The 140000-nt window shown below is 42.7% G+C and overlaps 6 protein-coding genes and 1 long non-coding RNA gene across 9 annotated transcripts in view; 6 read left to right on the plus strand and 1 right to left on the minus strand.

The window, feature by feature from the left end:
- The first annotated feature begins 3524 nt into the window (after positions 1–3524).
- lman1 (lectin, mannose-binding, 1) lies at positions 3525–24261 on the plus strand. Its single transcript, XM_063211354.1, has 13 exons — positions 3525–3744; positions 6027–6181; positions 8398–8505; positions 9231–9292; positions 9902–10001; positions 10300–10423; positions 10982–11040; positions 11522–11654; positions 12693–12874; positions 13293–13363; positions 17048–17216; positions 19843–19964; positions 23658–24261. Exons 1-13 carry the CDS (start codon positions 3537–3539, stop codon positions 23692–23694), a joined length of 1530 nt encoding a protein of 509 aa, XP_063067424.1. The 5' UTR covers positions 3525–3536; the 3' UTR covers positions 23695–24261.
- A 10141-nt stretch (positions 24262–34402) lies between these two features.
- On the plus strand, positions 34403–46786 carry cplx4a (complexin 4a). The gene is made up of 3 exons (XM_063211355.1): positions 34403–34560; positions 41659–41746; positions 46440–46786. Exons 1-3 carry the CDS (start codon positions 34403–34405, stop codon positions 46665–46667), a joined length of 474 nt encoding a protein of 157 aa, XP_063067425.1. The 3' UTR covers positions 46668–46786.
- A 3286-nt stretch (positions 46787–50072) lies between these two features.
- Positions 50073–52619, plus strand: rx3 (retinal homeobox gene 3). The gene is made up of 3 exons (XM_063209723.1): positions 50073–50289; positions 50529–50755; positions 51453–52619. The coding sequence occupies exons 1-3, from the start codon at positions 50073–50075 to the stop codon at positions 51879–51881; spliced, it is 873 nt and encodes a 290-aa protein (XP_063065793.1). The 3' UTR covers positions 51882–52619.
- Positions 52620–54319: 1700 nt separating this feature from the next.
- LOC134458997 (uncharacterized) lies at positions 54320–60052 on the minus strand. The gene is made up of 3 exons (XR_010036730.1): positions 59831–60052; positions 55615–55910; positions 54320–54493 (listed from the first exon to the last, which is right to left on the minus strand). It is a non-coding gene; the product is annotated as an uncharacterized LOC134458997 (long non-coding RNA).
- Positions 60053–60165: 113 nt separating this feature from the next.
- znf532 (zinc finger protein 532) lies at positions 60166–87122 on the plus strand. The gene is made up of 9 exons (XM_063210622.1): positions 60166–60508; positions 66007–68331; positions 68687–68868; positions 70405–70581; positions 73200–73362; positions 73787–74086; positions 75031–75143; positions 76213–76360; positions 84233–87122. Exons 2-9 carry the CDS (start codon positions 66037–66039, stop codon positions 84869–84871), a joined length of 4017 nt encoding a protein of 1338 aa, XP_063066692.1. The 5' UTR covers positions 60166–60508; positions 66007–66036; the 3' UTR covers positions 84872–87122.
- Positions 87123–89627: 2505 nt separating this feature from the next.
- On the plus strand, positions 89628–108497 carry oacyl (O-acyltransferase like). The gene is made up of 15 exons (XM_063209724.1): positions 89628–89751; positions 90451–90584; positions 91287–91365; positions 91715–91853; positions 92383–92627; positions 95142–95360; positions 96028–96130; positions 98040–98141; positions 99297–99462; positions 99746–99825; positions 100685–100795; positions 103547–103670; positions 104633–104819; positions 105102–105244; positions 106653–108497. The coding sequence occupies exons 1-15, from the start codon at positions 89685–89687 to the stop codon at positions 106764–106766; spliced, it is 2013 nt and encodes a 670-aa protein (XP_063065794.1). The 5' UTR covers positions 89628–89684; the 3' UTR covers positions 106767–108497.
- Positions 108498–118900: 10403 nt separating this feature from the next.
- The window catches only part of alpk2 (alpha-kinase 2), a 22971-nt gene continuing 1871 nt past the window's right edge, over positions 118901–140000 (plus strand). The window contains exons 1-12 of one of the 3 annotated variants that reach the window (XM_063210624.1): positions 118901–118982; positions 122551–122668; positions 123553–127018; positions 128886–130269; positions 131466–131613; positions 134010–134137; positions 134611–134649; positions 135030–135328; positions 135697–135785; positions 137053–137270; positions 139450–139498; positions 139978–140000. The exon at positions 139978–140000 is cut by the window's right edge and continues 1871 nt beyond it. In XM_063210624.1, the coding sequence (XP_063066694.1) occupies positions 122568–122668; positions 123553–127018; positions 128886–130269; positions 131466–131613; positions 134010–134137; positions 134611–134649; positions 135030–135328; positions 135697–135785; positions 137053–137270; positions 139450–139498; positions 139978–140000 (5944 nt within the window). In that variant the 5' untranslated portion in view covers positions 118901–118982; positions 122551–122567. Of the gene's footprint in view, positions 119068–122550; positions 122669–123552; positions 127019–128885; positions 130270–131465; positions 131614–134009; positions 134138–134610; positions 134650–135029; positions 135329–135696; positions 135786–137052; positions 137271–139449; positions 139499–139977 lie in introns of all 3 variants that reach the window. The other 2 variants (XM_063210623.1, XM_063210625.1) reach the window with 2 other exon arrangements.

The following is a 140000-nucleotide window of genomic DNA, read 5'->3' on the forward strand; positions in this document are numbered from 1 at the left end:
TCTACACAATGGCATCAACATCTGCTCCAAGACATTCATACGTTTGACCAAGCAACTAATTGACACACAACGAACGCATAAATACAAACACCTATTCACCTCGCTTCAACAGAACAGATACCCCATTTGCAAAGTAGAGAACCATGGGGCTATTCTGTCACCAACACAAAGATAAACACACCGTGTGTAATCTCCTTTCACGGGGAGGCCGATGTGATTGCACTGGCGAGTAAGCACCTTTCACTGTGGGTTAGGGGATATGGCGTTTCCCTCACAGTGTTCTGCTCCCATGCTGCTGACCATTGTGCGGCTCTCTGTTGTGCACATGTGTGTGTGTGTGTGTGTGTGTGTGTGTGTGTGTGTGTGTGTGTGTGTGTGTGTGTGTGCGCGTGCGCGTGTGTGTGTGTGTGTGTGTGTGTGTGTGTGTGTGTGTGTGTGTGTGTGTGTGTGTGTGTGTGTATGTGTTTGTTGTGTGTGGATGTGGATGTAGATGAGTTTGGCTTTAAAAACCAACACAAAGTGTGCATCCACCGAAGCCCTCAAGACTGTGTCCTGTATGAAAAAGAAATAGGCCTATGTTCCATATTAGTAAGAACACATTCATATACGTACACATACAATGTTTTATCCAAAACAACCAATATTGGTCACAGTCCCTAGAGCAATGTGAGGTTAGGTGCATTGCTCAAGGGCACCATGGATAGAGGTAATCTTACATCCACCGTCCTGTACACTAATTACCTCCGCCAAGGAGGTTATGTTTTGGGTCGCATTGGTATGTACACGTATGTTTTTCTGTATGTCAGCTGGATAAAGCAAAAAGTTATGAACGGATTTTGATGAGACTGTGAAATTGTTGGAAATGACAAAAGTCAAGTGATTACGTTTTGCTGGTTATCCGGATCACAATTCGGATCCAAGATTTTTTAAAAAAAGATTCTTCACCACTGCGGGAGCGGAATAGGGCAAATTTTGACATTCAAGTTTGTAACTCCACGAAAACAAGGCAGAAAGACTTCAAGAAAGTTGGGGTGTGACATAGTCCAATGTTTTATCAAACAGCTTACTTGGCAGAGGTCTGCACTCTCTGAGCGCTTTTCTAGTTTTCATATATTTTCGAGGAGGCCAACTTGGGTTTCAGGCCCTCATACATTTGCGCATAGTAGCAAGACCTTTGCTGCACCAGTGCTGCCTAATTGACAAGCCAAATATTTGCCCTGACTAATTTGTCGCTGCATTGTCTGGTCTTAAATGATCCATTAGTGTCCAACAGGTTTCATTGTCTTCATCCTCGGGGTGGGGGGGATGCTATTTGCATCACCTTTGTTATTTAAATCCAGCACTTCCTACAAACTGTGAGAATTAACTTCCTAATGAATTGGCTACAAAGGAGACAGTGAGCGACCTCAATTACCACTCTGTCATGTCAGGAGGGTAATGATGCTATAGCACAATTAGCTCTTCACACAGCACACTTAGTAATAATATTACTCGTAAGTTAAATGTCACTTATATTTCACCGTTATTATTTTCAAAAGGTGGCCTACTTAATTGAACACTTTTTAATTTTTACTGTGAGATGAGTTGAATGTGAGTTTGAATGTGATGTAGGCCTATTCCTTTTGCATCAGTGCTGTAAGTTCCACATAAGTAATTTTTAATTTCTATTCTGTTGTTTTTCTCTAATCTATTCCACTATTCTATTTTATTCTATTCTATTCTGTTCTGTTCTTCTCTATTCTATTCCACTATTTTATTTTATTCTATTCTAGTCATTTTCCCCTAAAAAAGTTACAGAACGTAATTCAAAACTGAGTTCCACCATCACCCTGGCATTTGGAGTGAGAGAGAAGTGTGTGTATTTCCTCAGTGATAACCATTTGTTGTTTTAAAAAAAAAGGGAAAGTTGGGCTATTTGTTTTTAATCAACCGAACCCCTCCATTTCCTTAACGCTAATCACGCCCAGAGGGCAGTGCTTAGAATTAGGCTGAAGTGGCCGACCCCAGCAGGACAGGCCTAGGGAGCAGGGGGGAGCCCTGGGGGGTGCCCTGGTGCATGGGTATCCCCCATTAAGAACCCAGGGGCCACCCTCTAGGAGCCTGGAAAGTGATTGTGAGGGGGGATTGTCATGAGCCCCCACCACCTACTGGGGACTGTGAGGCCCTGCTTATGAAAAAGACACCTTTAGCAGCCAGGGACTATAGCAAAACAATCTGAGAGCTGCATTGCATAGTCCTATAGTGACTGTGACCTATAGTGTGCGTGTGTGTGTGTGTGTGTGTGTGTGTGTGTGTGTGTGTGTGTGTGTGTGTGTGTGTGTGTGTGTGTGTGTGTGTGTGTGTGTGTGTGTGTGTGTGTGTGTGTGTGTGTGTGTGTGTGCACGTGTGCGTGTGCGTGTGTGTGCATGGGCTGTGTCACAAAAAAGGGCCCATTTAGACCGTAATTATAGGGTCAGAAGCAGGGGGGAAAAGAAAGCTACTAAGATGAGAGAGAGAGAGAGAGAGAGAGAGAGAGAGAGAGAGAGAGAGAGAGAGAGAGAGAGAGAGAGAGAGAGAGAGAGAGAGAGAGAGAGAAAGAGAGAGAGAGAGAGAGAGAGCGAGAGGAGGCCGGGCTTGGGCTTGGGCTTGAGCTGGGTCGTCACCATGCAAACCCAAGACAAAATGTATGCCCTCCTCTCCTGTGAGAGACATGGTGGTCTCCTTAGCAACCATCCTCTGAGTACAGTGGTGAAGGCTTTGGTCTGACCTGACGCACACGGTCAGAGGGATGAGGGACGACCTTACGTGACCTACAGGAACTTTACATCCAACGTAACTGGTCGAAGGAAGATGCTTAATTAATACTACACAAACTTACAAGTCAGTATAGGCCTAGGCCTACTTAAATTTTCAGAATTAAAAGGATACATTCTATCTGTATTTGCGAATCGATGCAGGATGACTTGTCCCCTGGTGCATATTTTACATCTTGGGCAATGCTAAAATATCTATTTGCACCACAAAGAAAAACAGAATTGAGCAAGACTGTGATGATACTCTGGTCACTTTTGTGAGCCTGGTTAAAGTAAGAATGCAAATGGAGTTTAATTTCTATCAGCCTATTCAAAATGTTGATGCTTTTGAATATTTATGGTGTCATAGAGCTTTGCCCTCAGTGGCTGATGGAAAACTGACATTTGCACGATGTTTAGAATGATTATTATTATTAGGCCTATTGTTATTATTATTATTATTATAGGCCACCTACGTTTGTGTAGTGTGGTAGCCTACATGATGTTATTGGCCTACCTTTGTAAAGAATGTAAATATAATAAATGTTATACTGTATGCCTACCGGTATATATCTATAAATTCTCTCCCTCTGTCTCTCTCTCAGACGCAAGCAAGAGGTAGAAGCACACGCACGCACGCAAACAAGAAAACACCAGCGAACAGCATCTGTCAGATTTTCAACCAATCAGAAAGCGCCCTGTTGGCCCTACAGGCATTCCCGTCATCCTCTTGATCCAACGCTACGTCAGCAGTGCAACCGAAAGATGGCGGTGTCCATAGCCAAGTGCCTGACTGCTGATGTGTATTTATTAATAGTATCTATATTGTTACGCTGTATTTATGCCGAAATCGCTACAGGTTCGTCGACAGGCGGGGATACGCCGCACCGACGATTTGAATACAAGTATAGTTTCAAAGGACCGCACTTGTCTCAAAGCGACGGCAGCGTACCGTTTTGGGTTCACACTGGAAGTAAGTTTGTGTCTGCTAGCCAAACCTGCCGCTCTGTCACCGTTATGTCTGCCTGCGGGCTTGACTTTCTGGGTTTGCCCCAACTAAATGATAAAGATACGGTGAAGCTACGCGCATTGTCTGAATGCTGTATTGGGGAGATTTTAGCAATATCAGACGACAATTAAGTTATCTCACTTGCAAGTAAGCTATGATAGACCTGGAGACATGCCAGCATCATCATAGACAGAGACGTGTCATAACAAGCAGCTGTGGTTTTGGCTTGATGATGTGGTAGAACTAGAACCCTGGTTGCTGTCTTGCTCTTGCATGTCAGGTCAAGTCATCTCTCCTTCCTGTCAGGGACTCTGGGGAAATCAGTGTAGATGAGATGCCAGAACTGTTAAATGTAATGCACAGCTGTTATTGTGATACAGCTGCAACCTAGTGCCCATTGCAAGCCACTATTTAAAAGGGGAGCACCACAACTGTGCCTGCATTTACAAAATACTTGTGCAACTTCTCTGACAAGTCGGCTGTGTCCTGGCTCAGCTGTGGAAATTGTGTGTAATGATTTTTGCCAGCAGAATAGGGCTAGGCACCAAATGCCCCTGTGAACTTTCTTTAGCTGATAGTCTAATAGGTGAACTCTCATATCTTGCCACATGCTGTCCACAGATTAGCAAACAAATCCCTGTCATTTTGGAACGTGTCCAAGTTTTTTCTAGTCACTCAGGCCAATTGATTGTGCAGTGCAGGTCATTGTTCCAGACCCAGTTTCTCTGTGCCAGTAGCTAACACAGTGCACACACATTTCTACTTGTTCCTTTTCTGATATGCTATCCAGTTAGGTACTAAAAACAATAAACATAAAATCTATGTTGATAGGGCTTCCCTATCCTTCTATGATGGGGATTCCCTGTTTCGGGTGCTGTCATTGTCAAGGCCGTGGACATGTTGTAACGGTAGCTTGTAGGCCTACTGCCCTGCTAAGCCACAGTACCTCAACGACACAGAAACTGGAGCTTGGCCTACGGCCTCCGGTTTCATGATCAAATGATCTAGCACAGGGGTGGGGAACTTGTGTCTCGGGGGCCGTTTCCGTTTTCTGCGGCCCTCGATGTAATATTAATGTTATGCAGCTTCACTTGAAATATGACATTTTGTAATGGAATCTTAGAAAATACATTTGCAATACAATTAAGTTACATGCAGAGGACCTAGAGAAGGTGGAGCCTGTTTTAAAGGTGGCTGCCTTCAATATAGCGGATAGCAATGGCTATCCTAGATGATAGCCGACACCCTTTGCATAGTGAGTTCCAGTACCTCCCCTCTGGACGGAGGCTGGTAGTTCCTGGTTGCAGAACCAATAGGTTCAAAAGCAGTTTTGTCCCAGCTGCAATTACTTTGCTAAACAAGATGTAAAATAAAATAAAAAATGTATTTGTAAAAATGCTCTTTGCACTTTAGCTGCACCAGGAGTGTGGTGTCACTTCTGCTATGGTGCCCCCNCCCTCCCCTCCCCTCCCCCCCCCTCCCCTCCCCCCGTGTGTATATGTTGTATGTGTATTTTTCAGTCAAATGTCAAACATTTTTATTTATTTCCTTGTGAAGCCTACATGTGTTTTTTAGACTCCATGTTTATGTGTCATGTGTCTTGTGGTTCTGATGTAAGGACAGCCATCTTCTCTTTTATACTGCAAACCCCAGTTTACCTTCGGGTACCAATAAAGTTGAACTGAACTGATATAGGCCTAAAGTGGAATGGGAAATCCTGGTTTGTGTTCATAGTACGGCCCTCGGAGGACTTTTACGGCCCTTGGAGGAATTTGAAATGGCCCCTCGAATAAAAAAGGTTCCCCACCCCTGTAGCAGCACAACAACAGTGCTATAGCTATGTGTGGATGGCTCTGTCCTTCTTTGCTGCTTGGAAGTAAATGTGGCTTCTTGTGTAAGTAGATGGCAGGTTGTGCCAGACAGAACCTGAAAAGTACATGTCCTAGTGAGGTCATGAATGTGTGACCCAATAATCAATATTCTTCTGCCCTCAAGTGCACTCTTTAACTTTCATCAATGCAAAATACTTCAGTTCTTATGCAGCGTGCATGATCTTATATATTCAAATATATTCTCTTATTTTACAATAATATAGTATATATTTTCTGGATAATCCACAATGTATATTTTTCACCAATAATGAAACAAATACAGCCAGCAAGTTTGGCCTTCTGGTGTGGTTTTCTGTGAGACTATCTCTTCTCATCTGCCTGTTTACTTCCCTGCGTCTTCCCTGCTGTGTCCAGATGCGATCCCCAGTTCAGACCAGATCCGTATTACCCCCTCACTGCGGAGCCAGAAGGGCTCGGTGTGGACCAAGAACCCCATCAAGTTTGAGCACTGGGAGATGGAGGTTACCTTCCGAGTTTCTGGACGTGGGAGGATGGGAGCAGACGGACTGGTGTGTACCATTACCAGCAGTCATCTTGTATCTTGACATTGTGGCAGAATTCATTCTTTTGTTTTTTGATGAATGCTCAACCACACATACACACACACACCCTTATAATACAGTGTTCACTTCAAACCCAGTACACAAAGTGTTTTAGTGATATACGCGCACGGTGCGTTTGCGTTTGCGTGTGTGCGTGTTGTAAAGATCACCCTTTCTGGCCTCAGTTAAAGGGACACTGTGTGAGATGTTTAGTTGTTTATTTCCAGAATTCATGCTACCCATTCAATAATGTTACCTTTTTCATGAATACTTACCACCGCCATCAAATTCTAAGTATTCATTATGACTGGAAAAAATGCATTTTTCATACATGAAAAGGGGGATCTTCTCCATGGTCCTCCATTTTTAATTTCCAGAAATAGCCATTTTTAGCTGCACAAATGACTGTACTTGGCCCATTCTAGAAAATATTAGTTTATTATTTAGTTAACTTTCATGAAAAGATCAAATCTGGCAATAGGCAACATAGTTTCAATGAGCAGCATAGTTGCCCTTTTTTGACCATTTCCTGCACAGTGTCCCTTTAAGGTCACTGGCTGCTGCCCGACCCCTCCTCTGAGCTCTCACTTGGTGGACACACTTTGTGTGGATGTTTGTCTGTGTAGCTCAGTAGTTCTCAACCGTTTTTAAATAAATGCAACGCCCCCCTTGGGATTAAAAAATAAAATAGACGAATGACAACTAAGCTCCGCTCCCTCTCAGCTGTATCCTTCTCAACTCCCCCCCTGGGGCTCCCAAACACCCCCGTTGAGAAACACTAGTGCTAGTAATAGGAATCATGTATCTGTTTACCTAATAGATCGGTTAACACGCTCAATGATACTTTATATAGCATATATTGCAACAATAAACCAAGAAGCTTTTTTACATCGTACCTGGCTGATTATATCCAATTTTCTGGGAAACACAGAGGACCTGTGGCCAAATTGTGTGCGTGTGCGTGTGCGTGTGTGTCCGTGTGCGTGTGCTTTGGTGTGTGTGTGTGTGTGTGTGTGTGTGTGTGTGTGTGTGTGTGTGTGTGTGTGTGTGTGTGTGTGTGCGTGTGCTTTGGTGTGTGTGTGTGTGTGTGTGTGTGCGACCCAAAGCACTTAAAAGTCTGGCTCCTGAATCCATATATCAGTTATTTTATCGGCGCACACCTTCTGGAGCATGTACTTTGAGCAACGAGACACAATATACTCTGAATACAGTAATTCAGTTGTACAAAGGTCAGGTTGAGGTTGATATAATAGATGTTGCTGTTACCACCATTTTAACAGTTTGTAACTGCGGAATTGATATTACAGTATATGCATACATTTGTAGAGCGAGAGCGATGATGTTGTTGGAGTCTGGAAGCAGCGTGGACCCTTTCAGGTTAAACTGGTCATGCAAGCAGATGATCTACAGCTTGATAAAACTGAAGGAAGTCGTAACGTGCCCTTATGCAACAACCACAATCTTATATTGCCGCCTCTGTCATAAAGTCGGTGATGGATAGAGATTGGCACTACCCACCACTACAGGTGGACAAATGCTGCTAAAATATGAATGGGGCAGATTGGTTTCAGAAGCAACATATCAATATGCTGTTGAGTGGCTGCTGGATTTCTACCATTTATGTCCATAAGAGACTTGTTTAATTATTTGATTGTGCCAATATCCATTTGGGTCATTTCACGTGGAATCAGACACTTTGGGACCCGACCGACACGGATTTCAATCATACTTGCTGTGCATGTTTAGTAGCAAGGTAGCACCCCCGAACTGCATTTTTGTGAATCTGACACCAATATTAAGGGAGAAGCAGACTTGCAAAGGTTTACATGTGAGGGTAGGACACTATGCAGTCAGCCTTGATTATATCAGTCAGTGTAAGTCACAAAAGGATGTCTGAGGTATTGTTTGAAAGCTCTTTTCTGGCTCTACAAATTACTCAAACAGCATGGAATACAACAACCTTCAGAATATGAATTATGCCACATTGAAAAATTAAAAATTGAATATCAAAAAACGTATATTTTAAAATGGCTGGTTTCTTGTCTAAACATGTAAGCCTGTAAGTTCATAAGCAACACCTGAAAATGGGGTGTTTGGTTCTTTATTCATTTCAGAGACAATGCAAAATGTTTTGTTTAATATTTTATTTTACCTATTTTATGTTCACTTGTGTGTTCTACCAGGCGGTGTGGTACACAGCAGCCCAGGGCCTGACGGGGCCGGTGTACGGAGCAGCTGACCAGTGGAACGGAGTGGGCATCTTCTTCGACTCCTTCGACAACGATGGGAAGGTAACCACCTCTTTCTTTTTTCTTTAATATATTTCCTCTCCTTTAAAATCCCAGGACAGGAAAGAGTGACAGGAAAGTGAGTAGGAGAGAGGGATGAAGGTTTAGTTCTTGTCAATGTGTAGACCCTTAACACACGTCGTTCCAGTAGTGACTACTAGAACGTTGTAATAGTCACTGAAAAACTTAACTACCATAGTACTACTCCACTGTGATAGTGCACAGGGCCTTAAGTAGTACATTACGACTTGGTCATTGACATTCTGGTAACAGCTAATTTATAACAGGGGCTGTGTTGTAAGGGTTAAATAATATTTCTAATTCTAATATTTCTGCTCCAATCTGTGGTTTTAAATGAGCCACAATAATGCCATTTTGGCTTGGGTGGTAGATTTTGTTTTTTTTATTGTTGTTTTATTATTACCGTATGTTGTTTTGCTGGTTGTTTACTTGTGTACAGAGATGGGGGTATGATGACGTGTCATGGCAAAAAGCAAAAATTGTTTATCTTTTAGGCAAAGTTCAGTCAGAAAACAATGTGATTATGGGGCATTATTTAATAATGTCAACAACACAATGGAAGGTCACTGTACAATATAAAATCTTAATCATCCTCCTCACTGTATGAAAAAAGGTGAGGAAATACTGTAATAACAAATAAGAGATTAATCTTCCTATCTCTCTTGTGTCTCCCTACACTGTCTTCTGTGACAACAAATGACGTGTAGAAAAATAACCCGGCTGTCATCGTGGTGGGAAACAATGGGAACCTTGTTTACGACCATCAGAAGTAAGTAAAGTAAAGCTTTCCTCCTTAATGATGACGACAACAACACCACTGTAATTTTCACAACTTAAAGAAGATTAGAAAATATGATTATATCTGCTGAGGGTGGGAGGGAGGTGGAGAAGGGAGGAGGGATGCTACAGGAAGAGAGGCTGGGAGGGGAAGGAGGGGGTGGGATTATAATCCTGTGTTTGTCCTAATCTGTGTGAGGCAGTGAAAGCATTAAATCACTTCCACTACCACTGGCCTGCTGAGGACACCAGCCGGCCATACTGTCCATTCAAAAGAGACTTCACTCAACATGAATATGTGGACTTCCTGTTTTAACACAACATCTCACGCCTTTCAATTAAAATGCAGCAATTTAATGTCTTGGGTGTATTACGTCTTGTATAGTTTCTTTCTTAAGTGCCATCCTAAATGGATTCTGAGATTAATCAGACGTGTGTGTTATAAGGGCAAATATTATATTACTACTAGTAATAATAATAATCAACATTACAACAATAGCTAATGTTAATGATAATAATATAGATGATGATAATAATACAAAAATAATGTGTTATTATGGCACGTTTAATGCTTTTTTTATTTCATTTTATTTTTTTACAGTGATGGGACAACCCAGTCTTTGGGCACATGTCTAAGAGACTTCAGAAATAAACCCTACCCAGTCCGTGCCAAAATCACCTACTACCAGAAGACATTAACGGTAATGATGGTGACTTCTATGAATTCGCACTCCCTCCAAGCCCACTTTTCAGATGATTGTGATGACGCATTTTAGATGAGTAGGTCAGGTGTCAATGTCAAGAGTTAATGGATTGGACATTTATAAACTGTTTACTCAAGAAGACATCCATATCATTAAATTCCCAATCAAAACGGAAAACGACAAACCAGCAAATCGTTTCTTTGTCACGTTACATTTTAACGATGAGTTACAAAATCCACAGAAGCCCTGATTTATTTTCAAAGAGGCATTTTGTTTTGTTTTGTTTTTTTGTCAGGTTATGATCAACAACGGTTTCACGCCAAACAAGGATGACTACGAGTTCTGTGCCAAAGTGGAGAACATGATAATCCCTGCTGAGGGCTTCTTCGGGATCTCAGCAGCCACCGGAGGGCTAGCAGGTGGGAAGATGATGGATGGATGGATGGATGGATGGATGGATGAGGGAGGGAGGAAGGGATGGCTGTAAGGATAGAGAGATAGATTGTGGCCAGAGTAGGTATTGCAACTATGCTGCTCATTGCAACTGTGCTGCCTATTCCTAAATATGATCTTTTCATGAATATTTACTAAGTAATACGCTAATATGACTACTGGTATGACTAAAGAACAGTTTTGCAGCTGAAATGTCTACTACTGGGAATTCAAATTGACAAAGATGGAGAAGATCCACCTTTTCATGAATGAAAAGGGTAATTTTCCCAGTCATAATGAATACGTTTTGTGTAAGAATTTGATGGTGGTGGTAAGTGTTTGCGAAAAGGGTAACATTTGTGAATGAGCAACATGAATTCTGGAAATAAACTACTAAAAATATTACATACTAAATCTGAGATCAAAGTAATCAATAACTAAATGTAACATTTTATTTTTTAGTTTCATTTAATATGAAGGAGCTGTCTGTAGAATACACGGTCCTCTTCTAACCTTATGTTGATCATATTCCTTTTTCTCCCTAGACGATCACGATGTTCTTTCCTTCCTCACGTTCAGGCTAACAGAGCCAGGCCAAGAACCGGTGAGTCTCCACTTATCACAGCAGCACTTCTCACAAAACAAGTCACAGTATGAAGAAATTAACGGGTATACAGGTGACTGTCTTGGTGTGTTTTTGTGCATCTTTGGATTTCTGAGATTGAAGTCGTTGGTAAAGTAGGTAGTAGTTGAAGTAAGGTAACTGCTGCTCTGAATATGTTTGAGTAGTGTGTGTGGTTGAGGCTTGTAGTAGTAGAGTAGTAGAGTAGAGTAATTGATTTATTAGAATTATTGAGGGGGGAGGATTCAGGTGTCAAGTAGCTTACATAAATACACATAGTGCCCCCAAGGGCAATTCAAGACACACATAACACAGGTAATATCAGGGAGGGGGCGAGGGGCATGTCACTAGTCACAGTGCGTATGGTTAAGGTTAGGGGGTTGGGTCATTACAACACTCGCACACACAGCCCAGGTTAAAGTTTGACACTTTCTCTCTCTTGTCTCCTCTCTCTGGGTGGCAGCCACAAGAGGAGCAGGAGATGCCGAAAGAGGAGAAGGACAAGTACGAGGAGGAGTTCCTGAACTTCCAGCAGGAGCTGGACAAGAAGAAAGAAGAGTTCCAGAAGGAGCACCCCGACGTGCAGGGAGAACCCAGTGAGTAGCCTGGCAAGCCAGACTAAATGGGAGATTAAATGTCAATATTTAGTCTGCGCCCGATCAATGAGACATTGGAAGATTGTTGATGGGAACAACCTGTTGTTTTTCAAACCGTGTCTGTGCCTATAGGCAAATACTGTGACCAAAAACCCTGCCCGATTTGCATCCAAATATTCAAAACAAATCTTCTGCGTTGTGATTTGTCCGCCAGTTTCAGGGCCTGGGGCATTGTCTGAGGCTAGACCCACTCGCAGGCAATAATAATTTTGTCCACTGGCAGGAAGGGCTAGTTTACTAGGCTACCCAGTGAGTACAGCTTCCCTCTGTGGGTCATTATACATTACATTATACTACACATTACACTTAGCTGACACTTTAATCCAAAGCTATTTAGAGATATTACAGGGTATTGATTACAGTCCCTGGAGCAGTGTGGGGATAGGTGCCTTGCTCAAGGGCACTACAGTCATACCAGATTAGTAAGGGTGGGATTGAATCTGCCACCCATTTGATTTACCTGTACAGTCCAACTGTCTAATCATTACACCACGACTGCCCCCAACTTCCATGTAAATTCAGACAGTTGTTTTTACTGAATCTTGGTATGCTTTTCAAGTGACAAGGTAGAACCCCATAACTGTAATTTGCACGAATCTAGGACCATTATTAAGAGAGAGGCCAACTAAGAAAGTCTGAAGTAGGTGGGCAGCACACCATACATTCATCCTCTGTAAGTGGCATATCCCATACCCCCCTCCTGAGTCTCCACTCTCTGCTTCCACCCCTCTCCCAGAGAGAGTAGAGAGAGAGAGAGAGAGGTTCCATTGGCCCATTGTTTCCGGGTTCTATTATTGCAAGGGGGAGGTGGGTGAAATCCCCCTTTAGGCAGACCTAAGGACTGTTCTATTCAATGCTAGGAGCATTATGACACGTCCCTTTAGGCAGACCGGAACCTGGTCACATTAGGTGCCCATAGCAACCTATTACAATGGCATATCTCTATATACTTAAAGAATCTCTGCCTCTCCTCTCCAGTTGAGGACCTGTATGAGACTGTGAACGACCGAGAGATCCGCCAGGTGTTTGAGGGCCAGAACCAGATCCACCTGGAGATCAAGCAGCTGAACAGGCAGCTGGCCATGATCCTGGACGAGCAGAGGAGATACGTCAGCGTCCTCACCGAGGAGATGACCAAGCGCAGCACCCAGTCTGGACAGGTATGAGGAAGACTAGGGCCCTTTCTACAGATCCACATACAGTAAGAATGAGGGGGATTCATTTGGAATCATTTCCTGTCTCTCCTCTACTGTCCTGTCAAAATAAAGGCAAAAAGGCCCCGCAAAAAAATGTACAGTGCAGGCCAAAGGTTTGGACACACCTTCACATTCAATGCATTCTTTATTTTCGGGACAATTTATTTACAGTACATTTTAGATTCTCACTGAAGGCATCAAAACTGTTTTGATGAGATGAGACAATGAATCTTCTATGTACTGAAAATAAAGAGAACGCACAGAATAGGAGTAAGTGTGTCCAAACTTTACGCCTCTACTGCATATGGTGTCACCACCTCAAATATTTAGAAACAAATATCACTTCATTTCTGGGGTCTTATTCTTGGGTCTTCTGCTTAAGGTCCCCAATCAGGACATCGACTCTCTTATCGCAATGCAGCGGGATGTTCTCAACAGCCTGAATGATGTAAAGTGAGTATGCCCACACACACACACACACACACACACACACACACACACACACACACACACACACACACACACACACACACACACACACACACACACACACACACCACATAAATACACATGATTGTGCACATGCTGAGGTCCAGATGGTCGTGATGAAGGGCACGAAGGCCTAATTTCACCGTTTGTATGCCGACTGGGCAAATCCAGGGCAATAAAGCGTCCAATCTGAGTGGTAAGCCCCTCTTGTAAATCTGTGTAAAGCAGCCCAGTTTAGAGGTGAGGAGACGCGTGGCCCATTATCAAGCCTCTTTGCTCATTTCCTTTCCACCGCTGTGAGCCATCTGACATGGAGTGAGGTTGAGGGGGGCGGTTGGTGGTGGGGGGATTGACTTTTGGTGTAATACCTATGGTTTAACACCGCTCGCACCCCAATCCCCCAAAATCCCCCCCCACCCGCTCCTTTCAGCATCGTCCTCCCCTCTCATTTAAAGACGAGACTCCCCACTGGGAGAGAGCAACCTTATCTGGCCCCTGAACCCTACCCCCTCCCTCCTTATAACCATTTTTGGAGATGGGGGGGGGTCTCTCTGTGAGTGAGTGCCCTCCCCTATGACTCGGTCATGAGACTATTGGGGCTACTGCCTTAGGCTAGAGAGTAGCCTTAGGAGGCATTACATCTATAATAATTAAAAAAACGCAATGAAATGACCGAGGTGTTTTCTCGACGGACGACTTAAGCCTAATACTGAGCCGGAGCCACACACGCTGATGATTAGTTTTTTTGTGTGTTTTTTTTTGGTGATGGCTCTTTTCTGACCCTCTCATGTTGAGAAGATGAGTGTAGCCTACTGGTTTGGTTAGGCTGAGGGGATAATACTACGTAGCTCTGAAGGTCTGAATGCTGTGATGAAACCTGGAAGCCGCAGTGAAGAGACCTGTTCACACTAAGCCTGATTATTACATTTTGGAGTATTTCTTTCTGACGTCAGCCACTTGTTTTCACGTTTACCAGCAATAACATATTTTGCTGTTGCGTGCCTCTATTGTTGTTTTTTTGGTGTTACCATACTCAGAAGAGGTGTCGACTTTGAAGTTTGATGAGACTATTATTTTAGATAATATGCAATATAATTTGGTGAGGATCAGACAGTTCTGTGCATTGGACATATTTGAACTCCATTAAAGCCAAGATAAGACTTTGTTTACATTCTGCACAGTTGACCCACATGTTGTAACATGCATGTTTGTACAACATACAATTTCCATAGTTTCCATAGTTAAGAAGCATGACATGCATTGATCAATGGCAGTTAAAACGTGGTTCTTTGAATCGTTTGTTTCTACTCTTGCACGTGTGTACCCCATCTCTCTCTCTGCACCTGTCTTTCTGTCACGATCTTCACCATCCTATCCACAATAGAACTGGTTGCTTGTGAGTGACAATCTGCATCATAAAGATGGATGCAGTGAGCAGTACTGGCATTAAGGCTCCCCCTTAAACACTTTGACATTTTAGCACCTCGTAGCATCTACAGCAGATGCCTTGAGTTAGCCTCTTTCCAGAATCTTGATTAAATAATCCAGTCCGTCTTTAGAGTTCACCTGCCAGGTCAACACTCTCCTCCACCCCTTTGCCCCATCTAATCCCATAGACATCTGCAAAAAGGCTCAAAGCGGAATATTGCTTGATGAAATCAGCGGAGACATTCATTACCAATCAGTGTACAAGAGCATGCTCTTTTTTCAGGACTGCTCAGCCTGCTGGTATTGTGAATTCGCCGAGATGCCAAATCTCTTTCCACCCCACACATGACTTACTTATTTAAGATGAGGGATGCGTATTATCCTATAGATTATGTAAAGCAACTGGGTCCTTAAACCCTGTGTTCTGGAAAGTGAATTAAAGATATTGACTTATCTCAGTCCGTCAGAAAAAATATATTACTCAAAACATGGGTTTTAGAACACTAAGTGGGTCATTCCTCGTAGATGAAGATTAGATGAAGGCTTTAACAAATGCTCACTTTGCTTCTCTGAGGAGATTTATGTCTAATAATCTTTTTTTGCCCTTATGAGAAATAAATTTCAGAAATTGCTGCCACTGGGTCCCTTGTGGCCTAAGCATCTGTAACGGGAAGAAAAGGTCAGCAGAGTAGCGGTTTTATTTTTTTCAATTTTACTTCCTCACGTGACCTTTCAAGCTCCTTTGAGAGTTTACTTTGTGTTTTCTATATCTTCTTGTTGTTCGTCGTGTCAGCACCTTATTAAATTAAAGGCGTGCGCACATCCTCCTCCATTACTCCAGGGAAGAAAAGGACACGTCTTGGAGCTGCGTGCCCTGAACGGATTACACAGCCTTTAAATACATCCTTTGCAGGCTGCATCAGACTTGGTCTGCATCTGATTGCTTTCTTGCTTGAGCTGGTCTCCAAGGGTCACTTTGCTTATGTCTCTCCAGTTTGTTTCATTTGTCAAACAACATTTTTTCTGTTTTGATTTAATTTTTGAAATCGCCTTATGAATCTCTGAAAGCGCCAGGGGAAAAAGTCAGTGGTTGTGTGTAATCAGGAAATATAATTTAATCGCTGATATGAGTCTGATTCTAAGTTGTGTTTATCCTTAACTGATTAAATATTATATCCTATGGGGCCCTAAGGCATATCCTATACTTGGAACTGACCAAGGTCGTTTAGGAGCTGAAAGTGCCATGAATGAACTTACAAGGCCTCTCAGTGATGGGTCATTTTAGGACAGCACTTTATCATATGTTTGGAGAGAGACAGAGGCCTATTCTTTGAAACAACTCCTTCAAGCAAACCAAAATCTCTCTCTTTTTTTTAAAGTGGATAGGTTGTGTTAATTTGAATGCAAAACTATTGTTTCAGTAGGCTGAGAGTGATGCATGTATTTTACGATTAGGAATACTTTGACAACCATGCTCCACATGCAATTATGGGGATCGGCCACTAGAGGCAGCAGCACCAACTTAGCTGCATTCACAGTACTATGCATAGGAATCTCTCTCCTCAGCAACAGAGTACCACTCAAAAGTCTGGCTACCAGCAGAGTGGTAGATTCTTATCGATCGTAAGTGTTTCAGCAAAAATATGAATACAATTTCATTGCTGCTTTAGTGACATTGAGTATTTTTCTTACTGAGTGAATATGTGATTATGTACACTTTTTTAATTGTATAGTTTTTTTTTGTCCGTCTTAGTCGCAGGCAACCAGGTGGCTTTTTAATCATAATTTGTCATTTATATGGGCTTTGTTTATAGTACAAGTAAAGGGTATGACGGGATCATGCAAACAGATGATAAACAATTGCACTAATGAAACTTGAAAAGAAGATTAAGGATTCAAGACTGATTGAAAACCCTTGGATGAAGTTGTGGCAAGTAATGTATGAAATCCAGTGGTTACAGTTGAAAAGTATTGGTCAGAGTAGCGTATAATAAATAAATACTTGTACTCTATACGGTACTGTGTGTGTGTGTCTGTCTGTCTGTCTGTCTGTCTGTCTGTTTGGAGTCAGAAGTTGTAGTGGGGGTGCTGGTGCTAAAGTTTTTTTATAATGATAACAACAATATTTTTTGTTTGTTAGTTTTTTATTTTATTTATTTGTGACATTTGTTTTCCTGGTATTAGTTATATTGATTGTTGCTTTATTTCTCTTGTCCACAGGACCTCTGTATCAACCGCCCTCAAGCAACAAGCCGACTCAGCCCAGCAGGTGCAGCATGCTACTGGGGGAGCACTCAGCAGCTACGAGACCATCCAGCACTTTAACGACATCAAGGAACACCTGCACGTGGTCAAGAGGAACGTCGAGCATATCATCCAGAAAAACCCAGTGAGGACTGAAACTTTGAGATTCGACTGTGAGGGGATTATATAAGAGGAAAAGGGGGTAAATCACCGCACAGTGGTCTTTGCTGAGAGTTTATTAGTTGAGCAACACATTTCAGGGATTCTTGAGAGATGGGACAAAACATGTCCAGGAGATAAAACTAATGTTTGTGCTTACAATGTAATTAAAAATTGCAACAAAATTAGCTGGAATGATGGAAGAAGAAGTTTTGTACACTAAAATATGATTTCATATTTATATAGTTTTATTTTTTTTATTTTACACGTTGCAGTGTGTCATCAGTACCTTCAAAACCCCATGTCCGAAAGCAAGATTTAGATTTTGACAATACCATAATAATTGGTTAAAATGAAATATACTGTAACAAACATCATAGCTTCTGTCATCAAGTATTTTGGATAATTAATCAAACTACATGTATGTACAATGCTGTATAAACCTTTTTATATACATTTTAAACTATTGAACATGTGTCCGGACTTTTAGTCAACACCGTAAGATTTTTTTAAAACACAAAAAAATCTACCATTATTGTGGTCAGTTCACACTCTTAAGCAGCCTGGTACTACTTCCTGTTTGGTATACATGCCATGGAGACACTGTTCTGTTAAGGTCACATTCAATATTTGATTTTATCAATGCATCTTTAGGAAGACCACCTATGTCACAACCATAATGTGTCAACACCATACTACATAAAAATAAGGGTTGTTTCAGTATTTTGTATAATAAAAGCTTAGAATAACTTTATCGGCAAGTCCTTAAGTGACTGCTGATGTAAAAGATTATTTTTTTTTTAGAAAATCACGTGTTATTATGAAAAGTAGGTTCATTTGTCAACTTCGTAAGAGTCAACTCCATAAGATTTTCTTATGGAGTTGACATGCAAAATCTTATGGAGTTGACAAATTCACCAAAAACTGCTCAATATGCTAATATGATATTCTTTTCAAATGTAGAAACAGGAGGAAAAGTTATTTTAGGACATTATATGTATATTAATGTGCATACAATGCATATAACTACATAATTTTTCGATATATGGACAAAAAAGTTAAAACTAAAGTTTAATTCAAAACAAATAAACTTTTTAAAAAGAGAAGCTTAAGAATATAACAAAACTACAAAATAAACTGTGAAAAAACATTTTGCACTAAATAGGCTCCAAAAATCAGACCAGTATGTCAACTCCGTCAGTTTTTCTGTCAACTCCGTAAGATTTTCCTCAGCACTTTCAGGTGTTTTTGTAATACTTTGGGGGGAAAGCTAATTCTTTAATCATTTTTTTTCGTTTAGGCAATAAAGGGTCATTAGATCTATACCACCATGTATTTTAACCACTTTAGGTGTTTTCCTCATGGTTGTAAAATAAAAGATAAAGTCTGAAAATGCCAATTTTTCGAACTCTGTGTGTTAATAACAGTCTTAAATTAAAATTTAAATATATGCATTACACATTATTGTACATCAAGGTAACTAAGTATCATTACAATTCAAATCAGAGCTAAAGATTCTTGTTGGACTATTATAATTATTCAATTATGTACTTTTCTTGTGTCTGACGGAGTTGACGAAAATCTAGGTGTGATGGTAAACATGTTAATTTGTTAAAAATGCCTTTTTACCTGGAGCCTGTATTTTTACATGCCTGGAAACTACACATCTTTATCTACATGAATATATAACCATTAACAACATATTCTGCATTTTCAAAATCAGGTTTTCAAAATGCGTTTTGTCCCATCTCTCAAGAATCCCTGATTTGCAAAATTATTCTTGTATATATTATTATTTATTACAATATGTTATTATGCATTTACCCCCCTTTTCTGTGGATAACTGTACACCGCCAGCACCTGGATACTGGTTATGCACAGGGACTCTGCTTTGAGATTATACTGTATAACAGGGGTTCCCAACCTTTTCCAACTTGGGGCCCACTCGAAATTGTCACAAATGTTCGGGGCCCACCTCTGACCCGATTACGAATAAGACTCACATGTTTCCAATAATGCTGAGTGTCCCATGACCCATTACAGAAAAGCTTACACACAAGAATATGTCACTATATGGGGACTTCCCCAGCCAAATCATGAGAATAAAATGAGAATATAATATAAGAATAGTAGAAGGTTAAGAAAACTCAGATGAAACTAAAAATTTCTCCACAGCAGCAACACACACCAAAATGTGCTTATAATTTTTAGAATATTATTTCAAAGCCCACTTGGTATACCTTCAGGGCCCACCAGTGGGCCCCGGCCCATAGGTTGAAAATCACTGCTGTATAAGATTCTGATCCAGCAGGTCATCCAGGTCATCTTCAGATAAAACAGTTTAATTGTGGGCAACTGGACTTGATTTGGACTTGAACTGTTCCTACATTGTGAAGGCTGGAATATACTTGTTGCAGGTCAGGCGTGCATGTGTATATTTCATGCAAGAATGCAATGCCCTGCGTGTTTTACGACCAGCAAACACATTCCAGTCCAGCAATGCAATTAACTTTTTTTAACTTGTTGATTTGGGTGGTTTTTTTAAAACATTTTCTTTGCATTGTGTGTGTGCACCTCGTTTGTTTAACCTTGTGTGTTGTCCTAACCTCCAGGGTCCCAGTGAAAAGGTGAAATGTCCAGAGTTCCCTCCTCTACCCTCCTGCCTGTCCACCACACACTTCATAGTGTTTGTGGTCATCCAGTCCCTCTTGTTCTTCGCATACGTCATGTACAAGTAAGACCACACATCAGTGTTTCTTTCTAACGTTCTATTACCAGTAGTTAGCCTGGCATTGCTACATTACTCCTGGGACGGATGTTTCAGACGGACATTATTCTTGTTGCCTGACAACCAGCCGATTGACCCAGTCGGCTCCTCTGGCCCGCCCATGAAACTGCATTGTTTTCCCCTCCGTATGCTCCACCCGTGGTCGTGCGGTGCCAATCACTGCCAGTTATTTGGCATATTGATAAGCCACTACATACAGTGGGTGGAGCAAACGTGCGGGAAATCGAGCAATTTCATGGGCGGGCCCACAGTTGCTGACTGGGTCTATCAGGGAAGGGAGGAGGGAAATGCACGTGTCAAACTTAAACAGAGTTCACTTATCATTATGTCTAACTGTTTAACTTAAACACTTAGGGGTTTCTTTTGCCTTAAAGGGACAGTTTGGTCAATTTCAACATGCAGTTGTAATGCTCACACTACCCTGGACTTGTCAGTGCCTGAGATTTTTTTTTCTTCTTCTTCAGCCGTTTCCAAGATCCTGGTCATTGTAATGGGGGCAGCTCTTTGTTTACATTTCAAAAAAACATTTTTATTTATTCCCAAAAACATCCAAAAGGTTATAAAACATCAGCAGACAACTAGCAAACAGCAGTACCTTTTGGGAAAATATTTGGAGTTGGCCTATGTTTCATTTTTTAAAAATGTAAACAAATGCTGCCCCCATTAGAATTGCTCATATCTCGGAAAGGGCTGACCCGAAAAATGTGGCATCACCGGGTACAAGTCAAGGGTAGCGTGAGCAATACAACTGCATGTTGAAATTGACCAAACTGTCCCTTTAAGACATGTAAAAGTTTTTATCTTTTACTTGACATGTTTCGACGGTGTTACCCTCTGATGAAGACGGAAGTAACACCGTCGAAACATGTCAGGTAAAAGATAAAAACGTTTACATGTCTGAAGGCAAAAGAAACCCCTGAGTGTTTAAGAGTTCACTTATCCTACCAGTAGTCATTTCTCAGTGGCAAGACCAATTGGGAAAAATCAGACACACATTTCAAACTTCAACGGTATTCAGCCCTCCCACCAGTAAACGTTTCTCAATTACCGTAGGCTGTTCCAGACCCTCTGTACGAATAAAATTAGTATCAGGCAAACATGTCATCATGCCAGAGCGTTAAGATAACATGCCGACTTGAATCGTCTATCGAGTTTGTGCATCACGCCTGCCTGTTAACTCGTGCATCACAACGCCCTGTGACCGGTTAAGTTTAGGCATGGTTTGGGTCAGGGCACAATTTGGATTGTTTTGCTATTCTTGGCAAGAGAAAAGCAGCAAAATATTGCTTTACTGACAGGTTCGGGTTAGGCATGGTTTTGGTCAGGGCACAGTAGAGCATTTTTGTGTTTAGCAACAGAAATTCGGCGCAGCAAAACTGTGCACTGTTAAAAACTGAGCACTGTCATGTCATGTGACAAAAGTGCTTTGCAGCGGCGTTGATGAGCACGACTTAACTTGCAAAGGTGTCACACCTCAACGCGGAATGCACTTGAATGAAATAAAAACACCTTGGTAACACTTTCTATGAAGCCCATATCTATAGCGCATTATGAGCGCATTTATAACAACTTATAATGTGCATCATTATTAGTCATAGTGCATCATGACAGTTATAATGCATTATAAGCCCCTTCACTGCCTGCAGTTTATAACCATTCACGAGCACTCAAAACATCCAAAGATTTATAATGCATTATAAGCTAGATTTATAGTTATTCATGACTGTTGATATACTCCATCATGAGGCGTTATAAGTGTAGTCATAATGCACAATAATTATGATGCGCATTATAAGTTGTTATGAATGTGCTCATAATGTGCTATAGATATGGGCTTCATAGAAAGTGTTACCAACACCTTTTCATAATGGCAGTCTGTATCAGGCCATGGTAGGACCAGGCTAACCTATACAGTACATGAGAGGTCAGGTGTCCATTTTAACAGTGAATCCCTTACATCAGGGGTGTCAAACTCAAATTGACAGAGGGTCAAAATCAAAATCTGGAGCGAAGTCGCGGGCCAAACTCAACATTTATTTTTTAAAATAGACTAAAATTCTGCATACATGTACTTCATAATCATAGCTAAATTTCACACGCACTCTTTCCCATCATATTTGTCAGTTCAAATGTGTCTGCACATCCTTTGACACCAAATTTCATGTTCATGTCTTGTTACACTACACCAGTGTTTCCCAACCACTGTGCCGCGGCACACTAGTGTGCCGTGAGAGATCGTCAAGTGTGCCGTGGAAAATTCTTGTTTTAAAAAAAAAAAAGAATTCATTCTTATCAGCAAATAATGCCTATATGTCATTATGTAGTGTCTGCTGTTGACTGGCGTCCTAATCATGTAATAATTCCTTATCACTAGGTGGCAGCAGGTAGCGAATAGCATTGTAGTAGCTGTCAAAAAAGGCAAATGCCGTGCCGTGAGCTCGAGTCAATACAAAGACAGTTACATTTCATTTGGATTTAGGTCAACCGGTAGGCTACTTGTACGTGGGATGCAACGGCACCGATTCCATTGTGCTTGGTATGTAAACGAAACACCCGTCACAAAACAAGAGTGCAGACTATTTTGTTGGCCTGCGTAAGCAAAAAGAGAACTAAGCAACATTTATGAGGGAAAAAGGTAAACGAGAGAACCTTAAAGCTAGCTACCACGTCTGAACTTGTAGCTAAATCAGAAAAGTCACAAAGTGGCAGAGACGCTAATATTACCTGCCTGCAAAGCCATTATAAATGAGATGCGTGGACCTGAAGCGGTTAAAGAAATAGCCGAAGTCCCACTCTCAAATAACACAATTTCCAGACATTGATGACATGTCTGCTGACATCGAAAGTGTGGTTTTGGAAAAGATCCGTATCCGTAAGAAATTTGCGTTGCAACTTGACGAGGCTGATATTAGTGGACATGCGCAACTCCTGGCCAATGTGCGTTTTGTGGATGGAGACGCAATCAGAGAAAGCGTTCAAGCGTTGAACTTGCAAGGCATAACAGAGATTGATATTAAACATGCCTATTCATATTGTAACAGTGAAATATTTCCTAAATACCATTGCTACTGTCAGAATAAGCATTATTTTCTGTATTCCTGCAAATAGAATGCTTTTGGACAGAATAACAATTTGTAAATAGTAGGCCTAGGCCTACTTTGAAGTTAATAGCTTCCTTAAGAAGGGACATGTTAAGTGCACTTTTTATTTGAAAGAGGAAATTTAAAAGATGATTAAAAAATACATTTTTGTGTTTATTTGATTGCTATTCAAGACACTTTTATAAAAATGACTATATTGTTAGGCGACTACTATAATTTGTTTTCATTATTTCATAATTTTTGGTTGGTGGTGTGCCGCGAGATTTTTTGAAGGGAAAAAGTGTGCCCTGGCTCAAAAAAGGTTGGGAAACACTGCACTACACATTAATGGTGTATGGGCCAACTGTAATACACATTTGAAATGGTCTCGCGGGCCAAATAAAATTACTCTGCGGGCCAAATTTGGCCCCCGGGCCTGAGTTTGACATCCCTGCCTTACATCATATTAAATTTGCCAGTTCAGTTAGTAGTTATACTTTGTTACACACATCTTATTGATTGTGGTATCTGATGTACATTTGTCTTTTGTCTTTTGCAGGAGTCAACAAGAAGCAGCCGCCAAGAAATTCTTTTGATATTTTGACCGCATTTCATTATTGACATTCAAGCACACATTATGGACATGAGGGAGTGTTCGTTTTTCGTTTGTTTGTTTTTTTTTTGTTTGTCTTTTTTTCTTTTATGTTAATTGCTGGTTTGTTTTGTTCATAAATGGTAAATTATTGTACTTGAAGACTGAAGTATTTTCGAAAAGAAAACATTGTTTGTTTTTTTTAAATCATGAGTTTTAATTTCCTTTGAAATGCACAGAGTGTGAATGGATAATTTTTGACATGAATGTGTGATCCTATGGATTTTCAGACAATTTAGATGTATTATATTCTTTCAAATATTGAGATGAAATGAACGGACATTCATACTCCCCCACTCAGTTATTTCCAGTGAGCTCTGCTTTCTATGCTCAAATGAATCACTGTCCCATCTCCAGCAGTGAAACCTGTGGTGAATGAAGCTTCCACGTGGAAGCCATATTGGAAAAAGATCACTATCACATGACGTGACCGAACATTCTGAATGTGTGTTTTGTATGACTGAAGTGTTTGAAAAAATAAGAACTATTTGCATAAACAGAACACAAACCAAAAAAATCAGTTTGTTTTACCTGTTTTGTTTGTCACGCCACACCTATACATTCTTAAGTGATGAAAACTCTGTTGGCTTCTTGCAACTGTGATCACGCAGCATGAAGTGCATAAAACAAAATTTGACCTCTCATCACAGCAGATTTAAAATTACCATGTGACAAGGTTACAGGTTCATACCCCATACCACCTACCCATGGCTGAATTACCCTTGTGCAAGGCACCTACCGTAATAGTACATTGCTCCAGGGACTGCAATCAATACCCTCTACATAAATAAATATATTTCTTTGGATAAGAGATGCCAGCTAAGAGACTATTGTCATGTAAAACCAGCCAACCAGGAATGACTAAATCATAAAATGACTGAAGACAGAACCGCTGACAGTTCTGACTGGGCCCGGGAGAGTCATCTGACTTTGGCTCAACTTTCATTTCATTCTTCCTCTAATACTGTAGCATATTGATAACATCATAGCTATCTATTATTTTTATATTCAGTACAGAATCCAGTGACTGGCTTTCACCTTAATTGCCAACCATCTCCACCCCTTTCCTTCAATCCACCATCTGACTGTACGGCGGATTACATGGCATAGTGCAGTGTAGCTCTGCCGCCAACAAATATGCTGCCACATCTGTTACCTGCTACACTTAAAATTCTCACACAATGTCAGACTTTTCACAGGCGCAGATATTTAATTCCTCCCATCTCTCTCTCTCTCTCTCTCTCTCTCTCTCTCTCTCTCTCTCTCTCTCTCTCTCTCTCTCTCTCTCTCTCTCTCTCTCTCGCCATCTCTGAAGCTGGATCTCTGGTAGTGGTAGTAGTAGTCCAGCAGACGTTAGCCAAACAAACTAGTAGTCAAGTAGAGGTTAATGAAAGTACAAATGACTGACACGGTTTCAAGCCTGCACATCTAACTGTCTAACCTGGGAGCAGTACCAAATAAGCACAGACAAGAAAAAAAAATATATACATTTTTGCCAGGATTTTTTTTCCCCCCACCTTCATTTTTATTTTTTGCACAATGACATTTCATTTCAATTTATTTATTTATCTATTTTATATTCTATTCATTAGGAGGCCAACTCTTTCAAGAGGGATGATGTTCAAAATGGCCACAGAGGCATCACAGCCAACAGTTTGGCATTGAGTTTGTCCATTTAATTTTTTTGTCAGTTGCAGGGCTTGAGTAGCCATAGAGATCCTACAAGGCAAATGCCCGGTGGGCCCCTTGTGTTTATGGGTCGACCCTCCCACAGCGACAGTGGTGGTCAACATAGCTATGTTACTTGATGGCTTGTGATCTAAATTATGGGTGAGGGGGGCTGGTTTAAATCTAATATGCCTTCACCGTATATTGGTCCCAGACCAGCACTAGACAGTTGCTTTCAAGCAACATGGGTTTTTGTTTTTTTCCCCCTAAGGCTTTTTTGCCTTTACTTTTCGCTGTTCTTTCTTTAATAACGACGTTTCGGTACTAGACCTTCATCAGGCAATTGATGAAGGTCTAGTTCCGAAACGTCGTTATTAAAGAAAGAACAGCAAAATGGTCAGTGTGCAGTAGTTTCTTTAAGTTGTTGCTGAGTGACCCATGGGCCATCTCCGACGCACCTGCCAGCTGAGGTGTGCGAAAAAAGTCGAAGTTTAACGTTGCCTTTACTTTTTTTTTTTTAAACTTTATTTTTATTGACGTTCCACTTCAAATAAAAAAACAATTTACATACATGTTTATTCTTCATACAATGGGTAGCTTAATATACTTAATCTATGTACATGTATATATTCAAATATATTATATTAAAGTAAAATAAAACAGATGATTTTTTAAACAAAAATAAGTTAACAAAAAAAAATACAAGAACATTAAGGAAGGGCCTATTTAACAATGGGGTGTTTAGTAACTATGGTATGAAGTATAAAAATTACATTGCGTTCACATTTCTGTATAATGTATCCATATTACCCAGTTTCTTTCATACAACTCTTTTTTCAGTTTCAATTTGTATGTCATCTTTTCCATCCCTTGAATTTCCTTAATTATAGAAACCCATTGCCCTTTACTTGGTGTGTCCGGTTTCAACCAGTTTTTTGTAATGGACTTTTTGCTTGCAATGAGAAGTATTTTAACCAAATATTGGTCTTCAAAAGATACAGATTCTTCCAAGTGACCAAGATAAAGAATCTTGCAAGTAAAAGGGACATTGTAACCCAAAACCCCACACAAGACCTCATGTACTTGACACCAAAATGGTTCTAGTGTCTTGCAACTCCAAAAAATGTGTGTGTGATGTGGTGCCATTTCTCCGCATTTTCTCCAGCATTGTAGTTGCTGCGAGATCTGTTTGCTTGCTATTTGGGGAGTGATAAAAAAGCGGATCTGATTTTTCCAAGCAAATTCCCTCCATTTATGTGATTGTGTTGTAGTTTGATGATTTTTCCACATATCAAACCAGGGGTGCGTTCCCGCAATGTTAGCTTTGAACTACAGACGTACTTTGTAGTTATCTACTTACTTCAAGGCGAAATCCGTGCATTTCTCGAAACCTTACTATTCCCACAGTAAGCCAAAAGTAGTGCGGCTGCTTTCCTGAGTCCACACCGCTACTTACTTTCTTGGCATTGCAGTGCGTGACCAAAGAAGCAACAAGAGATATGCATGATTGCTGAGTCATGATTCAGCTGTTTCCTCCTAAATTCAGTGCGTGAAGTAGAAAGCAATAATGTACAACCACCACCAGCACATTTGATTGGATGTCACGACACCGTGACTCCGCTGTTTCCTCCACAACACACCTTGTAATTTCTTTGTGAAAAAACACGGCCGTGGCATTACAATCTGACACCATCCGCACCAATAATGCAGTATTATCTGCATGCCGACCGATTGGATTTCGTTTCATTCCGAGGTGTAATTTGTAAAATATTTGGACAATAAAGTTGTGGTTACTCCCAGAAAATCGTCTGTTTTTAAAGTGTCATATCCCTGAGAAATTTTCGCGTAGATTTCATTCCATAGCCTAGTGGTATTCACGCTTGCATCCCAATGGGAAAACAGAAGCCACACCGGTTCGAATCCACATGGTTACAGTGCCACAATTTTGGAAATATCTGGCAGAAATAGATAATTTATGTTGTGCATTACCAACACACACGTGCAGCCAAGGGAAAATGTGTTACACTGTAGGGTCCAAAACACGATTTCACGAGTTGTTGTCAACATGCTGCACACTGGTTTCGAACCCGCGTGGCTCGCGTCTTCCCATTGATAGGCAAGCGTAAATACCCCTAGGCTATGAAATGAAATTCGCGCCAAAAAAATTTAAATAGTTGACACGTAATCCAGCGCATTTCCGGGAGAAACCAATACTTTCTTATCTAAATATTTCACAAATTACACATCGAAATGAGACGCAATTCAATCGGCATACAGCTAAAAGTATATTATTAGTGTGGGATTCATCAGATTCCAAGGATATGACGGTTTTTTTTCACGAACAAATGACATGACGTGAATTTGTGTTCTGAACACTCTCACAGCTGTATCATCACTTTGTGTGCATGTCGATTGATTTTCATCGCTTTTGCACCACAGGATTAAAAGATATTGACACATTTGTGGTCAAATATGTACTACAAGTTTAGCTAATGGGTGGAGTCACGCTCTGAAGTAGACTAGCGCTGTGTGTTACTTGGGGTGGCTGAGGTGATGTCTGGACTCAATGGATCTACTCCAGCTGTACTTCAACTTCACTGTCCAGATACGGATAGGAGGCACCTCACTTTCAAAGTCACCACTACTTCAGAGTGCACATTACTCCAAGCAGTAGTTACTTTGTGTGCTAACGTTCGAGACACAAGAGTTAGCAACTTTTATAGTATTTACTATGCAACATTGCTAACAAACTAGCTACTTCGCACTTTGAGAATCGCACCCCAGGTCTCATCTAGAATTTCCTCCTCCAATTCTTTTTCCCATTTAGATTTGACGTATATTGTGGAGTGCTTCCCACTTCCCAATATACATAGATAGAGTTTTGAGATTGCTTTGGGGGTAAATCTCTGGTAAGATGTTACAAACATGTTAATGAGGGGATGCACCTCATCTTTTTTAATCTCTTTTAGGTAGTAGTCCCTCACTTGCAGATACCTAAATAGGTCTGCATTTGCTAAACCAAATACGTCTTTCATTTCTTGAAAGCTAACCATATTCCCCTCCTTTGTAATGGTACACATTGCAGTTATACCTTTGTCTACCCAGTATTTGTACGTTGTGTCAATGGATCCTGGAGTAAATTTCTTGTCATGTGCAATCCGTTTTAAAAGGCCTAGCGCAAAGGTGGCTAACCCGCGGCTCTCGAGCCGCATGCGGCTCTTTGCCTGGTGACTTGCGGCTCTTGCGTTCATGTCCAAGTTTGTGTTTAGGCTACGTCTTATAGAAAATATGCATTGGAATTGCGCGCACAAAGTTGATGGCAAATACGTGTCCTGTGGTCTTGGTACTATAGAAGGCCTTGCCTAAATGTGTCCCAGGCTTTCCCCCAGCGCTTTCTTATCAAGGCGGCCGCCTTGACTAAACCCCACCCCCGCCTTGGCTACGTTCCCAAAAAAAAAAAAAAAAAAAATGCGTCCGAGGGCAAAAAAAAAAAAAAAACTTGTAAAAAAAAAAAGTTGTAATGCATGTTCAAGCGCAGGCACTAGGACAACATCGGTTGGACTAAATTGTGACACCTAGTGGTCGGATTTATTACTACGCCATGTGTGTCCAGAATTACTTTTCTAAAGATAGCGTTTTGTTTCCTTGGAAACGGACGCGGTTTATGTGTTACGCATACGCTATTTGACTCGGGTTTGCATTATTATGGATGAATTTCTAATCTTGACATTCTAATGGACAATCTGTGCGAGTTTCAAAATGCGTTTTTATGTAACATGGGAGTAAAATGTGTTAACAGTACGCCCGTCTGGGATTTGTTAGCTAGTTCGCTAGTTAGCTAGCAAGTAAGTTAGCAGAAATAAACTCTCTCTGGTAATAGATATTAGAATCGATCTGTCTCAATGGCCCAAGCATAAACAAAGAAACACCAGGATTTGGATGTAATGCTATAGTATCAGCAATTTGTCAAAGCAAAACATTCTGAGAACATTCACAGAACCAGTTCATTATATCCACAGTCTTGAGTGTCGGCAAATCTTTCCACTTTTGACATGATGTAGGCTAGTGTAGAGACCTAGCACTTGCTAGCTAACTAGCGGGCCAGCTAGTTTAACAAATCCCAGACGGGATGTAAACACATTTACTCCCATATCACATAAAAACACATTATGAAATTCGCATAGATTGTCCATTAACATGTCAAGATTAGAAATTCATCCATAATAGTGCAAAACCGAGTCAAATAGCGTATGCGTAACACATAAACCGCGTCCGTTTCCAAGGAAACAAAACGCTATCTTTAGAAAAGTAATTCTGCACTTAAAGTGGGCTACCTTCGGATTGGTAGATGCTAGGAAAATACCGCTTTCAGTTATGGAAAGCTGAGGTTCTCAGCTTTTAAACAAGTCCAATGGTGTGTCTTTAGGTATAATTAAAAATATTCTGTGTCAGATCGAAAAAATGAAGTTTTGGATGGGTTTCAATGGCTCCAAGCCCAGGTTGTCCACCAGCAGCGGTAGATCACCACCAGGGGCAGCACTATGACGTCAGCAGCAACCCAAGAATTAGCATAAATGGGCCACCAGTATGGCAGTTTAATTACAACAGGGCACTGGAACTCTTTTTTGAAAAACCGAGAAGGATGGCCTGCAAGGACAAGACTTGCAAAATGTGCCATAGGTAGTCATAGGTAGCCAGTCAATTTTGCACTCCATTTGGTTTCTCTTTTTCATTAATGTAAACAACCTGCACTGCACTTTTTGTTACATTTTTCTTTTCAGCTTCTGTAAATAGTTTTGATATGGCAGGTCAATAAATACATATTTTCCAGTTCTACACAGCTTTGTTATTATTCAAACCCCCCCCCCCCCCAACCCCCGAAACAGTATTCGTGCCGTGCGTGACATCAAACCCCGCCAACACCTCCCCCCGCGTGACATCGCGAGTGGCGCCGCCCCACCCCCCCACCCCCCCCGGCACGCCGCCCCCCAGGGACAGACTCGAAGCCTCACCACCTTGACTAACCAATTTTCTGGGGGAAACACTGTGTCCTGAATGATCACGTTGGTGCGTGACATTTGTTACTGCAAATACAAGACGTGATTTAAGCCTATGTTCTAAAAATAGCGCTTTCAAAACCGCGTCTTTCGCTGACTAGACAACATAGCGGCAAAAATGTTTTAACCTGAAAGATTTGGCCATCACTCCTCAATAAGAAAATGTGCTGTCCATATTTGTAGATTCTATCGCTCGGATATGGCGGTTATAAATGTGCAAACTATGTGAAGAGAAAGGCGTCTGGAGCAGAGATGCGCCGAGAATCTCTGTCCTGCGTAGCCAGCTCGGCGCTCTGTTAGGAGGAGTGTTCATGGCTATTGACCCGAATGTGAAATTATGTTTTTGGTTTAAAATAGTCTTATTTTCGCGGGCTATAGACAAAATAGCGCCATACATAATGTTCTATCCTGGTTTTCGCTGTGAATGTCGGCCGTGGTCTATCAGCCATTGTCAAAGCGGTGCGGGCAGACAGCGTGCAGGTGGGAAACAATTTCAATCCACTTGTCGCTTGTCCGCGCTCAGTTTAGTCTCAAAAAGAAAACTTTGGGTTTTCCCCTGGCCGACTGCAGCACCCGCTGAAACATTAATGTGTAAAATGAACGGCGATTTGACGAACCACCTTGTTTTGGATGGTGTCGTCAGACATCCAATGATCATCGGAGCGCAAGAAAGCGGTGCCTGTGCGCCTAACCCCCGAATGAGCTAAGAGAGGCGGAGAATCTCTGTGCCGCGTTACTTCGTGCTCTGTTATAACGAGTGCTCATGGAAATTATGCTGAGAAACGTGTTTTATTAAAATATGAAAGAATTTATGAACATAATTTTGACCTGTGTACCCTTGTATTTTATTTTTATCTTGAAAAACCCTTTCCCCCCCAAACAATTGAAGCAGTAAAAAAAAGGGGGAGGGGGGGTTATCTTATATTCAGGATTGTAGTCAGGCCATTAAGTTGGAGTGTAACATCAATCTGACACTTTGTGTGTGTGTGTGTGTGTGTGTGTGTGTGTGTGTGGTGTGTGTGTGTGTGTGTGTGTGTGTGTGTGTGTGTGTGTGTGTGTGTGTGTGTGTGTGTGTGTGTATGTGTGTGTCTGAGTGTGTGTGTGTGTGTGTGTGTGTGTGTGTGTGTGTGTGTGTGTGTGTGTCTGTGTGAGAAAAGAAGAGATGGTTGTGTAGCCTATTCTGGTCTGTGGTGCGAGAAGGATGGGTGATGCCCATCTTGGTGGGCGCATCTTTATATGCCCGCGTGATGTTTGTGTGCCGATGTGGCTCTTTGCTGTGACACATTACAAAATGTGGCTCTTGGTCTCCGACTGGTTGGCCACCCCTGGCATAGCCCATCATCAAATTTTAAGCGTTTTACAACAGAGTGCCATGTATCTAAAGTAAACAATGTTATTGGATCCATCTCTTGCCTAACTTGGAGGGGGAGCGCCCTCTCACCAATAAACGTTTGAATAGGGCATGTGTAACTATTTGTTTCTATATCTTTCCAATGAGCAACAAAGTTAGTACAGCACAAATTCAATAGTGGACGGATTTGAGCTGCAGTAAAATACTCTCTTAAGTTTGGAAGTGCCAGTCCCCCCCTGAACTTGGGTAATTGAAAAGTGGTAAAGCGCACTCTAGGTCTTTTTCCCTCCCAAATAAATCTAGATATTAATTTGTCCCACTTAGTAAACTGTGTTTGTGGAATTTGTATTGGAAGTGATTGATATAGGTATAATAGCCTGGGTTGGATATTCATCTTAACTACATTGATCCTGTCGGTTAGGTCCATAGGGTAAGTGGACCAACGTTCCATATCTGACCTTATCATATGATTGACCTCATCATAGTTATTTTTATATAAATCAGAGGGATTTTTAGTAATATTTACTCCAAGATACTTGATCGAGTTGGCTTCCCAATTTAGTTTATGTTCTTTGAGTTCAGGTGAGGGAGTGGTGTGAAACAGAAGGGTCTGTGTCTTTGACATATTAAGTCTGTACCCAGAGCAGTCACCAAATCTTTCCAGGATCTGTAACAGCCTACCAAAGTGACTGACAGGATCTTTCAAATATATCAAAACGTCATCAGCAAAGAGACTAATCACATGTTTTTTATGATTAATTTCCACTCCACTCAATAGTATGTCTTCCCTAATCATTTGGGCTAAGGGTTCATTGTTGCCTTTACTTTTGACAGGGTAGTGGAGGAGGGACAGGAAATGAGTGGGGAGAGAGAGACAGGGAACTAAGGATCGACAAAATGACCCGGGTCGGAATCGAACCCGGGTCACCGGCGTAGTAACCCAGTGCCCTACTGTTAAGCCACGACTGGGCCAAGCAACATGTTTTTGTTACATTGACTACCATTGGCAATGGGACGTGTTTCCAATCTGGCTGTGCACAACCTGCAGTTTTCAGAGTGAGAAGTCCGCACACTTAGAATCCTTTTTTTGTATTTTATTTTTTCATGGCAGGATAACGTTTCAACCTCAACAGTCTTCTTCAGATTGAATCTGATGATCAATTCTCTCCTTCAACTGTGCACAACCTGAGTGGAGTGGGGATAGAGCGACTTGCGGTCCAGCAATGCTTGACATGTGAATAGAGGAGGGCAGGAGATGCTGGGCTGCGCTGGGGTGCATTTCTCGAAAGCGTAGTTGCTAACTACGGTAGCTACTTTGTTGGTTGCAATACACTTTACCATTGGCAACTACCCAAGTTGCTAACTGTTAACAACTACGCTTTTGAGAAATGAACCCCAGGGGTCTCTTCCCCGCTCTACTCTCTCCATCACCCCTCGCTGAGATGGACAATGGCCAAGGGGCCAGGGGGACACAGAGCCACAACAGAGCTACACAGCCGTAGCAGATAAACAGTGGGATAATCCCTATGGGCGTTCTCCCTCCCTCCCTCTCTCTCTGTCTCCCTCCCTCCCTGTCCCTTCCTTCCTTGCTCTCTCTCTCTCTCTCTCTCTCTCTCTCTCTCTCTCTCTCTCTCTCTCTCTCTCTCTCTCTCTCTCTCTCTCTCCCTCCCTCTCTGTCACTGTCCATACCTGTCTCTCACTCCTCCCTTCCTCACTCCTCTCTCTTGTCACTCTTCATATCACTCTATCATTCCCCCACCTCCTCCCTCCCTACCTCTCTTCCCCCCCTGCATAGCTCTCTTTCTCTCTCTCTCTCTCTCTCTCTCTTGCTCCCCATCTCCCCCTCCCTCTGTCTCTCTGGGTTAAGGCGTATACATGGAAATCTCTGTACGAGAGAGGCTGAGAGGACAGTATGGCCGCCCGGCCGGCCACATCGTATTGGCTGGTGGCTGCCTTAGTCTAAGGTGATTAAAGGCCTGAGTGGGCGTTAACAAGTGGCCCTGTGACGTGACGGCACAGGCAAGGGGGGGAGAGCGTGCCAACCTACTTTTTTTTCAAAAAGCCCCCACCAAAATATTCATAGTGACTTTTGCAGTGGACCCAAGCACAAACTTTTGAAAAGATGAACACATTTTCCATTAGTTTGAAAAGCAAACCACACCGTCCACTGTTTTGGGAGTGGGAATATAAATCGATGAGATGACAGACTAGCACAGAGCCATCTGCCTCTCAGCATAGCGGAGTGGGGAGGTTTAATCCAGATTACAGCCAACTGTGTGTGTGTGTGTGTGTGTGTGTGTGTGTGTGTGTGTGTGTGTGTGCAGTGTTTTTCTTTTTTTAGTGTCGCCTCACAGTCGTCAGTAGTGCCCTTGACAAACAGATAGGCGGCAGGTTGCTTGACTAAGGTGTATGGTTTTTGCAGAAGAAAAACAGGGGAAAAAACCAAGGAGGCCGTAACAAAGCTAGCAGAATTTTTCTGTTGAATTTTTCAGGGGACTCCCACATCCCACTATTTTGAATCCACCTTTGAATCGGTGCGGGTTCTCATAGGGAACGACTAGAAAAACAACGACAAAATGGCTTTTATGATCAAGGCCATGGTGGGGAACCCCCTGAAGGGCATGATGGGGGGCGAGGAGAAGGAAGAGGAGGCCGCTCCCAAAGACCCCGCAGCCGCCGCCGGCATGACCAGGGAGGAGTATGAGGAGTACCAGAAGCAGCTGGTCGAGGAAAAGTAAGTACTGTGTAGTTAAGTAGACCAACCAACGCAATGCCAAAGGGGATAGAACGCGCAGCCGCCATTTTAGAATGTTAGCTTCACCAGAGGATAGAGGAGGAAGCCAAGCTAGTGGAGGAGAGGAATATACCGTATGTCGCCTCCTTCAGAAATGAGTTTATTACGTTGAATGTTGAACGACAAAATGGATGTTCGTTCAATGATTGATGACAGTGTCTGAATTTTCTTCAGGTTTGGTGTGGCACACAAACATTGGGTGTTCATTTCAACTTGGTGATTTACACTGGATTATTTATTTGCTTTTATACCACATGAATGTCACGTTTAATGATATTTTTTCAATTATCTATTGCAGTGCACATTTTCACCCACTATTTTTTCCATTTCTTGAATTCATGACCATGGTACAGTCCATCAAAACATTTGTGCTGTAGATTCATTGAGATATTCAATATTGATTTAGACATTGGCCTTGTATTGTCATACCATACAGTACAGTCATGTTGTTATCACATTGATAGCAAACACAAACAAAGCACAAAGCATTTCTTTACTGTATGTTTAAGCTCGACTATCAGATGGGGGGGCTTTAACAGCGTAGTGAGAAGGTAAAGACCAAAGAGACCATGATGCTCCTGACATCAGGGAGTAGACATCACAGGAGCACACGGATAATCCGCCCTCAAGACGAGGGGCTTAGCCTAGCCCAGGTAAACACACCCCAGATAGAACAGATCTACAGTATACAGTACAGGAAAACAGGAAGAGGCAGAGCAGTAAACTGTAGCACTAAACAGTAACGGAAAACAACATACAGCATTCAATGACATTCGTTGATATTCAACACAAATAACTGAGTGAAGACACTGCGTTGCATGTCAGCTTGCCTGTTATTTGTACTAATTTAATGATTATTAACTCATCTAGTTATTCCATACAAAACCAATTGATGTAGCTTGACATTTAGAGACGAGATCACTCAAACAATGAGTATGTACTGCTAATAATTAATATCCTTTAATAATGCATCAAGTTCTATCTATTTTTCATAATAATAGTATGCATTATGAACTTCCATTTGCCATACAAAACCCTTACAAACACCAGACTGACGTTCCCTATTCTAATATGGAGACTCCATAGCATAGATAATGAACACTACAGTTAAGTAGGCCTATGTGTAATGGGTGTGTTATGCTTTATGTTGATTCTATGTACACATATTGTATGTTGCTTCACATTGTAAAGGAATTATGAAGCCATTGTTATTACAATAGTGATGTATAAATAGTTTCTAGGTAAATAAACCAGTTCAGATCAAATCAGTGTCAACTTAACAGGAAGTATGTTACATAACGTGATTAGTGTTGCAGGCCTGTGACGGAGACAGTAGGGGGTGTTTGCATTCATGTTATACAGGATTCATGTTACTAGCAAGGTACCTGCAAAGCACGGAACCCATGTCACAACCAATAATTATAATGAATCTATATTTTTCATGAACTAGGCCTATGCCATGAAAATGATTGTCCAAATTTGACTTGAGCATTTTCATCTATTTCACAAGAAATTTCAGCGTTTCTCTAGCCTTCACACTCAATTTAAAGCCCAAAAATCTACACAGACATAAACATATTTCCCATTATCTCAATTTCTTAAAGGTGCACTGTGCAGGAAATGGTCAAAAAAGGTACTGCAGCTATGCTGCTAATTGAAACTGGCTTGCCTATTGACAAAAATGATCTTTTCATGAAAGATTACTGAGTAATAAACTAATATTTTCTAGTATGGCCAAGTATAGTCATTTTTGCAGCTAAAAATGTCTTTCTGGAAATTCAAAATGGTGGACCATAGAGAAGATCCCTCTTTTCATGTAGCCTATGAAAAGTGCAATTTTCCCAGTCATAACGAATACTTAAAATGTCATGTTGGTGGTAAGTATTCATCAAAAAGGTAACATTAGTAAAATGGTAGCATGAATTCTGGAAATAAACAACTAAAAATCTTACACAGTGCACCTTTTAGTAACCATCTATGCTAGTCATAGACTAGCTCTTAGCAATACACTATGCGAGGCAAAAGTCCTCTACTATTCAGACAGTGAAAGGTGGCTGCTGTTGTTGTTTTGCATCTTCCCCTAATCCTAAATCTGTCTGGGTAAATCTGTTCCTCTCATAATCCTTAAATTTAATTGGCTAACTGTGTGCCATAGTTCTTCCACATCACTATGGCAATAGTGTCTTCCAAAGTTCATCCGATCATCTCAGTTATGCATTACATTTATAAAATATACATTTCCATATAATATAATGGTAGATCTACAGTCATAGGTCAAATATATCAGATATGAATTAAAATACATCCCAATTTAAAGATAGAGCATACGATTGTGGCCATAGTAGGCAGTGCAATTATACTGCCCATTCCCAAATTTGATTTCATGAATTTATTAAGTAATTGATATTTACTGTGTCTATCCAAAGTACAGTAGGCTACATTTTGAAGCTTAAGAAGCTCTATTACTGCTAATTCAAAATGGGGGCCACAGAGAAAATCCACCATTTCATGTAAAAACTGTAAACTGCAGAAAAGTCATATTCCACTTTTAACTACCGGTAATTAAATTCCTGTGCAACTGTCTGCAACTTCACAAATGCTTTCTCCTTCAATCTGTGTGTGTGTGTGTGTGTGTGTGTGTGTGTGTGTGTGTGTGTGTGTGTGTGTGTGTGTGTGTGTGTGTGTGTGTGTGTGTGTGTGTGTGTGTGTGTGTGTGTGTGTGTGTGTGCATGCGTGCGTGTGTGTCTGTGTGTCTGTGTGTGTGAGTGAGAGAGAGAGAGAGAGAGAGAGAGAGAGAGAGAGAGAGAGAGAGAGAAAGAGCATCCATCTGTGTATTCGTGTGTTCAGTCCCAGGGTGTTCGTGTGTGCAAGTGCCTGTGAGTAAATGGATTGGTAGCATGCACATGAGCCTGTGTGTGTGTGTGTGTGTGTGTGTGTGTGTGTGTGTGTGTGTGTGTGTGTGTGTGTGTGTGTGTGTGTGAGTGTGTGTGTGTGTGTTTGTGTGCGTGCCTGCCCCATGCAAATTCCATTAGATCACTGTCTTCTGTTATGAAAAGAATATATTCTTTATAGAAAGGGTGGGGAACCTATGTCTCGAAGGCCGTTTGCGGCCCTTGATGCCGTTTTATCCGGCCCCTGATATAATTTCAATGTAATGCAGCTTCACGTGATATGACATATTTTGTAAAAGAATTTTAGAAATTACATTTGCAATACAATTAAGGTATATTCAGGGGATCTAGAAAAGGCGGGGTCTGTTCTAAAGGTGGCTGCCTTCAATATAGGCCTGAAGAGCAGAGGGAAATCTTGCTTTGTGTTCATAGCATGGCCCTTGGAGGACTTTTGCTGCCCTTAGAAGAGTTTGAAGTGCCCCCTCGAATGAAAAAGGTTCCCCACCCCTGCTTTTATAGTGAGCAGTTTGAATTGCCAATGCATGCACACACACACCCCACATATTTTTCTCAAGGGAAAATATGTTTACATTGTATAAGTTGTGTATTCTCACTGCTCAGCTTAAAGGGGTATGCCACTATTTTGGGGCTTAATACAGTTAAAGTCGTTGGCTGGGGTTTATTAAGGTGGTAAAGTGTCTTATTTTTCATGTAAGCCGTTGTCTTGCTTTAAGACAAGTTAAAAGAGGGAGCATGTCACTAAGCTAGTGAAAGTCAATGGATCTGTGTAGCATGCTATGGATCCGTGTAGCATGCTACATGCTACACGGATCCATTGACTTTCACTAGCTTAGCGACATGCTCCCTCTTTTAACTTGTCTTAAAGCAAGACAACGGCTTACATGAAAAATAAGACACTTTACCACCTTTATAAACCTTGGCCAACAATTTTAACTGTATTAAGCCCCAAAATGGTGGCATACCCCTTTAAGGTTTGGCTATGGATATTATAGAGTTCTTCAGTAACGCGGAAGCATGTAGTAGATTGTAGTCTTTCATGTTAGCATTTAAGGACTTCCTGGTTCCTATCGGCTTCCGGCTTCCATTGGGAATGAATAGGGGCCAGTTTCAAATAAGCTCCGAGTGCAAGCACGCGCTTAGCGAACCCCCGCAAACTGTCGAGGGTGTTAAAAATAGGCTGTAGGTATGACATGGTTGATCATTTTGTGTCAAACTTCGACATAAATACGATGTTGCGTCCATATGCTAAACCCGGAAACTTTTGGCGACTACAGAAGCGGCGCCTGTATCTAACGTCATGTACGTGCGGAGGGTTGTACCCATGGCAACCAAAGGAAAGCATGTAGTTCGGAAGTTTTAATGATCAGAAAAGGGTTAGCAATATTGAATTAAAATCGTCATGATTTAACATGTGAATACACCAACATGATGATACGATCCGTTCCACTAATGAGAAAGGGATGCGGGGACACGCTAATGTTCGTTGTTGGCGTGCAACTTATATTTTTGCCAAACCTGAATCTCTATGGCGTGTTGCAATGTAAAAAAATCGCCATAGAACCGGAAGTCCAAACGCCGCATACAAGTTGACGTCAACGCTGAAGAACTCTATTCTTATGTAAATAATGTCCTGAGTTGAAGTTACTTACACATTGCCTGTTTTGAAATGGATGATTGACAGCTGTGAAGGTGGAGCTACTACATAGTTATGTCAACTCCATGGGAGTGAAATTGGGTAACATTTTACAGTAGGGTTTAGGCATTACTATGTACCTAATTGCTGTCTGTATAAGTGACTTATGAGACATGTGTTAGGCAAAATCAAGGGTCTACTAGGTCCATAGCAGGGCCTAGGGGTGTAAATAATCGATCGATGCATCGATCCTATGACCGACGATCGAATCGAATTGCAGGCCTATCGTATCGTGGGGCATTCTTAAGTATCGACAATAAAAATCACTGGCCCCTGCCCAATGCCCTAGCTACATAACATAATAGAAGTCGAAAGAGATTGAAAAAAAAATCGAATCGTATCGTATTGTATCGTGGGGCATTCTTACTCATTGAAAATAATCGAATCACTGCTTTCAGAAACCGTTAATGAATCATATTGTCATGGAGGCTGTGATTTACACCCCTAGCAGGGCCCATAGCCTTTTACTGCAGATGGGGTCGCCGGCGGGCCTATTCACTATTTGCTGAAAATACTTATTAATACATAATACATTAAATGCATATTAAGACACCATTACAATTTTGGTGAAAGTAGGGTTATAACATAACAAGGGGTAATCACTTTTCACCAGCCAGTTTATGATAATCTCACTAGCCAAACTGCACGGGTGAGGCATAAATGCAATTTCGTTGTGTGCAGTGTGCAGTGTTCATTTGTGTGCTGTGGAGTGTTGTGTCACAATGACAATGGGAGTTGGAGTTCCCCAATGGGCTTTCACTTTCACTTCATAAACACACACTCACTAATGGGTCCAAAGTGGCTAGAAAGGTAGTCTCTTTTACCAGTCAAGCTGAAATTTCACCAGCATTTGTCCGCTTGGATAGAGCCTGTAGTCCTTAGTATGATTATACCAATAATCACTGTTACTGGCAACAAAGAAGATATTTGTGAATACACATCGAACAAGTAACTATATTTTGCTCAACACAAATCTTGCAAGTCGTTATTTCAGACAACTAGGCATGTATTGGTGGCTAACGAGAATCCTATTCTGTGTTTCCTGGAATTCAACACTGGTCTCTCAGCTGTGTACTGGGAGAGTGCATGTGCTCACAACACAGCACGGCCCAGCCCAGCTCAGCCCAGCGGGGTGGCCAGCTAGACACGTGGCAGCTGCACAGGTGTATCCCTGGATGAACAATGAGATTATGGCAGTCTGAACCGCTTTAGCCATTCGCCTCAGCTGAAACATGCAGGGCTAGAGGTCACACAGACACACACACTTAGACACTCTCTCTCTCTCTCACACACATATGCACGCACACATTCACACATTCTCTCTCTCACACACACATACACACCAGGGATGGAAATAAGCACCCGTCCACCCGCCAATGACGGGTAAATTTCAGTGGTGACTGGTAAATTTTTCAACCCACCAGTCACTTTTAACTGGTATAAACAGTGAGTGACTGGTTGATTTTGACATCTACCTGCCACCATGACTGGTGGGGGAAAAAATTAAGTTCCACCCCTGATACACACGCATGCTCACACATACACACAGTCCCCACCTACGACAGGCCAACACCATAGCCATTGTGATACCATGTAGACATTCCTCAACTTAGGCTTTGGATTCACTTGGTCATGAAGCACACAAAAATTGATGCTTGGCGGCGAACCGGGTTCAATTCCAATTAATGACCAAAACATATTGGTAACACTTTACTTGACGCCAGCGTCATACATATGACAGAACGGTGTCATAACAGTGTCATAATGCAGTCCTGCATGTGTCATAAACATTATGTCAATGCCATGATTATTTTATGAATATGTCATTAAGTGACATTCAGTTATGGTAAGGACAGCCCTGACAATGTCAACTTTTCATGACCATAAAATGTTTACGATATTGACATCATGTTTATGACTCGTCCATGACTGTGTCATGACACTATTATGACACTATTATGACACACGTATAATGCTGAGTCAAGTAAAGTGTAACTCTCTGCCCAATGGCTTTTTAGTGCTTAACTTTTTAGTGCTTTAGTGAGTTTCATGACTCATTGCATAAAATGAGACTATCAAAATACTGTTTGTTAGAAATAAGGCAACAGGGGGGCTGCTAGAAATCTAGCGTGCCATGACTGATTACAGATTTAGCATGGCCATAGTATTAACACACAGCCTTATAAATGTGAAGTGAGTTCACAATTTCACAGAGAATATTCACGTTCTGTTTTTAAGTCTTTTTGCAGCATGTGTGGTAGTGGCCTGCATAAGAGTTCCAATGTGCCTGGACTAGTAGTTTGGACACAAATATCGACCAAAAAAAAGCGTAGACTTTGGTACTTCTCTGGTATTCCTAGTAGACCTGTTCCTTTAATTCTTTCAGAACATTTAACTCCAATGTGTGTATTTGTGTGTATTTGTGTGTTACAGGATGGAAAGAGATAATGACTTCTTACACAAGAAGGCAGAGAGGGCAACGCTGCGGGTGTGCCTTAGGGATAAATACCGTTTGCCAAAGGTAAGCGACCTGAGACATCTTGATAGCCTTGACATCATGCGACTCTTTCAGTATCTACTCACTAGCTACTGCTAGAGACTGAAGTACAGGAGAAGCTTCACACCGACAGGCTAAGCAAGAAACTCCATTTCACAGTAGATGCCATTGCTTTAACTACACAAGTACAGTGCACTGTACAAGGCCAGTCCACAGCTCCGATAGGCAGTGATGTGGCATTTGGAGGAAATTAAGAAATAATACATTAATATAAATGATATTACTCATAATTATAATTAACAAATATTTCACAACATACAGCAAAATGTCTGCCAATCGGTCCTGGTGTACTTCCGGCTCTACATGACATGTTAAAGACCTGGGAGCAAACCATCATAGTCACAGTCAGAGCCAAAAAGATTAGCTCGCCACCAGTGAGTTAACTAAATCGCTTGAGGACTTTGCGTGCGCCCTGCCCTGCCCTAAGATAGCCTAGGCTTTTCCGGGGCTATACTCAGCCCATCTGCCACCTCACGACGGAGGTGTCCACCTCTCAGAACTGCGCAGTAAACACAGGTCGCAGGCTAATAAGGAGCGACACACAGGCAGTTCGCACGGATCTGTGGACCTATCACGGTGGGAATTCATACGTTTGGATTTTTAAAACAAAGGCAAAAGAATGGCAAATCAACCCCAGGTAGGACAGAATTTTAAACTGAAATTGCATCAGTGTCTTAAAATGCACAGTGTTTTATTTCTATAGTTTATAAAACAAAGAAAACACAGAAAATGCAGCCTTAAGTCTTTTCTGGTAACCCTGTTAACCCTTCGTCGGTCATTCTGAAGATTTGGTGATGTAATTCAGCTGTGACATGTAAATACACTAAATTCATTATAATACTAACAAAAAAGTGTTTTTGCTCATTTCCATCATGGCTCTTGGCAGACATCTTCAAAAGTGGCATTAAATGTGCCACTAAAATCATCTTGTTACATACAATACTTGTCATCTCAGACAATACTATAAAAAGACCTTACTGGAGTAGGTCAAAAAAATAGTTAGAAACAACTAATCTACTATGTGATCAAAAGAAAAGAGAAGAATTTACAACTCAAGGTTAAAATCAAGTTTGCTTAACTATTCTTGCGTATATCACCAGTTGCCAACCGTGCATTGTGTTGCAGTAGGTCACCTTACTAAAGTTAGACAGAATGTTCACTACAGATGGTTTCTCTGAGAACTGCTTGCCATACGTTAAATCTTCTATTGGCTTGACTCCGAGGTCAACCGGACATTACTTGCTCTGAAAGGGTAGCTGGCCATGATCTAAGCTCAGTCATTAGTTCCATTAAGCTTGTTGCCAATCACTATCGCCAATCAACAGAAATCTGACACAAGGGTTCCACATTCAATTTGTTGAATGTAGACAAACTAGAAAACGTTACTAGTAGTTTGTCGTCACGGATGTGGAGCCCTAAATTAGCATTGAAGTCTAAGCGCAATGGCAACACAATGAAGCAAAACAGACATTTAAAAGCTATAAAGGTCTATGGGCCAACATAGACATCTTTGACTTTTTATGTTTGTTTTTTTTTGTGAGAAAGAGTGTAATTGTCTTCCAAAGAGTTAATATTCACCCTACAGACATGTGTTGCATTGTTGGGTTGATCTGGGTATTGGCTGAGAACAGAAATTACAACTGACATTCAGAGGAGCTAGATTTAACAGGATCTCCTAATGATCTCTATAAATAAGCATCTTGGCTAGATCTGAGGGAACAGTTTGCTTTGTACGTTTGCGAATGTGAAAAAGAATTAAGTGCTGTGATTGTTTTTTTGGCCTTGCACAAAATAAGTGTCAGCAAAAAGGCGATTCAAGCATTGTGATTGCTGTTTTAGGGTGGTTTTAAGAATTAGGGTCAGAAAAAAGAACCCTGAGTCCGCCATACTCTCTGTGATGTGATATAGACGTTCAATTTGAAGTCAGTCTGGCCACTCTGCCTATTCTCAGTTCTCCCTGGTCTGGTAAAAACTGATTACAATCAATAACAACTTGACTATAACATATCTAATCCCCCTTTCACACTGGCTCCATCCACTGACAGATGTCATTGACTTATTGCAAAGGGCAATCTCCAAAATGCATTGTGGGTCCATTCAATCCGTTCACTCTGTTTCCAAAAAAAAGGGGGGAAAGCATGGAAAGACAGTCAGTAGCCGGAGCCAGTGTGAAATAGCCATCACACCATGATATCTAGAGAGGTGTGACACCAATGACTGTCACACCTTGACACCAGGGCTTGACATGAACTTTTTTGCACACTTTTTGCTCACCAGCCACAGTGGCTGGTGGTTTTCCAGGCTCACTAGCCATTCAGCCTTTCAACTAGTCACAGTTTTGTATTTTTAGACATTTTAGACAGTGCGTTTTACCCATGTTTTGCTGATTGGAAGGTGCCAGTGTCAAGTCCTGCTTGACATATGACTCCTTTTTGTCACGTGTTGGAGGGAGAGTTCTAGAGAAGTATATCAAGCCAGGGAGGATTGATAAGGAGGAGACGGCTCATAAGGAGTTTCTTCCAGGGTCAATATAACGTAAGGAAGCTGCCATATCTGTGAGCTGTCATGCTCCTTTAGGAGACTTGCAGTTCATAATGGAGTTCATAATTGATTTTGAGTTGAATTGAGTTCAAAGGGGACATTTTTAGAAGGCATGCCCATTTAGTAGACCAGACCCCACTTATTGGTCCCACTGTTACCTTGGTGACACATAGAACAATTTATCTTGCTTACCATAGTGAGAATCTTTGATTAAACTCCTACCATACGTATCTTACCATAGCGGATCTTAAGGTATGAACTCTTTGTGGTGATAAATGAATAACAAACACTGTCTATACATCATTAGACTTAATGTGCTGCTGATTGACTGTAGATCTGTTTGGTAGTGGTGTACTGATTGATACATCCTCATTGATCCTCCTGCCTGTCCGGTCTGTGGCAGATTTGCTTAGGCAACGCCTGTCTATATGATTGCTGCCACTGTCACAGGAGGAGTTGCTAAATTTAATATGTTATAAATCCATTTGCAGGAGCTATAGTTTTTGGTTAGTGTAGAAGTAAAGTATCAGTAAAATGGTGTTGACACATCTGCCCATCATTGCAACTCCATGCCAACTCAGGAGCTCTGGTGAGGTGTTTAGACCTATGGTAACTCAGAAACTTTGCTAGGTAATCTAAGAAAGGCGTGCAAGGACCTGAAATGTCACAAAATCATTTTTTTTCTGTAACTAAACTAGTAATTTAAGTCCCTCCCTCACTCACCTCACATGCACAGAGAGACAAATGCTGTACAAAAACTATTTTTTTAAAACCTGGGATTGTCAATTGTCAAACCAATGAGCTGTGTTGAGATGTTGGATATAAATAAACCCCATGTAATTTAGTTAGTCTAGCAATCAATCCATTAGGGAAGAGCCTATGTTATAACTTTATTGTCAGCAAAATGGTAATGCCCAAGTCATAATCGGTTACTTAATACTCTGAATTGTCATAGCAATGCTGTTATAATGTAGTTGTGTGTTTTCAGCAAAGAGTGAATAGGCCCGTCAACAGGCCCATCTGCAGTAAGAGGCTATGGAGTTTGTCATGCATTTTTTAAAATTTTCTCTCTCTGTGATGCCATGTGCCGTGTGATGAGAGTGACCAATGGGAAGGGATTCTGTAAGCCAAAGGGTTAGGAAGTCGGTCTTGGTATCATGCATGGCAGAGGTACCCTTGAGTTGTGCTTTGTTCCAGGCGCAGTAACCAATATCCTGTACCTCGATAACTATACGTTATTTGGAATAAAAGTAAATAACTAAATAGCTAAAAAAAAAAGTAAATAAATGTTATTTGGGATAAAAGTATCAACTATTTGACTAAGTAATGTAAATAATGTGGTTATGTGGTTAGAGAAAGATAAAACCTGCAATACAACAGTTGTTGTAGTTACTATGCACCTATCTGCGTGTTTTACTGTAATGTTGCCATTAAATCACACCGATGTCACCTGAACATGATGACAGGTCTTGAAGTTGACATATTGGTGTCCCAGACTTTGTCTTTCTGTAAGTTAATGGTTTGGCCCAGAACCCGAGTCATATGCGTATATGAATCATTTTTGTCTACAATTTGGTCATTACAACAACAACAATCAGCACAACAAAAAACAGCACATCAGAGCCACAGTGATTTTGGTTTACAATGAGTTCTCATCTTATCCCATCTCCCTCCCTCTACCATCTCACCAGAGCAAGCCAGACGAGAACATGCTCCAGACCAACTACCTAACCAATACTGCCATACAAAGGCAAAGTGCAGTAACTAGATATTGTGTCAAAATTGAGTTTATACTGAAAATGTCTTCATAACTTCTTGTGTCAAAGCCTCATGGTCCAAACTTGTCTTGTTATAGAGATACTGTTTGTCAAATTGTCAGCAACTACAATATCCAACCTAATACCAAGGCTTTGAAGGCATTTTTCTCCGTTTCAATGTTGGCGTAGTTACTGCACTCTGCTTTTGTAGGGCAGAATAGGCCACAACAACTACCAGAAAAGATGGATATCTGTCATTTTGGTCTATAATGAGATGTCATCTTAACTAACTTATCTATCTCCCTCCCTCCCTCCCTCTCTACCTCCTCACCTCACCTCACCTCCTCTCCCCTCCGCAGAGCGAGCAGGACAACAACATGCTGGACATGGTGGGAGACGACGTGGACGTGCCCGAGGAGCTGCTGAAGATGGTGGACGAGGACGCCACGGAGGAGGAGGAGAAGGACTCCATCATGGGCCAGTTTCAGAACATCCAGAACATGGACATGGACCAGATCAAAGAGAAGGCCTCCGCCACGCTCACGGAGATGAAGGGCAAGGCAGAGGAGAAGTGTTCTGTCATGTAAAGATAAAGGGAAGAAAGACAAAAAAAACGAGTGAGGTGGAGAACGGTGGAAAAAAGCTACTAAAAAGTTGAAAATGTAAAAGATAACAGAGAAACAAAGAAAAAAAACAGTTAACCATTCATAAGGGAATCATAACATAATAAAAAGTCTGTTTTGGGCTCGAGAAATGTTGTTTTTCGCAGGGTCAGAGGCACATGCTTCTTTAATTCTCCCCTTTTTTCTTTGATCAGTGGTGGTTTGGTTCGGTTTGCTGGTTGTGTGGATCGGCCTTATAAGCTGACCTCACCAGAGCCTATTTATTTGCCCAGAGATTACTTCTGTCTCTGAGTCGTTGTGTCCATGAATGTGCACCTATGTACACCCCTCAGTCATCCTGTGGGATAGAGTTTTGTATGTGATGTATGAATTAATAAAAACATGTCTTAGAGTTGTTGCTCCTTCCTTTTCCAGTTTCTTTCCGTCCTCGAAACCTAAGAGTCCCATAAAAGAAACAAGTTCAGTTACGACATTTGGGGGAAAAAAACATTGAGGAATAATAAAAGACGTGTATGTTTAACATTGTGTCGCTCTGAAATAATGTCACTAAGTACACCCAACATCCTGACCTAAGTATACACAACATCCTTTAAAATCAGCACGTTTTACCATCACTGCTATTATAGTGCAAGTGCAACATACACCGCTTGTTTTGTTTTGCTCAAAGCTCTACCAGGGAAAAGTAATGTTAGAAGATTCTTCACTCATTTTGTGTATATAAAACAAAGCAATTACTATGTTCATGTATACATGTATACAGTCATATACGCAGGCTTAAATGAATGCTGATGGTTTTACTTAATAAAACAGTAGGTTCATAATGTGTTGCTTCTAATGGATTTTTTTTTCTTGCACCGTATTCGAGAAGCAATGTCTACAAAATGGTTCCTGGTAAATTATATTGTTGTTATTTGTAACTTTTTCCCTAACAAAACAACATAGGCCTACATGTATTGGGAATGGAAAGCTTCAAAAGACCTTTAACATGATGGAGCCCTTAATTTGGACTTTGTCCATGTGTTTACATTAAATTAATTAGATTAAATTAAGACTTGACTTAAAGGTCCCGATATACAAAGTGCCAACATCCCAGAATCTGGCCTAACAGTACATGAGAGAAATTGGTCTTTGTTTAATTGGTGATTATGTGGAGCACTTGTCGAGGGCCTGATTAGTTCTGAGCACACTCAAATAAATCCTCAATGTGGTCAAATTTCATACGTTTGGCCCTGTTTAAAGCGCCCTTCGATTTTGAGTTTAAAAAGATTAACATGGCTAATAGGATCACGGCATCCGAGGCCGTCATCCACTCAAGTTAAATTGCTCGGCCAGAGTCTTAAGTCATTTGGCCCGTGTTGGGGCAGGAGATGGCGGGTAAGGATGGCTGATATGATGATGAGTGTGTATCGGGTCAGTGCAAATGACTAACCTGGATGCCTGCCTGTTCATCACTTATCGTATCACTTGATTGATTGATTTGATCATTCACCACCACCGATACATGTATATATAATAATAATAATAACCATAATAATACCCATATTAATAACCATAACAATAATAACTTCCATATCGGTGAGTGAAGAAAAGTCACACTCTCAAAGGTTACTTACAAAGGGGATGCTGTGGCGCAGCAGGCTAGTCCTTAGACGGCTTATATGTTCACCCTGCATGCTCCTGGGTTGATTCAGGCCTGAAGCATTTCCCATCCCTGCCTCTCTCTCTCTCTCCTAGTCTTCCTTTTCCTCTTCTAGTGGTAAGCTTCACTCTAACCCCAATGAAAGCACGAAAGCCCCCAAAAATGTAGCCCTATTTTTAAAAACGGTTCATTACAAAGACACATTTACATGATTGTGTTTGGAGAGTATACTGCAGGCCTAACTGTCATACATTCAAAGCCAGACTCAGCGCCACTGAGGACAAGCTGTGCTGCTGTTGCTGTGGACTTGGGCAGTGGCCTGACACCTGGAGGGTATCACATGTTTGTAAGAGGAATAAAACCTCTCAATATTAGCAAAAGTTTCTAGGGAAACACTCATTAGCCATTACCATATTGTGCCATCTCCTTATACTGCATTTTATTCTGGATTTTGTTCACCTTCAGGGCACACATCTTACTACACCATGGTGACAATAATGTGTGCATCTGCAGCCTATCTTTTTTTTCCAAATGCATTTTTTTGTATGCAACCAAACCAAAATGATGACTGTATATTTCCCTTATACTGTTTCATATTTGACTGGTGATGGGTGGTATATGGAGTAGGAGGACAAGGCCTACTGCTAATGTGACAATGACCACAGTGCCACCACGACATGGAGTTGATGCAGAGGAGGTAAAGTGTATAGGCTATTTAGAACTTTAAACTGTTGTAGAAGAATCACGTAATCCCCTTTAGCAGCGTGTGGTCATGGGATTAGCAAACTGCTGTCGATCTTTGTTTGGGGGTAATTACACACATCCTCTCAACATTCAAGAAATTAGGAAGTTTTTCCAATTAACTGCGCTTCAATTGTAGGGTAGCTCTACAGACCCCGCGTGCCTGACCCTTGAGATCATGCGTATACTCCGCATTCTACAATGCTCGGATTAGACTCAAAGCCTGTCTTTCCTTTTTGTTTCGCACAGTTGGGGGTTTTCTCAAGCATCTTTCACCAATGACAACGAATTTAAGGTCTTTCCGTTAATGGCCAACAAGGCGATAACGGTGCGCATACGTGACCAATCAAGCATAGGCCTTCTGTCTTTAGCCTAACATTAAACTGAAATAAAACAAATGTATGTTCGTCTCGTCACCAAATCAGAAGCCTATTGTACACAACTGATCCATCTATTGGTGTTCTTTAACATTTCAGTCACTATCACGGCATTGGCATCTGGAATACGAAAATATGATTTGAAGTTTTACGCAAGTCGGTTTAGGCTGCTTCTATGATTGAAAATGAAACGGTCCCTGAAGCATCAGATGCATCACACACACACACACACACACACACACACACACACACACACACACACACACACACACACACACACACACACACACACACACACACACACACACACACACACACACACACACACACACAAAGCCTGATCCCCCGAGGGAGGAGGGGGCTGCTTTATAAAAACCCGGGGTGGCCTGCATCTTCACTGCACTGTCAGAGACTGTGACCTGGAAGGTTGCCACAAGGTCTGCCAGCAGCCACAGACTGACGTTTGCTTGGACGGAGTACCAGAAGGTAGAACTGAAGTTAGTTAGGCTATATAAGTTTTCATATAAGCTTCATTCACTACACTTGTCAGTGTTTTTGTAGTCCAAGTACTTCGGCCATTCAATGAGACTGCCTGACTGCGAGACGGACAGAATGGAGGAAAGCCTGCCTGCCTCTCCAAGGTTAGCCCGAAGCCCCAGCGGCTCTGCCAGGGTCCACAGCATCGAAGCCATTTTGGGATTTAAAGATGGAAGTATATTTCACCCTTCCTACGTTTACAATGGAGTCCCGCGCACCACTCCAGACGTGCACAGAGGACAAGCTGTTGTCTCTCCACTTCGGAAGGAGCACAACGCGGATACTTATCAAAGTGAGTAAACTGTAAAAAAAATGAGCAAACTTTAATAGGCCTATAGCTAAATTATGTAGCATATCCCGATTTGGTCCTTACGAGCTATATAAACAAGTTGTACAATGTGCCATGCTCAATTCCGTGTTGAAATAGCATAGCAAGGTAGAAATAGGCCGCAGTAAAACAAAAAACAAAAAACACTGATGAGTCAATGGGCGCCATGACCTCTAACCTTCCTGGTGTGTTTTTTTCTGCAGGTGTCTGTTCTTCCAGACCGAGCTCCACAGTTAGTTCCGTGACTGATGGTGATGGCAAACTGTCAGATGACGAAAATCCCAAGAAAAAGCACAGGAGAAATAGGACGACTTTCACGACCTTTCAGCTGCACGAGCTTGAGCGAGCCTTTGAGAAGTCACACTATCCTGACGTGTACAGCAGGGAGGAACTGGCGCTCAAAGTGAACCTGCCGGAGGTCCGCGTGCAGGTGTGTATCTTATGTTGCCTATTGATTTTGGTGTAAAATAGTCTGTTAAATGTACTGGTAGGTGTTTAAAAATACCTATTTTCTGTCTTCACCTTAGGTCCTCAATGAATGCCTTAATTTCCTCGGGGTAATGTCACTCAACTCTACAGTGATATGTGGGTGTTCTCGTGCGCATTCCAATATCGTATCGTTGATAAAGGATCTTGCTCGATGTCCAACTTTTCTTGAAGTTATTGACTAGCCCATATAGAAAGGAAATCATTTTATTCATTCAAACCAATGTTTTCAACCAAATTAAGTGTTCAAATGGTTGCTTTAAGTTAATAGTTTTTAGTTTAATAGTTAATAATTTTGGAACGACAATGTAGGTATGCCCTATAGCTAGTTTATAGAATTATCCTATTTAATGTTGTTTCTGAGCTTTGAACTTCGGCACATGTGATGCGTAAATTTAACCTAGGTTTTACGCGTTTGAGATTTAATCCTTCATTAACAGTGATCGTTCCATATAGCCAAATTGTGTTATGTGCATGTTGTCATGTTGCAAATTGAGACAGAATATTTCTCATACGCTAAAATATGTTGACCGCTCACATTTTTTTCATGGCCAAAATAGCTGAATAATTTCAGCGCTTCTTAAACTAGGCTACCGAAGATGTCCAAAGTTTTAAGATTATGTGAATTATTTTTCCTTCAGGTGTGGTTCCAGAATCGCCGTGCCAAATGGCGTCGCCAGGAGAAGCTGGAAGTGAGTTCCATCAAGCTCCATGAATCTACACCCTCCATGCTGTCCTTCAGCCGCTCCTCTCCCCAAACCCTTGGCGCCGGCCTGAGCCTGGAGCCGTGGATCAACGCATCTCTTCCAACCTCCGCATCGCTTCAATCTTTACCTGGATTCATGGGGCATCACCAGCAAGGCACCTACACGCCCCCGCCCTTCATCAGTCAACAGTCCCTGAGCCACGGGTTGTCCCACATGGGTGGCATGTGCCCGCCGTCCTCTTACCAGTGCGCAGGCTTCATGGACAAGATATCGCTAGAGGAGACAGACCCACGGAACACCAGCATCGCTTCACTCAGAATGAAAGCCAAAGAGCACATTCAATCCATTGGTAAAACATGGTGAGGATGGATGAATGAACTCACTCATGAACATGAACTTGAAATAAATAAATAAAACTCTGTCGAGTCAATGCTCTTCAGATATATTTTTATAGTCCTAAAATTGACAATCAACTGTTCACTGTACAAAACTTTTTACTTCACCACTAAAACTGTGGTAATGTAGTTGCTATAGTATTGGCATTAGAACTGACACAATTTATTTTTTGAATACCATGTAAATGGGCTTTCCTAGTTTACCGAAATCAAAGGGTGAAGTTGTATTCTTTAAACAAACGTTCCTACCTTCATGATTTCAATTGCAAGATAACTTGCAGAGAGACAATCTATTTATTGCACTAATATGATAGCCTAACAACTGTGAACAATGTTTTATTATTTCCGTCGTATGGCCGTACACTTTCTTTGTCCTTTAGGCCTAAATAAATGCCCTTACCTTTGTCTATGAATCACAAAATGCATACGCTCGTCTCGAGTTCCCTGTCTTTTATATATTTATGTTCCAGACGGCTGTTCCTCGACTTAAAGCTAAACCCAAACGATGACGCAGCACTGTTCGATATTTGTTGTAGACTAATGGTGTGCTGTTTTGCGCATGGATTTCAGTGCACTTTGGTGAAGTTTAAACTGCAAATGGGCAGTGTAGTTTGAAGTGTGTTGCAGTGTCCGCAACTCTTTACCAAATTATTTTGTTATTGATGGTTGTAAAGTTATTCTTTCAATTAACGTTGGCAAGATCTTGTTAACCTCAGTGAGTTTTTTATCTGAAATAAAATATTTGGAAATGTTGCTGATTAGCCAGTGTGTTTGTTCTGGCCTAGTGGTGGCCTACTTCATAATGTTTCAGGGACTCGCAGTGACGGCCGACTATGGCAACGTTTGGATAGCAGGCCCACTATACTGCTGTAGTACTCCGATGAAACTTTACGCAGGCCACAGGCCACATTACGCACGCAGTAGAAACGTTTAATGACCGTCACCATCTCCCTCTGGTGGTGCAATGGGATACGACCTGTCTGAAAATGTATTGGCATGAATTGGCTGACGTATTATAGTTCTACGTGTGGATAATTTACCAAACTGGTGGTGCCCTCTGTATCTTATTCTGATGATATGACTGCCTGTCCCACCTTAGTCTTTAGAAGTAACCATTTCATATATTTCCTCCAGATTACCCCCAATAAGGGATGATAAAGATAGTTTCAGATAGGCCTAATTTGCCTTACGTACTAAATAAAACGTTTAAAAAAAAATAAAAAAAATAAAAAATAATAATAATAATAAAAATAGCCTATTTGCTGTCGGGCAAGATATGGCCATCACACGAAGGACAAATTGGGAAACCGTGTTCGAACTTGGACCTGCAGACCACGGCTCCCTGCTAACATAGGTCCCAATTAACGTTTTCAATTGAGCGACCCTGTGTCTGAGTAATGGCATCTATTGTTGTGAACAAACTAGCTAGAGAGCGAGATGGGCAAAACGTTTAACAGTCGCCTTTTATCGCGGGCAACTAAGCCCCTAATTGTGGTCTCAAAGTATCCTATTAGTGCCGAGTAACAAAAAAAAGACTGGGTCGCCTGTCCCTGAAGTGACAACTCCACGTTGAAAAGAGTCTGTGTGCTTTGACGCAGAAGGTCAGTGGTCGACAGTGCAGGTCAGTGCGTAATTGCTTAGTTGTGTGCGCTTGGGTGTATGCCTAGGCTATGTGGTTCTTTTCTCTCCTTTGTTTGTTTGTTTGTTTAGGTTAGAAAACAAAAAATGTGTTCCATCTCATTTTATTACCTCTACCACTCCAAGACTCGACTGCGATGTCTCGAAGTGTGCTTTATTGAAAGGTATAGGCTATTACCTCCACCTAGTGGCTGATGAGTTGACCTGCACTCTGGTTCACTGATTTGTTGTCTGATGTAGCTGTGTCCAGGACTCCAACAATATAGCCAATGCTATCACTATGGAAAAAAACTGCACATGCCCTTTTGTTGTGGGGGGGGGGGGGGGCTGATTACCCAAAAGTGGGGGAAAATGCAGAATTGTGACAAGATGCAACATTGGAAAAACTCATCCCCATTGTGTTGAGTGCCGCAGTTGGTAGACATACGTAGACATGTTATCCTGATTAGTTCCTAATTATAAATTATACATTATGAATTATACATTTTTCACTAAAATTGCCTTTTGGGGCCCCCCACAGCAACCTGTAGCCTAGGGGCCCCAGGCCATCTAAATCCGGCCCTAATCATGACAAATGTATTTAGCCTACTGAGATGTCCGTCTGTAAACAATAGGCTATAATAAAATAGTAGGCTATGCTATGTGATCATGGAAGATTAATGGAAATCCATTTAAAACAGCAGGGACAGTGAATGTAGACAGGAAGAGATCCACATACAAAAATATAAACTTTGACTTTATTATGTGATACATACAATCAGCCTATGTTATATGTTGTCCTCCCTCTTCAAAGTTGCAGGAAGGTGCTGTTTTCACATCAAACAAAATGTCTGCCATCACAGCCAGTCAGTGTATGTTGTATTGAGGCAAATCCTTTAGGCTTGATAGCTTAGCTGGAGCGGTTTCCCTCATCACCAAAGCCTGTAACAACAGGTCAGCCACCTATATGAACACACACACACACACACACACACACACACACACACACACACACACACACACACACACACACACACACACACAGATACACACACACACACACACACACACACAGATAAACACACACACACACACACACACACACACACACACACACACACACATTTAATAAAGAGACCAAGCCGTTATCATATCAACTAATAAGATGACTGTGGCAACAGATTGTTTTCTTTTAATATGTCCGGTCCTGCACTGGTTGCACCGGATTTCATTACATTATTACATTACATTGCATTTGGCAGACGTTTTATAACCAAAGCGACTTTCAAAAGAGGACATAATCATATCCAACATCACTAGCAAATACAAAGTGCACAGGAGATATACAGAACAACAACTGCAGATGCAAAGAAGTGTTAGTTAGTAGTTAGGATTGTCATCTAAGAACTGCTGTTTACTTTGTTCTAATAAGATGACACATTTTAATATGTTATATTATTCAATATTATCCCTTCAATAAAATCTCCCTCTCTGGGAGAGGTATAGATGCCAGCTTCCAAGAGTAGACACCCTCTACTACGTATACAAGATCTGATATAATACAACTGAAGAGTAGATTTTAATAGATGTGATGTTGTACAATGTAGTAGACATGGCTCATCTTAATAATGTGTTGTGTGTGGGTTTTTTTTTTCATTTCTGAAACCCAGATCTCCATCCCTCTCTTGTTCTCATCTCATGTTTTGTCCTCTTCAACCCTCCCCCTCTCAGTACAGCAGTGAACAGCACTGTAGCCCCTTAATGCACGCCGTACCTCCTGTGGCACGCTGTAATAGACATTGAAAGTTAACTACTATAGTACTACACTACTATGACAGTGCACAGGGCCTTTAGTAATATATTACGACTTGGTCATTGCCATTCTGGTAACAGCTCATTTATAATGCCGTGTCTTAAGGGGTTAAAAGATCCAGTGTGTAGTTTTTTTGGAGTTCATTTGAAGAATACATGCTACCAATTAAAAATGCCCATCTTTGTCCAAATCTGTCCAAAATTACAGAACCTTTCATAAAAAAACATACTTTATAGAACCACAAATGTACCCTCACTCTCTCCTCACCAACCTCTCTCAGGTGTTTGTGTTGCTCCCTCTCCTCTTTCTCCTCCTCCCATCGCCCTCTCCTTTCTTCCAGAAAGTTCTGGACTTGCTTTCGGTGAACATGCTCCACGTTCTTTTCCAAGGTCAGTAAGGTTCTGATCAAAGCCCAAAGGTTTGTGGATGTGGATGGTCCTAGTGTTCGATCCAGTTCTCTGTCTTTGGCTGCTGGTGCCAATGCAGCAGGCTGGTTCATATCAATGTCCCTCTCCAGGTTATGTTCCACTAGCAGGTTGTCAATGCTTTTCTTGCCCATTAGGTGTCCTGTTGTGGGGCACAGCAGTGTTATGCAAGTCCACAAATATAATTAGGTTGACTGGGTGTACATCGCTTGCTGAATAGATATGAATATGTGTTTATATCTAGATGCTTCATGCGGTACATGAGCTACACTTTCATCCAGATGTTTCATGGACACATATTGGGCTTAAACAAAAACGACAGCAAAGCCATCTAAATTTCTGACTATGCTTATGGATTAACTAGATGTTGGGGAGCTCTGAGTTTCTGTCTGAAGATGTATCAGACCTACCCAACAACACCTTTCCAATAGCTGGTGATGAGTTGATAGTCATTATATTGTTGCATTTGGGCTATAATCTGTAATCTCATTCAGAAACATGCGCTGATAGTCATTAGATTGTTGTATTTGGAGTATAGGATGTATCTGTAATCTGTTCAAGAGATATGTTTTCCCAAAACGGAAATCGAAGGTCGCGTATGATATTTGCGCCCCATTGCTATATTGCCATTCAAATGACATTAATGCGTAAAATCCGTATACATTCCCACATTTGACTCTTAATTCAAACTTAAGTCTTCGTTCTGGCAAGGGGACATGAACGAAATGAGTGCGCAATAATGTCCCAAAGGCATGCGTAAAAGAACAAATACTCGACCCATGGGTGCCTAACTGCAATCACCACTGATCCAAAATACCACCACGCGATTCTTAAATCTTTTAGCCATGAAAGTGCAAACTGCAAACAATCCACAACAATATAACCTAGTCAATGTTTTAAATGTAAGTGTTTTGGTCAATCCTAAGCGTTGCGCACTGCACCAACAGAACGCTGGTAGAGCCACCTGAGAAGAGCGCTCTATAAAACCCAAGCCTCGCATGCAAAATAGCTTACTTAGTTTGTGGATATTCCACATTTCGCAATTGTGTTCCTTTAAATGATGTAAAAACTTCCCAAGTGATTTGAGACGCACAGAAAATTCTACAAAGTTATTGACTAACGTGTTATCATCCTTCAAACAGTGATTAAAGAATGTCCAAATCAAATTAAGGAATCAAAACCAAAAGAGTAGAACTATACGCAATACTTTGAGGAAGTGGGGGAAAACAAGGTGAAGAGGAAAAAAACCAAATAGGTTAAGTATTCTCACCTACAGCCCAATGGTTCCTACGTGGATAGACCTTTCCAACTTCATTAATCTGACCTTGGCAGGCTGAGGTAAAAACTACTACTATTGCTATAAGTTGTCTGAATCTCCAGGGAAGGCACATCGCTTTGAACAACGACAAATAAGTAAAATTTCTTGAATTCCGTTGTTATTCCGCTCCTTTGATCAATGAAAAAGTGTGTGACCAATTGGCATATCCGTGCATTTATACCGTTACGAAAGCCAATAAATAAGTGGGCAATTTTGCCTGCTGACGTTTGGTTTGTTTATTAAATGATGGTGTCAGTGCAAATATGCGTGTGGTGGAGTCCATATGTCTTAAAACGATTCCCTCCTACGATCCGCAGCGGAGGTCTACGTCAGCATCGTTTGAAAATTATAGCACGCTGTTGAGAAGAAATTCAAACTGACATGCTGAAAGAGTCTGTCATCACGAGGCATTGTGAGTGCAGAAATGACCGCAGAGGGAGATGTCAGGGTAATTTCATTAATTACGATGAGGGTTTCTTGCCTTAGCCAGCTGGTTAAAACGAGCCCCTATGCGCGCTTAGCTGTTGTTTTTGCTGTTTGACTGTCATCCACTTACTATAAGTAACACTGTGACAAGATTAGTTGTTTTGTTAATGTGCTCAATTCTCTATTCTTTTATCCTTACGAAAACAGTCTAGGCCTAGGCATTTGAAGTTATTTTGACCAGCCTGAGAATGGGGACACGTCCTGAATGCTGTGGGCTATGCGTCAAAGTTTGAGTCATAAAAATAACAAAATTCCACAGAAAGTGCCTGCCATAAAAGAAGTCACCAGCACAAGCATACTTTGGGATGGGCAGCCGATTAGTGCGCTAACGCTTTCTTTTTCTCTTTCTTACTGGATGACCATTCATACAGGTGATTAATAATTCACTGGGTTTCAAATAACATGCCACGGTCATGAATACACTTAGGGTAAAATACTATGATAGCTGCTGGAAAAGAGTGTGCGTGTGCGCACGTGCGTGTGTGCGTGCGTGTACCGCAATTCCATTAAAGTAGATTGTTTTTTTTGTTTGTTTTTTAAAAAAAAGACAATAACCATTTGAATGTTTCGTAGACTAAAGCGAAAAAGTGACAGCTGACTGTCCACTAGACTGCTTATTCATTAGTTACAATATAGGGCCACACATTCCAAATGGCATTGTTTTACCTGTCCATAACCAACTGGATGAAGGCCATTTGGAATGTGTAGATGTGTGGACATTAGACGGATGTCAACAACATCATCACCAAAATACCTGAATTAAGCGCTCCATAATATCTGGACGGCGCATTACATTAAGAATAGGCCTGTTAAAGAGAGCAGCATTCATCCTGCGCTACATAATTTCTCCACCAGGGGGTAGCATTTGGGGTGTTTCTGGCACTATGGTGATGAAAAGCAGCAGCTTTGGTCACAGCAGGCTCAATATGTGTCTCATCTACTCAATATTCTTTTTTGAGGCAGGCTATAATTTGTAGACCTCTTTGAGACTCTGACATATTTCAACTATGTGCCATTTATCTCCAACACATTTGCCTTTAAATAATGTGTTTGGGTCGTCACCTGTGTCATAAGGCCTCCTAATAGGCTAGAGCAATGAGATGAAGTGTAAAGTTTGTATTTGCCTATTTTTATAGCATCGTACAATCATGTTACAGTAGGAAAGTAATCAAATTATTATGATTATCTTAATTAATGGTGGAAATCCTATTCAGCTGTGGTTTTGAGTCATGCTGTTCAGCCTGGGCCTAAATGCCTGCCATTGTAGGCTACAGTCTGTGTAGATTTTTATACAAAAGCTTATTCGGGGGGGGGGGGTACAGCCAGTTAGTAGGCTCTATTGCAACAAACTGAGTATTGCACGTAGAAACCCAGTAATCGTTCCCTTTAAAATCTATAGCCCAGACCTACTGTAGGATAATTTGTGCAGGCTCTCCTGGATACATTATACATTCTATGGAATAGCAGCACAAAGACTGTGTGGCACATTAAATGCATCATCTGGTCTTATTTTTGTTTTCGTCTTTGAAGAGCTCTTTAAAAAATAAAATATAAATAGCCTTGCTAGTAATAGGCCTACATGACAGACTGTCAGTATTTGGTGAACAATCAGTAGCCCAGGCTATGGCTTCTATTACATGGTTAACTAGCTGAATATGCCATAAGCCTGCTCTGCTCCCAATCTATTGGTCTATGTGGAATATTGATAAACATTCTTCTCCTTATGGCAAAGCCTTGTGGGAAATTAAAATCAGTGCCACATTGAGGTTGGTGAGAAATTTGAGAATCACCCTCGAAACCTGGCTGTGAAGGTTGTGCCGCGCCTTTCCAGCACTTGTCAAAATCTACATCTTTTATTTCAATGCTAGGGGTAAGTTTATAACAATTGTCACTGTATCAGCCTATCAATCAAAACTCAGGATAATATACCAAGCAGTGGCACGGACTGCTGCATTTGAGTAGCCTGCACTACGGTCCTCCCCAGGTAATGTCTTAATTATGTTCCTCTGGGTCGTAAAATATACGTTTCTTACTTTATTACAATAGCCTACAATTGCATTGGCATATTATGTTACCAACGGCATCCTCGATTTTAAGAACAATACGTTTTGACTTGCACCAGAGATTTTCTAAGCTATGCTTGCACTTTCATAAGAGCAAGGGCTGCTGCCCAGTGCTCAACACGCGCCGCGGTGATTCATGGGATAGGAATATACTTTCACCCATGTTTGCTGTTTGAAGTATGCAGCATTACTCACATCGATAATCAGATGCACAAATTGATAAATACGTCTCACTGTGAATACATGGCACTTATAATATTGTCCGGTTTAACGACTCAAAAGAATGAACCGAAGCACTGTCGGCGAAATGAATTCTGGGTAGGAAGATAGCATCTGCAAAGCCAGCTGTAGCGCACGTAGGCTTTCCTGTATTCAGAAACACCACCAAGAGAAACACCTAGATGATTGCAAAGTTGACGGATGCTATATGCAAATGCAATTTTGACATATATTGCAATATAATATATGACAATATTACAGCACCGCAATCAGAATCACTACGACAAAAGCGGGGTCACGTGACCGCCCGAACATCTTGGGGGTGGGCAGCAGTCTTTAATGTCTTGCCTGCTGCTGCTAGTGGCGACAGTGAGAGCAAATCATTCTGCCGTCTCACAGGCCGTGCATCCATCTTTTACATTTTCCAGAGCTTTTTTTGACAGCTAAGAGATCCATCCCTTCTCATCCCCTTTCTTGCACACACTGATGTACCATCCCAGGCACTGATTTTGCTGACCAAAAAGCCTGACAGAGGTCCAGTGCATGAATCATGGCTGTTCCTTCCTCTGATAGTTGCCTGAGCTACCCTGCCGAGGAAATGGCTCCTTACATCAAAACACCAACAAATTGAGACCCTGCTAACCCCAAATAAAGGTAGGTCAATTTCTGACTGTTTACTGCTTGCTTTTCTGCGTCTCCTGAAAATGTGTTCAGCCTGAACATTGGTCATGGTGGGTTGGTTGTGAATGAAGGCCTTGTCTCTGACAGTGTGCATGCAAGCCTAACCACTGTGTCCACTGTAGCTGCTATGTCCTCCAGCCCCAATGGTGTATGAATGTGACCAGTGATGACTGGGTGTATGTAGACATTATATCTATCTACATGGTATATGAACCATACTGTGGGATGCCATGGGGGCACTGTAATGTGAAGACCACTCCCCCGATGCCCTGACACCTCTGCTTTGTTTACTGAGCTGTAAGGCGACTGTATATGGCCTCCTACTCCAATTGAGCATGATCACTGAACATGTTCATCACTACGCGGATTTGAAAAACGATGCATTTCACGGAAGTCTATTTTTATATTTTTGTTGTGCCTTTTCCTGTAGATTTACCAGCCACTTGCAGTATTGTCTGCCATTAGTCATGATGCTCAGTGTGTGTATATGCATATTTGATGTACTAATGAAGCCAGTGTAATGAGGTGCCGTGCAACGTGGTGAATTCATCCATATGGAGGATGTTGCACGCAACACATCAGCTGTCTGGTCCACTCCCCGCATGGCTGTGACGAGCGGCACACTGGAGTTTATAAACTCGGGCCTAGTGACATCACCACGGGCTCTCTGCAGTCAGGACTTGAGGATTGTAGCCTCTTACTTCAGATGGGGTCACCGGCAGCGAGCCTATTCACTATTTGCTGAAAAAATACTCAACTACATCATAACAACATTGCTATGACAGTACTGAGAATCTTAAGTAACAGATTAAGACATAGTCATTACAATTTTGGTGACAGTAAGGTAATAGCATAGGCTCTGCACTAAGGGGTGAAAGGATGTTGTTCTGCTCTGACCATTTGAGCCTATCATGAAGAGCAGATGGCCATTCTGCAGTATAGTGTGTTCTTTTTTTTACGCCAGCCAGGATAATTAGATTTTTCAACCAGGTGAAATGGGTTTTTGGTGTCCCTTACTTCCTGGCCCGTTGGAGAGTGTTTTGGAGCAGAGCATGTTTAAGCACTCTCATTACTGTAGTCATTACATCCTTATTCACCTGCTTGTGACACATTCAAAACAGTTTTTCAGATACACGTTTTCTACTTGAAAATGCATATCACTTAGACTTAGACTTCGACTTAGAGTGCAAACGTTAGTGTTGTACCATTCCCAAGTGACATTGCCTGTACAGAGGGTTAAGGCCAGGAGGTTCCCTTGAGTGTTGCATTCGTTTACCAAAACAAGCCTCTTTTTGTGTCTCACTTTTTTAAACTGGATTGGTGAGAATTTTCAGAATCACTCTCAGTAGCTGACTGTGAAACAACATTATTTATCTTAACACAATGGGGTAGACTTTCATCACAATTGTCTCTACATAGTTATATGCCTATAAAGCTAAAGGGTTTTTTTAAGCCAGGATGTTCTCCTCTAAATGTCACATTCATTTACCAAAACTGGCCCTTTGTATCTCACGTTTTGTTGTCGTTTTCACTCTGGCTCCCTCTATTTTGTGGTTGCTGTACAGTCAGAGAAGATAGAAGCACCCCCCAGCCTCTGAGCCCACATGTAAACAAAGGCCCGGCTCAGTCCTCTCCAGTCTTTCTCCTAGGATTGTGTCAGAGCGAGAATAGGGCAACCACATCGACAAATATAGTACAGATTGGAGCAAGCAGCATAGGGGAAAAACAGAGAAACATTTTAATGGTTGGTAACTATTCCTAAACATGTTAGCTTACGTTAAGGTGAAGGTGTAGAATCGTTGGGGGAAAAATGGTAATAGGCCTGTTTTCTCATGGTATTGTCCCCTTGCATTTTACAGGCCAAGAAACTATAGCCTTTATTACTGTGTTTGTATGTCTGTTTAATTTTTTGTGACAAGAGAGTTGTAACAGAGGGATAAAAGACCATCCGCAATCAGTGTTATAACATTAATGATGTAATATATATACATTTTTGATGTAGGCTAGTATTCCCATTGGTTGCATGTGGTCTTATTACTGTTAATGCCGAAGATATTTTGTTTACATCATACTGAACGTAGTTGAGCTGTGTTCGTTGGAACAGCTGTACCTCTGAGTAGACATGATGCAGAATGCATGACTCACTTCCTGAAAGAGGAATGCCTGCTACAGTTCACCATCCAAAGGGCTCTTTGGTGGGTCTGCTTTGCTTTGTCTACTCTGCACCAGGACAGGGGCTTAAGCTATGGAGAGGAGATTTGAGAAGTGATCACAGAATATTGGGGAGCCACATATGTGGGTGTGTTTCTCTCTCTCTCTCTCTCTCTCTCTCTCTCTCTCTCTCTCTCTCTCTCTCTCTCTCTCTCTCTCTCTCTCTCTCTCTCTCTCTCTCTCTCTTTCTGTGACTCTCCTCTGCAGCAGAGCCCTTATGTGGGGTGACCGGAACCAGCTGAAACCGGTTTCATGCAGGCAGACGGAAGAGAGTCTCGCACGAACAATGCCGTCACTGTGCTACAGTCAGTCAGATAGCTGGCCTTCCCGAGGCTACCCAATACAGGCCTGAAGCCTGGAGGAGAGAGAGAGCACAGGGGTTGAGCTGGTGCACTCGCTTACCCCTTCACCCAGGGACCAGTGCTGCTTAGCAGGCTGGCTCTCTACTGCAGGGCCCTGGGTGTCCTATAAGCTTGAGCTCAGGCAGGAGAAGAGAGGGTTGGTAGAAGAACCCCCCCTCTTATAGCCTTGTGACACATGGTGCTGCTTCTTCTGCTGCTAGGTTTCTGTGTTGCCAGGGGGAGAGAGGGAGGTATGCTCCTCTGGTCACAAACCCCTCTTTGGACAGAACTAGCCCAGACCCCTTCCCCAAAGCCACCCCCCTCCTCTCTCTCTTGAGCATTGCTTTGGGCCCTGTCTGACGGACTGTGGGGGTGGACAAAGAGAGGGGGATTTATTTCCTTTTCTTTGAAGGGCACAGAGGAGGGTTCACGAAGAAGGCCATGGTGGTTCTGATTTGGGTGGTGTTTTTATGGGGTATGTTGTAGCCTATCTACTGCTGTTAGTATTGGTCAGTGTTGCTGTTGGAGGGAAAGACAGCTGGCCCTTTTTTGTTTCTGTTGAAGCGGAGAAATGACTACCGTAGCAGCAGAGAAAGAGAGAGAGAGAGAGAGAGAAGAGAGAGAGAGAGAGAGAAAGGGGTGAGGAGTGGTTGACATGCATTTTTTTCCCTCCTCCAGTCGGTGTGAGTGCACTACAGTCTGTTGCCCCTTCATGTACTAAATTATCGGATATGGCTGAAATGGAGCATGTTACAAAATGGCTTACAAACAGCATGTATGGCATGCATAGGTTTGGCTCAACGCAGTCGTGGCTATCGTGTGTTGTGTTGCAGGCTGGGTTTTGGTTTTTCCATGCACAGCTCTGGCTGGCTGCATTCATACCTTGTGCTTGCTCTTCCTCCCCTTCTTCTTTCCGGTTCTTCGATTTGTCTCTGTGTGTGTGTGTGTGTGTGTGTGTGTGTGTTTGTGTGTGTGTGTGTGTGTGTGTGTGTGTGTGTTTGTGTGTGCCTGTGTGTGTATGGCTCGCCATGACCTAAGAGGCCGTGTGGGGGTGGCCCGTGTTTGTGGATCGTGCAGATGTGAGAGGAGGTAATGGAGTCTCAGCTACTCGGCTACAGCAGTGCAGTGCAGTGCAGTGCTCCCACCCCAAATCCATGTTAGTGAAGCCAAATCCACCAGCTGTGGCTGCATTGCTACTGCTAACCGTACGACTGCTAGCAAGCAACTCAGAGCCCTGTCTGCCTGTCTGCCTGTCTGCCTGTCTGTGTTCTTGGGTCTTTTGTTACCCTGCAGACATCTCTCTCCTCTGTTCCTGATATACAGACGGCACACACACACACACACACACACACACACACACACACACACACACACACACACACACACACACACACACACACACACACACACACACACACACACACACACACATGCAGGCACAGGCAGGCAGGTCTCCTGTAATGCATCACATTTTTAGAAAATCATTTTAGAATCAGGCTTTCGTCTAAGCCATTAGATGTATTTTTCTTGATTGTTTCTCGTTGTCTATGTCTAGCTGCTAATGTAGTATTTTAAACTAAGTAGCAGCACCTCTTTATTTGGTTGGATGTTGTGGGCTAGGCAGCAGCCTGTAAACATAAAAAAACAGCATTATGACGTGACTGGCGCGTCGGGGGAGGGGGAGCTCAGTCTGTCATCAGGGTTGGCCATTCAAGAGACCCAAACATAACACATTGACACGGAAGGTTTTGTTTCCTGCCCCCTTAAAGGAAACGGGTGTTGTTATTTCATTACATACTATCAGCACGATTGTTTGAACGTGTTTTGTGTGTGTCCCTGGATCAGATCGAATCATTTTTTTCCGATGAAAGGAACATGGCAACGGGTGTTGCATTGTTGACTGACGTGATTAGTCCTTTTATTCTAACTGTATTCAAACAGTTACCATTCCTGTGTCTTTGTTTTGATCAGGCAAAAAATGTAGTCGAAGATTTACTTACATGATTTCAAACAACACTCTTTTATTTGTTCAATGACCACAGAGGTACTATTGGTTTATTAAGTTAAAAGGGACGTCATCAGAGTACTCAACAGATCCACTGGGAAAGTCCACATGCATAGCTGCTTCCTTGTTAAACATGTTGGGACTATGCAGTAGTTTGGCATAAATATTCCATCATACCAGAATAGATTGTTGAAAGAATAAAGACATTTATGAGGGGTTTTTTGTTTACAGTTTTTATTTTTAGATCAATATGGACAGTCACAACAAACACTTCATAGCAATGACCAATGTTGGGTAAGGAGCCTCAGAGTCTCTGTTATAACCTTATTGTCAACAACAATAACCGAGATATATTGTAATAACCGAGTCGTAATATGTGACTTAAGTCTGTAATGTAATAGCAGAGCTGTCATGATGTAGTAAGGTATTTTTAGCAAAGAGACAATAGGAGCGATGACGGCCCTATCTGCATCTACAGCCCCATCTGCTACCATGGTTGTGCATCACAAAGTAAATGCACAAATAAATGTATTGTACCTTTACTGAGGCCCTGACAAGGGCTAGGCAATTAATTGAAAAATGTATCGAATTGACGATCATAACCTGTAGAGCAGTATTTGTTACTAATTGTTACTTTTTAGTTTATTAGGAATGTTAGTAGTAGTCTGCTGTCTTCATGATCCTCAAAACCACACTACCACGTGTCATATCATGTGCCATACTATCATGAGATTGTATCCAGTCCAATAAAAGATCAATTTTATTTTTAAATTCTATGTTCCAGTCCAAATCGTAGTTAACATACATTTATGGCATACAGCCCAGCCCTAGTCCTGAATGTGATACCCATCAATGCTTAACAGTCGCTGCCTTCAAATCACTTACCACTGTATGTACATATTATTTGTCTGCAGGCTTTTTAAAAATCGCGCAGTAGGGAGATCATGGGCGATATGAAAACCCCAGACTTCGATGACCTGCTTGCGGCCTTTGACATCCCTGACATGGTGGACCCAAAGGCAGCCATTGAATCAGGACACGATGACCAGGATGGCCAGCTAAAGCACAATGTCCACCAACACCAGGACGAGGACAACCAGGGTCCAACGGGCCCTGACGTGGGAGTCAGTGTCATTGTCAAGAACGTCCGAAACATTGACCCCAGTGAGCAACCGCTTTCCGACAAAGATGCACATCCTCCTCCGGTTGGCAGTGGCAGCCTGCAGAATGGTTTCTTGGGCACGTGCTCGAGTGACCGACGTGGCAAAAGTGGCGGGAAACCTTTGAAGAAGAGGACAACCCTTGAGGACAACAGTAGACCTCAAATCAACAATCCCTCCTTCAACCAGTTCAGTCCCATTTCCAGTGCTGAGGAGTTTGATGAGGATGATAAAATAGAGGTGGATGACCCAGTTGACAGTCAGAGTAACGTTCCTTCCTGTTCCTTGCCAAACCCCTTAACTGGATCGACTGGCGATGGCGCTTCAAAACCAGGTTCCAAAGGGGAACTTGTGAGTTCAAAAGTTGAAAATGATAGTAATGGCAACAGCAGTATCTGCTTGGATTCACACCCTCAAAACTCTTCCAAAACAAGGAAACCAGAAGAGCAGCGGCATGAGGTTGACCAAAAGCCCTCTGAGATCAAAGAAACATCAGAAGTTGTGTCTTCGGGAGTGTCCAATGCGTCTCAAGTCAAAGCCAAATCCTCTGCCAAGCTCTCGTCCTGCATTGCTGCGATTGCAGCCCTTACTGCAAAGAAGGCCTCCTCTGAGCCATCTGTTTCAGAATCTCCCACCAGCCTGCCAGACTCCAGCCAGGAAAACAAGGACAGTCCGCAGATCATGGAAGAGCCACAGGACCAGCAGGAGACATCCCTGGATGTAGCCAAGAAAACGCTCTCAGAAAAACCAGAAAGTCCTTGTAGCGTCACCAGTGAGGGCAGTAGTAAAGGATCCCCGTCGTCCCCAAATGGGTCTATTCCTGTCATCCCAAAGGTCAGAATCAAAACCATTAAGACGTCGTCTGGTCAAATCAAGCGGACAGTTTCCCGAGTGCTACCAGAGTTTGACCCTGAGGGCCTGAGGAAAGCGGGAGATTCGTTTGTGATTTCTGGCCTGTCGCCTCCCAACTCCAACACTGCTGCAGTGTTTTCGTCCCCCTCTCGAGCGGTTATGGCAACCTCGGGTGGTCCAGCCATGGAGGTCACCAAGCAGATGACCATCAAGCCCGTGGCCACAGCTTTCCTGCCCGTGTCGGCGGTGAAAACTGCTGGCTCTCAGGTGATCAACCTGAAGCTGGCCAACAACACCACGGTAAAGGCCACGGTCATCCCAGCCGCCTCAATGCAGAGTGCCAGCAGTGCCATACTGAAGGCTGCCAACGCGATCCAGCAGCAGACTGTGATGGTGCCCGCGTCCAGTCTGACCACTGCCAAGCTCAAGACGGTTCACCTCACCAATCTCAACCTGCTGCCACAGTCCTCCTCCACCCCCTCCGAGCTTCACCAGGTCCTGTCCAAGTCACAGCAGCCAATCAAACAGGCCATCATGTCCAACCAGACCCCGAAGAAGGTGTCTCGTGTGCAAGTTCTGGCGAGCTCCCAAAGTTCCGTCGTCGAAGCGTTCAACAAAGTCCTGAGCAGCATCAACCCGGTCCCAGTGTATGTCCCCAACCTCAGCCCTCCGTCGGCCGCCTGCATATCCATCCCGTCGAGGGGCTACAAGTGCCTGGAGTGCGGTGACTCCTTCGCCCTGGAGAAGAGCCTCACCCAGCACTACGACCGGCGCAGCGTGCGCATCGAGGTCACCTGCAACCACTGCACCCGCAACCTGGTGTTCTACAACAAGTGCAGCCTGCTGTCCCACGCCCGCGGCCACAAGGACAAAGGCGTGGTGATGCAGTGCTCCCACCTCATCCTGAAGCCCATTCCAGCCGACCAGATGATCTCGCCGGCCTCCTCCTGCTCATCGGCAGCCTCTTCTCCCTCCATCTCCTCCAACAACACTGCTTCAGTAGGGACCTTCAGCTCTGCCACGAGCAACCCCCAGGGGAAATCTAACCCGTCAATAGCGGTGATATCCGCCCCGTCCTCTGCGCCACTGGTGGCTGCCATGCCCTTAGAGGAGGACGCTTCCAGACTCTGCAGGCACAACCTTAAGTGTCTGGAGTGCAATGAGGTGTTCCAGGAGGAGTCTGCATTAGCTATGCACTACCAGCAGGGGGCAGAGTCCACCGGCCAGGTTTGTGTGTGAATTAATATCCTTAATATACAACAACAGTAGAAATACAATACATTGAGATATTAAAATATTTATGATATTGAATGATTGATTGATGATGAATATTTAAGATGATCTAGTTGTAATAAAACTCTTAATGTATGTTTTCTACTGTTTCAAATATATATACTGTAATGGAAATCAAATTTATTTACAGTATTGCATTTTGTTATTCCTTGCAGTGTGCTTTTTACAAGCTGATATAAAATAACATTTCAAAATGTAAACATTATAATTGCCAACCATAAATGTAGTAACCCAGGTCCCTTAATGCTGGTAATGGTGTACAACTTTCTGTCATTTTGCTTGTTCGTAGAAGACATGCAGCATCTGTCAAATGCTACTGCCAAACCCCTGTAGCTTTGCGTCTCACCAGCGCATACACCAGCACAAGTCCCCGTACATCTGTCCTGAGTGTGGAGCCATCTGTCGCTCTGTGCACTTCCAGTCTCACGTCACCAAGAACTGCCTTCATTACACGCGCAGAGTTGGCTATCGGTCAGTCTTGAATATCAACTTATTTCTGGATGAGACAGCTCTGTGTAGTATATGTGAATGGATACATGCTTGTTTATGACACCTTTTCGTTACATGACTACTCCGAATTTATCTCTGTTGAATTGAATACAAATTGAAGCAATCATGAACCATATTGCATATTGTCACGGACTATCAGAAACCTTATATTTCCACTCTCTGTTTTATCTTACATGGTTGTTTTTCAAAGATACTGTTTTCTAAATAAATACGCATTTCATCATTAAAAGTGGGTTTTAAATCATTTATAAAACTCAAATACTCATGGAAACTGGCCAATTATAATGATTTGGGTTTTTTTTTATTACATACGTACATAAATAGTGATTTTTTCTGAGAGGTGGAGATATAAGGATTCTGCCGGACAGACACTATATGCAGACTGTCGCATCTGTCATATTCATAATCCCTAATCTGTGTAGGTTTTGCTTCATTGCCAGTGCCCTATGTCCCTATTCTGAGGGGTCAGATGAAGTGGGTGCTGTTTTTTGCCAGGAGTCATGTGATTTATAGATATAATGAATGTCTCTTGAGCTTTTGACATCTTTACAGTACAATGAGCCAAATTAATGACAGTTTGTTATGATCCAGTAAACATGTATCTTGATGATTAAAATGGCTCGAATAGCATTGGTATGCATGACCGAATTGCCAAAAAAAAGCTCTTTGAGAAGGAATGCTACTGGAAAATCTCAGATGTGGAGGATTAATTTGTGTTTGTGTAGTAGAGCAGTGCCAGACTAACGTTTAGATTAGCATTTCGATGTCAGCAATCCTTAATTTCCCCCTGGGGATCAATAAAGTTACTCTAATCTACTCTACTCTACTATATTTTCGTATCCTTGACTCTGATGTCGACATGCTGAAGCATTAGTCTGGCTCTGCTCTAAATAAAAGCACAGAGGTTCCACTGAGACACTGTAGTGACCTACCTCCTCACTTAGCGCTCAGAACCTCAGTACTGTCCTGTGACACACCAGATAGTGAATGGCAGGAGCTAGGGCTGCACGATTATGGAAAAAAAATCATAATCACGATTATTTTGGTCAAAATCGTAATCACGATTATAAATCACGATTATTGATTTTTTTGTAGATTTTTTTGCAAATTATAACAAGATGAAATATAACCAAGAATGAATTATATACGGGATGAGCAAAATAAAATGAATTGTAATAATTATGTAAAGACAATAGCATGAAACTTAGGTGGACAGATTTCTGTCCAGAAACACCGTCCTGTCAGTATGTTCTGGCTTCAAGGACGCTCTCAAAGGTAGTTCACTATTGCCACGATTAAATCACGATTAAAATCAAGACTTCGATTTCACAATTTGATCACGATTTTCGATTAATTTCGATTAATTGTGCAGCCCTGGCAGGAACGTTGAGAATACCTGTCTTTTCTGTGTAAAATCATCTCATGTTATTTTGTTGTTTTGGTTTTAAAATCATTCTTTTTTCCTTTGTGCATGTGTGTGCGTGTCTTTTTCTTCAGTTGTGTCCATTGCAGTGTTATCTTTGCGGACGTTGGAGCCCTGAAGACTCACATCCAGGGCTCTCATTGTGAAATCTTCTACAAATGCCCCATCTGCCCCATGGCCTTCAAGTCTGCACCTGGCACGCACTCCCATGCCTACACCCAACACCCCGGGGTGAAAATCGCAGAGCCTAAGTAAGTGTTAACCTAAACAACTTGGGCTGGATGTGGGGAACTGAATGTAGGTGTGCAAAAAAGCCACCACGTGTATGTGTTGTATACCTACTGTATATCACTAGAATCTTTATATGTAGTCAGCTCAAGCAGGGTTTTGTCATCTTGGTGTCATTACAGGGTGTCCTACTGTGTATACCTATAGTACATCGATGACATTGTGATTCATCATCAATAACACGTTTTCAGTTGCACAATGAGTGTAACAATCTGACCATGGGGACCTAGGTTCGAATCCAACCTGGGTCATTTCTCAACCCTACCCCATCTCTCTCTCTCTCTCCCAGCCTTCTTCACTGTCATATCAAAAAAGACACAAAAAAAACACAGGTATTTAAAAATTGCAGTGTGGTAACACAATTCCGGTGGTCTGTTATCTAGTATAAATAAGTAAATTAATTTAGATATCTACGAGCACTATGTCAATATCAATAAAGGCAAAAAGCACAGGTATTTAAAACATTGCACTGTGGTAACACAATTCAGGTGGTCTGTCGTCTATAAATAAGAATATTAATTTAGATATCTACCAGCACTATGCGTATCCGCCCCAGTTGTTCTAAAGTCCAGAGTCAACCTGCCAAACTGCACTGCACCGCACGACAGCAGAAGTAGGGATGTACCGATACCTTTTTTTTTGAAAACCGATACAGGTACGAGTACATTAATGTGTGTACTTGCCGATACCGACTACCGATACCGATACCTTTTACCACCAAAATACAATGAAAATAAATGCATGGCCTTGTTTTTTTCCACTGGTGATATTTTTATTGTCCATTTCCATGTAGATTTAAATGTTAGTAAATGTATGAGGTGGCACTTTTTTCCATGCTGCTTTCAAGTCCACAGAATGTGACAAGATTTTGCATTGTTTTGTGTAATAGCAGTATCGTTCCTGATATCGGCAAGTGCTTGACGAGTAAGAGTACGAGTATAATGAGCAGTATCGGTGCATCCCTAAGCAGCAGCACTGCGGTGCTACTTGATAGCTGAAGCTAATGGAGCCATTGTGTGGTGCTCCCTCTCACCAGGTGTTCACAGCCATGGTGGAGCTTAGAGCCATTATCCATGGGAGATTTTAGCCAGGCACATTTCCCCCTGCTGACCTTCTACAAAACAAATTACCCTCTACCAAATATGGTAGATGGACATGTCAAGGTAGTTACCTCTGCCAAGGAGGTTATGTTTCCGGTCACATTGGTTTGTCTGTCTGTCTGTCTGTCTGTCTGTCTGTCTGTCTGTCTGTCTGTCTGTCTGTCTGTCTGTTTGTTTGGTCTGTCAGCAGGATAGCTCAAAAAGCTATAAACGGATTTTGATGAAACTTTGTGGAGTTGTTGGAAATGACAAAAGGAACAAGTGATTTCATTTTTGGGGTGATCCATATCCGATCCAGGATTCTTTTTTAAATTGCAGGGCAGGGCAAATTTTGATATTCCAGTTTCTAAATTCCCCAAAACAAGGCAGAAAGACCTTTAAAAAAAATAAAAAAAAATAGGGTGTAACAGTCAAATGTTCTATCAAACAGCTTCCTTGGCGGAGGTCTGCACTCTCTGAGTGCATTTCTAGTTTGTGATGCGTCGTTCATCATCTAGTAATACTGGGAGTAATACTGGGAATCACTTCCAGATTGTATGTAGGTGCTTGTCATCAATACAAACATACTGTGTGTATGACTGATTTTTTCTACACCTTGTGGCATTATGGCTGGTCCTTGTATAGGGGACTGAGATGACCCCTTCTGGGGTCAGCCCTTTGTTCCCAAAGCTTTTTGCTCCCTCAGTCTTATGTTCTTGGACAGATTTTATTTTCTCAAAACACATTTCTTTCCTGAGGTTTGGGTTAAGGATTGTTTAGGTCCGGGCACAGTTCATATTATTTTGTTTAGTAACACAGAGTTTGGTATTGATGGAATTGAAAAGGTATTTCACCAGCATGAGGTTTGTCATTTTTCTAGCAGTAGACTTTCCACAGTGCTGTGGGAACATAAGTATCCATCCCCGCATCCATCTACAGTACAATCTTTGTCTTTCAACAAGCCTTAATAATCAAGTCCACACCTGCTGCTGCTGTTGTTGCTGCTGACCCGTGATCAACCATCTCTGATACACACATGATGAAAGAACTATGTGTTTATGGAAAGCTTGCATTAGATTCAGTGTTATTAGAGCTGTACTGTGCCTGCCACCATGTTCACAGCGCAATGCACTTATCATATTACGATCACTTAACTCTTAGAGTGCACTGATGCCTTTTACTTGTATAATGAACTTCTAATGATAATCCATAAATATCTGACGGTGGTGTTATTGATATAGTTTGATGTTCAGGGTTTCTAAAGGGGTATTTATAGACGATGGTTTCTTTGTTCTTACTTGTGAGCATATTAGTTGTCAGGCAGCTAGACAGACAAACAAATCAGACAGCCAGGTCTGATCCTTGGTGTGCAAGACAGCTCTCATGGAGTGAGATGAAGAGACAATGGTACCACACTGTATATACAGTATTTTATGTGACCGTCCATTTATTGAGTAAAGCACTGAGTTAACATGATGTCACTGTATTAATCTTGTGCCCAGGCTGATCTACAAGTGCTCCATGTGTGACACGGTGTTCACCCAGCAGACCCTCCTGAACACCCACTTTGACCAGCACCTGTCCAGCCACAGGGTCTCCGTCTTCAAGTGCCCCGACTGCTCCATGCACTACGCCCAGAAGCAGCTCATGATGGAGCACATCAAGGTGGGAGACCTCAACGCAAACATTAAAACACAACATTAAACATCAAACATCAATTTATGGACCCCCAGGGATCCATAAAGTAACTCTACTTTACTCTCCTAAAACATTAAAGGAGAATTTCGGCCAATTTCAACATGCCTTTGTATTGCTCACTCTACCGTTGACTTGTCAGTACCTGTGTCATTATTCTTTCCGAGGTCCTGGCCAGCTAATATCCAAATATCATCCCAAAACTTACTGCTGTATTTTAAGGTGCCTGCCGACTTTTGAAATAAGACATTTCAAACATTATGTAAACAGACCCACGCTTATGCAGTGCATACATTAGCTTCAAGCTTTGGGTATTGGGTATTTCGCCATCCTAGCACTTAACAGTGTTTTATGACCTTGTGACCTTGGGATTTTCTTTTGGTCATTATTCCAGTCCTTACACGGCACCCTAAAGACCATCGAGGGGCCTCCAAACCTGGGCATCAACTTGCCACTCAGCACCAAGGCCACCAACTCCAACACCATGTGCTCCAACACCAACAAGGAGACAGGCTACCTCAACGGCCACGACAAGCGGGACAAGAAGCCGGCGTCTCCCACGAAGAAGACCAGCAACGGCACAGAGAGCTCCAACAAGAACGCCCCTAACCCCGGCTGGACGTGCAGGGACTGCTCACGCCTCTTCGCCCAGAGGGAGGTCTACATCAACCACATGAAGAGAGAGCACGGCATGGTAATAATAATCTTAATGTATTACCACCGTCAAGGAGATTATGTTTTCGGTCGTGTTGGTTTGTCTGTCTGCTTGCCTGTCTCTCTGTTTGTTTGTTTGTTTGTTTGTTTGTCTGTCAGCATGATAACTCAAAAAGTTATCAACAGATTTTGATGGGATGACAATGAATTTTGACATTCCTTTTTCTAACTCCACTAGAACAAGGCAGAAAGACTAAAAGAATAGGGTGTAACATAGTCAAATGGCAGATGGCAAATTCCGTGGCAGAGGTCTATACTCTCTGAGTGCATTTCTAGTTATTTCTTATTGAACATAGGTATCAGCTTGCTGTACATAGACACAAAACTTGATGCACGGCTTACAGGTACACTTTGCAGGAAATGGTCAAAAAAGGTACTGCAACTATGCTGGTCATTGAAATGGGGCTGCCTGCCAAATTTGATCTTTTCATGAAAGTTTATAGTAAATAACTAATGTTTTCTAGTATGGCCCAAGTACAGTAATTTTTGCAGCTAAAAATGGCTATTTCTGGAAATTCAAAATGGCGGACCATGGAGAAGATCCCCCTTTTCATGTATGAAAAGTGCAATTTTCCCAGTCATAATGAATAGTTAAAATTTGATGGGGGTGGTAAGTATTCATGAAAAAGGTAACATTAGTGAATGCCTAGCATGAATTTTGGAAATAAACAACTAAAAATCTCACACAGTGTACCTTTAAAGTAAAAACACAAATTATTTTTTGTGTCTGGATGGCTCGTTTGAAACATTCATGCATATCCAAAAAAAAAAAATGTACACTATCTAACTTCATAAATACATACTGTACATAGACAATCAAAGAAGAAATGTGTGAAATTTGAATACTTGTGTGAAATGTGAATAAATCTGTTGAAAAAAGATGGACATAATCTTGTCCCATTTCTGTTTTGGTTCTTTTTGCAGCAACTGAAGAAGCATCCGTGCCGCCTGTGTGACAAGTCCTTCAGCTCCTCCCACAGCTTGTGCCGCCACAACCGCATCAAGCACAAGGGCCTGCGCAAGGTCTACTCCTGCCCGTGAGTGACACTAACTCCATGCCTGCTCCTCATGCCTGCACCCTGATTTTACTAGAGATGCACCGGATCATGATTTTTAGGATCCTGCCGGATACCGGATCCACTGCTTAAGATCCTGCCGGATCCGGAACCGGATACCGGATCCTACGAAAGGGTTGAAACACATAGCCTACTCGCACACGTGGGCCCTTTTTATTACTTTGGCTCAAATTATTTTTTAGACTCATTGGCTTACTGCCACACTGCCTGCACTAGCCGCTTCCAAAGTTCTTTCACTCCATGCAGCATTTGGGGTTGTGAAAGACTTGTGGGGTTGTGAAAAACCTAGGCTAGAGATGCACCAGATCCTGATTTTTAGGTAACTGCCGGATACCGGATCCACTGCTTAAGATCCTGCCGGATCCGGATCCTGTGAAAAACCCTATTATCCTGCCGGATCCGGAACTGGATCTTGGATCCTGTGCATCTCTACTTTTTACTTGACTTTCCACTTAGCTGATGATTTTATTCGAAGCGACTAATGCCTCTTTTCCACTGCTGGTTCTCTGGTAGGCCTACAGCTCCACGCAGCGCGACTCGGCCACCACTTTTTGCTTTTCGAATAGGCATGACACAGCTCAACCATAAAGCAAAAGGTGGCGGCAGAGTCGCCACAAGCCTACCACAAAACAGCATTAGTTATTACGGGGTATTGATTTCAGTCCCCGAAGCAGTGTGGGATTTGGGTGTCTTGGTCAAGGGCACTTCAGCAATGTGGGATGCGAACTTGTAACCCTCTAATCCAAGGCCAGTTCCAGTTCTTATTTGTTCATCTCCACACACTGCAGGTCTGTGTAGAAAGGGCTCCTACAGTACTTGTGATGTTGTTCAATAAGACCTAACTAATACATATAGTTTTATAGAAATGGATAGAAATGAAATAACATACACTTACCCAGGTGCAATGTCAAACAACCTTGAAAGGCACTGTACAAAAAAAAACATGTTTGTTTGTTGGTTTTATTGATTGATTGATTGATTGATTGATTGATTGATTGATTGATTGATTTTAAATTCTGATTTTGTGTAGCCATTGTCCGGAGTCTAGCCGTACCTTCACCAAGCGCCTGATGCTGGACAAACACATACAGCTGGTACATGACATCAAGACTGGGGAAGGGAAGCCAGGAACTGCCATCACCCCTACCACTCTCAACGCTGACAAACACCTGCCACAGGTACAGCCATCACCCCTACCACTCTCAAGGCAGACACCTGCCACATATACACTATATCTTCTTGAAGCACCCCCCTTACCTGTGCTCAAGACAAGCTGCGCACCCCCAACCAATATTTCAATACTCACGATTTAAGTACTTTGTATGAGGGCCTGATTATAATGTTTGCTTGCAGACTTTTGGTCACAACCTCAACACAAACAAAATTCCGCGCACCCCCTGAAATCTCCCCAGGGGGTGCCCGTACCCCAGGTTAAGAACCACTGCTCTATAGACCACCACTGTCAACACAGACAAACACCTGTCACAGGTACACTACCGTATTTTTTGGACTATATGTCGCTCCGGAGTTTAAGTCGCAACGGCCCAAAAATGCATTTTGAAGATGAAAAAAACATATATCGTCGCACCGGAGTAATCGTCGCACATTTTTGAAAAGTTATTCTATCCATGGAATCTATGTTGTGATAACTGGCGCATGGTAAGCTGCTGCTCAAAGACGGCATTGTTTTATAAACCAGCATCTGAAGCAGTGGCAACGCATTCAGAGGTGGTGGTAATGCACCAACTAAGATGGTTTGCCAACCGCCATAAAACCACAAAAAGAAAAAGAAGAAGCAGTGATAACGCGCCATGTTGCCCTGTAGTCAGAACAACATTCAATTTTCGGCATTGTTTTGCGTTTGGACCGTGGGAGGCTTCGAGGCAACTTTGTTCCGTCTCCAGAGCACGCCTTTCTTTACCCCCATTTCTGAGACTTCAGCCCATGACGGTATCAAAGGTGAGGGGGATTTCATCCATGTTGTGTAGCCTATAGTAGGTGCGATCGAGATGTGTTAACGCATGCATGCGCATTTACACAGCAATGCACCCTGGATGGAAAATGCTGCATGACGGTTAGATTTCCTGTCAAACTTCGAAATTTCGTCGACGTTGCGTTGACGAGGTGACATGTCACATGGTGTAAAACTATCGCGGGATGAATGCGGCTGCAGTCAGATCTTGCAACCTCTGCAGTTGCTTATCCCCTTCAACGCTCGTCGGCGGACTGCCTCCGAGGTCACGCGTCCATGAACTGGTTGGTCAACAACTCACTCACGTGTGTATATGGGTCTTGTCTCACACCTCTACACAAGTTTGCGCAGGTCCCCACTTCAGCTCCTCCTCACTGCCTGTCCCCCCACTCATCACACGTGGTGTGTTAGTAGAGCAAACCGGTGCGAGCTCATCGTCTCGTTCATATTTGTGGCCGACTTTAAATGCGCTGTATTTAATAACACCCACATCGTGACAACAAGTTCTCGCTGACGTCCGTTGCGCAACGTCGACGCTCGCAATGAAGTCGTATGTGCTTAATGTCACGTTGTGCTCGTTTGTCAGAAACTCGCGGAAATGACCGATTTTCACCTGGAAGTCGGCTGATTGTCTTTAATAACACAGACGCTCGTTCTCGGATAGAGAGGCGATTGCGTTGCATAGCGCTCCACGAGAGGGGATTGCATTGCATAACGCGATAAATCCACGAGGTCCCTGACTTCCGCAAAAAGTCATATTCTACCATGAAGACTCGAGAGGCAAACGAACGTTATTAACATTTATTGAACATTAGACATGATACAGGAATGCATAAAAGTTTGGCGAACAATAACACTTGATAAAATGCATGAATCAGTTTGGCGAAGGTTCCCGTCTTCGCGTTGAACTCCGGGATAGGACAGCATATCCTCCAGCGGAGATGGAGGCGGGCGTAGCCTGCCCCAAAATAGAGATTAGAAGTGAACTCACCTACCGCTTACAAGGAGACACCATCTGAAAGACATGAAAAGTTAGTTAGATGATTGATTGATGATAGACGGAAGATGAAGGATGATAGGTGATGATGATGAGATGATGATGATGATAATGATAATGATGATAATGATGACAATGACAATGATGACAATGATGATGATGATGATGATAATGATAATGATGACAATGACGATAATGATGACAATGATGACAATGATGACGATGATAACAATGATGATGATAAAGATGATAACGATGACAATGACGACAATGATTACAATGATAATAATAATAATGATGATGATGAGTGATAAGTGATAGGTGTTGGAAGACAAATGATGATAGATTAAATGAGATTATAAATGATAGGGATGTTCTAAGGCTTAAGCTTATGGGCGGTGGTCTAGCGGAGGCATGAAGCCTGTGATGATGATGGTGATGATAATGTCGGTACCTTAGGCTATGCGAGAAGACATGGCGCGGATGCGCTGAGAGCAGAGACACAGCAGAGCGTTATGATTTGATTGATAGATGCACCTTGGTCAGGAGAGCGCTGAAAACTTAGATTATGACAGTAGGTAGAGAGCCGGAATCGTGACCTAGGAGAGAGAGTAGAACATGGTGATGAATGAGTAAATGAATGGATGGATGAATGAATGTAGGCTATAATATGTGGTATGATAGTTGACATCATAGATAAACAACCATGGCAACTAGGCTGGTTCAATGTTACAAAATATAGAGATAACAGGCTTACGGACCACTATAAAATCGATCTGATAGATGAGAGAAGGATAGAATACAGACATGACCGGGTGACCGGAGCGATAGCCCCCCAAGAGATGGAGTGAATGCCGCCGGTGCAGCAAAATACCACCGTCACCAGAAATGAGAATAGAAAACATAAAGTTACAGACCAGATATAGCATGCTTCAACGACGTGATGAGGAGTGAGGCAAATGCAGGAAGCGTATGCGCCAGACGACCAACGGCCCAGCGCCTTGATCGCAGTAGGGGACAGACCCCGCTTAGCGGCCGTGGTGGCCACGCCGATTCTGAACGAGCGTGCTGTATACCTCTTGGGCGAGGAACGAGAAGAACGAAACAGAGTTAACAGAACAGAAACAGTACACTGAGCCAGATGACAAAGCGAGGAATGAGCCGAATGCAAGATGCACTGCGTCAGACCAGCGGCTGAAAGCCTGCACTATGCGGGCGTCTGCCCAGAGTGGTGAGAGAGACAGCTTTAGACAAAGCATGAGTGGCTAACATTAAAAGACGAGCACCTCGGCCAGGATAGCAGAAAGGTCAGGTTAAAACAGAGGAGAATCGGCAGACAACTGGTAATCATGACCTAAGAGAGGGAGAGAGCAGAGCTTGTAGCTGAAACGAACAATGAATGAAACACCAAGAAAACATCTCGACCAAGAATAATAACACCATGTCAGTTATGATAAACACCTACGCGGTGTGGCGCGGTGAATGCTTGTGCAAAGCAGGCATGGACACAGGCAGTGGGGCGGATGCCCTGGTTGGTTGAGAGAAACAACTTGCGGTAACTGCATGATTAGACTAGCAATAAAAAAGGGTGGCACCTTAGTCAGGAGAATGCAGAAAGTGCGAGCTTACGACAGAGGAGAGTTGGAGAGCCGGTTATCGAGACCTGAGAGGGACAGAGCAGAAAGCTGAAACATCACTGAATAACGGCACCAGAACAAAAACGGCATATCAAAATAGACATAAACTCCTACTCGCTACCAGTGGGTAGCTGCGATAAGTTTGTCATGCAGGATGGATGAGGATACCGATACAACCAGGTGACTGGCGTTAAACTTGGGGCGACAGCCCAGTGCGATGCTGAGGCGATGGCCCATTGTGATGCCGAGTTGTGATGTTGAGCCGTGGTGTTGAGGTGCGACAGCCCAGGGCAATGCTGAGGTGAGCCGTTGATGCACGAGCCCTGAGGCGCCGGCCCAGGGTGATGTTGAGTCGCCGGCCCAGGGTGATGTTGAGTCGCCGGCCCAGGGTGATGTAGAGTCGCCGGCCCAGGGTGATGTAGAGTCGCCGGCCCAGGATGATGTAGAGTCGCCGGCCCAGGATGATGTAGAGTCGCCGGCCCAGGATGATGTAGAGTCGCCGGCCCAGGATGATGTAGAGTCGCCGGCCCAGGATGACGTTGGGGCCGATGCCCAGTCCAGTGTCGGGGCCGATGCCCAGTCCGTCGTCGGGGCCAGAGCCCAGTCCGTCGTCGGGGCCAGAGCCCAGTCCGTCGTCGGGGCCAGAGCCCAGTCCATCGTTGGGGCCAGAGCCCAGTCCATCGTTGGGGCCAGAGCCCAGTCCATCGTTGGGGCCAGAGCCCAGTCCATCGTTGGGGCCAGAGCCCAGTCCGACGTTGGGGCCGATGCCCAGTGCATGACGTAGCGTATGCCCTACGTGGAGCGGCAGGCGCACGTGTATGTGAAAGTGTACGGGAAAGCAGCAGAGACCACCATCACCAGATATGAGAAAAGAAACACAATCCAACACATCACAGTTCGAGCGCCCTGACGATTCCAATGAAGCCTAAGGGCACGAGTGGTGTACAGAGTGAGAGGGTTAGCCCATAGATGGCTACCAATGGGATCAGAACCCTGACAGGACTCCATGGGCAGAGTTTCATGTATAATTTAAGTATGATTATTAACTGTCATCATCGATGTACTTCCCACGGATATCACTCATTTATTTACTTAAATTTGGACGGTGTATATGTAGCCCATTGTGATCAGAATAACTCGAAATAGACAAGGCATTGCAACCGGCTACAATGTCCCTCGATGCGACCGGGCGCAGGCCGAAAGCCCCGCGTGATCTTTAAAGGTACACTGTGCAGGAAATGGTCAAAAAAAAGAAATGCAACTATGCTGCTCGTTGAAACTGAGCTGCCTATTGCCAAATTTGGTCTTTACATGAACATTTACCATGTAATAAACAATATTTTCTAGTATGGTCCAAGTAAAGTCATTGTTTGGTGCTAAAAATTGCTATTTGGTAAATTCAAAATGGTGGACCATGGAGAAGATCCCCCCTTACATGTAAGAAAAGTGCAATTTTTCAGTCATAAGGAATACTTGGAATTTGATGGTGGGGTAAGTATTCATGAAAAAAGGTAATTAGTGAACTGGCAGCATGAATTCTGGAACAACTAAAAATCTCACACGATGTCCCTTTAACTTAATCCAGCCCTGAATGACTTGAAGCGGGAGTAAGGAAGCAAGGTACACTTATCGATACGAACTGCAGGCAGTGCGATGACATGAAGTGATGATTGGCAAGCGCGCATAAGCTTAATGTGCGATCCAGCAGTCTAGGCCTAGGCCTACGAACCGAAGTCATAACTCTTAAAAGTCAACGAGACCGCCACATGGGCCAGTCCATGCAAACGAAAACGTAAAATAGGCTCGTGTTGTGGGCATAGGCTACTGAACGGAACATTGAAAATAGGCAGGTGCAAACTGATGAACGCACGACCGGAATCCACGTGAATGAAAAACTGAAGGCGGTGCTACGGCCCGTAGGCTGAGGTCCTTGCAACATCGCTCCGGAACATAGGAAGCAGATAGGAAGTACGTTTGTAATCAGGACAATTAAGAACGAGTGCAAGGCTCTGCAATGTCCTCCGTCCGGTGTCGTGACAGGCAGTAGCACGAAACAACACAGAAGGTAATGTGGGTTATGCATGCGGGCGAGGCGCTTCGATATATAAGTAGCCCATTTAGATCTGTATCCCCAGCAAACGTTCCAAAAAAAAGCCACACCGACCGGTTCATAAATGCTCTATAATATTGGCAAGCGAATCACCAGTCCATCCGCAGCAGATGAGGCCGACGAGGACCAAGTAAATTGTGACTCGCAGTACCCATCACGCCTCCGAAAAAACAAATGTGCTGAGCAGATAAGCTGGCTAAGTGCGCGAGGCGCAACGAGAGAGCACCGCGGGCCCAGTTACTTCGAGTCCGCCCTTCCCCAGCAAATGTTCCAAAAGTCACTCCAACCAGTTCATGGAATTCTCCCAAATGACCGCAAACGAAACGTAGGCCATCAGTCAACCAGCGGCAGACGATACTGATATCCGAGACAGTGCAACAAGCCGAGTATGAGGCATAAGAGGCGACTTGCCTGGACAACAATTCCCCCGCAAAAATAGTCATTCGCTGAGATAAACGTTCCCTGGGTCCGCAGGGCAAGTGAAGGGAAAGCCGCCAGGTTACTCACGAAATACACCAGTTCGGGGAAATCCATCCACAGGCAGGCTAGTTCAAAAGCAAATCCACAGAAATCAGGGAGCGGCGTGCCAAACAAATTGATTGAAGCCTTGCGAGAAAATGATTAGGCTGTTAAAAAGCACCGATTGCGTGCCACGCGTTTGAGCGGTTGGAAATCCCATCCCAGCAACGGCAAGGTGAGGAGTTATCAAGTAACCAGGTAGAAAATAAACAGAATGTTTGATAACGAAAACGCCGGACAGCCACTTCAAAATCGGCTTAACTGAAGAGCAGAGAACAGAATGAGTGACAGCTATTTAAACAAACGTGAATGTGATCCATTGGCTGAGAGGTAACGATGCATGAGTGACGCGTAACGGGGGAACCCCCAATCTCGCGTTGTGATTGGTTGGCGATCCTGGGCAATGATGACGCATGTATGATCTGTCAAAAGGAAGATTTGTTGGTTGGCCTAGTAGGCCAAGTTTGACAGCCGAGAAATTCGAGTCTCCCAGGTAGAATTTACGCAAGCTCCCATTTCATTTCTTTGGCAATGTCATGGAGCCCATAACAAGACCGTTGACTCGCAGCGCGCACGTTGTTCGAGAACACATTTGTCCTGTATTCAGCTCTTCTTCTAGACGTGGGCCTTGAACCTTCAGATAGCTTTTTTGTTTTTTTTCACAACATGCACATTTTCCTCCGCTTTTCTCCAGTCCCCAAACAGTTTTCCATTGCATCCAAACTTACTTTCAGCTGCCCTATTGCCATTTTCGGCAGCATATTTAATTACTTTCAGCTTGAACTCAGCAGTAGGCTATATTAACTTCTTTTGGGTGGTATATTTCTATTCAGTCGTCATTGTAAATGCTATTTTTTGTTGTGGTAAGTTGTAAAAAAAAATCTATCAGTGGTATTAGGCAACACAACATAGGCCTAGTTGCGCACATAGTGCTCTCCCGTGGAGAAAAAAAAAACATATATATGTCGCACCAGAGTATATGTCGCATGTCCAGCCAAACCATGAAAAAAAGTGCGACTTGTAGTCCGAAAAATACGGTATATCTTCTAATCTAGACCACCACTCCAAACGTTGACAAACACCCGCCACAGGTACACTATATCTTCTAGACCAGTGGTTCTTTCTTTTGTCCTACGTACCCCCTTAGCCATTTTGTCCAATGATGAGTACCCACTCACTCATGCTCTATATATCTCTTCATCTAGCCCAATGTGACTACACTCTATATATTGATTATTATTGCATTTTTCCACATACCCCCGGAGGTGTGCACGCATACCCCTAGCTGTACACGTACCCCTGGTTGGGAAAACCCTGTTCTAGACGATGATGGATAAGATTGAGAGCTTACAGTAGGAGACACTTCTTTTTCTCCTTCAGTGCACATTACCATGCCCTCTCCATGAGATCTCCAAGGTGATAATGTGTGGGGATTAATGGACATTGCCTGGCCCTCACAGCATTAGCAAGTAGCAAACTTAAGCTACTACACATACATTGACAGCCTGTCATTCTGAATCATGTTTCCTTAACAGCATCGTGATTGCTCCAATCCATGATGCTGTGACGGGAACATGGTACAAAATGAGTGGCTCTTAATGTGCCGTATGTGTAGTTTTGCTACTTGCTAATGCTAGTCAAACACCACCCGCCGCAAAACTGGACTGTTTGTCAGAGTGAGGATGTCTCTCCTGCTGTATCTCACAATACAGTTGGTACGTATTTGTCTGTCGATTTGTCTGTCTGTCTGTCTGAACCGACTCTTATCTTTCCAATCTACTTCTACCTTGCTGTGTGTCCTGTCCTGTCTCCCAGGCCCCCAGCCCTAAACGCAAGCAGCACGCTACAGACAACCCAGAGCACCAGGCGGCGCGAAGAAGAGAGGCGGATCCCGAACAACGGGAAAACCAGGACCAAGAGCAGCCGGGGGGCGCTATCGGGGGTGCGACCGTCACCGCGCCCCCTGACGTGGACGGCGAAACCCTGACGTCGGAGGGCCAGCAGCCACTGAAGAAACTGAAGGTGAGCGTGTGCAAGGTGCACCGGTGCGGCGTGTGCAACTTCAGCACGGAGGACCTGGTGGAGTTCCACCAGCACATCCCGCAGCACCGCTCCGACGGCTCCTCCTTCCAGTGCCGCGAGTGCGGCCTGTGCTACACCTCCCACCCCTCCCTCGCCCGACACCTCTTCATCATACACAAGCTGAAGGAGCCCGCGAGTCTGGGCCGGCACAGGGCCGGAGGCGGCCCAGGGGGAGTGTTGCAGCAGCAGCAGGGGGAGGATGACGTGGGGCTGGGGGACGAGGCGGGCGCGGACGAGGAGCAAGGGTCGGACAAGTGTTGTAAAGTGTGCCGCAGGACCTTCGAGACGCAGGGGGCGCTTAAAACACACATGCGGACGCATGGCATGGCCTTCATACGCTCCAAGAGATTAGGGACGGCAACGGACAAGTGACCTTTGACTTTTGGGGTGGAGGGGTAACTAGTCAGATAACATAGATATGAACACTAGATGCGATGTTCCGCCTTTTGGAGTGGCCCAACAAGGGTGCCGCCATCTTTGATTTTGTCTCACCGCCACCTAAAGGATAATGTGCGCATTGCATTGCCTTGTTCTGGCAGAGTTATACCGGTTAAATACTGTATGGCAGCAAAATAACTTGAGCCATTCGTTCCAATTCAAAGAAGTGGTCAACAAAGTATGTAGTGTTCATTTCTATGTTAGGATAAGACTGTCACACACTCCCTGAGCAAGGCTAAACTGAACTTTGAACTTAAAACAAAAAACGACATTAGGTGGATGTTGGGTTTTCCCCATCTCCCACTGCCCCAGACGTGTACTTAAAGAAAAATGTACAGATATATAAAACACAAAAATACTTAGTGTTTTTTTAAAATATGTAATATATTGGGAAAAGTAAAGCAGAGTTGTGTATTTAAGTACCTAAAACGATTTTGTACGCTTTAAATATGTATGGTCCATATGTATGGTCATTTTTTCATTTTTTTCATCATCAAGTGTATCACTCACGTTTATGATTTTACATCGAACTGGTAATGTATATCAGTAATTCTCGAATTTCCTCACTGCTGCTAAAGTCCTCAGAATGTTATGCTAAGGGGGCTTACATAGTTGATGCGAAGTAGAACGCGTTGACGTGTGTTATTTGCACATATTACTACATTCTCCACAGCAACGCAAGTATCGTCCCCAATGACAATGCCCACAACACAAGTATCAACATTTTTGGGGACGCGTTTTGCAACGCATCGACATATAATACCCGTTGAAGTGTAGCAATGCGTAGCCTTGCTGCCACGCATGCGAATGCGTCGACTATGTAAGCTCACGAATACAGACAAACGCATAAGACACTATGTCCATTGTACATTGTGCAAGGACGATCAATCAGAATTGAAAGTGGCAGAGGCTAGTTTGGCTATGTCATTGCTGAAGTCTACCATGTTAAATTCAAAGACTTGAACGCGTTGTTTCTCTCGATTGATTGCATACCACCCTCCTGACTTGTGCAGAGCTCTGCGAAAAACTCTCACTAATATCAGATTTATGTAAAACCTGTACTGTATGTGCACTCTTAGTTGCTGGCTCTGACCATGCTTGCTTTTCTTTTTTTATTTACTTCCTTTTGTTTTTATTCTTCTTCTCAGGCAATTCAGTAGCTGTGTTACCATGTTGCTAGCCATGGTACCACTACCACACGTGTTGGGGAAACCCACTGCTGTCTTGATTTGTCTTCCTGAGATTATGCACCTTTGTTTTGTTTTGGCCTTTTTTTCAGTCTCTACTCATGTCGTGGCATCATTTCAACTGCAATAGGCAATTTCCTTTACATTTCAAGATATTGCATTACTTTTTTTTTTTACTGTGTGTGGCACACGTTGCCATCGCTACACTTTCATTGTTTACATCGCTGCCTTACAGATCTGGTTCTTTGTAAGAACATACTGTTTTACACATCCTCCTTACATGTGTCTTGCTTCATACTTCTTCTTTCAGGCACTGTCAGCAGGGCACGTTACAGAGTTTCTTAGGGGACATGGTGGGTGGGGTGTCAAAATGAAAATGTACATGTTTCGGTGATGTGCGCAGGTTTGGATGCACAGCAGAAATGCGTATGTTTTCCTGACTCTCAGCATGTCTCTTTGCAGCCTCTGTACATATGCAGTGAAGTCAAACCCTGAGATGCTCGTCAGTAGTGTAGCCTAAATAGCTGCCGTGTGCAAATTAAAGATCATGTTGAGTCCCCCCACTCTGTTCTTTAAACTAGACTACAAGAGCTGGTCAAAAGACAATAAAATGGATGGAAAAATACCTTTTCTACGAAGATTGTATTAAATACATTTGTCCGGAGGAAAAACGACTGCCTCTGCTAGTCACTAGCCTTGTTATTTGTTTCACAGGCCTCACATTCCAAGTTGTATTTTAGAACAGAACTCGAACGGTTCTCAAAGAACATTCTAAAAAGGGTTTTTAAAAAAAACACTTTTTTTTCCTGTATTAGTTCCTGTTTTCGTACATTTTGAGCATCTGATTATTTGTCCAAAATAATATGCATGACAGAAGCCGCCAGGGCTTGTTACCTGTTATTTAGAAGGTGTCTTGCTGATCTTTACTAGAGCTCTTAGATGTTTGTGTACAAACCTGTTGGCAGTAAACACAAATAAAAAACTGTTCAAATTATTAACTCAATTTCTTGCATGTTTGTGACCCCTCAATAAACACACACACACACACACACACACACACACACACACACACACACACACACACGGGGACACACACGGACACACCCAGGGACATGGCCATAATCAACCAGGCAGGCCTACAAAAATGTCCTCTTATTCATTGAGCCATGTAACTATTTTTAAAATGATGAAGTGAATGGGGAGGGAGGGGAGAGCTGCTCTGTATGTGTATCTCCTCAGCAACGTCAAGCATCGTCTCCCGTCAGCCGCCTTCTTTGTTCCCTCTTCATGTCCGCCTGCCCTGCAATTAAACTGACATTTCCTGTGACGCCAGATCAATGCCCAGTTGCCACGAGCGGCGCGCTGTGGTGCGTGTCACGAGCGAGTGTGGGGACGGAATCTGAGGTCCTTATTTTCCATGTAAGGAACACCGCTGACCTTTCTCAAGCAGCAGACAGAAAGAGTAGCAACAGCTGGCTCTCACGACACTGTCAGCTTTCCTCTTCATCATCATCATCACACGGGCCGGGAAGCTCTAGTCTGCCCCTCTCCATGGAGTGTTGGTACCGTATTACCTCCGTATTGCTGTTATTCCCAAAACATGACCCCTCTGAAATATCTAGGATGAAAAAATGAATGAGAATATCTAGGATGAAAAAATGAATGAGTAAGACACTGTCAGCTCTCCTCTTCATCATCACCATCACCCGGGAAGCCAATGTCTGCTCTGGCGTGCTGTCCTTGCATAAAGTGTTCACTTCAAAATTCTTAGGCCTATAAACTTGTTTCATGTTCAAGGTAAAATAAATGCAGGAGGAGAGAAGTGCCGCACACTCTCGAGTTGTATAAACAAGATTTTAATGTGACAACGTTTCGGCCTGTCTGCCTTCCTCAGGTCACGTGTGTGGTAAAATACATAAAATAAAATTGACCTTGAAACTAACATTAACCGGCCTAATGGACCTTCTTACTTTACTTCTAAATTAAGCTGTTATTCCCAAACATTGTTCCTCCCTTGAGATATCAATTATAAAAATACTCAAATGAATGAGTAAGACTGTCAGCTCGTTTCTTCATCATCACTGGGGGAAGTGAATGTTTGCTTTGGCTTGCTTTGTCCCTTCATGAAGTGTAGTATAGGCCATACTTCTAAAATAAACTTTTTCAGTTTAAGGCCATTTTAATGACCTTTCTTAGCATTGAAAACAAAATAGTTTGTGGATTATTATTAACAGGTATAGTGAGCCTTTTTACTTCTGACAGCTGTTATTCCCAAACAGCTCTCACAATGTGACTCATCAAATATTTGGTGGTGTTCACTGGTATTTCATGAAAAGATTTGTAGCTAAACATGGCTTCTGTCATTGCTTTATTTTGCATTTTGTATACATTTTTTCTACAGAAGTCATGTTTCGCTTTCAAACTTGATAGGGAATGCCTGTGATCACAACTAACCACTTCTTGAGGTACATAGTTTTGAAAACGAATGTTTACGGTGGTGTTCAAGAACAGATATGGACATAGTAGGGCATTCTAAAAATCCAAATTAGTGACAGAGACAGCAGCAAACATGAAAAAAGAATTGATGAGGATGATCACTCTGTTGCATTGCAGACAACTCAGACACACGGCTAAATGAGCTAAGTAGTGAACATATCCTTTAAAAATGACCTTTCTTGGCCTTGAAAACCAAACTAAAATGAATTAGGGCTGGGAAATTAATGCATTTATTTCGATTAATTAATCAGACAAAAATTAACGTGATAAAAAAAAAAGAACTCATTTTAATTGCAGATAATATACACGTAGCTACATAGTTCTGGATTAGACCAGTGTGGAGGGCAGCATTTCGCCTCATGATGAACAGTCTGCTGAAATTGAGAAGAGTTCTCCTTTTAAAAAATGAACAATATTTTTAGATTAAGCTGATTTATTGTCATTATTCAAAATCCATGTGAAAAAAAAATACTTTTCACTGGTTACAAGTCAGATATTTAAATGTGATTAAAATGCGATTAATTCGATTAAGTGATTTCAAAGCCTATAGATTAATTCGATTAAAAAAATGAATCGAGTCCCAGCCCTAAAATTAATATTAATCGGCCCAATGAACATTTTTTAGTTTACTAATAACAGCTGTTATTCCCAAACATTGTTCCTCAGAGATGGCAAGTAGGCTATAAAAAGGACTCAAATCAAAAAGGCAATTGTATTCATATGCAGTATATTGTGTTGTTGTATTAATATGTATTAAACTGTGTCTATCATTGAGTCAAGCCAGTATGCCTGTAGGCCTACTTGCCTCATTGGTGGATAACACAAAGCTCTGATTTGACATGGATGTTGACATGGACATGTGATTAATAGGCATGGACAAGGGAGCTTGTCAGCGTCTGAGGTAGCCTATCATGTTGCCTGCCCTGTGATCCTGATATTTAAATCTCCAAAGTAGCACAAAATGTCGACACTTCTTCAAGATGCTGTTTGTTGTCTGGAGTAGGCTACCCATCTTCCTACTCTACTTCTCGCGGGTGAATTCGTTAAATGTCTCCCAGAGATGCATGCACGACACTGCGACGTTTCTCTCTGAACTCAGCAAGGACTCGCCAGCAAAGTATGCTGTTCTCAGTAAGTCTATCAGATTATTCAATATTGGTTTTTCATGCTTTAATTTGAAGCATGAAGGTCATGGACCGAAAGCTTGGCTATTAACACATTGACTCCCAAGTCACGTTTTTGACTCCCATGCGTTGGCTCCCAAAACGTAAACGTACTTAATATTTTAATGGATTCTGAATCTAGACATTCTAATGCACATTCTGTGTGTGATTTTCGTAATAATGTGATGAACAGATCTGACATAGGTCATGAAAACACCTAAATAAACGCCTCGTAGTCAATGTGTTAAAAAGAAAAAAGGATTTTAAGCGTGCTGACATTTTTCTTTCATAAGCATAAAGTGCTTTAAAACATTTAATCTTCAGATTTTGAATCTAGTTTGAAGCTTCATGGTGTTAATCGTGCATAAGGATTGTTGTTGCTCTGTATGAAGCTGATAACTAGTCAGAACTGTTAATTGATACAAAATGACTTCTATTTATCTGTACATTTTCTCTCTCTCATTTAGGCCTAACTGTCATTTAAATGCTATTTGTGTGTTATTGAGCAAAGATGTACCCAGTCGATTCACCAGTACACCTGTTGTGCACCTGTGTGTGTGTGTGTGTGTGTGTGTGTGTGTGTGTGTGTGTGTGTGTGTGTGTGTGTGTGTGTGTGTGTGTGTGTGTGTGTGTGTGTGTGTGTGTGTGTGTGTGTGTGTGTGTGCAGTGTATGATGCGTTTGGGAAGCTGGGTAGCAATGTGGAGGCCGGTAATGTGAACTGGCCCGGCTCTCTACACGAGTGCTTGTCTGTGGCGGCACCGCATTTCAATGGACAATACTGCCAAGTGTTCCTCAAACAGGTAAAGTAAGTGCATGACTTGAACTGCATGTCTTGTCACCCCAGGCTGGCCACTGGTTCTTAAAGGCACAGTAAAAAAAAAAAATGTGCCTGATAATGGGCAGCACTTCACAGTAACCTTCAGCATAAATAGTTAACAAATAGGCGAAACGTGTTGTTTGCTCTAATAAACGAGCAGAAAGTCAAGAAAGGGTGCGTTAGACTGAAATAAGATGAATAAGTTACTTAATGTATTATTAAAAATACTTATATGATTAATTTATTAAAATATTAATAATAATAATTAGTAAAACTATAAACTATTAACTAATTTTTACTTAATATAGTACAACTATAAAATGCACTTTCTCTTCCCTATTGATCTGTAGGGTCAATACCGACAAGTCTTGGCTAGTAAGCAGTGAATGATCCTGATCCGGATCCTACATCCTGATCCTTAATCCTGACCCATCCTTTATTAAAAAAATGCACACACCAAACATTTACAGTGGCGCTTTAATGCAATTTAATGACATACAGAATGTTTTTCTCTTCCTGTATATGTTGTTTGAAATGCTGCTATCTTTTTTCTTATATGTTATGTGTGAACCCCAGGAAGAATAGTTGATGTGTCCAACAGCTAATCCTAAAACAAGCACAAATGCAGTACTTGATAAAAAACGTGTGTGCGTGTGTGCGTGTGTGCGTGCATGTGTTGACGCAGGAAGACATCGGATACTTTGTGGGGATTTGTGTTCCTGACTCGTGCATGGAGGACGATGTCGAGACTCTGGTACTTGACGGTAAATTATAATAATTGTTATAATGAATTATAATCGTATGATATTATGAAGTGTACATGTTTTGTTGTAGGGTATTCAAGAGTGACTTGCTGCACGTTTGTGTGTATGTGTGTTTGTTTTCAGATAAGACTTTCAACTATGGTAGCCTACTTCATGCTAATACACCATTACGTTTCAAGGTATTCTTGCAGGTTTCACGAGAATGCTTTGTCGCAACATCCATTGTGTGTGTGTGTGTGTGTGTGTGTGTGTGTGTGTGTGCTTGTGCATGTTTGCGTGTGTGAATGCCTGCATGCATCCATGCATGTGTCCGCGTGTACATGCGTGCGTCTGTGTGTTTTGTCTTCAGATATGCTTGAGTGGAGAGGGGGGTCCCTCATACCTCTGGTGCCATCTGTGTTTCTGTCTGAGCCCTCTGTCAGCGTCATCTGGACCCAGTGCAGAGGTCCACACAATCCACCTATCCAGCCCTTCACTGTTATCTGCCTGTGAGTTACCGATTTCGAAAACTGGGAGTTTACTGATCCTCGTTTCATAACGAAGAATCTTCCTTAATTGCTGAAAATACTGGACATGCAATTTGAAATATGGGTACCGGACATAGATGTTGGAAAGGGTGAGGCAGTGGTGCATTTGCATCCCCACTTTTGGGTTCCATAAATGGGGCTCTCTTAACTTTCATTGCAGACAAATGAGTGGCATGCAGCAGCAGAAACATGGTTAAGAAATAAAGAAAATAAAAATGCCCTACCACTTTAAAACCCGTTCCGGTGCCCTTGGCACCGGATGGCAACAAATAGAGTTTAGCAGTAGAACGTTGGTAAACCTCTCTCTCGAGCCCTTAGCCTCATACAGTATCGGTAGCACTGATCTATGAGTCTGGACCCTTAGCTCAGCGGTATCTTGCTGTGCATCCCATGCCCGAACTGGAGCGTTGACTGAGAGGTCGCAGTCACATGTACACAATTACACACAGCACAACACACTCCTTCCTCTCCTCTCTGTGTGCCTCTGCAGGTGTGTGTGCTGTGTGATGGTGTTACTCCCCCTGGTAGCCAGTCTCTATGTGGCTCTGGTCAAGTGGAGGGGGCGGAGAGAGGTGTCCCCAAGCCCCAACACCCCCCTGACCTCTGACCCCGGTCTCTATGGCAGCCTGGTGTCCAACGGCGGCTCTCCGGCCACTGACCAACCGGACAGCGCTAGCGTCGAGGAGGCCGCCTCAAACACAGATGGGAAAACTGGCAAAGAGTGCAGTACAAAGAGTAAGTACAACCATGCATACACACACTCAGGCACACACACATACACACATAAGCATGCACGCACGCACATACGCACACACGTCGACCCCAGACATATGCATGCATGTACACAGACACTCTCAAAACCAGACACACACATAATGTATGCGCGCATACACACACACACACACACACACACACACACACACACACACACACACACACACACACACACACACACACACACACACACACACACACACACACACACACACACACACACACACACACACACATACCCACTTGAGTACTCACAAAAGTTCAGGTCGGTGTAGTGAATGGTTGTCTCCTGTAGCCATTGTACAGGATGATGAGGACGGGGTGGATGAGGTAACATGCAAAACTGATGTTGGACAGAGGAACCCAACCACGCATAGACAGAAATCCATGTCCATGTCCATGCAGTTTCTTTGACACTTCAAGACTATGTACTTTTTGGAAGTCTTCACACACACACACACACACACACACACACACACACACACACACACACACACACACACACACACACACACACACACACACACAGACAAAGACATGCATGTACACAGACACACTCAAAACCAGACACACATAATGTATGCACGCGTGCCTTCACACACACACACACACACACACATACACACAAACTTGTTTGCCACCTTGAAATATCTACTTAACAGTGTGCGCTCACCACCTGGGAAACTCCCATTGTCATTGTGACAGTACTCCACCACGGCACAGCACACAGTTCTCACTGCACACAACGAAATTGCATTTATGCCTCACCCATGCAAATTCCCCATTGTGGCTGCATGGCTTACTTACTAGAACAGGAAATAAAACACAGGCCTACCGGTAATTCACTTCACTTGGATGGCATGCACGTACCTTACTTGTAAATAGAAACGAGTTAACTTTGTTAACAGTGACTAATACAATAAAAATAGGTCAATGACTCAGTCGAGTCTCTGTGGCACACCAAGTGGCCTGTGGCACACGCCGTGCAAGTGGCATTAATGGCTAATGATACATTGACAACACCATCAGCTCACAGTCTTGATGTGTCAAATGGTCAGACACAGGGCTGGTGGACTGGCCATCTGGCACAGCGGGCATTTCCCGGTGGGCCCTGCACCCGTTTGGGCCCCTATTTTCAGAAATGTAAAAAAATAATAATAATAATTTTCGCACATCTGAAAATAGGGGCCTAAAAGGGTGCAGGGCCCACTGGTGAGTCAGTTCTGCACCGCTAATTATGCAGGCTGTCATCATGCTTTAGCGTATGTATCGCACGCTAGTGCATTCAGCGTGTTGGTGCGACGCATTTTGAAGTTAAAGCGTGCTCCTCAACGCAACGGTAAAGAGCTTTCATGCACTTTTGACACGTGACGAGGTTTGCGCAGTTTTCCCGCCGTGTCGGCGATTTTGTTTTGTCACAGCGCATTTCTGTTACTAAACGCAAATATGCTTTGCTGTGCCCTAACCAAAACCACCCCTAAACCTAACCTGTCAGTAAAGCAATGTTTCTGCTACTTTACTTTTGCCAAGAACAGTGAGATTGGCGAATTTCTACCTAAATTGTGCCTAAACCAAAACCATCCCTAAACCTAACCTGTCACAGGGCGTTGTGGAGCACGACTTAACTTGAAAATGCGTATTGGACACACGCGATAGTGGGTTCAAATCAGCGTGTCATAGATACGCCTATGCATGATGACATGTTGAATTATGAGGCGCCCCTTTTAGCCAAAGGCGCCCGGGACATATTTCTCCCCCAGTCCAGCCCTGGTCAGCCAAGAGGTGACATGGAGGAGTGGAGAGGATGGATTGGATAGGTATCATTGTGCTGCTATACTCATGGATGACGAAGACATTTTTTTTTCTTCAAAAAGTCATTTGAATTGTGGTAAAAGACTGCAAGGTTTCTACCTTGATTACAAAGTGTGACTTTCCCCCGCTACAAAGCGTTGATTATCCTCCCTCTCAAGCCTCTTACCATATAATAATTAGCACCTATTCATATTCCTTTACTGGCTACTCATACTGTATACTTTCAGCACTTAAGCTACAGATAACTTTTGCACTCCAGAGCACCATAAAAGCAGTGCTCAATTCCTCACATCTATGTGTAGCAGGAGCTGAATCTGCTTCTCACAGTGTTACTTACTGACCCAGGCCTGTTGAATTTACAAGCAAATACATGTAAGGCCAAGACAATTGATTGTCCCATATCTTGTTCAATCTAACTCACTCTCTCTCTCTCTTTCTCTATCTGTATGTCTTTATTCCTTTGTTCCATCCTTCCTTTCCTTCTTTCTTTCTCTATTTGTGTTTGCCTACCTCTCCCTCTCTTTCTCTGTCGGTTTTTCTCTGTCTCTCTCTCTCTCTGTCTCTCTCTCTCTGTCTCTCTCTCTCTCTCTCTCTCTCTCTCTCTCTCTCTCTCTCTCTCTCTCTCTCTCTCTCTCTCTCTCTCTCTCTCTCTCTCGCCTACAGGCTGTTTGCTGTCCTGTCTGCAGTCTCTCTCCCTGCAGGGCGCCAGCAGCAGTGTGTGTGGGGGGGTGTTGGGCAGCAGCTCTGGGTCCTGCAGCAGGGCGGGGGCCAGCAGCAGCAGCAGCATCCTCAGCTACCCCTCCCTAAATGGCATCCGCATCCTCAGCCTCCTCTGGATCATCTCTGGCCACAGTGTCCAGCTCACTTCATGGACCAACCTGGGTAATGAATATAATATAATATAATATAAAATAATATAATATAATATAAATGGATGCACATAGGATGAACTAGAATGAATGAATGAAATATAATGTCTTGTATTAACGATGTAAATCGAAAATTATGAAATCTAATGTCTTTTATTAAATAGAATGAAAAAAAATGGCCTGTCATTACACATGTACAATGTGCACATGCAATCACAGTTCATGCTTCGCTGCAAATGAACAATTAACTTAGAAAAACATACGGTACTAGATACTAACTTGACAAACAAGCCTAATCAGTAACAGTATGTTGTGCACTCTTTAAATATTGTCACATGTGTTACTATTATGTTCAAAATCAAATACACTACAGCTCCCCAGAGGGTGTAAGGTAGCCCTGGAGGGGCATTGAGGAGGATACGGCTGTTAGGCTGGGGGCTTGGGGGGTGCTCAGTTGCCATTGGGGGCATCAGTCTATAGTCTATTAGAACTAATACACTCTCAGTAGTCCCTGGGGAGTGGGGGTGGGGTGGGGTGGGGGTGGGGGGAGTGCAAGACAGAAAGAGAGATAGAGACCAGGTAAAAGACACAGAAGAAAGAGAGATAGATAAACAGGCAGACCACATTCACAAACTGCTTATACGTACAGCTGCTTCTGTGTATTCCACCTTCCCTTCCAGATAATGCTAAGCAGTGGAGAGCAGATGTGGAGAGGGACCCTTTCTATGTGTTTGCCTTCAGTGGCCCTGTGTACCTGGCGGTGGACACCTTCATGCTGTTAGGGTATGCTCTGCCTCTTTGCATTACAGACATGGCCTGTAACTAACATTGAGGACACAGGGGTCATGTCCTCTGTATGTTCTTTCAGTAATGTAAAATGTAAGAAAATCGATATTTAATCAGCAATGATAAATTCAGTCTGTAGGCTACATGCCACCCCCATTTATCCTCAAGGCAGTGATTAAGACGACAAACTTAAGAGTTTGGCTGAAATGTTTGAAGCATTCTAAATGTGCAGTATTCAGTACAGCATGCAGTATTTGACCTCACTATTTGAAAATGTCTGGTTACCGCCCTGATTACAGACATTCTGAGGTATTTTTTTAACAATACACTGTGTGCAGAATTATGAATTATTTTGTATGCATATTTTCCAACAGCAATCTATATGAACATGAAAACCTATTTGATTTAAGCATTCCAGGTCATGCATATTTGTATAATAAGATGGGGGTGTGGTCGAAGGTGCCCAACACCTTATATCAGGTGTGCATAATTATTAGGCAACTTTGTTTTCTTCTCGGAAAATGGGCCACAAAATAGAGCCAACAAACTCTGAAATGTCTATAAACAATTTTGAAGTGTTCTAGAGGGATGTGGCTGTCTTGAAATTTGCAAGATGTTGGTCACGTTCGCACAGAACTATCAGATGCACCGTTACAAAGTTATCAGTCTTTTAAGAAATGTCACTGCCAAACATTAAGAAATTTAACGATAAAGAATTTAACGTGAAACTACAAAAAAATGATTACCCTGCAGTCCTATCATAGTTCAGAACAGAAACCAACACAGAGTGTCCAGAAAAACAGGGTATTGAGCGTTCAGAGACATGGCCAAGGTAAGAAGGGATGACACCAGACAACCATTCAACAAGTTAATTAAGTCAAAACGGGGGCAAAAATACCTGGGGACAAAATTTTCAAAGGTTTTATGGACTTGGGAAAGTGACTCTTGACAAACAGGGTGGATGAACCCATGGCTGGATCTTTTAGAGGGAGAAAATTGCATCTTTTACGAAGACAATGGTATTTATGCAGTAATCTGCTGGTATTTGAGTGGAACTCAGCAACTGATCTGAGTGTGCACATTACTGATCTAGCCATAGGCTCATCAACCTGGTCCATTAACAGTCACTTTCACTAGTTCATAAAACCATTGAAAAAACTATCTAAAGACATTTCTTGACCCAGTCTTGACTTAAGTTACTTGTTGAGTGGTCTTCAGGTTTCAGCCTGTTTTACCTTGGACATGTCTCATTGCTGAATACAATGTTCTTGTGGACAGTCGATGTAGGTTTCAGTTCTAGAATATACCAGCACTGCAGGGTCATAGTTTTGTGGTAGTTTCATCTTCAATTCTTCTCAATCTGGCAGTTACTTTGTGAGCACATGTCATGTGACACTGATGGCATGTAACGGTGCATTAGATGGATGTGACCAATATTTCAAGACAGCCACACCCCTCTAGAAGACTTCAAAATTGTTTATAGTCTTTACAAAGTTTGTTAGATCTCTTTTGTGGCTCATTTCCCAGAGGAAAACAAAGTTGCCTAATAATTATGCACACTAATTTTGCCCTGATATAGGGTATTGGGCTCCTGCGATCACACTGTCTCTTATTATACCAATATGCATGACCTGGAATGCTTAAATCCAATAGGTGTTCATGTCCATAAAGGGTGGTGGCGGACAATATGCATGAAATGGACGATATTGTCAAAAAACTTGTTTGCCTAATAATTCTGCACACAGTGTATATGACAAAGTACAGTAGTATTTTTGACATAACTGAGTAGACAGCACCCTAGTTGCAGCATTTTCTGGCAGCGTTGCTCAAGACATTGTCTCCTGTGTCATACACTAACTAGTCTATTACACAATCTCTCATTGGATGTATGCTGTCTGCCTCTCAGGGGTCTACTGAGTGCCAAATCCCTCTTGGCCCTCATTCAGAGATCGGACGATAAACTCAACCCAGAACTGGTGGCACATTTCCTGTTCAAAAGATTCAAGAGGTATGGTAAGAGTGAGCATAGCACCACCTAGCTCTATTCTATTCTATTCTATTCTATTCTATTCTACTCTACAATACTGTACTCTATTAAAGTGTTTCTCAACAGGGGTGCCGGGGCACCCTGGGGTGTAGCGGGCCCCCTTCAAGGGTGCCGCGGAAACGTGGCTGATAAATACAGTTCTGTAATATAATACACATTTGTCTAAATTGATAAGTTAATGCTAGTCAGTGGAATCTTTCATCTGCCATTTACGCACAATAAAGTAAATATAGGTCGCCCCAGTCAGCTGCAACTTCAAACGTAGGTCGTGTGACGTTTCCAAATGTGTTACTTTTCTAAGCTTGTGTGGTATCGGATGCGATGCCATGTTACGGCTTGTTGGTTTGGGGTGCCTTGAAATTTTTCATGAATTGAAAGGGTGCCTCGCCTTAAAAAAGGTTGAGAAACACTGCTCAATTATATTGCACTGACCTAAATATAGGGGACACTGTATGGTCGATTCATAAGTGAAGCAACGGCTGGATGCGGGACATGAGACAATTTTTTGGTCGGAACAAGGAAGTAGTGTGTCATTTCCCATGCATCTCTATGGGAGACTTGACTTGAAACAATTTACCGGTATCTTCTTTGAATTTTTTGCCGGCAGTTTCCTGTCCCTTTCAAACAAGCAAAATGTGTTTTTCGGGCTGACCCTTTATTTCAGAGAGCTAATAAAAAGTTTAAATGACCACTGTTATTTGGGTTAATAAACAGCTACAATTCTGTATGAATTCTTTTGAATGACAGCCAAACGCAATGAGTAGGGGGTCGTCAGGCTATCAGTGTTGTTCTCAGCGTTGCTAAGGTACGCTTCTGGAACTTTGGAGCGGAAGCATTCGCGCAGATCAATCGCAGATGCTTCAAAACCGTTGAACAGAGTTCTGAAGCCCGCTGTCCATATCAGTGTTATTTTCGATTCCTCTTCTATTCTTTTCTTTTCTATTCTATTTTATTCCATTCTTTTCTATTCTATTTTATTCTAGTCTAGTCTAGTCTAGTCTATTCTATTCTATTCTATTCTATTCTATTCTATTTTATTCCTTTCTATTCTATTCTATTCTATTCTATTCACTGTATTCTATTCTGTTTGACATGAATGTCTTTCTCCACTGACAGGGTGCAGCCTCTCCACCTGTTTGTGGTGTGTCTGGCTGTTGGCCTCTATTCTGTGGTGCCGCAAGGGGCTTTCTGGATTATCGCTGATGACCAGCTCCATGACTGTCAGAGATACTGGTGGTCCAATCTGCTGCTGGTCAATAATCTACTCACCACCACGAACATAGTATGTACTTTGGTCATTTTAGTAGGTTTTTTTTTCAACCTCCACTACCATGTTTCCTCTGGTTCAGCCACAAACTGGCTGATCTCGCTACTTGATGACTGCTGTTCTAGACAGGTTTATAAAATACTTCACTTGGTATGATTTACTTCCATCAGCTGAGATTGTAATCTGTTTATTAAAACTTAACTTCATCCATGCCAATGAGATCAACCATGAACTAATGTACGTATGTATTGAGGAAGTAGCCCTACTAGCTGTCTATTTTCTGTCTCTGTAATTTAAGTGTGCACCCTGGACCTGGTACTTGTCCATCGACTTCCAGTTCTACATCACCACGCCTATACTCATATCAATATACAGATGGTGAGTAACCTGTTTTTTGTACATTGATGGGTTTTCATTGATGGGTGTGAATGTGAATCAAGGAGTTGGGGTGAATCCCATTACACCCCTTAGCCCTACGCGAACCCCTTTGCCTCCGTTTTGCGCATCCACGTGTAGGGGTAGTGACATCCCGATTCACGTTCAGACAGATGGGTAGGGGTAGGGAAAAGGGCTTTCCACCCCATCGCACGGAGATTTTCCAACACCAGACTCCGCAACGGAGGGCTGCGACAGGTTTCCCTGAATGCATTGCGAATTCATTTAAAAATTAGCGGCAAGCCGCGGCACCCACAACAGCACACAAGTTTCAGTATTTTCGCCGTAATTGACGGTTTTAAAGTGGTAATAATTATTCCATTGCACTAAGTTTAACATTGTCCTAATGTTGTATGGCCCTTTTCACCGTGAAACGCACATGAAAACAATCGCTATTAACGTCAACCTAATGCATGGAATTAGTGACAGCTGTGAGTGTCATTCCGTGATTGTTGAAGGGGCATCCCAATCCATAGGGGTTGCGTTTCAAGCCCTACACCTTGCGCCTTTGTTTGAAAGCACGAGGGGCAAGAGGAAGGCAAAGGGGTAGGGGTAGAGATTAGTAATGGGAAAGGCCCTTGGATGTGGCTCAAGGAACATGACTGAAAAGTGAATCAAGGAGTTGGATGTGGCTCAAGGAACATGACTGAAAAGTCAATCATAGAAAAATTAAATCTGAAATACTATCGTCAAAATTGTATTACTCTAGAAACTGACAATGTCCAACACACACACACGTCTTTTTTTAATGTATGTGTGTGCGTGTGTGTGTGTCCATATTGTGCCTGGGTTATTATTGCAGGAATCAGAAGGTGCTTGTAGGTGTGTCCGGCATCCTGTTTGTGTTTTCATGCCTGTCAGGAGCTTTTCTCACAGCCATCCTCCACCTGCCAGTTCATCAGCCCACCACCCTGTAAGTTTCGGTATAGTCTTTTCTAGATCTTTCATTTATGTTATACTGTATACTAGTCATTCGGTATCTGTAGACATTAGTGTCTTTGTAGAAAATACAAAGTGAAGCTGAATTTGATATCATTGTCAGCATAGTTATCAGCTACAGTGCCCTCCATTATTATTGGCACCCCTGGTTAAGATGTGTTTTTTAGCTTCCAATTATTTTATTTTTTTTCTAAATAATATGGGACCTTAATGGAAAAAAAGAGAAAAATCCAACCTTCAATACAAGTGCATTTATTCAGTGGGGAAAAAATCCCACATAAAGAAATAATTATTTGACATCAAATAATGTGTTTCACAATTATTAGCACCCCTGTTGTTAATATTTTGTACAACCCCCTTTTGCCAACAAAACAGCACATAATCTTCTCCTATAATGTTTCACAAGATGGGAAAAGACAGAAAGAGGGATCTTCAGCCATTCCTCTTTGCAGAATCTCTCTAAATCATCCAGAGACCTGGGTCCTCTCCTCTGTACTCTCCTCTTCAGCTCACCCCACAGGTTCTCAATGGGGTTGAGGTCTGGGGACTGAGATGGCCATGGGAGGAGCTTGATTTTGTGTCTGGTGAACCATTTCTGTGTAGATTTGGCCATATGTTTAGGGTCATTGTCCTGCTGAAAGACCCAGTGACGACCCATCTTCAGCTTTCGGGCAGAGGGCAACAGATTTTGATTTAAAATGTCCTGGTATTTCAAAGCATTCATGATGCCATGCACCCTAACAAGGTTCCCAGGGCCTTTGGAAGCGAAACAGCCCCACAGCATCACTGACCCACCCCCATACTTCACAGTGGGTATGAGGTGCTTTTCAGCATGCGCATCTTTCGTGGCACGCCAGACCCACTTAGAGTGTTTGTTGCCAAAAAGCTCAATCTTGGTCTCATCTGACCAAAGCACACGGTCCCAGTTGAAGCCCCAATACCGCTTGGCGAACTCCAGACGTTTGCGTTTATGATTGTGGGTGAGGAAAGGTTTTCTCCGTGCATGCCTCCCAAACAGCTTGTTGGCGTGTAGACAGCGCCTGATGGTTGTTTTGGGCACTTTGTGACCCCAAGATGCTACCATTTGTTGTAATTCTGTTACAGTGAGCTTTGGAGATCTTTTGATTTCTCTTACCATCCTCCTCACTGTGCGTGGTGGCAAAATAAACTTGGGTCCTCGTCCAGGCTTGTTTACCACTGTTCCAGTTGTTTTGAACTTCGTAATTATTCCTCTCACAGTGGATATGGGCAGCTGCAGTTGAGTGGCAATCTTCTTGTAGCCTCTGCCTGACCTGTGAAGGTCGACGCACATCTGCCTTACTTGTATGCTGTGTTCTTTTGCCTTTCCCATGTTTAAGAGTGGATAAGAGAAATGGCCTCGGTGTCACGTCATATTTATACCCCAGGGAAACAGGAAGTGATGAATTACTAATTAAATGTTCCTACATACTCTGGTAAACTTTGTAAACTACTGTAGAAATGACAGAAATGCTTCAATTATATTTATTTCCTGGGAATTGTTAAGGGTGCCAATAATTGTGGAACAGGTGATTTAATGAAAAATAATTAGTTTTTAGTCAGGGATTTTTTTTATTTTCCTACAATTCATTTGAGTTGAAGGCTACATTTTCCTAACATTTTCAGTGTGACAGTATTCTTCTGCAATAAACACTGAATTTCTTTTAAGGCTTTTAACACATCTCAACCAGGGGTGCCAATAATTATGGAGGGCACTGTATATTCATTCATAATCCCTTAATGCGCGCCGTACCTCCAGTGGCATGCTGTAATAGTCATTGAAATGTATGTATCATAGCACTACAATACTGTGACACAACACAGGCCCTTTAGTAATGCACCACAACTTGGTCATTACCATACTGGTAACAACAAAGTCATAAAACCTTAAAACCGCACATTTTTTTCTTTTGGGGACTTATCGGAGCACAAAGGATTTCATTGCTCATGAATGAAAGTATGGCCCCAGCCGTGACTGAAACGGTAGGGCACTACACTGTTATGCTGGCGACCTGGGTTCGATTTCAACCCACAGCCATTTCCCGATCTTCCCCTGTCTCTCTCTCCCACTCATTTCCTGTTCCACTCTTACTATCCTAAAGGCGAAAATCCCAGAAACATTTTTTTTTTTTTTAAGAAAAAAGAACGAATTTACTAGTATAAAACATATTAATTAACCAGTGCTCTTCCCCATCCTACTCCATGACTGAGCATGGTACCTTCCTGCCGCACTGCTCCCTATCGGGCGCCATTGGGGGCTGCCCCCTTGCACGGGCATTAAATCAATTTTGCTGTGTGCAGTGTTCACTTGTGTGCTGTGGAGTGCTATGCCACAATGACAATGGGAGTTGGCGTTTCCCAGTTGGACTTTCACTTTCATCTTCTCATTTTGTGTCCCTGGGAAATAGACAACTCCTCTAAACTGGAAAATGTTCAACTCCCCTGAACTTTTGTTCCGAGTAGTCCAATGCCTCTTTTCCACTGCTGGTTTTCTGATGGGCCTACAGCTCGACACAGCGCAACTCTTTGCTTTTCATTTGGGCACGATACAGTTAAATCGAAGATCAAAAAGTGGCGGCCGAGTAACGCTTGGTCGAGCAGTAGGATTATCAGAAAACCAGCAGTGGAAAAGAGGCACAAGTGAACTTAAGAACAGCAGTTTTACTTGTGTTAAATGCTAATGTTCTTTTCTGGCTGTCGTTCACAGGCTATATAAGAGCTACTTCCAGTATTATTACAACAAACCATACACCAGATATGGACCCTACCTAGTGGGAATCCTGGCTGGGATTTACATGGCAAGCAAAAGTGGCCATTTTGTGAAACATCAGGTATATTTGCATATTATTGTTTCTATAATATGAACATTATAAGCGACATTCTGAGATCAGAGAGAAAAACTGGTTGAATCTACCAATTCACTAACTGATCTAATTAGGACTTTTAAGTCACACTTAACTCTTGGCCACGAACAGTATGAGATCATTTGTGAATTCTACTCACCTGTAATAAGAGTGTAGAATAGGTATGCAGGAATCTGTTGTGCACATGTGCCAATTTCTTAGAAGAAACACAATGCTCCATTCAAGCTAATTCAAGTCAAGTCAAGTCAAGTCAGCTTTTAATGTCAGTTTCTTCATATGCACAGGTCATGCAAGGAAATTGAAATTACGTCTTCTCTCTAGTATACCATGAAAGGACATAGACATATACAGGACTGATATTTACAGACTGACATCAAGTGCAAGACAGGACAAGTAACAGTGACAAGTAACAATTCCTCATCTCCAACTAACTACAATAATTCCATTAGTACTGGTGGTCTTGGAAGTATTGAATCTGCTTTAACATGTACAGGGCTTGGACAAAATAATGGAAACACCTGCCATTTTAGTGTGGAAAGTTTCATGGCTCAAGTGGACCAGCAATCTTCAATAAGTGCATTGCACCAGTAAAGTGAAGTGTGAAGGTTCAATTAGCAGGGTAAGAGCACCGTTTTGCTCAAAATTTTGCAATGCACACAACATTATGGGTGACGTATAAGAGTCCAAAAAGGAGAATTTCTTGGAGCTCGTGTAACTGTTGCATCTTTGACCGAGACAGCAAGTTTTTGTGATGTATCAAGAGCCACGGTATCCAAGGTAATGTCTGCATACCACCAAAAAGGATGAACCACATCCAACGGGATTAACTGTGGATGCATGAGGAAGCTTCCACACTAAAATGACAGATGTTTCCGTCATTTTTTTCCAACCCCTTTATAACCTACATTCATGCATTCATGTATTGTCAGTGGCAGGCAGCAGTGGGCTGGTTATGCTCTCTGTCTGTGATGGCTGCTCTGGTGGGCCTGGCCTACTACCTTAGGGAGGTTCCTCCAGGCCCGTCCCTGCCACACGCTCTCTACCAGGGGGTTCATCGCACACTGTGGGCCCTGGCTGTGTCCTGGATCATCTTGGCCTGTGAGGAGGGCTACGGAGGTGAGAGATGGCTCTTACCAAAGAGAAAGTAGACTAGACTGAAAGCCATGGAAATGCTTATTTTAGCAACATTGCCAAGCGGTGTTAGTGGAGGGTGTTTCTTGGGCACTTCTTAAAAATGTTGACTCGCATGTCATCACTTTTCAAAAATCTGGCGCTTGAAGACTTTCAAAAAGTACAAAGTCTTGAAGTGTCAAAGAAACTGCATGGACACACATAAGATCTTGCTGTGCTGCATTTGATCTACAAGAGCTGTGAAGAGTCTTTCCTGTGCTTGTGTAGGGTTTGTGGGCAGGTTTCTGTCTATGCGTGGTTGGGTTCCTCTGTCCAACATCAGTTTTGCATGTTACCTCATCCACCCCGTCCTCATCATTCTGTACAATGGCAAACAGGAGACAACCATTCACTACACCGACCTGAACTTTGTGAGTACTCAAATCAGTGTGTGTGTGTTTGGGGAGGTGGGGTGTTTGTGTCCATGTGTGTGTGTGCGCGTGTGTGTGCACGTGTGCAAGCTTGCAGATGAATGTACATATGTGTGTGTGTGTGCACTGTACATGCTTGTGCTTGCATATATTTTTGTGTCCAGATCACTGCAGAGATTGTAGTGAAGGGAGCATCTCTGTATGTGTGTTGGTTGTGTGTAGGCCTCTGTCTGTACATTGTAGCCCACAGTATGTATGTTGGTGAATGAATATGAATAGGAATGAATATACCTTTATTGCCCCAGGGGGAATTTGAAGAGCTCTTTTCCAAAATGAGATATATCCACTTTATAGAATGTTTTTTTTTTTTTTTTTGTATTGGGCATTCCATTGAAATGCATTGCAAAATGCATTTTATAGAGGTTTAAAAAGTATGTTCTCAAAACATTTGAATGGCAAGAATCCACATAAAGTCAAAAATGGTGGATATAGCATTTTGGAAAATAACTCTTCATTTGTTTTGCGTTTTGGGAACACTTGAACATACAGACAATTACGACATTATATAAGGACAAGACTAAAAAAGAAACAAAACATACAAAGTAATGTAAATGTAAATGTAATGTAAAAGAAAAAGTCCTGGCAGAATAGAAATAATCAAATTAAATGAACAATCCTATACACATTCAGTATATTATAGTTATTACATTAACTCTGTCTGCACTTAACTTAATCAACAGTTGGATGCTTCTAGGCACAAAGGATGTTAACCCTCTATTAGTTTAAAAAAAAGGGTAACCTGTATCTAAGTCCAGATGGGAGGAGGGACTATTCAAAGAAAAGGGGGTGGGATGGACCATGTACTATTTCTAATGCCAAGCTGGTTCACTCTGTGTTATGATGTTGGTTGGGGCAGCCGTGGCCTAGGGAGGTGGACTTAAGATCAGAGGGTTGCCGGTTCGAATCCCACTCCTGCCCTCCCTACACATCTATGCATGGCTGAAGTGCCCTTGAGCAAGGCACCTAACCCCATATTGCTCCAGGGACTATGACCAATACTCTGTATCTAAACAGCTGTAAGTCGCTTTGGATAAATGCGTCAGCTAAGTGTAATGTAATGTAATGTAATGTAATGCTGTAATGATTAGTCGACTAATCGTGACTAATCGACTATAAAAATTTGTCAACAAGAATTTTCAAACCTTTGGAGTAAATAAGCTACTATTACACTTCCCTGCGCTAGAGGCTGGGAAGGTTTTGTTGGAGGTTGGAGCAAGTCTTTTTTTTTCGTGACTAATCGTGACCAGAGCTATTGATTAGTCGACTATTAAAATAATCGTTAGTTGCCCTAATGTAATGTAATGCAATGTAATGTAATGTAATGCAATGGTTTTGTTTCCTTCATCAGTTCTACCTATTCCTGGGCCACACGGCGTTCACTGTGTGTCTGGGCTACGTGCTGACGGCCCTCATCGAGAAGCCCTTCCTCTTCCTCAAACGCAGCCACGCCAAGTCATCATGACAGCCCATGAAACGCAGGCTCTCATGGAGGAAAACACAATATCGATTAAAACATTTTTTTGTATATGTACCATTTTCTGAATAGGAAATATTGATTTGAACTGAGCTGAATCAAACCTGAATTTAATTGAATTGACAGCACAAAAATTGTCTTTAGCCAATACAATGTAGCCTACAACTTTAGCACAGACCAGTACTTTTCAAGTACCGTCACTCTTCTGGATATCCACTGTTCTCTCTGCCTTCTTGTCTATTGTTCACCTTGCTGCTATTTAATTGTCATTTCCTTCTCCTTTACATCTTTATGCTAGTCATTTCTCCTTATTTCTTCATAAATCCTGGGGTTTCATCATCATTCTGAAGGCCTATTCTGCAGAACCTTTTTACCTCTAAGTGGCCATTAACACGGCACTTCTGATGTTCAAGTAGCCATAGTTTTATGCATTCCATTTTTTTCTGTGTGTGAACCTGTAATTATAATCCATTCTGTTCTTGAGTGCATGCTCACTGCACTGGTGATGTCAGTGAGCAGTGTTGGTTGGCTGTGGGCAGTTGTGTGTCAATGACGCCCTCTAGCGGCCACATGGAGTAACTGAATAACAACATCTATCCATAGGTGAAAGTCTTAGTAGGCAGACACAAAATAAGAATATGTTATTCATAGACATTTATGTTCATATTATAGCATGTGTTACAACAAAGAGGAAAACTATATGTGCTACGAAATTGATAGCTATAAAATAACATAAATCGTTTTCATTATATGATGAACTTTTAAAACTTATCAAGCAAATCAATTTGCTCTATTCATGGTAATCACATGTTGTCAACTATTCAGTTCAAAGACGTGTCAAAATGATCCCGCTACTGTACCTGTAGGGGCCTACTCTTCTGAGGCAGGAGCCGGTGAGAGCTGTCATTGTTAAGTGCGGAGGGCAGCTAGCTGACCCAATTGTCTGGGCCTCCATGCCATTGCGTGACAGGGGGACTGCGCTGCTGCCTCTGCCTCTGCACCTGTGCCAAAGCTGCGTGTTTGAGACTCTTAATTGGTTTCAAAATAGCTGTGAACAGACGCAACAGTAACACATGGTAGAGAGGTCCTCTTGTCTCTCTGGGAATACAGGCATACACAAACCTTGTGTAGGCACATTCTCTCTGTGTTTGTCCTCTCCGTTTACGTAACATCAGAAAAACAAATCTATTATTAATATAAAGCTTTTACACCAATGCTCACCTTTGTGTCATTGTTATCCTTTTATGCCAATGTGGGTATGTTAGCAGCGTTCGAGTAGCCAAGGCAAAGTAGAAGAAGTACATTATTCTGCCTGGTGAGCTGGTCAAGCACAGCTCTGTTGGAGAAAACCAAAAAGGAAAACAAAACCCGGTCTTCAATCACAAGACTTTATTTCTTTGGAAGGGTTGCTGTGTCATGGTGATTGTGTTGGTCATTACCTGCAGTTTATCAGTTTGAACCGTACATGTCTATGGTTTGAATGCCAACTGTGAGGTCTGGACAGTTTTGCCCATATGGTGCTAGGATACTGTATATATATATGTATCATGGCAGCGTTTGAGCTAAATAATGAATGATACCCCATGTCAGGGACAGGGAGTGATTTGATTTCATTTGACATTTTTTATTGACACAGCACAATGTTAAAATACAATAAAATAAAGTAAAATGTTGCTTATGTACATTATGTGCCTTTGTACATTATATTGGACACCAGATGGAAATTAGCCTTTGCGCTACAATCTGGCACATTTACATATGTATGTATGTATGTATGTAGCCTGTGTGTGTGTGTGTGTGTGTGTGTGTGTGTGTGTGTGTGTGTGTGTGTGTGTGTGTGTGTGTGTGTGTGTGTGTGTGTGTGTGTGTGTGTGTGTGTGTGTGTGTGTGTGTCTGTGTCTGTGTCTGTGTCTGTGTCTGTGTCTGTGTCTGTGTCTGTGTCTGTGTGTCTGTGTGTGTGTGTGTTCATTAATGTGCAATGTCCTGAGAAAAAAAAGTAAAGTAAAAAAAAAAGTAAAAAGTACAACATATCAAAAGCACAACACAGCAAGCTCAGTTGAGATTATTTCCATTATGGTCCTTGAGTTAAAAGAAAACATTCTATGAGAGTGTAAGCAGAATTTTATTCCATCACATACTTATTTCTTGAAAGGATAGGCCTAATTCAGGTTAGATGTACATTTCACCAACTCCCCAGTATCCCTACTTGAGACATTCACAATAGTTAATACAAACTACACACGCACACACACACTGCCCATCTTATTTTGAGTCTGCCACACATTGTTGGGTGGCAAAATGTCATGTGTCACAGGACTGGGTGCAAGGGCCCATCATCGCCGCTCCGCTCGCATCCGTATGTCTATAATGTTGCTGTCAAAGATACCAAGGCCACGATGACCAATGGTCAACTATAGCTCTGTGAGTGTTATACGCAGAATGTAAACCACCAATTTGCGGAAGATCGCAAGAAAGCTGATAAAGGCTGGTTGCATTCAGTACACTATAGTCACAGCATTGAAAACAGACCCACCCACCCACCCCCTTTTGAAATATGGTGTGCGTTCCAATATGCGACCTTACGTCCTCCACTTGTGCTTGTGGCCTCATACCGGCAGGAAGTAATACGTCATGATGACATCACTGACTACAGCATTATATTTCAATATCTCGCAAAAGCTCAATTGCTAAGTCATTTTCTCATTTGCAAACTGGATGGTGAATGAAGAATAGTCCCCCAAAAATTATTTCGGCTAGGCTGACAGCGGGGAAACTTTATTGTTTGTTGAGGGGCCAGAAGGCGGGGTGAGGCCACAAGCACACGCAAGAGGACGCAAGGTCACATATTGGAATGCACCCGTAGTCTTGTTTACCAGACCACACATGACGGTGACAGTGACGTAAGTTGTCAAGCGGTGCAAGTCATGAGCGATCCAGCTATCCCCCCATGACTCTCCCCATGTTAATCTCCCCAATCATTATGCTGCATGCCTTTCAAATGACTGGAGATGGAGTTTGTAGCTCTACTCTCTCTCTCTCTCTCTCTCTCTCTCTCTCTCTCTCTCTCTCTCTCTCTCTCTTTCTGCTCTCTTGAGCGTGCACTGGCTCTAGCTTGTGTCCGTAACTGCACCCCAAGGCACCAGAGACTTAAAACCAGAAAGCCCAACCTTGGCGTCGGTGTGTAGGTATGTGGGTGAGGCACAGGTCGTGATTTGGCCACCTTAGCGAGCACTTACTGGTGAGGGGTGGTGGTGATGGTGTGTGAATGTGTGTGTGTGTGTGGGGGGGGGGGGATTAAAGCAGTGTGCTTTAGAGAGAGAAAGAGAGTGTGTGTGTATGTGTGTGTGTACATATACTGTAGGTGAAGGGGGTTATATTACAGCAGAAAGAGAGAGAGTGCATGTGTGCATGTATGATGAGGATGATGAGGATGGTGTGTATGGGGGTGGTGCTGAATAGTTTTGCATTAATGTTACATTTCATGAGAGAGAGAGAGAATAAGAAGTGGAGGGGGTGTTAGGAGTAGCGGTATTTAGTGTGTGTGTGAGTGAGAGAGAGAGACGGGGGGGGGGGGGGGGATGTTAGGTGTCATGGTATTGATGTTAAGGCAGGGAAAGGGCAGCTGGAGTGACGTGTGTGCCACCTCCTCCTCTATCCAGCTGCCAGCCTGGACCTGGCCAACCAGTTACACTGACCCTTTCTCAATGCCCAGTGTTCTAGCCTTGCTAGGACGTGGAACGCCCAGTGATTGGATACTCTTTGGTGAACTCCGCGGAGTATCCAATCACCAGGCGTTTCACGTCCTAGCAAGGCTAGAACACTTGACATTGACAAGTAGCCACTGACTGACTCATATGTATCATGGATAAAACTGAGATCACAGTCAGCTGGAATGGACGACACTCTAGCTGAATTAGTTAGATCTTAATGAGAGTCACCGGGTGCACCACGTACAGTAATGTCATCAATGTACACGTGTGTGTGTGTGTGTGTGTGTGTGTGTGTGTGTGTGTGTGTGTGTGTGTGTGTGTGTGTGTGTGTGTGTGTGTGTGTGTGTGTGTGTGTGTGTGTGTGTGTGTGTGTGTGCGCGCGCAATCGCATGCATGGGCATGTACTGTACATTACATTTCACTACACCTCCAAGACATGTGGGTGTGGGTGTATGGTGTATGTTTACACGTGTGTGTGTGTGTGTGTGTGTGTGTGTGTGTGTGTGTGTGTGTGTGTGTGTGTGTGTGTGTGTGTGTGTGTGTGTGTGTGTGTGTGTGTGTGTGTGTGTTTGCCAGTGTGTCTGTGTGTGTGTCCTTGTTATATATCACTATTGTGATGACCTTGACACCACTATTGACATTTCACTTTTGCTGTGAGGACACTTGTGGTTATGACTGGACATTTTGGTCGGTCCTCCCAGACATTAAATATGTTGTATTGCTATTGATGAAAAAGTAAAAGCGCAAAATTATTTGTTTACTGACAGGTTAGGATTAGGGATGGCTTTAGTCAGGGCATAGTTTGAGCATTCACTAGTTTTAAAGCTAGTGAAAAAAGATAGAAGGTCCTCAGAAAGATAGTAATACAAAGAGTGTGTTGCAGTGTGTGTGTGTGTGGGTTTATGCCCCAACGCAGCACCAAAGCCTAGTTTATATTTATCTCTTTACAGAAAGATGACACTGCAGCAACCTCCCCCCCCCTCTCACACACACACACACACACTTCAGACAAACACACAGGCGGCCAAATGCCAACACGCCCAGAGGTTATACATCTTTCAGTGATACAGACATATTACTACTACTAACCTATGCAAATTGTAGTTGTACTGTATGTCTATGCTATGCAGAGAAAGCAACTCTATTCACAATTTCAACTTCAGTTTTTCTACAGTTTGGAAACAGATTTGACTCCCATTTTAAGATATTGTTTTGGTCTCTTTTAGACTTTATTAATATGGACAGGACAGTATGAGAGGTAGACACTGGAAGCGAATGGGGAGAGAGACAGGGCGGGGTCGGCAAAGGACCTGGGCCGGGAATCGAACCTGGGTCAGCCGCATGGCTGGCGAGTGCCCTACCGGATGGCCACGGCAGGGCCAGATTTGACTCCCATTTTGAATTAGATACAGGAAGATGACCTACTCCACCACTCTTACTTAACATCATTATTACAGGAGTAGTTCTGTGTAAATTACTTTCACGCCATGTAATGAAATGAAGTGAATGGGTGGTGCAAAAAACGTCTGCAGAAAAAAAATTGTGTGTGCAGTGTTGTAGTTTACTTTTTGTGGTTGGTATACTGTGCTATTCTAAATATTGAATCAATCAAATTTAGGTGGGTATACTGAAATCTCTGACATTTTCAGGTAGCTATACTGCGTATACCTGCGTTCTACGTAGACTACATCTGTGTGTGTGTGTGTGTGTGTGTGTGTGTGTGTGCGCAGCGCCTGTGCGCGCACACACGTGCGTTCCATCAATTGAACTAAACCTGCTCTTGAACTAAACTTGGCAACCACACTGTGTATAATAAACTGGGAGCAGCAACAGTGTGTGCATTTTTCTTCTTTCTTCTAAAACTAAAATTGGAACATTACAGTTTTTGCCGACTGCTTGCACACAATTTGCAAAATTTGGCTCATAGAGTCAAAACTCTACACACAAGCCAATTACTCTCAACACTTGGAGATAAACCCATCACATATATGGCAACATGAAGCTCTGCTATAAAAGCATAAACATTGCCATAAAAACCTTACAATCTTTTGTCAAAACCTCACTTTCATGTCAAAAGACACACAAAAGCACCAAATGAGAAAACAAATTAGATCAACTTTAAAACAGTTGTCTGCTTTATACAAAACACAGCAGTCTTTCTTTTTGGAGCAGTCTATTCAGTCTCACAGAATGTACATTTTCACAAGACCCCAAAATTCAATACTGTACATTACAAAACTGCACCTTACAGTACAGGACATTAAACCGAAGCAAAATATATCTCAAACAGTACATCACTCTAAATACAACAGTGTGTAGGTGAGCTTATGTAGGCCTACCTTTTTTGTGTATTGGTTATATTCACACATTTTCAAACATCTAAATATGATATAAATATGGGGTTACGTCAACATGCTGTAATGACAATCATCAATGACAATCAAGTCAATATAGGCTACTTTGTTTGGTTATGAGGTATGAGGTATTCACGAAATACAAAACATTTTCACAGACACACTATGCAGCTGACATCTACATGACATCATCAAAATTATATCATGTTCAGTCAGTTTGCTCAAGTGGTCTTGCTTGGTTATGTTCTGAAAATGACACTATTTCTACAAACTATCACATTACCTAACATGTGATGATGAAGACAAAAGGCTACTCGTATCAGGCTAGGTTTTACAGTACGTGAGTCAGTCAATGCCATACTCCATATTCTACTCTTTAGTACCATTGTGCTATTCGCCTTGTTTAGCATACAAGCAATCAAAGTAAAACAAATAAATGCAAAATAAAACAAATGCAATGTAATATAAAGCATGCAACTTTGTAACATGGCAGAAGAGTGTTCAATTTTGAAAGCATGTGTTTTATTGTCTGTGTCTAAATCTTGTCATACATCAGTGTGTTTTGTTTTTTTAACAGATGTGTTTTCACAATGACACTCTGAGATTTTACTTTTGAACAAAGTGTCTTGTGTATGAAATTGTGTGTAGACAGCTGGAGTCTGTGTGTTGCGTAAAGGAGCAAGTGCCTTGCTAAACTGGTATGAAAGTGTAATGCTTACTTTTGTTTAAAGTCAAGCAATAAGTGTTTAAGTTATGCACCAACAACTTAGCGATATGCTACTTTGGTTTAAGCATCTGCCTATAGTGTTTAAGCAGTAGGCAAAAACTGTAACCCCTTAAGACACGGCATTAGCTGTTACCAGAATGGCAATGACTAAGTCGTAATGTATTACTAAAGGCCCCGTCATAGTAGTGCAGTACTATAGTAGTTAACTTTCAATGTCTATTACAGCGTGGCACAGGAGGTACGCCGTGCATTAAGGGGCTACAAGGACATGCTGAGTTTGTATGTGACTAAAGGAGAAATAAAAACAAATAAATAAATAAAAAGGTCATGCTGATTTTGCATGTTTGGTGAGAATCGATCCTGAGCAAGCCTGTTTGAAAGTGACCATTTGTAACTCTGGTCTTCCTGCAAGTGCTGAGGACATGTGAAGCCTGCATTTTACATTTTTAAACTATTAAAACATAATATACAGTACATTGTTTTTGGTATAACAGCCAGCGCAGTCATGCGCGCCAACGTCTCTCTCTCTCTCATTCACACCTCTCAAAGTCGGATTTGAACTGTAAGCACAAATGGCTTTGTGGAAACTACCGTAACTTAATTTTACTGCCTCTTAACTTAACTTAACGGCCTTTGCTTGTGAGGAATCTCACTGGAAATAGCTGTTCCTCAAATTGGCATGGTGTTATGCAATAGTGAAGGCACTTACTGTTACTCCACAGATACCTAGGTAGAGGTCTTGTGACAGTGAATGATATATTGTATGCGTGCGTGTGTACGTGTTTGTGTGTGCATGTGTGTCTGTGCGTGTGTGTGTGTGTGTGTGTGTGTGTGTGTGTGTGTGTGTGTGTGTACGTGTTTGTGTGTGCATGTGTGTCTGTGCGTGTGTGTGTGTGTGTGTGTGTGTGTGTGTTTACTACACCAGTCTACCTTCATGAGGCCACTGCTATTGGAGCAAACCCAAATGCTGGGGCCCTCGTTCCATGTGGGGCCCAAATCCTGGACCACACATGTTTTGACCCCTTTTGCTGGGGTAGTTTTGTTTTGCTCACTGACAGGTTAGGGCTAGGGATTGTTTTGGTGTGGGCACAGTTTAGCATTCTTTAGCTATTGTTAGGGTTAATATGAATGGAAGGGCCCCACAAAGATAGGAAGGGCCCCACAAACATATGAAGGTTGGTGTGTGTGTGTGTGTGTGTGTGTGTGTGTGTGTGTGTGTGTGTGTGTGTGTGTGTGTGTGTGTGTGTGTGTGTGTGTGTGTGTGTGTGTGTGTGTGAACCCTCCACAGCCTTTCACTCACACATACTCATACTCATAGTCTCACTTCCTGGTGATCCAACGTTTGTAGCCCCCGTTGAACGTACATTACGTAACAGCCCGGCTGCGTTTAGACAACTTCTAGGAATCTCTACTCTTTACTGCTTCCCGTTGGCCTTTGACCTTTGGCCTTGCTTTCCTTTCACAAATGAAGACCCGCGGTCTCACAATGCCTGATGACCATCACTAAAAACAATAGAATAGAATAGAATAGAATATATACTTTATTGTCATGCCAGCATGAAAATTGCCTTTGGTCTCAAAGAGTAAACACTAAAGTAATAATAATTTTATTGCAATTTGTAATAACTTTTATAGTTGTATATAATAGCTATTTATACAGAACAATTCATGCAGCATGCAGCTCAACGTGCTTCAACAGTTCAAAAGGGATTGCAAGGACAGGGGACCTCATATGCCCCATAGCTGAGTGCTCTAAGCATTGTGGAGCACACTGAGCATTTTTATCCTTCTACATTTTTTTATATCTTGAATACATTACGATGTGTACTACCTACATATGGATAAACCTACAAGATGAATGAAATCCCAATTGTAACCTCACACAAACGGGTGTGGAATGTTTGACAGAGAGATTGGGAAAGTTTGGGAAATGAGTCTGACCTACACTGGATTCGAACCTTATTCCCGATAGGAAGTAGGTTATGCCCGGTTTTGGTACAGTGCATTACACCATATCTTCACAGCACCCTGACATGCACCACTTGAATGCAAGTTGCACACTGCTTTGTTTCCCATGTGTGGGTATGAAGTGTGTTTGCGTGCATGCGTGTGTGTATATGTGTCTCTGTGTGTGCGTATTGTAAGTGCATGTTATGTAGGCTACTGTTGTATTGTGTTGTAGAATTAGCTAGTGCAAGCCGAGGACCTGATAACACAAGTGTAACAAGTGAAGTGTAGCCATCCTTCGCACCCTTGTGCTGTTCATTTGATAAGGCCCTGGCAGCCGTGAATGTGTGTTGTGTTGGGTTGTGGTGTAGCGTTGTTCATTTGATAAGGCCCCGGCAGCCGTGTCCAACACTCGCAAGGTGAGACTGAGGCTTTGACAGGGACAGCACTGCATGGGAAGAGATGAGGCTAAACATGACACCGGCTTAAGCCAAGTGGGCTAAGAACAAGTCCAGCCCACACACACACAGGGGTCGGCCCAGTTCCCACAACTCTATGTTGTCTTATTTTTCTATCAAAAACATTTCTGTACTGACAGATTTGGGTTAGGGATTAGTTTAGTTGGGCATAGCTTACATTGCAATAACATCCTTTTGTTCAATAACAGAATTTGGTATTGGCCCATTGGTCAAAACATCACTAAGACATTTAACATTATTTTTGGGCCCATTGGTCCCACAGCCCAATGGCCCCAGTCCCACAGCATATTCCTGCTGCTCCGTGTTTCCACATTTCTAAGAATTTATTCAGCTTTAGGCCCTATGTTCCATGGTGGGGAGAAAGGCACGTCCTCTTCACTTACTGGGAAATGTGGGAACATGGAGTTGTGGAACATAAGGCCTATATTTGAATAATTTCTTTAAAATGTGGGAACATGGAGCAGCAGGAATAAGTTGTGTGACCAACGGGCTGTGGGATCATATAGCTGACCCTGGTATTTTAAAGGCTAAGAGCCTCCCATACACACACTGTATTACCTATATGCTGGGAGTTAGGCTATTTTAGATCACATCCATTCAAAATGAAAACATTCTGAAGTGCCCACTGCTGTTAACAATACTTTAATAAAATTCTTGTATTCTGGTTTCTGCTTTAAAACCTAACTGTTGGCTTGAAAATGCTGGTGAGATAAAGGGGCAAGAAAGGCAAAGGCAAAAACACTTGATTCCCTAGGGGAGTTTCACAGTGAAACCCAAGATTTTGAAAGGCTATTTTGAATGTCACCAAACCTCAAAGACGCTTTCCCTGAAGGATGGTCAAGAGTCTAACCAAGACAACATAAAGGTCTCTTGCATACCTAAGTGTGTGTTTGTGTGTGTGTGCGTGCGTGTGTGTGTGTGTGTGTGTGTGTGTGCGTGCGTGCGTGCGTGCGTGCGTGCGTGCGTGCGTGTGCGTGTGCGTGTGTGTGTGTGTGGAAACTGTCTGAGATCAAAGAGGAGAGCAGAACCCCTTAAGACTCCCGTTCCGATCTTATCTTTCACTTTATCAACTCTTAAACCATGCTAATAGGAGACGCTAAATATGGCACCGGACACTGCCAAACTTTTGTCAGCTCTGGAATGTGTTATGGATGGCCTAATAAAACAGTACCAACATCAACATCAACAACAACAACTGAGGACTTGAGTAGTGGAAGTGGAAAAGTACTGAGAAAGTGTGTCCGTATTACGATCATACAAACCATTTAACATCGCCAAATCAAATGGTTTTTCTGCATCAAACCAGAAACCAATATTAATTTTAGCGTTTCAGATAGGCCTACCTATTTTTTTTTTTCGTTTGAAGTCAACTCATCAGCAGAGAAGAAGCATGTAACAATTTTGAAGTTTGGAAAAACTTCACTGTCATGTTAAGCACAATAACCCACCCAACTTCATATTTTTCATGTTAAACAACAGTGGCCTCTAAGATGACACCTGCCTATTTCTTGGGCTTTAATTCAACTCAACAGCACGGGAAACATGTAGAGCACAATTTTCCATGTCACAATACCATTCGCCCTGTGGCCGGTCTGCTATGCGTTCCTGAGAGGAGTTGAGCAACAGAGCCGTGTCACAGGCGACGTGTATGAAAACACAACACCTGTCAGTAGGGAAAGGAAGGGCTAGGGCAAGGGGGCCAGTTGTCCAGGGCCCAGGGAGAGGGGGGTGGTTCCAGAATTGGGTCCCCATTCTATTGTATGTATTGAGGTGGAGGGGGGGCTTTCAGATGACTTCAGATGACCGCCCCAAAGCTGTCAGCAGCCCTGTGAAGAGGACTGGAGTAGCCTACAGTACCTCATGTTACACACGCACGTGGGTTAGTGCTGTGCTGCGCTGCCTTGGGAAATGATGAGAGCAGATTCACAGACATACATTTACATAGATAGACCAGGCAGAAATGGAGACAGATGCACATACATTTAGATAGAGCTGATGGAGGACGACATACAGATTGCAGAGGACTAACCGAGTACATAAAAGCTGTACACAAACTATGGACCTCAAAGGCAGTAGACATTTTAAAAATGTCTGATCTGTCGGTAAATCTCTCATCGGAAGTATTCTGTTGTTCCTGAGTGCTTAATTAAAATGTCTTTAAATGCCAAGAGACCCCATGGGTTGCCTCATGCATCACAGCTCAACAGCAGTGGCACCAATGGTAGGCAGAGTTTGGTGGTCAACAATTTTAAAGGCTTTGCCCTATAGGGTTGATGTGGCTCAGTGGCTCAGGTGCGCTTTACCATTACAACGACAGGGACCTGGGTTCGATTCTGTCCTGAGGTCATTTGAAGATCCTTCCCAACTCATTAGCTGTCTTTCCCACAGTTCTATCTGAATAATAAAGGTGTAAAACCCTAAAAAATATTTGAATAAACTCTTAACCCTCAACAGTCATTGGTTTGTCTTTGGGGCTTCAGCCTGAAAAACTCTCACACCGTCTCACACATGCCCGCCAGACTGACTTCCCCCCTAAAGCTGATTTAGAGAACACACTGTGAGTGAAAGTGATGAGCTACCAGAGATGTACGATCAGTTACCAAATCTCCCAAACGGTAGAGGCGCCAGGCAGGGTCTTGGAGGTCTGCCTAAAAACCATCAGCCGCTTGTTCCATCCTCACCCTTCAGACCTGACTTGACTGGCCCTGATTACAAGAGACCCCACTGGGAGTGAAAGTGGAGGTATCTTGGACTCAGAGATGGGCGATGGGTGAGGGAAAAAAAAGAGGGCAAATATAGACATGCGGTGTTAAGTGCCCAGAGCCGGCACATGTCTAAGCTATCAGGTAACCGACTTTGTACTTAGGGGGGCACAACACCTAAAAATAGACGCCCGCCTCCCCAAGTTCCCCCGTATAGTCTCCCGAGTGAACATGGTCGTGTGCCCTACATCAGTGTTCAGTAATAGTCATTTGGATGTTAAAAAGGTATGTAACAAAAAAACATTCTGGAAATATCTGGAGCTGGACGACAGGGTCCATTGTGACGACTGAGGGCCTTTTGCCGCGCAGGGTAATTACACATAGCATGCGCTTTAATCCGTTGGCAGCCGATCCTAGAGACGAGAGAGACGCAGAGTCTCGAGGATTGGGTACTTAGCCTGGAATGTTTATGTCTGTGTGTGCGCTTCCAACTTGTGATAGAAAATGGGGGGAAAATATTTTATTGAGACTGAACGAGAAATCAATTTGTAAGCTGCAGGTGTTTGTAAGCTGTTGGTCACTATTTTATTGGTGGTGTTTACAGGTGGTGTTGTGTTTGAATTCTTCAAGGCTTGTTGCTCTCTATGTGTAAAGACATCTAAAGCCATTTGAAATGAATGACATGCATGGACTACTACAGAGGAAAGAAGGAATATTGTGTTGAACATCTAGGAAGAAATTATGAAATTTTCCCAAGAGTTTGTAGGAATGAGACAATTTACAACATGCAGTGGTATGAAACCAAAACAGTGCTGTGTCATCCTATGTTTCGTCACTGTATTTTTAGTGTGCAGTCAGTGAATAGGCGATACTGTACTGTGGGTAATCAAATTCACGTTGTTATGATACTACTAGGCTCTGCTCTTAGGGTAGCCTCACTACAAACAGGTGATGACAGGTTTATTGTCCTTTAAAAATAAACCCCCAGCGTCAAAATAGACCTAAACCTAACTCATCCTGTGATTACCCTCTACACAACAAGGAGGGTTACTGTAATAAATTAGCTTGTGTTGATGTTCTCGCCCTCTGTCAAATATGAAGCACATTTCGAAACACTGTTAGAAGTTGAAAACAAACATGCCTTTAAGTTGGCACATTATAGAGCCTGTTTGGTTTTTGCCATTTCACAGACTCTTTCATTTTCAGGAATATTTACCACTATTATCAATTTAAAATAATTACTATTGGATTTAAAATTAGACTTTTGCAGTACATGAAATGAGGTTGAACCTCCATATTTGCTGTATTGCTTCCCACACAAACACAACAGTGATGGGTGTTGTAACTTGTCAATGTTGTCAAGCGTGAAAACGGGAATGGAAAACTTACACAAACACACTATCAACTATCAACTGGCTGAGCTGTCAGATGACATCTGAAATTATTTCCCCAGGATGCCACAGAATGAATCAAGAGCATCAATCAAATTATGTTACAGAAAATGTCATACTCTTTGCTACCTTGTTTTGCTGTTATGTTTTCAATTTGAAAAACAAAATGTTTTTCAACAGATTTTCAAAATGTGAAAATAGACTTCACGGACTTACATACAGAGGTATGGGCACTGTTCCAACAGTCTAGGAGTTGCAACATACTGAATGACCTGATGGAACACTATGCAAAGTTGTCACATCAGAGATGGGATTAACTTTATTTTTGATATTGTGAGCACGTGTACTGATGACATGCGCAGGCTTCATTTAGACTCCTGAGTAACCTATATCGTACACTCTCATGCCTGCTTTGCATCCCATGGAGTTTTCTCTCCCATCTCGACTTACTTACGGCATAAGGATGAAATGAGGCCAAGCTAGTTCTTGGCTCAACGTAGTGTTTGCTACATTAAAAGCCGCAACAATTCTGAATATTTTCTGTCACTCTTAATTTTAACCCGCTAAAACACAGTTTTATAAATTAGTTGTTACAGAATGGCAGTGAACGTGTCTTAGTGCAATACTAAAGGCCCTGTGTTCTGTCATAATAGACTAATACTATGGTTATTAAGATTTCACTGACTATTACAGCATGCCTCTGATAGTACGGCGTGCATTGCGGTGCATACACACCACCAGCGCGGACGTCCACTGAACGTGTCCGATATCGTGTCCGAAACGGTTAGAATACATGTAAACAGATCATGCCTTACACACAGGAGCGCGGTGTAAGCGGGGCGCATGTCCGGCCCAACCGGACATGTCCGCGATGCTCCTTGAAAATACAACTCGAGTCTATTTTCCTGCGCGGATGTCCGCGTTCAATGAGCAGGCTCCATTGAAAATGAATGGCTGCTGCCCGTGGATAGAGCGTGGACGCTGACTGTGCAGTGTGCAAGGCAGTCCGCGTACCTCTCGGACTCGCAATGTTCCCGGGCACGTTAAGCGAATGTGAATATCTCGGTGTGTATGTACCATTATGGGGCGACTTTCCTTTTACATTAATTTGATAGCGTAACAAATATAGTGTATCACAACATGTAACATTATATTTGCACTCTACATTAGTATTAGGGTTTGGGTCAGGATTAGGGTTAGGGTTAGGATTACGGTTAGGGTTAGGTTTAGGGTTAGTTAGGGTTAGGGTCAGGATTAGGGTTCGGGTTAGGATTAGGATTAGGGTTAGGGTTAGGGTTAGGGTTAGTTAGGGTCAGGATTAGGGTTAGAGTTAGGGTTAGGGTTAGGGTTAGGATTACAGTTACCGTAGGGTCAGGATTACAGTTAGGGTTAGGGCTAGGGTTGGGATTATGGTTAGGGTTAGGGGCTAGGATTAGGGTTAGGGGGTACAGTGTAAGCACATCATTTTACATTCTATTACATGTAGATAGGCTACACTAAAAGACACCATAAAACAAAATGTTACCAACTTTTGCTAAATTTAGCTTTTCATGGCAAACAAGTTTTTCTTTTTTTCACTTGTTGACTTGTTTCTTATCATAGATGAAGAATTACTTTCTATATTATATCTTATATTATGTCCGAAGCTTTGGAACATTTTACAAATCTGCGTTTCATCAGGCACCCAAAATTGTCAAAATATCACTATAACATCCCAATAATAATATCACATGTAAGTGGGGTCACAAAAGCACACCAGATACGTGTGCACTATAGGAAAGAATTCATCTTTCACTTAGAGAGATGAGTGCTGGTGAGTGTCCAGGATAAGACTCACACAGTATATTGATATCAAATGTTTGGCAGCCACAGCACAATTATAGGTCTTGGTTTTTAAAAGGGCTATCAGAGAAGGAGTGAAGAGCTTGGGGTGCTTGCTGTGCCGATCTGGGAACATTGCCACATGTCTACTCCTCAAAAGCTATTCTAACAACTGTAAAGTTGATATTGCCATGATCCAGGAATATGAAAGGTTAAAGGTTGCCGTTTGAGGCTTAGAACCTCTCTGCCTCTAAACACATGGAGTTGAGATGACAATATTTTGCTTGTTTACTTTCATTTATCAACGGATGTGTATGTTTAAATGGTTTCTGAATATGTTCTGAATCATTGTATATGGTGTTATACCTCATGTTTATGTTTTCGCGTTGTTTGTACATTTACGATGGTGCATTTTATGTTTTATGTATTTTATCGTATAAGCCCAGTTGTTATGTTTGATTTAGCTCAATGACCACCCAATGATGCACAAATCATGTCAATGTTATCAGGCAACAACATCACGACCTCAATGTTTGCTAGGATGAATCTGTGCTGAAGTTGAGTGAAGTCAGTTAAACAAGCTTGTAATTGGTAACAGAGGTATGTTGTGTGTGTGTGCGTGTCCTCTGACCTGTTCACAGGTGAAGATTAAGGCTTCATGAATGACATGACTGACCCAAACAGACGAGAGGATGAGTATGAGTATGAGTACTCAGACACTGGATGGGTCAGAAGGCTGAAGGGCACCACTGACACAAGGTAGAAGTGACAATTAGGGACAATTATGGACAATTTTGCATGGCTCAATTGTAATGAGTGCATTCAATGTAATCAGTGGTTCAAAGTCCATTACACTTGCTCACAATGTGTTGGTCATTCAGATCGTCTTCAGGTGAGTTTACCCACGGTCTGAATGACCAAAACATTATGAGCATAATATTGCAAGTGTAATAGACAGTGTGCAGGATATTTGTTTACAACAAAGTAAAAGTGAAAAAAGAAAAAATACAGTGAAAACTCGGAATAAATAGCAGAGATGGCGCTGGCTGTTATTGTTGAAACACACGTGGAAAATGTACTTTGGATATTTAGAATATAGGCCTACTCTGCTTTATTGAAATAAAACAGCAACTGTGATCCACCTCCCTCTCAAAGACGCGGCAATGTATAGGCCTATGCAAAAAGACAGAGAATTTGCACTCATCAGTGCAACACAGGTGCTGGACCAAACAGACGATAGCTGAAAGGTCCACAACACTGTTCGATGCTCCCAAACAAAGTTTAATGGCATATACAGTAGAACATATAACTTTGTTTGGGTGCGTAGAACAGTGTTGCAGGCCTTTATCATTTCATTTCAATGTATAGGCCTAATCATTTTCTTTCTCTCTCTCTCTCTCTCTCTCTCTCTCTCTCTCTCTCTCTCTCTCTCTCTCTCTCTGTGTCTCTCTCTCTCTGACTCTCTGTCTCTCTCTCTGTCTCTCTCTCTCTCTCTGTCTGTCTCTCTCTCTCTGTCTCTCTTCCTCTCTGTCTCTGTCTCTCTCTCTCTCTCTGTCTCTCTTCCTCTCTGTCTCTGTCTCTGTCTCTGTCTCTCTCTCTCTCTCTCTCTCTGTCTTTCTCTCTCTCTCTCTCTCCCCCTGCAGTGCCCCACTTCCTGAACCTGAGCCAGGCATTGTGACAGTGGGATTAACCGAAACAATGACAGCAGGTCACACTGACACTTCGACCGCTGTCCCCACCGCAGCCGATGACACGTGTCTCAGCCAGCTACAGGCCACTCCTCTGAGTGACAGAGGAGCCAGCTGTGACAGTGACCTGACTACAGAGCACGGTGAAACCAGCGCAGGTCCAAGGGTGGTGGTAGACACAGGCGTGGATGCCCCAAATGCCACTGTTGAAACAAGAAACAACAGGGGCACTAACAACTGCCCCAGTAAAACTAGTTCCGTTCTTGGTACTTTGATGGACTGCGTTATCACACCAGCACACTGTTTTGTCGATTCTCGGTCGACGTCTTTAGAAACTTGTGCGGTTAGCAGCAGCGGTCTTCAAACCAATACTAATCTCAGAGCCCAAAATGAGAAGAGTAAGCTGGTGGTTGATGAACAGAAAGATACTGAGGAAGACGAGAGGCACATTTGTATAAAACCCAACTATTTAGCACTGAGCCAAGCTACCACAAATCTGTTGGCTAAGGAATTTCAATTTGAATGTTCTGACCTCTTTAGACCTGTACCTGAGGTAGAGCCATGGACTGAGGTAGTAACGTGTGATGCTTTCAAGCCAGAAGAAGGCAGACATCAAACACATTTGGAAACACATTCAAAGAATCCCATCAGTGGTAAACAAGAGACTGTGGAGGGTGATTTGGGCACGCGGGTAAAATGTGACTCTTTTGCGGTGAGTCAGGCTACCACAGATGTGGTGGTTGAGGAACCTCAAATTGAACACTCTTCTGATGTGAAAGAAGAACTGAAAGCTGTTTCTGAAGCAGACGAGTGGACACAATTAAATACTTCAGACAGTAGAAGTTCAGGAGTGGACAGTAAAAAACACATAGACATTGAGACCAAGCAAACTGATAAACCTTACTCAGATCAGCGGCATGTAGGGAATCAAGCACCCAAGGAAAGTCATGGTATCCAGGAAGGCAGCACACATGGTTACCAGGAAGTCGACATAGAAGGAACGTCCGTAGCTGGTGGTAGTGGTAGTGATACACACAATGTCTTAAATCCCCTTCAGGGATCACAAACAGAAGCACAGGGGGTCAGCCTTGAATGTGAGGCTGAAGTGGCGCAGCAGGTTTTGGGTTACAGTGGCACACATGTCTTGGTGCAGAGTGAGGAGAATTTCACAATGAACGCTGGCGAGATTAGCGCTGAGCATGAAATGGCACCAAATGAAATTCTCATCCCTGCTCCTTCTGTACCATGTTCTGCGGATTCTCTGGCAACAGCCCTAGGTGTGAGTGCAGCTAATTCTGACCAGGCCACAAACAAAGACATTAATGCTGAGGACAGCAATGTTGAAGTTACATCTTGCACCACAGTCAACTTAACACCTGAAACTGATACAAGTGAGCTGGTGGTTGACACAGAACATTTGACAGATGTCTGCAATCTCATGGAAAAACAGGAGGATCCTGTAAAGGGAGACTTGGAGAAGTCAGTGGACAGTGACTCCCTTGTAGTGACCTCAGAGGACACTACAGATGTGGTGGGTGAAGAGGAGGTTCAGTTTCTACCTATTCCCGATGTAAGAGAAGAGGTTAGAGTTGTGTCTGAGATAGAGGGGTGGACACAGTTAGAAATCAGTGACAGTTGCAGTGAAAAGCCTCAGGAAGCTCAGACATGTCACGTTGCTCAGTCTTCAGACAATCTTGCGCCTGAGGAAACACATGGCTTATACCAGGAGGGCTACACTGAGGGAATGTCTGTGACTAAGTGTGACAGAAATCAAGTCTTAAAAACTATACAGGGATCATCAACCGAGGACCAGGAGATTAGCCTTGAAAGTGAGCAGAAGTCTTTAGAATACTGTGAAACTCATTTCTCGGTGCAGACAGATGAGAACTTTTCAAAGAATGAAGCTGAACAAAGTAGCTCTCTGGTTGAAACAGCTAAAGATACTCTGGATTCAACTATTTCTATAGGCAGAAATGCAGATAACACTGGCGCTGCCTCAAACATCCACCTCAGTCTTCTGAGTGACTCTGACAAGACCAGTTTAGAGACTGTATCCTGCGACGCAATGACTTTAACACCTGACACCACCAGCGAGTTGTTAGTGCAGCATCTAACCAATGACCAGGGAGAGATAGAGGCAAGTGATGCAGAAAAGTTTGTAAAATGCGACTCTGTTTTATTGTCTCAGGTTATGGCAGATGTTGTGATCGAGGAACCTCAGTTCCAAACTTCTCCTGATGTCAGGGAGGAGGTTGCAGTTACCTCTCAGGATGAGACAAGGATGGCATTAGAAACCTGTCAAGTTATCTCTGAAGTTAGAAACTTAGAAATCTGTCACAGTGGCAGTACGGAAGAAGAGGGACAGCTTAGATATTTCGAGACACATTACTCAGATCAGCCTTTGATGAACGTCACTGATAAACAACAGGTGGATACCACAGAGGGTGACATAGGCGGAATTGACAGCCATCCCTTGACCTATAACGTCCAGAATTCAATTACGCAAAGCCTCTCGGCGCTAAGCTTAAGCGAAAGCGGTAACTGGTACCAGTCACAGGCAACTGGAACACAGAACCAGGCACCTGTTGCCCCGGGGGACTTAACTGACGCCTCTGTGGGAGAGGAGGACGAGGGTGAAGGAGTCAGTGTCAAGCGAGCAGACTATGACTCATCGTCTAACGAGTCATGGCTGGATGCCTGCCAGTTCTTGGCAGGTGAGGAGAATGACGAGTGGGGCCATTCTCCTGTCGTGAGTAGCTGCGATGAGTCAACAAACGTTTACACGACACGCAGCACAAAGGGTTTAAGCGAGCAGGGCGGCCCGGGGGAAACAGAGAGTGAGCCAGAGCCAGGCAGTAGTCACTCGGCCCTCTGGATGCCGCCTATCGAGAGATGGTCGTCCTCTGACAGCTGGGTTAGCGCTCTGTCAGACTGGGCACCTGCTTTGCCTACCCATCCAGAAGATCCAAACGGCTGTGAATCAGGAATAGAGGCCAGCGGCATGGCTATCCAGAAGGGCCAACAAGCCGTGGAAGTGGAAGCCAGCCCAGGCGGGTCCAGCCAAAAGGGGCAGGCGGTCACGACCCTCCCCCAAAACCTGTTGGCTCTTGGAGTACATCAGTCAGCTGAGACTGGGGTCGGCGGAGCGGAAGTGGACGGGGATTCCAGGGGACCGACGACATCACACACGGTAGTTGCATGCAGCTGCCTGCCGACCCCAGCGGAGAAAACTGCAGCTTTGTCTGGCGACATGGGGGCCGCCTGTGACACGCTGTCGGCGGGTGAACCCTTTGTGCACCAGCCGGACTGTCCCAGGAACTTGCTGTATGGGGACAGCTATAGGATTCAGACAGATTTGTACCGCAAGATACAAGCCTCTCTACAACAGCCGTCTAAAGATGGCGGACAACAGCATTTTCAGGTGAGCAAGCATGTTTAAAACATCTCCAGCTGAACTGTACTATTTTTGGGGCTTTGTTTGGCCTTTTATTGTTATGTTTTAAAGAGGTAAAAGTTGATAATGCATGCTCAAAAAGGTCCATACTCTATTTTAGAATCTATACCTTCTTAAAGGTTTACTGCAATCTGTTGGTTTGTGATTGTAGATTTGTGTTATAGGTTTTGTTTGAATACAACGGCTACATTTCTTTAGTTTTTACCCTGCGTGTGCCCGTGTGTTGGCGAAGCGGGAACTCGTACATGTACCTTTACTCTTCTTTGTCCTTGATAGGAGTCCTAATTTAGCACCGTTGCAATAGCAGGAAGGAATTTTCAGACATAGTTTTCATCATTGAATATGATCCGCTCACAGCGCTCTGGCAACAAGACACAGGTGTCGGGTCAGCCTGCACGGCACGAATGCCATCACAGAGTCCTGGATCGTGAGGGGCACAGTTTGCCTGGAAACACTATCGCTACAAAGCTACTTTGGCTAGGCATTTGGGTATACCATAGGCCCATGTTGCATAAGTCACAACATTTCTTCCATACATACATACAGCAGCACATGCATATTCTCACACACACGCTACAGTACATGGTTTGCATAGAAAACTTCAGATACATAAATCACCACTCCACACCCCAACACACACACACACACACACACACACACACACACACACACACACACACACACACACACACACACACACACACACACACACACACACACACACACACACACACACACACACACACACACACACACACACACACACACACACACACACACGACGAACACGCACTCGCACACACTTGCACACAATAACAAATATGAGCTGACATGAGTATTAGCACACACACAGTCACACAGAGTCATTTACACCCATGTATGGCATACAGCCAATTACACACACGTACACAAACACACACACACACACACACACACACACACACACACACACACACACACACACACACACACACACACACACACACACACACACACACACACACACACACACACAAACACTGGCAAACACCACTAAAACACTTACTCAGACTGACAGCTGCAGCTGAACAAGAAATGGAAGTGAAAAAAGCAGATAACTCGCACGAAACACGCTAATTTTAGAGCAGTCAGTGCATGATAATAGCACAAACCCCATGGGAGTTTGCAGGCAGGGTGGCGAGGTTGGGTGAATGTTTTGGTGTTGGTGTTAGGGGTGCAGGCTGGTGCTGTGTGTGTCTGCGTGTGCGTGCGTGCGTGTGTGTGTGTGTGTGTGTGTGTGTGTGTGTATGTGTGTGTGCATGTGTGTGTGTGTGTGTGTGTGTTGGGGTGTGGAGTGGCTGGTGGTGGACGTTGAAACTCGACTCCGCAGGCTCCTCCAGTTTTGCACTTCCCTCCGCTCTCACACATCTCACTGGCCCAGGGAGGGCGACGGAGGCCCCCTCTCATTGGCTCAGCTCGCCATGCATGAGTTACGTAGGCAGGGCCGCTTTTAATAGTGATGAAACTCAACCAAGCGTGTATTATGAACACTGGGCTCCCTCATTAAGGCGGCATGGGCTCGGGCGGCAGTAAACTAATGCTCCTCGAAGGTATGTAAGAACAAGAGCAACAGATTGTCGGAATAACTTTGCGAAATGTGATATGAGGGGAAAAAACATACATGGAATTCCAAGTCAACCAAGCAAATCAAGTTGTTATTTTTATGTTACAGTAATAGTTTCGTGCGTCACGTCCAGCATGCTGTTTCGTACTTTCTGAAAGTTCCTCTGAGCCTTGTATGAAATGTCTTTTGCCAGCGTTAGCTTCATGCTTTTCTCTCCCCCCCCCTCTGCAGCCAGGCAGCACTCTGTGGGGGGCGACCGAAGGCGGCGTGTCCCTGCCCGTCTTGAGCTCTGAGGAGAAAGGCGAGAGGACTTATGGCACTCTGAACATCTCAGATTACCTCAGCCGAGCAGCTCTAGGAGGAGAGGGGCACGGTGCCTATGCGCCTTTCCTGGCCACAGACTCCGAGACGGGACACTTGACATGCAGCTTGGACCAAGCAGACTCCTCGCGGAGGGGGGTTTCCAGTTCAGAGCTGAGCGCTGGATCTCTGCGGCGGCTGCAAGGGGAGAAGAGAGGATTTCCGCACTTGATAATTCCCTTCGGCCCCGCCACCGGTCAGCCCTATCTCTGCGACTCTGCCCAGCGTCTGGTTAGCTGCCCCTTGCCAGGGGATCATCTCAGTGCTGGTGGACTACCCAAGGACCCCGAGGCTTGGGCACGCTCGATCGGCACTGCTTTTCCCTCACTGCTGCTGGGTGAACATCAAACTCGCGAGATCGAGAGTGTGTCTGAAACCACCGACTCGTCAGGTAGTTGGGAATCGTCCTCGGTCTCCAGCGGCTCATGTTCCTCTGAGGATGAGGACGCAGAGGAGGGAGAGTCTCTCTTTATCGACGAAGAGTCTCTACTCAAAGCCAACAACATCAGGAGAGAGTGTGACAACCTGTTGATCGCCACAGGAGAACATTATACGGTTTTAGAGCAGGACCGTGTGGCGTGTCTCACTCTAGAGTCCAAGCCGTGTTCTTCTCCATGTGCCAACAAAGGACAGGAGGGTAATTTCACGGACTCTTTTATCAAAAGCGACAAGATGCCTCACAAGACTTCAAAGAGTTCCTTGGAGGGCAGAGGTCACTCCAGGCACCACCACAAGGACAAGTCCGGAGGCCATCACTCGGCAGCACATGCCTCCAAGAAACAGGAGAACGTCCATCCGGAATCTCAGAGCTCAGGCTCCGTGTTACCCAACAACGTGAGCAGCGAGGACGCACCCGTGACTGTCATTGAGACAATTGTCATAACGGAGAAGGTGACACACCACAAAAGCCATGGGAGAAGGAAGAAGAAACATCACCAGGCTTCCTCCACCACAGGGAAATCAGAAGTGGTGCCTCTGGCCGAAGTGGAGAACGGAGCCACGCAGAAGACTGCAAAGGATAAGGCTTGCAATGCTGAAGCATCTACGGCACATGTGGATAGTGTCCAAAAGAAAGTGACGGGGGCGAAAGGCAAGATCGCATCTTTTGAGGCCATATTTGGTCCGAAGAAAGGTTTGGAGAAAGACAGTGTTCTCTCCGAGCCCGTACCAAAGGCCACTGCGGACAAGCATGGAGTGCTGCACAAAAAGGCATACAGCGATGTGGTCAAAGCCAAGATACCCCCACCAAAGCCAGGTGTGGAAAATCATTGCATTTATCATGATCATTTCTGTATACCAGTATTAACAATGTGTAATTAATGAAGAATTAATGATTAATTACATAATTAGTAATAGGGTAATGTATAATCAATTTCTGACTGTTTTGTTAAAGCAACACACAATGAATACACACAATACAAGTATTTTTTCGACCTCAAATAATACAGTATTTTGAAAGTCATTTGGTGGCTTGAGAATGTCACAGTTTGAAAGGCCCTTTTGAATTCACTTTGACATCCTCCATGGACTACAAGCATACTGCCATGTCGTTGTGCTATACTCTAGTTCCAATGTCAAACAATTCAATTTCCAACATGTAGGATGATGAAGAAAAAAAAAATGACATAGTGTTGCTTTAAATTAGGAGCGCATCTTGTGTTTATCATTGTATTTATAGATGAGTTAAAGGTCCAGTAAGTAATTTTAGTAGTTAATTTAAAATAATGATGCTGCCCATTTGATCTCTTTTAATTAATATTGGTCTGGTCTGAGCAGAGTAGGTTTAGATGTTCATGACGTGTATGATTGGCGATTCAAAATCGTGGATTACACGAAGAAAATCCGCCTATTCATGTATGAAAAGTGTACATTTCCCAGCCATGATGAAAACGTATGGTAGTAAATATTCATGAAAAACATTGTGAATTGGCAGCTTAAATTCTGTAAATAAACTACAAAAATGTAAACACTCTACCTTTAATACTCTACGTCAGTGATTCCCAACCAGGGGTACGTGCACCACTAGGGGTACGCGAGCACACTGCAGGGGGTACTTGGTACTTGAAAAATGTAATTGTAACAAATGTATGGTACTAAGTTACATTGGGATAGAGAAAGTGATATAGAACTTGACTTGGGGGGAACTCATGGCACAACAAAAATGTTTAGGGGGTACACAAGACAAAAAAGGTTGGGAAACACTGCTCTACGTAATCATAACCGAGTGATGGGCAAAATGGATTCATTATTTACAATCTAGTGCCACATAGTCCAAATTTTACCAGTCCAATTCAGCCAGGTGATCATCCAACCAGCATGTCACCTGGCTGAATAACCAAGTCATTTGGAATAGATGGCACTAGATCATAACTAATGACTCCATTATACAGTGGTTATAATCGAGTGAGTCCTGACCTGTTCATCTGATAACCAACTGTATTTCCATAACAGCCCCTAAGGTGGTGGAGGAGATCCAGGCACTGCCTGTCCCAGAAGATCCCCAGAGTGTCTGTCTCAAGTGCCAGTTTGGGCCCATTGCCACCAATGCCACTGTCACCTGGACAAAGGGAGGAACAGTGCTATCGGAGAACAAGAAGAGGTAAGATGTTCTGTATATTTCCTGTGCACTTTGTATTTGCTTGTGATGTTGGCTATGATTATGTCCTCTTTTGAAAGTCGTTTTGGTTATTAAGCGTCTGCCAAATGCAATGTAATGCAATGTAATGTAATGTAAAATGACATAAAGAAAATGATGATGATGATGATAATGTTGTTGTTGATGATGATGATGATGATGGTGGTGGTTGTGGTGGTGGTGGTGGTGATGATGATGATAATGTTGTTGTTGATGATGATGATGATGATGATGATGATGATGATGATGATGATGGTGGTTGTGGTGGTGGTGGTGGTGAAGATGATGATGATGATGATTATCATAAATTGAATTGATAGGACATGCCTCAGTATTTAGCCAGAAGTTGTCCTTAATTCACAGCTAAATATGCACAGTGAAACCTGGTTACGTTGTCGGTAAACTAATTTTTTATATATGCAAACACATAGTTCAGTAATACATAACAATTTTTGAACATTGACTCTTCAGTCAATCATCTAAAGGAGGAGCCTGTAGTACTCATTTTTGAATGATTTCTGCATGCTATGTATTATTAGTTTGACCAGTTCCTGTAGTTTAACTTCGCCACCTTCCTGGTGCATACCCCATGCTTTGCATTGTGTGGATACCGTATTTTTCCAAAAAGGCATTCTCATACACTGGACATCTTATACCTCTAGGGGGCACTGTGTCTTTGTTGTTGGTTGACTGACCACATATCTGACTGACACCAAAATGAATATTAAGCGAGTTAAGATGATGATTCATCACCTCCACCGTGGGTGGGAGAGGACCAGGAGTGATATTTGCTCTTTATGTAATGTGCTGTCCTGTTCTGTGATGTACCGTGCTGTGCTGTGCTTTACTGTGCTGTGCTGTGCTGTGCTGTGCTTTACTGTGCTGTGCTGTGCTGTGCTGGGCTGTGGCGTGATTCAGACTTCCAGTTCTTGTTTGATAGTGTTGCCCTCTGCTGACTGGACTGGAGCCCTGCTGTATATATACAGTAGAGCCAACTGAACTGAACTGAGATCCTTGTGTAACGATTGCCTCAGCCAAACTTATATAATGTCAAAAAAATATCAAGTTACAGTGCTGGTGGTCGGCGGGGGATTGTCTATTGATTTTTTTGTTGGTGGTGTTTGTTTTTAACCAGCCTCACATTAGTAGCTTTAGGGGAAATGTGAAATTAATATGAGCATCCATTTGCTTATATGCACACACATTCTGACTAGCTGCCTATAGTACTGTGCAAAGGAGAAGGGGAGTACAGCGTATAGCATGCAGTTTGTGCAATTTTAATATATGTGTAGGGCTATGACTAAATAATTATATATAAATGCATACAGTAAGAAAGCAACTAGTAGTATGTGCTATGATGGACATAGGTAAACTCTTACTGTTGTCAGGGTAAACGCTATTTCCTAAATTCCAGAGGTGCGTAAACAGCGTTTACGTGCGTTTACCCTCCACTACAGCCCTGGTTGTCACCTGGCACCTGAGCATTCTGAGGTCCTGCTGTAAAGTACTAATTTTGCAAAATATATATATATAAATGTAGGACTGTGATTAAATACTTCACTATAAACTGTGACAGACATTGTTAGATATAAAGGCCTGTTGTTGCGACCTGGCACCACTGGTGATGGGAGTGGGGAGAGCCTTACCTTACCGAAGGCCTGCAGGAAAACGCTAATTTTAATGAAAATAAACTACTGTCCAGTATTTGTAGGACTTAAGCTCTGGCAGAGTTTATTCGTTTACAGCTATTAAGTAACTTATATTAACCCATGTTGTTGTCACCTTCGTTGCTGGTGATGGTAGCAGGAGAAGGCTTGCAGGCAGGGCCGTAACCAGACATTTCCAAATATCGAGGGCAAATACTCCGCGCTGTACTGCATATTTAGAATTTTTCAAACAGTTCAGTCAAACTCTTAAGTTTGTTTTCATCAATCACTCTCTTGAGGATAAATGGGGGTGGCGTATATAGACTGAATTTATCATTGTTGATCATATATCGGTTTTCATCAATAGATACATTTTACATCACTGAAAAAAATACAGAGGACATGACCTCTGTGTCCTCAATGGTAGTTACGGCCATGCTTGCAGGACAACACTATAACTGTATAAGAATAAACAGCTGAGTGTAATGCAATGGAATAATAATACTGTTGTTGTCCCCTTGGCATCTACAATCATTTTACCTTATGTCTTATCTTAATGTTTTAAATGTTCTTTGACTCTAATATAATTCCTTCTTTCTTCCATGTTTCCTTTCTTTTTTTGCATTTGTTAATGTTGTGAAGCACATTGAGTTGCACCTGTGTATGAAATGTGCTATACAAATAAACTTACCTTGCCTTGCCTTGCCTTGGCAGCGCTGGCGATGGTAGCGGGGAGAGCCTCACCTTGCAGAAGGCCTGCAGTAAAGACCTAGGCATGTACCGCTGCATCCTCACGTGCTCCCTCGGCTCCGTTCACTCCGACTTCCACTTCACGTCTGAAGGTACAGTAAGAAGACCATAGACATTTATGACCCTCTGAAATCTCCTGATGCTCTCTGATTGCTTTCTAGGCATGCATTAACACTGTTTATGATGCATGACACATCTCAACGGTAGTTCTGTAAAAAAGCTTTTTAAATTGTTCCATGCCACTGCTGCTTATTTGATACAGTCATTCTTAACCAGTGTGTCCGCACAAGTCCTCACATCAAACCTGCTACATATTATTTCAGCCTGTTTATACTAATAAGTACACGAATCATCAGACACATTCTATAGTTAATGAAGGAAATGACAACAACATGTTAAACACACAGGGTTTATTCCTCTCTGAGGACCTGGCCCTCTGAACCAGATATAATACACAGACTGTGTTGAGTCACCATTGCATTACCTCCCAGTCTAAATACACACGTCATTTCCATGTCGTTTCTCTCACACATGTTCTCTGCTTTTTTTTTCTTTACTCCATCAGTTCTCTGTGAACTGGTCATCCCAAGCCATAGTAATGAAGGTAAGTGTTGCACGTTTTTGATTGATGTGATCGAGCGCTCTCTAGTCTCCACCCAGTTAAAGCTGAACACTTCATTTCTCATTTCACTCTTCATCCGCCCATCTCGCTGGCTGCTCACTCCGTACAAAAACAAAGCATTTTTTTTTCTTGTTAGTTTCTTTGTTCAACTTGATTAAACTAATTTATACCCTTTTATACTGTAATACCATGTTTATAGAGCTATCTAATGTACAGGTAATTATTACACATTATAGTGATGATATGTTACAGACTGATTAATAATAATAATCATAATAATGATAATAATAATGATAATAATAATAACTGTATTTGTATAGCACTACTAGATTAGTAATGGATATTTGTGTCTGATTCGCCAGCGGAGCCGGCGGAGGTGATGGGCGAGGAGGAGGACGTGCAGTGCGCCCCGCTCCTCTTCAAGGAGGACTTCCTGTCCGAGCAGTACTTCGGCGAGCACCAGCCGGCCAGCATCTCCACCGAGAGGGAGCACTTCGGCGAGGGCATGCACCGCAAGGCCTTCCGCGCCACCCTGAAGGCGGGCACCGTGTTCGACCTTGGCCCCGGACACCCCTGCGTCCTCAAGGTCCACAACACCATCGACCACGGCACCAACAGCATCGAGGAGCTGGTCCAGAGGAACTACAACCTAGCCGTGGAGGTGAGCAGGGAGGACGACAGGGGTGGTGGATAAAGGGGTCAGTTGGCCTGGGCCCCAGGAGAGCAGGGGCCCAGAATTCGGTCGAGAAGTTGAGCAAAGAGTAGAGGTTGGTAGAGCAACTGTATTGATCCAGAGGGAAGTTCAGGAAGTGCTGCTGTACTTGGAGCATTGATTGCAATGATTGCAAGTACAATGATTGCTAGTACAATTGCTTTAGGTAGGTGAAGGTGTCCCATTGTGTCAGCATTTTGAATCTATTTTTCCACTGAGAACTAATATTCATAAAGCACATTCTGTAATTTGATCATCTGCAATACATATACGTTATAATGCATCTATAACATACCTGTCTCTGTTGCACTCCTTAGGAATGTCATGTGCAAAATACAGCCAGAGAGTACATCAAAGCCTATAACAACGTGGCCAAGTCTGCAGAGTCGTTTGGGGAGCTTCCCGAGTAAGTAGAACCATACCAGGTACTTTCACATTTTGTCCTTTCAGTGTAAGGTTTTACTTCATTTATTAATTTGCTATGAAGAAATTAGGCTGACCATAGGCCTAGTTAATATCATTCACCAGTTAAGGGTGACAGGAGTAGACAGCCCCTCGCCTACTTTAGTTGATCTGTCCCCAAGTAACTATTAACCTCAGCAAAGTTTAGTGAGCTAGTTTGCCTATATAAAATGTATCTTACATTAATGGTGTTGAACATAGAGCAGAGGTGTATTAAGTACAAGTAGAAGCAGTCTTACTGCTGTAATGCAGTGGTGGACAAAGTAAAAGTAAAAGTTAAAAAAAAAGAAACATGGTTTCTTTCCAACACAGGTAACTTATCTGAGTAAAAAGTAGATCAATGTACTTGCCTTACGATAAGCTGATTCTGCACAGGTTGGGTTGAGTTTGTGGTGGGTCCTTGTTGGGTTTTTATTGTTTTTCATTTTCAGTAATAACAAAGTCTATTTTAATAGGTAGGCAAAATGGAGTAAACGGTGTAACAGCTATGTAATATCATGTGCTACTGTTGTAATTACACCATGAAAGTACTTTTACTTTTACTTCGTCCACCACTGACGTAATGCAACTATGCAACTACAACAATACATTATATACTGTAGATTAGGCATATACACCAAATATTCCACTGTACCCAATGAGGTAGATACTAGGTAAGAGCACTTCCTCTTTCATTTTTTACTCCTCTGCTGCAGAGTGGTGGTCAGTGTCAGTGCAAAATACTCACCACTAGGGCTGCACGATTATGGAAAAAAAATCATAATCACGATTATTTTGGTCAAAATCGTAATGGCGATTATTAATCACGATTATTGATTTTTTGCAGATTTATTTTGAAAATTATAACAAGATGAAATATAACCAAGAATGAATTATATACGGGATGAGCAAAATAAAATGAATAATTATGTAAAGGCAATAGCATGAAACTTAGGTAGACAGATTTCTGTCCAGAAACACCATCCTGTCAGTATGTTCTAGCTTCAAGGACGCTCTCAAATGTAGGTCACTATTGCCACGATTAAATTACGATTAAAATCACGGCTTCGATTTCACAATTTTATCACGATTTTCGATTATTTTCGATAAATTGTGCAGCCCTACTCACCACTGATCATTATAATTCCTCCAATTGCTAAGCATTTACCATAACCTCTACTGCACCACAAATCTCACTAACTGACCACCCACCTGCTGTGTTCCATCCCCAGGATCATTCCCATTTTCCTGGTGCATCGGCCGGCTAACAATATTCCCTATGCCACCTTGGAAGAGGAGCTGAGAGGAGACTTTGTCAAGTACTCGGTGAGGGACGGGAAGGAGATCAACTTAATGCGGAGGGACTCGGAGGCGGGCCAGAAGTGCTGTGCCTTCCAGCACTGGGTCTACACCATCACTGAGGGAAACCTGCTGGTGACCGACATGCAAGGTGGGACATGACCTGGTGTTAGCATTAGCAAGGAGGCTAGTGAACACTAGCCTGATTCTCATCGACTTTCAAATCTCTTCGAGACTTGGTCTGACCAAGAGCATAACAATTAATGTTTCCCAAATGGCATGGCTGACCTGCCTCCTTAGGTTTGCTACTGGTTGACTGGTGTCCGACAAAGTGGGTGGAGCTCCAGATTTTTCAGGAGATCAGAAATTATATTTACATTGCTCTTGGCCTGACTAGAAGCAACAAGCAACAAGAAGGTGTTGCGTTACTAGGAGGGCGTGGCCTGGCTAAGTGAACACCAGTAGTTCTGCATCAGGAAAACATTGTTTCAGTTTCGACATTAAAGTACAAAAGTTCCCACCCACACAGTAACTTGCACTTGCCAAGAACTTAGTTCTTTGCATGAAGTGAAAGAGTTCAATCCAGCAGGGTTGTGACTGAGATAGAATGTGAGGTAGGCTACGTGTAAGTGATCCTAGTCACCTTTTTACTTAAACGTGTTTGCTACAATGCTAATCAAAAACAAAAAACGGTAACACTTTATTTTAGGGATACATCTATTAGCACTAATACATACAATATTAATGCCTGTGTAAGTAACTTGTAAGGCATGTACTAAGCAAAATAAGACAGTTGTTAAGCATGTATTCACAAATGTCTTGTTCATGCCCAATTAGGGATTTATTACTAATATAACCTTAGTAAGGACCAGTAAGCCTATATTTCTATTTATTAGTAAGTAGTAAGTGGCAGAATACAATGTGTATAAGCTCCCGACACACTGTGTGAACAAACCTTGAACAGTGTGAAAACAGATGCAGAATAAGGGTCCCTATTCTAAAGTGATGCATTGGTCAGCCCAGATGGCTCAGGGCCTCCTCACTACCAAAGTCCCCCTCGTTACCTAGGGCCCCCACACCACCCAGGCCCACCCTACCTAGCTCCCCCGATTTACAAAGTGTAAGAGTATAACAAATAATTAACACCTACCTAGCTGAGTCACCAGTTTTCTCTTGTTCATATCAATGTAAGGAAGGTAACAGGAGTCTTAATATAGCAAGGATTTAACGTACACTTGTCAATGGCGGTGGGTTGGTGAGATGTAATTTTTTTCATGTACCACTGAGTTTTAATTGTAAAAAAAAACCTAAATAAATGCAGAACATTAGAATAATAGTTTTGAAGCAAAACTAAACTATTCTTATGTGATAATTAAGTTAATGTTTGAGAACATTAGCTTCAAGAAGTGCAGTGCATGATGGGTACGCAATCTCGGCCAACAGACAACCTACCCAGCTCTGAGCCTACGTCCTTAGCTCCTCCCCTCACTCGTGAAATTTAGTTGCTATCCAAACAATTTGCCATGTACGTAACAACAGAAATATTATCATTGCTGCATTGGCCATGCATTGCTTTTCTGACTAAGGGCGTACCCATCATGCACTGCACTTCTTGGAGCTAAGTTTCTCAAACATTAACTTATTTATCACAAAGAAATAGCTTAGTTTCGCTTCCAAACTTATTACTCATCGTTACTTTCTGCATTTATTGTAGGGTTTTTACAATTAAAACTAATTGGTGTATGAAAAAAATGACATCTCACCACCCACCGTAATTGAGAAGTTTACGTCCAATCCTTGCTATATAATGCTTCCAATTACACAGATTACAGTAGTATTAGTGAGATCTACCTATCTAATGAGACTAATGCAGATCCAGAAGTGTTCTTACACTTTGCTTCCTAGGGGGCTGGGGTGTGGGGGGTTGGAGTCTGGGTCCTAGGTAGTGTGGGGGCCCTTGGTAGTGCAGGGGCCCAAAGCCATCTGGGCTGAGCAATGCATCACTTTAGAATAGGGACCCTTATTCCACATCTGTTTTCACACTGTTCAGGGTTTGTTCACACAGTGTACCAGGAGCTACACATTGTATTCTGGCACTTACTGCTTACTCATAAATAAGTCTACTAGGTCCTTACTAAGGTTATATTGGTAATAAATCCCTTATTGTGCATGAACAAGACATTTGCGAATAAATGTCTAACAACTGTCTGATTTTGCTTAGTACATGCCTTACAAGTTACTTACTAAGGCATTAATATTGTATGTATTAGTGCTAATAGATGTGTCCCTAAAATAAAGTGTTACCCAAAAAACACTTTCTGTCTCTCTAGGAGTGGGTATGAAGCTGACAGATGTTGGCATTGCCACCCCCAAGAAAGGGTGAGTGACCATTCTGAGAATCTGCATGACTTTATAATTGACTCATGTCTTACCCCAGCTAGAGATCCTGTTGTTCTGTTGAACTGTACTGCTTGAATGGTAGGGGTATGGTTAGGGTCAACGTTATAATAGTCATGACCAGAGTGGAGAGTGTGGCTAATCCCACTTACTTCTGTTACATTTTTTTTTCTACACAAAAATGTCCGCTCAGGGCCGCCTGTGGTGCTCTGTTAGTGCCAGGAAGTGGCTACCACAGCAGGTAGTACAGGTCTTGTTTTGCAGAATTACGCAATGCCAGTGCATTTAAATGAATTAATCATAAATAAGGCAATTGCCAGTGCATGTATTTGTTGGTAACTACCCAGAAATGTAGTTTGTTTCTCCTTAATTTTGTTAGTTTAACGAACAGAAAACCACTTTTGGGCATATTTTGCTAATACTTCAAAATACTGAACTATGATTTGTGTCTTTCTTTCCAGGTACAAAGGCTTTAGGGGAAATT

This window comes from Engraulis encrasicolus, chromosome 11 (genome assembly GCF_034702125.1).
Source record: "Engraulis encrasicolus isolate BLACKSEA-1 chromosome 11, IST_EnEncr_1.0, whole genome shotgun sequence".
NCBI lineage: Eukaryota > Metazoa > Chordata > Actinopteri > Clupeiformes > Engraulidae > Engraulis > Engraulis encrasicolus.

Bases quoted from the DNA above. Each gene is read 5' to 3' on its own strand.
- lman1 (XM_063211354.1), top strand. From the start codon at position 3,537: ATGGCGGTGTCCATAGCCAAGTGCCTGACTGCTGATGTGTATTTATTA. The intron at 3,745-6,026 runs GTAAGTTTGTGT...TGCTGTGTCCAG, and splicing joins GTTTTGGGTTCACACTGGAA to ATGCGATCCCCAGTTCAGAC. The intron at 11,655-12,692 runs GTGAGTAGCCTG...TCTCCTCTCCAG, and splicing joins CGACGTGCAGGGAGAACCCA to TTGAGGACCTGTATGAGACT.
- rx3 (XM_063209723.1), top strand. From the start codon at position 50,073: ATGGAGGAAAGCCTGCCTGCCTCTCCAAGGTTAGCCCGAAGCCCCAGC. The intron at 50,290-50,528 runs GTGAGTAAACTG...TTTTTTCTGCAG, and splicing joins CAACGCGGATACTTATCAAA to GTGTCTGTTCTTCCAGACCG. The intron at 50,756-51,452 runs GTGTGTATCTTA...TTTTTCCTTCAG, and splicing joins TGCCGGAGGTCCGCGTGCAG to GTGTGGTTCCAGAATCGCCG.
- oacyl (XM_063209724.1), top strand. From the start codon at position 89,685: ATGCACGACACTGCGACGTTTCTCTCTGAACTCAGCAAGGACTCGCCA. The intron at 89,752-90,450 runs GTAAGTCTATCA...GTGTGTGTGCAG, and splicing joins AGCAAAGTATGCTGTTCTCA to TGTATGATGCGTTTGGGAAG. The intron at 95,361-96,027 runs GTAATGAATATA...CTTCCCTTCCAG, and splicing joins CACTTCATGGACCAACCTGG to ATAATGCTAAGCAGTGGAGA.
- znf532 (XM_063210622.1), top strand. From the start codon at position 66,037: ATGGGCGATATGAAAACCCCAGACTTCGATGACCTGCTTGCGGCCTTT. The intron at 73,363-73,786 runs GTGGGAGACCTC...TCATTATTCCAG, and splicing joins TCATGATGGAGCACATCAAG to TCCTTACACGGCACCCTAAA. The intron at 74,087-75,030 runs GTAATAATAATC...TTCTTTTTGCAG, and splicing joins TGAAGAGAGAGCACGGCATG to CAACTGAAGAAGCATCCGTG.
- cplx4a (XM_063211355.1), top strand. From the start codon at position 34,403: ATGGCTTTTATGATCAAGGCCATGGTGGGGAACCCCCTGAAGGGCATG. The intron at 34,561-41,658 runs GTAAGTACTGTG...TGTGTGTTACAG, and splicing joins AAGCAGCTGGTCGAGGAAAA to GATGGAAAGAGATAATGACT. The intron at 41,747-46,439 runs GTAAGCGACCTG...TCCCCTCCGCAG, and splicing joins ATAAATACCGTTTGCCAAAG to AGCGAGCAGGACAACAACAT.